At 43.6% G+C, this 136,745-nt stretch overlaps 5 protein-coding genes across 21 annotated transcripts in view; 3 read left to right on the top strand and 2 right to left on the bottom strand.

The window, feature by feature from the left end:
• The first annotated feature begins 1,347 nt into the window (after positions 1-1,347).
• Positions 1,348-25,797, top strand: LOC139536897 (mitogen-activated protein kinase kinase kinase kinase 2-like). 2 transcript variants are annotated; one of them, XM_071337600.1, is made up of 32 exons: positions 1,348-1,897; positions 8,956-9,013; positions 9,114-9,204; positions 9,287-9,351; positions 9,508-9,563; positions 9,733-9,780; positions 9,999-10,041; positions 10,756-10,828; positions 10,918-11,049; positions 11,228-11,290; positions 12,012-12,093; positions 13,784-13,894; positions 14,024-14,102; positions 15,982-16,040; positions 16,147-16,193; positions 16,289-16,333; positions 16,546-16,579; positions 16,680-16,899; positions 17,028-17,155; positions 17,253-17,294; positions 17,379-17,463; positions 17,557-17,636; positions 17,731-17,791; positions 17,891-18,014; positions 18,169-18,227; positions 18,323-18,426; positions 18,532-18,706; positions 23,528-23,596; positions 23,742-23,828; positions 23,910-23,980; positions 24,088-24,143; positions 24,252-25,797. In XM_071337600.1, the coding sequence occupies exons 1-32, from the start codon at positions 1,805-1,807 to the stop codon at positions 24,337-24,339; spliced, it is 2,628 nt and encodes an 875-aa protein (XP_071193701.1). In that variant the 5' UTR covers positions 1,348-1,804; the 3' UTR covers positions 24,340-25,797. The 2 variants fall into 2 exon arrangements, with proteins under 2 accessions (XP_071193701.1, XP_071193702.1); XM_071337601.1 differs by having other exon boundaries at positions 16,295-16,333.
• An 11,979-nt stretch (positions 25,798-37,776) lies between these two features.
• LOC139536899 (serine/threonine-protein kinase 26-like) lies at positions 37,777-61,879 on the top strand. 2 transcript variants are annotated; one of them, XM_071337606.1, is made up of 11 exons: positions 37,777-38,268; positions 49,162-49,392; positions 58,325-58,381; positions 58,475-58,583; positions 58,728-58,885; positions 59,038-59,223; positions 59,352-59,500; positions 59,616-59,712; positions 59,849-59,911; positions 60,010-60,137; positions 60,315-61,879. In XM_071337606.1, exons 1-11 carry the CDS (start codon positions 38,218-38,220, stop codon positions 60,328-60,330), a joined length of 1,245 nt encoding a protein of 414 aa, XP_071193707.1. In that variant the 5' UTR covers positions 37,777-38,217; the 3' UTR covers positions 60,331-61,879. The 2 variants fall into 2 exon arrangements, with proteins under 2 accessions (XP_071193707.1, XP_071193708.1); XM_071337607.1 differs by lacking the exon at positions 60,315-61,879 and having other exon boundaries at positions 37,815-38,268; positions 60,010-60,141.
• Positions 61,866-73,175, bottom strand: frmd7 (FERM domain containing 7). 4 transcript variants are annotated; one of them, XM_071337605.1, is made up of 14 exons: positions 72,607-72,740; positions 72,210-72,336; positions 71,989-72,080; positions 71,795-71,899; positions 70,641-70,683; positions 68,801-68,879; positions 68,558-68,655; positions 68,307-68,421; positions 67,938-68,085; positions 67,591-67,686; positions 67,245-67,408; positions 67,079-67,147; positions 66,821-66,896; positions 61,866-63,645 (listed from the first exon to the last, which is right to left on the bottom strand). In XM_071337605.1, exons 5-14 carry the CDS (start codon positions 70,681-70,683, stop codon positions 62,557-62,559), a joined length of 1,977 nt encoding a protein of 658 aa, XP_071193706.1. In that variant the 5' UTR covers positions 71,795-71,899; positions 71,989-72,080; positions 72,210-72,336; positions 72,607-72,740; the 3' UTR covers positions 61,866-62,556. The 4 variants fall into 4 exon arrangements, with proteins under 4 accessions (XP_071193706.1, XP_071193703.1, XP_071193705.1 ...); XM_071337602.1 differs by lacking the exons at positions 71,989-72,080; positions 72,210-72,336 and adding an exon at positions 72,967-73,175 and having other exon boundaries at positions 72,607-72,776; XM_071337604.1 differs by lacking the exon at positions 72,210-72,336 and having other exon boundaries at positions 72,607-72,743.
• A 1,722-nt stretch (positions 73,176-74,897) lies between these two features.
• chm (CHM Rab escort protein) lies at positions 74,898-117,947 on the bottom strand. 2 transcript variants are annotated; one of them, XM_071337611.1, is made up of 15 exons: positions 117,841-117,947; positions 110,469-110,535; positions 110,139-110,211; positions 109,724-109,848; positions 109,122-109,470; positions 108,822-108,938; positions 108,295-108,415; positions 103,443-103,665; positions 99,132-99,209; positions 90,898-91,002; positions 90,205-90,268; positions 88,860-88,956; positions 86,771-86,884; positions 76,318-76,475; positions 74,898-76,081 (listed from the first exon to the last, which is right to left on the bottom strand). In XM_071337611.1, exons 1-15 carry the CDS (start codon positions 117,890-117,892, stop codon positions 75,815-75,817), a joined length of 2,010 nt encoding a protein of 669 aa, XP_071193712.1. In that variant the 5' UTR covers positions 117,893-117,947; the 3' UTR covers positions 74,898-75,814. The 2 variants fall into 2 exon arrangements, with proteins under 2 accessions (XP_071193712.1, XP_071193711.1); XM_071337610.1 differs by having other exon boundaries at positions 109,724-109,851.
• An 8,407-nt stretch (positions 117,948-126,354) lies between these two features.
• The window catches only part of dacha (dachshund a), a 127,264-nt gene continuing 116,873 nt past the window's right edge, over positions 126,355-136,745 (top strand). For 5 of the 11 annotated variants that reach the window (XM_071339971.1, XM_071339982.1, XM_071339976.1 and 2 more), the window contains exon 1: positions 126,355-127,011. In XM_071339971.1, the coding sequence (XP_071196072.1) occupies positions 126,530-127,011 (482 nt within the window). In that variant the 5' untranslated portion in view covers positions 126,355-126,529. The remainder of the gene's footprint in view (positions 127,012-136,745) is intronic. The other 6 variants (XM_071339973.1, XM_071339972.1, XM_071339981.1 and 3 more) reach the window with 2 other exon arrangements.

The following is a 136,745-nucleotide window of genomic DNA, read 5'->3' on the forward strand; positions in this document are numbered from 1 at the left end:
ACCCCTGCTTTTCTACCTGTCCCAGCTAAAAGTGGAGTGGGAAATACTCAGTAGTGTCTTTACTAACCAAAAATGGTTAGTTTTGGAGGAGGACTATGTTGCACGTCCGCATGCTGGATTTTCACTCAGCCTCCCCTATACCCCAATGCAATGCACTGTAATAGACTGTACATGGATACATATTGGCTTGTAAAGAGAGAACTTTTCTACCTGTCTCAGCTAAAGGGGAATGGGAATTACTCAGTCGTACATATCCGGCAGCACTTCATTATCCACCCCCTCCATAGCTCCCAATGCAATACACTGTAATAGACTGTACATGGATACATATTGACAAAAAAAGTTGCAGTGTATTATTGTATTGGGGGCTATGGAGTGTTGCAGGATATGCATGACATAGTCCCCCTCCAAAACGACACATATTTCCCACCCCAGTTTATATGAGACAGGTATTAGTGTTTTTTTTCTCTACAACCCAATAAGTATACCATATACAGTGTATTGCATTGCAGTGCATGAGTGGGTTGATTAAGGTGTCACCAGCACTCTGTATTAAACCCGTTGCCCATCACAAGGGACCATTTTAAATTTTGCAGATTGAGTAAACCAATAACATATAGTTGTATTTTTATTAAAAGTGTATTTCTTTAAATATAGCCTACACCATGACTTTCAACGTATGAGCATTTATGTAAACTTTCAAAAGAAATGCTGGTATAAATAATACAATATTACAAATAAATACATACAATTATCAAAGGTGGTTGCAATGCTGTGAAAAACAGTTGTATTGCCCTAGAGTGCATTTTCCCCCCGATATTCCCAGTTGAGCATTTCTTTGCAAACCGACTCTGATTTTGCAAAATAAAATCCCAAGATCTGCTGCCATAATATCCTGCTGCTAGGAGAACGATGATGTATTTCAGAGCACAACGAGGGGCGTATCTTCATCACGGCTATAAAGCTGACGTCTCTCAATTTACATTTTAGTCATTAAGCGGACTCTCTTATCCAGAGCAATAAAGGTTATGGCACATCGACCGATTTTTTCACCATGTCGGCTCAGGGATTTGAACCAGCAACCGTTCAGTTACTGGCCCAACGGTTTAACCGCCAGGCTGCCTGCCAGCCATAAGGTCATAGTTTCCAAATTAAGCCATTATCGTTTCCTTACGAATAAAAACTATACACAGTGGATTGTCTTTTATAAATCATAATATATATTTTCCATGGAAGTAGTTTTGCTACCTATTTAATAACCTTAATAATCACCCAGTCAATCAACAAATCAATCAATTAACGTATCAATCACCACAATAACCTCAAGGGTTCTCCCAAGTGTAAGCTCTCCCCAGGGTTTACTACCCCGTTGGGCATGTGCGTGCGAGCGTTTACTACCCCGTTGGGCATGTGCTTGCGAGGGTTTACTACCCCGTTGGGCATGTGCGTGCAAGCGAGATGTTTTTATGAAATTGAAAGAAAAAAAACTTTAAACAAAACAATAACCAAACTGCTGTACAATTACTCTTTTTTGACAGGGCTTCGTTTCAATGAAAAAACTCAAACGCGGATTATTTTCTTCATTCAGGAGCAACAACAATACCTTATTATTTACATAAATGCCATGGCACTGGTAGGCTGCTGTTCACTGAGCATAACAAGGCTGTCGACTATAGCTGCCATTTTTTTATTTAAAAAAAAAAGTGTTTTGCCTCTGATGGTTTGTTGCTGAGGAAGTGCAGACATTTGGACAGGAATCAACATTAGTCGCAAGACAGCGCGAGTCGAGGCAGACATTGCTGCGATGGAGGCAATTGGTGTCTCCTACTCGAACCCGTTGGAGGACTACGAGTTGATTCACCGAATCGGGAGTGGTACATACGGAGATGTATTTAAGGTATTTTAAATTCGCAATGCTCTATTATTTTGTACTTTAGTGAAACTTAGGTCTCCTTCGTAGGCTACTGGATATGGATCAATCCCCCGAATTGTGATTGTTTTGCATATGACTGTATTACCTGAGCAGACACATACCTGTTTGAATAGATGGTAATTTATAGCATTATTCGTATGTTGCGTCACCGTTAAAAACAGAATGTGATGGTTTTCTTAATAAAAAAATGCTAGAAATTGTTTTGTGATTAAAACACCTATTTTTTCCTGATATAATGTTGCCTTCCTTAGTATCATCAATGTGTGCATTTCCCCACTGTATTTTGCCTAGGGTCGGGTTTACGAGACTAACAAGACTCAGGGAAATGCTGATTAAGCTTTTACTCTAAGTATACAGTGTGTTCGGGAAAGTATTCATTCAGACCCCTTGACGTTTTCCACATTTTGTTACGTTACAACCTTATTCTAATATGTATGTATTTAAAAAAAATCCTCAATCCCATAATGACAAAGCAAAATAGTCTTTTAGAAATTTGATCAAATACCTTTACATAAGTATTCAAACCCTTTGCTATGAGACTCGAAATTGATCTCAGGTGCTGTTTCCATTGATAATCCTTGACATGTTTCTACAACTTGATTGGAGTCCACTTGTGGTAAATGCAATTGATTGGACATGATTTGGAAAGGCACACACATGTCTATATAAGGTCCCACAGTTGACAGAGCATGTCAGAGCAAAAACCAAGCCATGATGTCGAAGGAATTGTCAGTAGAGCACCGAGACAGGATTGTGTCGAGGCACAGATCTGGGGAAGGGTACAAAAATGTCTGTATAGTTGAAAGTCCCCAAGAACACAGTGGCCTCCATTCTTAAATGGAAGAAGTTTGGAATCACCAAGACTCTTTCTAGAGCTGGCAAACTGAGCAATCAGTGGGGAGAAGGGCCTTGGTCAGGGAGGTGACCAAGAACCTGATGGTCACTCTGACAGAGCTCCAGAGTTCCTCTGGCGATGGGAGAACCTTCCAGAAAGACAACCATCTCTGCAGCACTCCACCAATCAAGCCTTTATGGTAGTGTGGCCAGACAGAAGCCACTCCTCAGTAAAAGGCACATGATAGCCCACTTGGAGTTTGCCAAATGGCACCGAAAGGACTCTGACCATGAGAAACAAGATTCTCTGGTCTGATGAAACCAAGATTGAACTCCTTCCCAACGGTGAAGCGTGGTGGTGGCAGCATCATAATGTGGGGATGTTTTTCAGCAGCAGGGACTGGGATCGAGGGAAAGATGAACGGAGCAAAGTATAGAGAGATCCTTGATGAAAACCTGCTCCAGTGTGCTCAGGACATCAGACTGGGGCGAAGGTTCACCTTTTCAACAGGACAACGACCCTAAGCACACAGCCAAGACAACACAGGAGTGACTTCGGGACAAGTCTCTGAATTTCCTTGAGGGTTCCAGCCAGCGCCCGGACTTGAACCTGATCTAACATCTCTGGAGAGACCTGAAAATAGCTGTGCAGGGGCGCTCCCCGTCCAACCTGACAGAGGCTGAGAGGATCCGCAGAGAAGAATGGGATAAACTTCCCAAATACAGGTGTGCCAAGCTTGTAGCGTCATACCAAAGAAGATTTGAGGCTGTAATCGCTGCCAAAGGTGCTTCAACAAAGTACTGAGTAAAGGGTCTGCATCCTTATGTAATGTGATATTTCATATACAGTTGAAGTCGGAAGTTTACATACACCGTAGCCAAATACATTTAAACTGTCACAATTCCTGACATTTAATCCTAAAATGTAAAATGTCCTTGTCTTAGGTGAGTTAGGATCACCACTTTATTTTAAGAATGTGAAATGTGAGAATAATAGTAGAGAATTACTTATTTCAACTTTTATTTCTTTCATCACATTCCCAGTGGGTCAGAAGTTTACATACACAAAGTTGACTGTGCCTTTAAACAGCTTGGGAAATTCCAGAAAATGATGTCATGGCTTTAGAAGCTTCTGATAGGCTAATTGACACAATTTGAGTCAATTGGAGGTGTATCTGTGGATGTATTTCAAGGCCTACCTTCAAACTCAGTGCCCGTTTGCTTGACATCATGGGAAAATCAAAAGAAATCAGCCAAGACCTCAGAAGAAAAAAATAATAATCTGGTTCATCCTTTGGAGCAATTTCCAAACGCCTGAAGGTACCACGTTCATCTGTACAAACAATAGTACGCAAGTATAAACACCATGGGACCACGCAGCCGTCATACCGCTCAGGAAGGAGACGCGTTCTGTCTCCTAGAGATGAACGTACTTTGGTGCGAAAGGTGCAGATCAATCCCAGAACAACATCAAAGGATCCTGTGAAGATGCTGGAGGAAACAGGTACAAAAGTATTTAAATCCACAGTAAGATGAGTCCTAAATCGACATAACCTGAAAGGCCGCTCGGCAAGGAAGAAGCCACTGCTCCAAAACTGCCATAAAAAAGCCAGACTATGGTTTGCAACTGCACATGGGGACAAAGATCGTACTTTTTGGAGAAGTCCTCTGGTCTGAAAAATAGAACTGTTTGGCCAAAATGACCATCGTTATGTTTGGAGGAAAAAAGGGGGAGGCTTGCAAGCCAAAGTACACCATCCCAACCGTGAAGCACGGGGGTGGCAGCCTCATGTTGTGGGGTTGCTTTGCTGCAGGAGGGACTGGTGCACTTCACAAAATATATGCCATCATGATGCAGGAAAATTATGTGGATATTATGAAGCAACATCTCAAGACATCAGTCAGGAAGTTAAAGCTTGGTTGCAAATGGGTCTTCCAAATGGACAATGACCCCAAGCATACTTCCAAAGTTGTGGCAAAAGGGCTTAAGGACAACAAAGTCAAGGTATTGGAGTGGCCATCACAAAGCCCTGACCTCAATCCTATAGAAAATGTGTGGGCAGAACTGAAAAAGCATGTGCGAGCAAGGAGGCCTACAAATCTGACTCAGTTACACCAGTTCTGTCAGGCGGAATGGGCCAAAATTCACCCAACTTATTGTGGGAAGCTTGTGGAAGGCTCCCCAAAACGTTTGACCCAAGTTAAACAATTTAAAGGCAATGCTACCAAATACTAATTGAGTGTATGTAAACTTCGGACCCACTGGAAGAAAAGGGTGCCACTGAAAGGAGTGATTACTGGGGTAGCCATAAATGTAAAAGTTAACCAACTGAAGGGGAAGATTCCCAGTGTTTGATGCTTTTTGTTTGGTGCGACGCAGACAGGGTGGGTTGAGTGGTGAAACAGAAGTTGTCTGTGAGTTTTGGTGTTGAGTCTTTGCCCGACAAAGTGAGGTTATATATAAGTTATCTTGTATGAGCTTTTGTGCCGAATACATATTATGTTACAGGTGTCAAGCTTAAGGGGCATGTGGCAGCAGTGTGTAGGAGGGAGGTAGAGGAAGATGGGTCAATGGGGAGGGATCCAAAGAGGAGTGGTGTGAGTAGTAGATCTGTACCAGTACAGAGGGATAAATCAACAAGTGATATAAGTTTCAGTAAGATTGGATTTTTAACATTTATAGTAATGGTTATCAACTGTACTGCAGGGATGGAACATAAGACACAGACAATTGAGGTTGTGGTGGCAGCTGCAGAGAGGTATTTGGGTGTGCGAGACTTGACATCAGAAGAGTTACATGGTGTGTTAAATGGTGGTGTCCCATCTTTTTAGGATGTTGGCCTGAGGTAGGACTAAATAGATATAAATAGTAGAGTAGAGTGGTGTTATGTTTTTGGCTAAGTTGTATGTAAACTTCCGACTTCAAGTATGTGTGTATGTATGTGTCATGCACAAAGTAGATGTTCTAACTGACTTGCCAAAACTATAGTTTGTTAACAAGAAATTTGTGGAGTGGTTGAAAAACAAGTTTTAATGACTCCAACCTAAGTGTATGCAAACTTCTGACTTCAACTGTATACAGTACCAGTCAAAAGTATGGACACACCTACTCCTTCAAGGGTTTTTCATAGTTTTTACTGTTTTCTACATTGTAGAATAATAGTGAAGACATCAGAACTATGAAATAACACATACTGAAACATGTAGTAACCAAAAACTGTTAAACTAATCAAGCAATTATTCAAAGTAGCCACCCTTTGCCTGACAGCTTTGCACACTCTTGGCATTCTCTCAACCGGCTTCACCAGGAATGCGTTTCCAACAGTCTTAAAGGAGTTCCCACATATGCTGAGCACTTGTTGGCTGCTTTCCTTCACTCTGCGGTCCAATTAATCCCAAACCATCTCAATTGGGTTGAGGTTGGATGATTGTGGAGGCCAGGTCATCTGATGCAGCACTCATCATTCTCCTTGGTCAAATAGCCCTTACGCAGCCTGGAGGTGTGTTTTGTCCTGTTGAAAAACAAATGGATAGTCCCATTAAGTGCAAACCAGATGGGATAGCGTATCGCTGCAGAATGCTGTGGTAGCCATGCTGGTTAAGTGTGCCTTGAATTCTAAATAATTCACCAACAGTATCACCAGCAAAGCACCCCCACACTATAACACCTTCTCCTCCATGCTTCACGGTGGGAACCACACATGCGGAGATCATCCATTCAACTACTCTGCGTCTCATAAAGACACGGCGGTTGGAACCAAAAATCTCAAATTTGGACTCATCAGACCAAAGGACAGATTTCCACTCGTCTAATGTCCATTGCTCGTGTTGCTTGGCCCAAGCAAGTCTCTTCTTATTATTGGTGTCCTTTTAGTAGTGGTTTCTTTGCAGCAATTCGACCATGAAGGTCTGATTCACGCAGTCACCTCTGAACATTTGATGTGTCTGTTACTTGAACTCTGAAGCATTTATTTGGGCTGCAATCTGAGGTGCAGTTAACTCGAATAAACTTATCCTCTGCAGCAGAGATAATTCTGGTTCTTCCTTTCCTGTGGTGGTCCTCATGACTGCTAACATGACTCATGTTAGCACAGTTGAAAACAGTTGTCCTGATTTAAAGAAGCAATAAAACTGGCCTTCTTTAGACTAGTTGAGTATCTGGAGCATCAGCATTTGTGGGTTTGATTTACAGGCTCAAAACGGCCAGAAACAAAGAACTTTCTTCTGAAACTCGTCAGTCTATTCTTGTTCTGAGAAATGAAGGCTATTCCATGCAAGAAACTGAAGCTCTCGTTCAACGCTGTGTACTACTCCCTTCACAGAACGGCGCAAACTGGCTCTAACCAGAATAGAAAGAGGAGTGGGAGGCCCCGGTGCACAAATGAGCAAGAGGACAAGTACATTAGTGTCTAGTTTGAGAAACAGACGCCTCACTTGTCCTCAACTGGCAGCTTCATTAAATAGTACCTGCAAAAACGCCAGTCTCAACGTCAACAGTGAAAAGGTGACTCCAGAATGCTGGCCTTCTAGGCAGAGTTCCTCTCTCCAGTGTCTGTTATTTTGCCCATCTTAATCTTTTAAATCGCCTCTTCACTGTTGACAATGAGACTGGTGTATGGCGGGCCAATTTGAGCCTGTAATCAAACCCACAAATGCTGATTCTCCAGATACTCTAAAGAGGGACAGTTTTATTGCTTCTTTAATCAGGACAACAGTTTTCAGCTGTGCTAACATAATTGCAAAAGGGTTTTCTAATGATCAAATAGCCTTTTAAAATGATCAACTTGGATTAGCTAACACAACGTGCAATTGGAACACAGGATTGATGGTTGCTAATAATGGGCCTCTGTACACCTATATAGATATTCCATTATCTGCCATTTCCAGCTACAATAGTCATTTACAACATTAGCAATGTCAACATCAAATTGATCATAAATACAGTGTAATTTTAATGGACAAAAAAATTGCTTTTCTTTCAAAAACAAGGACATTTCTAAGTGACCCCAAACTTTTGAACAGTAGTGTATATATATTCCATAAATCAGTTTATTTTATTATGGGGTATTGTGTGTAAGGGGGGGTCTGAAAAAGTCAAGGGGTCTGAATATTTTCCAAATGCACTGTATATGGTCATGTTTAAAAAAAAAAAAAAGATCCAGCACACCAAATAAAGTTAATGGAGTATAGAACAGAAACAAATCATTGAGTTTGTGGTTATGTGAGATGATGCCTTGGTTGTAGCAGTTGGTAACAGGAAACCAAAAATTTGTTGAGAAAGGAAGTTGTCAAAACCGTGAGAAACTCACTGTATACACCCAGGCCAGAACCCTGACCTAAATTCTGATATTTGCCATGGCCAGCAAATATAGTCATCATTTTCAATGTAGCATACCCAAGAAACCCTTGTAAAGTATGGGAAAGATTTCTGTAAAAAAAATATAGAAATCATCATAAAATAATCGATGGATTAGTTGCCTAAGCCATGTCTTGAGAGTGATCTTGAGCTGAGATTAGCAATAATAGTCTCATTTAGTCGAGGATGTAAAAGGTCTGCTGCATAATACACATTACTTTTACGTGACTTTCATCACAGGAAGTCTTTTTTACTACAGAAACAAAACAGGAAGTGAGTACCGCTCCGTATCAGATGTCTTTTTTTTCAAGGGTAGCTGACAAGGGCCTCATAGTTCCCCAACATGTCCTTTCACTGCTTTGCTTGGTAACATAATCATCGTGTCTGTATGATCTGTAGACATACAGTAAGGGTGTACTTCCCCTTATCACCCATTTTTTTTTATCAGTGGAAAACAAAGTGTGAGCACAAGGCCCTCAAATAGGATACTTAATCGGCTGAGGTGTAATCATTATCCCAAACAGTTGCGTTATGCAACGAAAACGAGAGTTTCTATCTGACAAATTCAGCTAGTTCCCTCGTAGTTTTGTTCAGTTTGCTTCCGTTTGGTTCCTAGTGAATACATCCCTGGTTTACATCTAATATACCTAGAACTACTTTCAACTTGATGTGTGGTCGGCTATTATTCGTTTCCCATTGTATAACTGAGTCTGTGGCACTCATGACTTGAACGGTCATGCCAGTACCCATAACATTCACAGCAAAAAAATGAAATCACAATGTCAAATGATCAGGAAAACATCAAACATTTTTTTTGAACTCTTCTCTATAGGCCCGAGACATCAAGACGTCTGTGGTATCTGCAATCAAAGTTGTAAAACTAGATCCCGGTAGGCTATTTATCCCAAAGTACGGTTGTGTTTTTATCTCCATCACATTGTGTCGCAGTGTTCCTGGAATATAAATCAGTGCTCGTCTCTCTTTTTTCAGGTGACGACATCTCATCTATCCAGCAGGAGATCACCATGATTAAAGAATGCAACCACAAGAACATTGTGGCCTATTTTGGCAGCTACCTCAGGTCTGGTCTGCAGGCGAACGTTAAAAGTTGATGTGAAACTCGGAGCGATTCCTTTTTAACGGTGCGCCTCTTCCTTTGGTAGAAATAGCAAGCTGTGGATCTGCATGGAGTACTGCGGAGGAGGTTCCCTGCAGGATATTTATCATGGTACAGTTGGAGAACGTCATCCCCCCCCTAACACCCACCCCGATAGATCATGTATATGCATGGCATCGTCCAGTGTTAACAGTAAAGATTCAACTAGTTACTGTGTCCCTCGTGTTCTCTTTTTGACTGACACACGTAATTGTTACGTTTCCATAGCTACTGGCCCCCTGAATGAGAGGCAGATTGCATATGTGTGCAGGGAAACACTCCAGGTAAGAATGAAATGATATGCAGCGTTATTCATTGGATAAAGCGTTTAACAATTTTCTATTGTGAAACTTTCCATTTGGATGTAACATTTATTTACATTGTAAATTCATAAACGTCATGCTTGACAGTGGCATCTCAGGGCAACGGTCATTGGATTTTCTGTGTTTGCAGGGACTGCATCACTTACATGAGACTGGGAAAATGCACAGAGACATAAAAGTAATGTATAGAATCCTGTTGGATATGAAACATGTAAACAATTCGCGCTACCACTCATCTGAATTGAATCATCTGGTCTGGCGCTTTGGAACTACTTACAGAAATGTAGTTTTGCAAGTGTAAATGTATGTCTCTCTCTGTGTAATTGGAGCTTGGGACTGTCTTCATGGGAGAGTGTGAGACGGTGCACTCATTGTGTCAATGTGGGTTCTTCACAGGGAGCCAACGTTCTTCTAACATCGCGAGGAGATGTCAAACTGGGTCAGTGACTGTCCTCCACCCTCACACTGTCACTCACTTTCACATATCCTCTTTACCTCTCCCGTGGGCAGTTGTGGAATAAGTACCCAAGTGTCATACTTGAGTAAAAGTAAAGATACCTTTTTAATAGGAAATGACTCAAGTACAAATTATCCAGAAAAATACTACTTGAGTAAAAGTATTTTGTTTTAAATATACTTAAGTATTAAAAGTAAATGTAATTGCAAAAACTCCTAATATTAAGCAAACAAGGCGGCACCATTTTCTGTTTTTTTAAATGTATTTACGGATAGCCAGGAGCAGGCACACTCTTACACTCAGACATCATTTACAAATGAAGCATTTGTGTTAAGTGAGTCTGTCAGATCAGAGGCAATAGAGATGCCAGGGATGTTCTCTTGATGAGTGTTTGAATTGGACCATTTTCCTGTCCTGCTAAGCATTCAAAATGCAACTAGTACTTTTGGGTGTCAGGGAAAATGTATGGAGTAAAAAGTACATTATTTTCTTTAGGAATGTAGTAAAGTAAAAGTTGTCAAAAATAGAAATCGTAAAGTACAGATACCCCAAAAAACTACTTATCTAGTACTTTTAAGTATTTTTACTTAAATACTTTACACCACTGCCCTTGGACACACCCAGTCCCTGATTTATATATTTTTTTGATTTACTCAAATATTTGTCTCCACCTCTCACGCCATCGTTTCCCTCCAGCGGATTTTGGCGTTGCAGCTGAGATCAATGCTTCTGTTGCCAAGAGGAAGTCCTTCATAGGCACGCCTTACTGGTGAGTGATCTAAGTCCATCCATGGCACCAAAACAAAGCCCACTATCATGGTGTACCACAGTTATCCACGGGCAGCGTTGCTCTTCTAGGATGGCACCCGAGGTGGCAGCAGTGGAGAAGAAAGGCGGGTACAACCAGCTATGTGACATCTGGGCAGTGGGCATCACCGCTATCGAGCTGGCAGAGCTTCAGCCTCCAATGTTTGACCTGCACCCAATGAGGTGAGGGCACAGTTGCTGGGATGTCACCTCTCATTATTATAATTATACAGATTCTGTAATAACAATGTTGTAAGTTGTATCCAGTCATATTAACAAATCAGATTTGGATAATGATCACTGCATCATGTTGCACAACAAATTATTGTTCTGAGATTTAGATTATTATTTTTTCCCCCAGGGCCTTGATGGTGATGTCAAAGAGCAGCTTCCAGCCTCCCAAACTGAAGGACAAGTCCAAATGGTAGAAGTTAGTTTACAATTTAAAAAGTAATATGAGTTACATAACTAATAATGTATGTATGTAATGAATACGAGTAAGAGAGGCTAAAATGATAACACATTAAAGCATTAAACCTCTTTCTGCAAAAGTTAAACCCAAACTGCTGCTCCAGTAGATTAGCTGGCTCATCCTTTGTTCAAAAAATGCCTTTTTTCCTTTAACCAGATTACAAGCTCTCTTTGTCAGTTAATTGAAAATGAAAAAGTACTTCAAAGTATCGCCTTTTTTTTTTCTAACAAGCCGTACAAAGCTGGTTCCAATTTTAAATATCATCCTCCTGAAAGCCAGAACAAATATTACAACAAATATTATAGTTAAACTCAAATATACTGATTGATACATTTAAAAAAAAAAAAAAAAAAGAATAGCTGAGGGGTGCGATTTTAAAAGCTCAAGATCTGTAATAGTTAGGACCGAAAACACCATATGTATACTGGATATGTCTGAGTACCATTTAATGTGTATATCAAAATGTATTGCTGACATGTAATACTGTGTATAAGGGTACCATGTATTTCAAATGTAGGAATAATGTATATGTAACAAAATACTAAAACAAAGCACATGTTGTCCTCCGAAGGGCTAATAAAATGATAATAAATCAAAAAGAATACTATAAATGTCACTGTGTCTAGGAGCCCATTAGCCCCTGTGGTAATAACCAGTGGTCTCTCCTGTTTAGGTCCGTTGACTTTCACAGCTTTGTGAAAGTATCCCTCACCAAGAACCCTCGCAAAAGGCCCACTGCAGAGAAGTCGCTACAGGTACTACCTCAGAGTTCCATCCTTTTGAGGAGAACAAGAAGATTGCATCAAAGTTAATGAAAACCTGTTGAATTTACAGTGCCTTTGGAAAGTATTCAGACTCCTTGACTTTTTCCACATTTTTGTTAGGTTACGGTCTTATTCTAAAATTGATTAAATTTTGTTTTTTTTCCCCTCATCAATCTACACAAAATACCCCATAATGACAGAGCAAAAACAGATTTTTGCTAATTTATAAAAAACGGAAATATCACATTTACGTAAGTATTCAGACCTTTTAGTCAGTACTTTGTTGAAGCACCTTTGGCAGCGATTACAGCCTCGAGTCTTTTTGGGTATGACGCTACAAGCTTGGCACACCTGTATTTGGGGAGTTTCTTACATTCTTCTCTGCAGATCCTCTCAATCTCTGTCAGGTTGGATGGGGAGCGTCGCTGCACAGCTATTTTCACCGTTTCTCCAGAGATGTTAGATCGTGTTCAAGTCCGGCTCTGGCTGGGCCACTCAAGGACATTCAGAGACTTGTCCTGAAGCCACTTCTGCGTTGTCTTGGCTGTGTGCTTAGGGTCGTTGTCCTGTTCGAAGGTGAACCTTCGCACCAGTCTGAGGTCCTGAGTGCTCTGGAGCAGGTTTTCATCAAGGATCTCTCTGTGCTTTGCTCCGTTCATCTTTGCCTTGATCCTGACTAGTCTCCCAGTCCCTGCCACTGAAAAATACCCTCTCATCATGATGCTGCCACCACCATCCTTGGCATTCAGGCCAAAGAGTTCAATCTTGGTTTCATCAGACCAGAGAATATTGTTTCGCATGGTCTGAGTCTTTAGGTGCCTTTTGGCAAACTCCAAGTGGGCTGTCATGTGCCATTTACTGAGGAGTGGCTTCCGTCTGGCCACTCTACCAGAAAGGCCTGATTGGTGGAGTGCTGCAGAGATGATTGTCCTTATGGAAGGTTATTCCATCTCCACAGAGGAGTTCTGTCAGAGTGACCATTGGGTTCTTGGTCACCTCCCTGACCAAAGCCCTTCTCCCCCGATTGCTCTTTTTGGCCGGGCAGCCAGCTCTAGGAAGAGTCTAGGTGGTTCCAAACTTCTTCCATTTAAGAATGATGGAGGCCACTGTGTTCTTGGGGACCATCAATGCTACAGAATTATTTTGGTACCCTTCCCGAGATCTGTGCCTCTACACAATCCTTTCTCGGAGCTCTACGGACAAGTCCTTCAACCTCATGGCTTGGTTTTTGCTCTGACATGCACTGTCAACTGTGGGACATTTATATAGACAGTTGTGTGCCTTTCCAAATCACGTCCATTCAATTGAATTTACGACAGGTGGACTCCCAAGTTGTAGAAACAACTCAAGGCTGATCAATGGAAACAGGATGCATCTGAGCTCAATTTAAAGTCTCATAGCAAAGGGTCTGAATACTTATGTGAATACGGTATTTCTGTTTTTGCATTTTTAGTACATTTGCAAAACATTTTGCTCTGTCATTATGGGGTATTGTGTGTAGATAGCTGAATATTTTTTTTAATACATTTTACAATAAGGCTGTAACAAAATGTGGAAAAAGTAACGGTGTCTGAATACTTTCCTAAGGCACTGTATGTCCCTAGTGCAGAAACTATACGTAGGTTCTAAACATAGTCCTTTAGGTGACCGACACTCCCCACATGACTCGTTTTCTTCTCAGCACCCCTTTGTGAGTCAGCGGCTGACCAGGACCCTGGCCATTGAACTGCTGGACATGGCCAGCAACCCCGTTCTGCAAACCTCACACACTATGGATGAGAGTGATCTTGAGGTGAGCTCTCCTCTCCTGTCCTAAAATGTATGCTTGGGCACGACACTGTACTATGTGGATTACTACTACTAAGTTAAACATGTCACTAATGACCTGTATACTACTGTGTGTATGGGGGGGGGTTTGCAGACATGCAGTGCATTCCCTGATAAGATCCAGTCCTTAGGGAAACCCCTGTCGGTCCAGAGGACTCAGTCTGAGGAGCAGTGTGAGTAACTCTCAGATCCTAGCATCCACAGCTTCTCAAGGACACTGGAATTACTGATGAGCCATTGTTATGGCCGACATAGCATTACCGCATGCAGGGGCAAGCAGCCAGGGTCAGGAGGACACAAGGGGATAGTCACTGGCACCAAGACTGAGCATCCACTCAAATAAAATGAGAGTAGTGTGAGAACAAGTGTGTTTTTGGTTTACTGGTATCATATCATTTTCATAACAAAAAATGATGATGATGATATTGAGGAGGATTTTCTAGTACAGTATTCAATATTTTAAAGGTGTTATTCTGTATCATATGTACAGTACCTGTAAAAAGTTTGGACACCTACTCATTCAAGGGTTTTTATTTATTTTTACTATTTTCAACATTTTAGAAAAATAGTTAAGATTTCAACACTATGAAATAACACCACATGGAATCATGTAGTAACCCAAAAAGTTTTAAACAAATCAAAATATATTTTAGATTATTCAAAGTAGCCACCATTTGCCTTGATGACAGCTTTGCACACTCTTGGTATTCTCTCAACCAACTTCACTTGGAATGCTTTTCCAACAGTCTTGAAGGAGTTCCCACATATGCTGAGCACTTCACTCTGCAGTCCGACTCATCCCAAACCATCTCAATTGGGTTGAGGTTGAGTGATTGTGGAGGCCAGGTCATCTGATGCAGCACTCCATTACTCTCCTCCTTGGTCAAATAGCCCTTACACAGCCTGGAGGTGTGTTTTGGGTCATTGTCCTGTTGAAAAACAAATGATAGTCCAACTAAGCGCAAACCAGATGTGATGACATATCGCTGTGGTTGCCATGCTGATTGTGTGTGTGCCTTGAATTCTAAATAAGTACCATCGCACCTCCTTCTCCATGCTTCACGGTGGGAACCACACATGCAGAGAAAATCCATTCACCTACTCTGCGTCTCACAAAGACACTGGTTGGAACCAAAAATCTCAATTTTGGACTCCTCAGACCAAAGGACATATTTCCACCGGCCTAATGTCCATTGCTCGTGTTTCTTGGCCCAAGCTAGTCTCTTATTGGTGTCCTTTAGTAGTGGTTTCTTTGTAGCAGTTTCACCATGAAGGCCTGCTTTCATGCAGTCTCCTCTGAACAGTTGATGTTGAGATGTGTCTGTTACTTGACCTCTGAAGTATTTATTTGGGCTGCAATCTGAGGCTGGTAACTGAAGTGAACTTATCCTCTGCAGCAGAGGTAACTCTAGGTCTTCCTTTCCTGTGGCGGTCCTCATGAGAGCCAGTTTCATCATAGCGCTTGATGGTTTTTGCAGCTGCACTTGAAGAAACTTTCAAAGTTCTTGAAATGTTCCACATTGACTAACCTTCATGTCTTCAAGTAATGATGGACTGTCATTTCTCATTGCTTATTTGAGCTGTTCTTGCCATAATGTGGACTTGGTTTTTACCAAATAGGTATATCTTCTGTATACCACCCCTACCTTGACACAACACAACTGATTGGCTAAACGCCTTAAGAAGGAAAGAAATTCTGCAAATTAACTTGTAACAAGGCACATCTGTTAATTGAAATACATTCCAGGTGACTACCTCATGAAGCTGGTTAAGAGAATTCCAAGAACGTGCAAAGCGGTCATCAAGGCAAAAGGTGGCTACTTTGAAGAATCTCAAACTATAAAATATATTTTGATTTGTTTTAACACTTTTTTTGGTTACTACATGATTCCATATTTGTTATTTCATAGTGTTCATGTCTTCACTATTATTCTACAATGTAGAAAATAGTAAAAAAATAGAGAAACCCTTGAATGAGTAGGTGTGTCCAAACTTTTGACTGGTACTGTATAGTGGGGATTGACTTTTTTTTTCTTTTTTTCTCTCTCCCAGTTGATCTGCTAAAATTTGGCCCTCCCATGAGGAAGGAGACTGACCCCTCTCCTGACCTGGTGAGTAGCCTATCATCTGTGTCTAACCTCTGTTATATGAACGTCATGTTCAACATAGAAAACAATATGTCGAATTGTCAGTACATCAATATATTTTCCCCAACAGGGATCATATGACGAATGGAGCATTACAGATGATGAAAAGAACTCCTCGTAAGCTATCGTTTATTTTACTTCCTATGACAAATCTGCCGTAATAATAAATTACAAATGAAGGCAGTAATAACTTAATCTACTCTACATTTGAGGTGCAGGAGTCTACTGGAGTGTGTTGAGGAAGCATTGCTTGAAAGGTGAGGCTATAAAACCATCTATATACATCTCTTTATAGCACTTATCTACATTACCAATAACACACCAAAGCCAAAGGGAACAAAATATAATTCCCATTACAAACAAAAATACCAAGTAAGCTGAATGCAAAGGAATTTTAAACAATTCTGCACATCCAAATCACTACACATGTTTAATTCCCATAACGTGGTCTGTTTGATATCCATTGCAGGAGGTTAACCGTCAAGAGAGCGCCCTCTGCTGAGGTGAGAGGGAACTACACACTGTATTATCTTATCCTCTCAGGCACTCCACACTGTTTCTTTTGGAACTGCACCAGCGTGCGTCTGTGTTCATCTGTTGCAGCACTCTAATGAAGAAGATGATGATGATGGTGATATGGATAAATGTGGCACAGTGAAGAGGAGTCCTGCCCCAAGGCATACCATCCCCCAGTCCACTGACACTACTAGCGCCATAGAATGCACTGGCAATTGTGACTCCACCCCTCCCACTGTCACTCCTCCATTCACAGACCCCACCCTGTCTGACCCCTCTCTCTTCAACTGCTCCTCTCCCTCTGAAGGTGCAGCATCCACTCACACGCAACACATCCTGTACACACAGGAACACTCACTAAAACAATCTATGAAGTCATTGTGTAAAGGTAATGACATCAACTACTAATTATGTCAATCTGCACGACCAATTTAGAAAAGGCTCAAATCCATCATCCTGAGACACTATACTGCACTGAAGGGTCGGGACAGACTGCCGCCAAGGCCCAGCAGCCCCCACTGTCTCCAGAATGGAGCACACTCAGGAGGAAAACTGAGGACTCGGTGAGTCACCATCAGACAAGTTACTGACACACCTCTTAAATGCATCTCTTGTGCAAAAATGATGACTGATAATTCTGTGGAATTTGTTTTTCTTCAGAGAGGTGATTGCCATGGACTTCCACCCACACCCAAAGTCCATGTAAGTCAAGATGTCTGGATATATAGCTACCAATAAGAAAATACCGCTTTGAAATGATTCATTGAACCACCCAGTCTTTTCTAGATGGGGGCCTGTTTTTCCAAGGTGTTTAATGGCTGTCCATTAAATATCCACTGTGCTGTCACATGGGTTCTGCCAAAGACTAAAGGTAAGCACAGGCTATAAAGGATAGCAGTCAGTCAATAGAGCTTCTGTCAAACCAGTCATAGCTTGGGAAGAATATCTGACTATCCTCCCTCAGATCAACACCTCATCCTGGGGACAGAGGAGGGCATCTACACCCTGAACCTCAATGAGCTCCATGAGGACACAATGGAGAAGGTACCATCATGTTAACACCAATTGTACAAAAATGTTTAAAAAAAATAGTTTTTCTTACCAGTCCGTTTTTAAAAAGCTTTTCTGTGTTTTTCAGTTATTACCCCAGAGGTGCAGCTGGCTGTATGTCATGAACAATGTGCTAATGTCTATCTCAGGTAGGGCCCTCAGTGTCCCTCACACCAGCAACAATGACAACACACCCTAATACAGTGTGTTCTATCTAGACGTGTGTTTACTGTCTTCGTGCGCCACAGGGAAATCATCGCAGCTGTGCTCCCAGAGGCTGACCACCCTGTTTGATCAGCGCAGACACCTGCCGAAGAGGCAGGGCCACCTGTCCATCAACACCCACCGCCTCACAGAGAGGATCAACTCAAGGTAAGGAGACCCCACCCCTGGGCAGCGAGAGGCCGTAGTGAAAATACCCAAGCAATGTTGCTTTTCGCTGATATTGGCATGAGAGGAAGGGAAATCATCCTGGAAATTGTACATAAAAAAAAAAATGGGTCATGTTTATGTGTTCTCTTTGTAGAAAGTTTTCTGTGTCTGGAAAAATACCAGACACCAAAGGCTGTCGACGCTGCAGCGTTGGTAAGGAACATGTTATTTTAGTCAAAAATGGAGATGTACTGTGCCGTCTTTATGACTAAGATGACATCTCTCTCTTCTGCCTTATCTATTCTCAGTGCGTAACCCGTACACTGACAGCACATTTTTGTGTGCTGTTGTACCAACTGGCCTTGTCCTACTGCTGTGGTACGAGCCCCTGCAGAAGTTCATGCAACTCAAGGTGTGTATTCCCAATGCATCTCTATACAACGTTAGCATTGTGTTCTTTAAATAGAAAAGCATCACAAAGCATTCTTCCGTTCCCACTTTCTCCTCTCTCTCTCAGCATATCGCTGTGAGTCTCCCAGAAACCCTCCCCATCTTTGAACTGCTTGTCCTGGAGAAAGAGGAGTTGCCACAGGTGTGTGTGGGTGTGAGCAGGTTACAGGCCCCTGTCAAGACCTGTGAGCAGGTCCACTTTGACATCATCCACTTGAATGACACACCCAGAGCCCAGACAGGTACCTCCATCAATATTTTGATATTTTATCTAGTTTAATCTAGACTAGTGGTCACCAACCTTTTCCGAGTCAAGATCACTTTCACAGTCAAAAAGCAAGCCGGGATTTACCGCTCAGAATTTGTTTTAAACATGACTTAAATGTTTTTCAGGTTAATGATGAGGGGGAATGATAATTTTAATGAACATGGCTCTATTTCTATTACAGCATATTGGATGACTGTCATTCATATTCCATTCACCCAGCTCAATGTAACATCGATAGGTTTAGGCTACTACGTGATAGTCTAATTTTCCCTGTACCCATCATGCTACAACCTAGCCTATGAACGAAAGTTTACAACGTAGAGAATTTTGAGGAATCAAGGTGACAGACAGTGACACATTCAATAGCGCCTTGCACACTCTTGCCTGCATGTAGCTGATCTAGGAGGTAATCATTAGTGCAACACTTGCAAATGTGAATTTCTATTGGACAAATTCAGGTATTTTTATCACCGTTCCGTTTGCTTCCATTTTTAAGAAACGCTCTTTCAATAGAATCGGCGGAATGAATAGTATTGGTATTTTATTAGGATCCCTATAAGCTGTTGTGAAATCAAATCACATTTTATTGGTCACATGTTTAGCAGACGTTATTGCGGGTGTACCAAAATGCTTGTGCTTCTAGCTCCATCAGTGTAGTAATATATCTAACTAGGCAAGTCAGTTAACCTGTCTAGGACTAGGGAACCCCTCGCCAACAGCCAATGAAATTGCAGGGCGCCAAATACAAATCAACAGAAATCTCATAAATCTAATTCCTCAAACATACAAGTATTAGGCACCATTTTAAAGATAAAATTCTCGTGAATTCAGCCACAGTGTCTGATTTCAAAAATGCTTTACGGCGAAAGCTCCACAAACTATTATGTTAGGTCACCACCAAGTCACAGGAAAAACTCAGCCATTTTTCCCACCAAAGAGAGGAGTCACATAAAGCACAAATAGAGATAAAATGAATCACTAACCTTTGATGATCTTCATCAGATGACACTCATAGGACTTCATGTTACACAATACATATATGTTTTGTTCGATAAAGTGCATATCTATATCCAAAAATCTCATTTTACATTGGTGTGTTATGTTCAGTAGTTCAAAAACATGCTATGATTTTGCAGAGCCACGTGAATTCACAGAAATACTCATTAAAAATGTTGATAAATTCAAGTGTTATGCATGGAACTTTAGATACACTTCTCCTTAATGCAACCGCTGTGTCAGATTTCAAAAATACTTTACGGAAAAAGCATAATCTGAGAACGGCGCTCAGCCCAAACCAGCCAGAGAAATATCCGCCATGTTGGGAAGTCAACATTATTCATAAATAGCATTAGAAATATTAACTTACCTTTGATGATCTTCATCAGAATGCACTCCCAGGAATCGCAGTTCCACAATAAATGCTTGTTTTGTTCGATAAGGTCCATAATTTATGTCCAATAGCTTCTTTTGTTAGGGCGTTTGGTTAACAAATCCAAAAGCGCGATCTGGTCCAGTCGGACGAAATGTTCAAAAGGTTATATTACAGGTCGAAGAAACTTGTCAAACTAAGTACAGAATCAATCTTTAGGATGTTTTTATCATAAATGTTCTATAATGTTCCAACCGGAGAATTCCATTGTCTGTAGAAAAGCAATGGAACGAGAGCTACCTCTCATGTGAACGCGCCTGACCGAGAACGAGGCTGCTGGCAGACCTCTTTGTCAAACAGCTCCCATCCGGCCCCCCTTCACACGAGAACAAGCCTGACACAACGTGCTAAAGCCGGATGACATCTAGTGGAAGCCTTAGGAAGTGCAAAATAGCCCATATCCCACTGTGTATTCGATAGGGGTGAGTTCAAAAACTACAAACCTCAGATTTCCCACTTCCTGTTTGGATTTTTTCTCAGGTTTTTGCCTGCCATATGAGTTCTGTTATACTCACAGACATCATTCTAACAGTTTTAGAAACTTCAGAGTGTTTTCCATCCAATACTAATAATAATATGCATATATTAGCATCTGGGACTGAGTAAGAGGCAGTTCACTCTGGGCATGCTATTCATCCAAAAGTGAAAATGCTGCCCTCTATCCCAAACAAGTTAAGAACAAATTCTTATTTTCGATGACAGCCTAGGAACAGTGGGTTAACTGCCTTGTTCAGGGGCAGGACGACAGATTTTTACCTTGTCAGTTCGGGGATTCGATCTTGCAACCTTTCGGTTACTAGTCCAACACTCTAACCACTAGGCTACCTGTCGCCCCCACTAGGCTACCTACCTGCCGCAGCAATGTGGGAGTGGCATAGACCAAAATACAGTAGAATAGAATACAGTGAGTAAAAACTATGTAAACATCATTAAAGTGACCTAGTGTTCCATTAATAAAGTGGCCAGTGATTTCAAGTCTATGTATATAGGGCAGAAGCATCTAAGGTGCAGGGTTATGTAACCGGGTGGAAGCCGCCTTGTGATGGCTATTTAACAGTCTGATGGCCTTGAGATAGAAGCTGTGTTTCAGTCTCGGTCCCATCTTTGCTGCACTTGTACTGACCTCACCTTCTGGATGATAACAGGGTGAGCAGGCAGTGGCTCTGGTGGTTGTTGTCCTTGATGATCTTTTTGGCCTTCCTGTGACATCTGGTGCTGTAGGTGTCCTGGGGGCAGGTAGTTTGCCACCGGTGATGCATTGGGCAGACCGCACCACCCTCTGGAGAGCCCTGCGGTGCAGTTGCCGTAGTCAATAGTCAATGAACAGCTCTCTTACATAGGTATTCCTCTTGTCCAGATGGGATAGGGCAGTGCGATGGCATCATCTGTGGATCTATTGGAGCGGTAAGCAAATTGAAGTTGGTCTAAGGTGTCGGGTAAGTTGGAGGTGATATGATCCTTAACTAGCCTGTCAAAGCACTTCATGATAACAGAAGTGAGTGCTACCGGGCGCTAGTCATTTAGTTCAGTTACCTTTGTTCCTGTACCCAAGAAAGCAATCTTGAAGCAAGTGGGCACAGCAGACTGGGTTAGGGAGAGATTGAATATGTCCGTAAACACACCAGCCAGCTGGTCTGAGGACGCGGCTGGGGATGCCGTCTGTGTGGTTTGCCATTTGTAGTCCGTGATTGTCTGTAGACCCTGCCACATACATACGTGCGACTCCACTTTATCTCTATACTGACGTTTTGCCGGTTTGATTGCCTTAGAGGGAAAACTACACTGTTTTATATTAGGCAATATTCCCAGTCACCTTGCCATAGGTTTTAATAGTCACAGTGGGTACAACATCTCCTATACACTTCGTGATAAACCACCGTATTCGGCAATGTTATTCTGAGGCTACACGGAACATATCCTAGTCCACGTGACCAAAACAATCTTGAAGCAGCAGCTACTCTTCCTGGGGTCCACACAACATGAAACATTACATAATGTAGAATATTAATAGACAAGAACAGCTCAAGGACAGAATACACTCCTGATCACACGCAAACACAGTTCACTTTCATAGCAGCCACATGAAAACAGCGTGATCCCTTTGCTCGTTGTATATGTAATTCCTTCTCGCTACTATCTATGCCTTCTCCTCCTCTTACCTTTTTCCTTTGCTTGTGGACTTCTAGCTAACATGGCATCCCTGTCTTTGAGTAGGCAAAACTAGTTAGCTGTATTCTCTTGCAAAGTGAAAGTTTTTTTTAAATACAACCGACTATAGCTTGCTCTCTCGCGTCGCCTTAATTTTGGAAGAAATTACTTTTTTCAAAACTGTTCAACTATTGTTTTTCTCTCTGAGTCAACTACTCACCACATTGTATGCACTGCACTGCAGTGCTAGCTAGCTGTAGCTTCTGCTTTCAGTACTAGATTAAATATCTAATATTTTGATTAGGTGGACAACATGTCAGTTCATGCTGCAAGAGCTCTGATGGGTTGGGGGACGTCCTCTGGAAGTTGTCATAATTACTGTGTAAGTCTATAGAAGGGGGTGAGAACCATGAACCTCCTAGGTTTTGTATTGATGTCAATGTACCCAGAGGAGGACAGAAGCTAGCAGTCCTCCGGCTACACCATGGTGCTACCCTACAGACTTCTGCTACTGTAGACCTTCATTAGAAAACAGTGTTTTAATCAATTATTTGGTGACGTGAATATAATTAGTATAGATTTATCTAAAAAGGATAACTCCACTGGTAGGAATGAGGTTTGTGTAGTAGGCCTAATACATTATCACAGCATATTGGCTATATACCTGGCCTGCCAATATTCTTCTCAGACCATATTATATTATTAAAACTTGAGCTTTGATAACAAAATAGATCAGTTGGTGTAGCACTTGCGAGGAGGCACAGCTGAACATAAATTGAAATAATTTGCAAATTAACTTTTTTATTAAACTGGACTGATGGTACCTGCATCTCATGGTCATGGTGCTTTCAAGACATTTGGGAACTCTGGATGGGGGAAAAAAGGGGTCAAATCGTGACGTCAGTGATCTTCAGTTCAGAATTGGAATTCTGAGTTGGATGACTGTTTAAAAAAAATGTCCCAGTCGGATCCCGGTTGTCATGAACGCTCGGATGTTGTAGATGGCTCAAAATGGGAACACTTTGCTTACCCGGTGCACAGAGCTTCTGAACCAAGTGCACCCAACAACAACAACAACGAAAGCCTTTATCGTTGGCTTTTGCACAAAAATGTTTGGTGATCGACTAGGAATCGCGATCGACAGGTTGATGGCCACTGATCTAGACAGACGAGCAGTGTGCAAGCTGTGATGTTATTGTTTATGTAACGTTTTCACAGGTAGTCAATCTCTGAAGGTGATGCAGGTAACTCAGCTGGACAGAGACACGGTACTGATCACTCTGGAGAGTGAGTTCCTTTCTTTCAATACTCTGCTTTCAGTATAATTTGATCAGGAACATTGGATGTGCTAGTGTTCTAGTTGGAATGGTAAGAACCCTTGAATGAAGAAGAAAAAAAGCAAGATTGAATTGTGACCATTTGACCTTTGCAGACACTGTGAAAATTGTGAATCTGAATGGAAATCCATGCGAAGGGAGGACCTCAAAGTTGACCTTTGACTTTTCCATTGAGACTCTTGGTAAGGGAATGGATGAGTGCTGCATTCTAATCATTTAGCTTTGTGTCTTTGGATTGGAGGCGACTAAATTGTTCTTTGCAGTATGTTTGCAGGATAGTGTTCTGGCCTTCTGGAAGCATGGGCTTAAAGGTAGAAGCTTGAATAGTGATGAGGTAATGCAGAACAAAACACCAGTCCAGCATTTCTATATTGTCAGACTGTATTGTCAACTCACCTATTGACAATAAAATAACATTGTGACGTTTTACATTTTTCATAGGTTACACAAGAGATCACGGATGAAAGTCGAATATTCAGAGTCTTGGGAACCACAAGGCATGTCTCTTAACTAATGGAGTTTGATAGCAATTCGATAGCAAAACATTTGTCAAATTACTGAAGCAAAATAAATAATTTACATTAACATGTGCTTTTATTCTTCAGGGACATTATCTTGCAGAGTACTCTCACGGACAATCCATCGGCCTTAAGCAACTTGTACATCCTGACGGGGCATGAGAGTAGCTACTGAGGAAATCCGAGAATGGAGGACATTCTGTCTCGAGGAAGTACACAGCAGTCTCCTACTACTCCTAAAAGGACAAGCACAAAGTCAATAAGGATGGAGCAAGGATGCCTACAATGGCGAGTGGTTGGCCGAAAAGACATAGCTGGGACTGTCTGAGCTTTGATTGGAGTGGGCTTTCCTCACGGCTTCTTTTCATCCAACTGCCAAATGGACCTGTGAATATCAGTGGTTCAAAACAGTACCAGTGGCCTAGGCTACATAAAAATCTTGGCATTGCAGTCGCAGATTTAAAACCACACTTGTCATAACTCTCCTGTGACGATCTGAAGGATCAGGTTACAGTGGGTCTGCGCTACAGCGTGCCCCCTCTCGTAGAGCGGGAAGTCGGCTGTTTTTTTATGGCGTTTATAAAATACCCTGCCTCTTTTTTGAGAATGTGGTCTGTGGACACTTAAGGGACATTCGTGAAGAGTGTGTTTCATTTGGTGATCTCATGAAGGACAGGAAACCCTCTACTGTGTCTTTGGTTGTGTACACTTAATTATGGAGTTTACATCTAAATATTGTGAAATGTTTGTGATTAAACATGAAACTATTTGTGAAAAGATGTAATGTGATGTTAACCTTCTAAATGAGAAAATATGGGTTTTCATATAAAGTTAACCAAATCAGTGGCCACGCCCACATGAGCGTAGACATTACGTCGGCGTCATGGACCGCCCTTTTCTCAGACGTGTATAAAATCTACTCCTGACTAAATTTACATTAGACTAGAAAACATGGAGCTGATGCTACATGTTGAAATGGTTAAGAACTACAACTCTATAGGCCCAGGAGACCAGACAGCGTGGAGTGTTGGCTACACGGGTGAAAATGGTTCAACTCTGAGACTATCGATCACTACAGAATAAGAGCAAATCCTAGACGTAGAATTACTAGTCTCCAGCTGGAAATTACGTAAATCTAGTACGAGAATAACGACAACCGCGGAAGCATCTATTCTATGCAACGGCCATCTGTACGCCTGACGTATCCATTACAACAGACACTATCCAGAGCCGCTGAGAAAGCTACAACCGCGAAAGACATTGTGACTTCTGTGGACGTTAACCAGAGACTCTGATGAACTGACTCTCCAGCAGACGGACCTGGTCGATTCCAACAGAGAAGACCACAACGACATACGGGCGTAAATGTATACATTGCAATTATTTTCCAATGAGCGGCCGTTCATGTGCAAAGGATTAGCATTTCAATTAATATAATTATCAACTGGGTAGTGAATCCATTATGTCTTTCCCGCTCTTTCTGTTCCCACCCCTTTCCATTGTCTACCAAGCCTCACAGAATGGTTTAGCCCACTAGGGATTTTTCAATGTGTTGTGTTAGTAACCAATAACTATATTGTTTGTTTATGTATTTCTGTGATTTGTTTAGTTAGTAAATAAATAATTAAGCCAATTTGTATATCGCTGATTCATTATGGAGGCTAGGGTTCATGCAGATATCCAAGGGTTTGCCATGTTCAGTAATGAGAACTGATGAGGTAATAAAATACATGAATACAAGACTGTACTCGATAAGTTATATATGGGAATTAAAACTCTATAAACAACATATTCCCGTGGTGCCCTGACTTCCTAGGTAATTGAAGTTACATGATTAGTTTAATCGTGTAATTAAATTACACACAGAATTGATTTGCTAAGATAAGTCTTCACATTTAATGATAGTCCAGACACAACACTTGTGTGAATTCTTCAGACTGGTTGTGACTGGGTAAAAACTTTGAACTGTAGCCCAAGACTGTCTAAGTCTGCAGTAACCCAGTACCAGCCTGAACAATACTTTCCCATAGGGCTGCTTTGTCAGTACTGAAGTAAAGTACAGGACCCAGTTTCCATGGATTGAGGTGGAAAACGATGGCATCATGCAGCTCTGTGTGTAGGCTAACTGACAATAAGTTCTATGTGGTGAAAAACACTTATTTACAAGCAGAAAAAAATGTGTCCGCCTGTTCACCATGGGTTGATATGTTATAACAGAAACTATTGTTTTTTCTGTGGTTTTTTTTCTTCAACAAAGCCGATGAGAGATATTTAGTACCGTGTCAGGCTCTGAATCACAAATTGTTAACCATTCATAAACATACGGGTTTGTTTTTGTCAGTTTTGTCTATATAGCTACAGTATGTCTATATACTGTATACACTCAACGATATGTTGCACAGTCACTTTTACCAAGGATTGTCTATTATATTGACAAAATATTCAAGTGACTGCTCTAACAATGGAAATACATGTCCTCAAAGATGGAAGACAGGCGGGAGGAAGCGAGTTCAGGTGGGACCATTCTGGCCAATGAGAGGGCAGATGATGTGCGTGTGAACAAAAGGCCATAGAGATGGAGGACTCTGTATCAGTGCCATTATATTGTCTAAGCCTCAAATGGCGCTGCCTATGCTGTCAATCTCCATTTTAAAATAGTACATTTTCTTCTTCATTGGCTGATTGCTACCAACTCATAGGTTGTGACTAGAGGGAGTACAACTATGACCATAAGTGACTTCGTAGCAGGTTAGAAGAGCATTTTAGCTAACCCAAACCTTTTGCTAACCTTAACCTAGGTCTCCTAACATACCACGTTAATTATCCTATCCTGCTGCGAAAAAGTAACTTCCAGTCGTAGCTGTACTTCCTCTAGTCAGAATCCAACTCATAAGGAATCCCCACCCAGTAGACTGTGTTAAAATGGTGGAAGCCCACAATGGTAATATCCATGCTAAAATTAGTTATATCCATGATGAGTCCTCTATCTTAAATGACTACAGGCACATCTCTGATATAAAGTTGTTTTCTTTACAAAGTTGCCAACCTGCCACAGAGTGTCTACTTATATCAGTGCATTCATAACAACCTAACCATTAAGAAACGTATATTCGATCAAATAAGCCTCACGTAGCAATTTAGGAATTAAATGTTTTGTTGATGAAATTCGACACTCATACAAAAATTCCTTATTTCCGTGGATGGATTTTGGGGCGAAGTAAAACCTCTTGCTTTGCCTCTTCCTCTGCTTTTACACAACATTGTCTAGAACATGCCAAGGAGATAATGGTGTAATTGCAGACTGCAATTCGGGGCATTTCTGATATCAGTGTTTCTTGATGTCAAGTTACGCATATTGATGCTCGCCATTGATCAGTGGCTGTTTCTTTTAAGTGCATGTATTTTTAACAACTTAGAAATCTGTAGTCAGAATTAAGAATAGATTTCGACACTGTCGGTAATTCCACATAAGCAATATATAACTTTTCAACATGTTCAATAAGACACTTTACCTACCCAATTCTTTATTTGAAGTTGAAATAATCCAACCTGGTCTCAGAGCATTTCGTATTATTCTCTACATAAATCTGCAGAACTCCTTCTGGTATATGTTACGTTTTGTATGGTATGTATTAATCTGTCCATCACCCATTTTGTAAGATATGTTACGAATTACAATTCAGATGTGTTATGAATTTGCAAAATGCATAATATGTTACGAATTTGAAAAAAAACTGATATGTTACGAATTTTAGCTAGCTGGCTAATGTTAGCTAGGCTAGGAGTTAGGGTTAAGTTAGGTTACAGGGTTAGGTTACAGGGTTAAGATTAGGGGAAGTGTTGGCTAACATGCTAAGGCGCTAAAAAGTAGTAAGTAGTTGAAAAGTTGCTCAAATGCTAATGTTATCCGTGATGAGTTTTGAACTCACAACCTTTTGGGTTGCTAGACATTTGTGTTAAAAGCACACCCATCCACCCTGACCAACCACCCTACTTAAATTGTTGTCTTAAAGGAGAATTTCACTATTTAACACCCCAATCTTTAGGGTCCTAAATAGTCTCATTCTAGAGATCCAGGGTGTCCAAAAACATGAACAAAGGATAAAAAAAAAAAGAATTTTAAGAAAACGGCAACGCTCTCAGTATCATGATGCAGGTCTTTAGATGTTGTACAGTCGTGGCCAAAAGTTTTGAGAATGACACAAATATTAATTTTCACAAAGTCTGCTGCCTCAGTGTCTTTAGATATTTTTGTCAGATGTTACTATGGAATACTGAAGTATAATTACAAGCATTTCATAGGTGTCAAAGGCTTTTATTGACAATTACATGAAGTTGATGCAAAGAGTCAATATTTGCAGTATTGACCCTTTTTTTCAAGACCTCTGCAATCTGCCCTGGCATGCTGTCAATTAACTTATGGGCCACATCCTGACTGATGGCAGCCCATTCCTGCATAATCAATGCTTGGAGTTAGTCAGAATTTGTGGGGTTTTGTTTGTCCACCCGCTTCTTGAGGATTGACCACAAGTTCTCAATGGGATTAAGGTCTGGGGAGTATCCTGGCCATGGACCCAAAATATCGATGTTTTGTTCCCCGAGCCACTTAGTTTTCACTTTTGCCTTATGGCAAAGTGCTCCATCATGCTGGAAAAGGCATTGTTCGTCACCAAACTGTTCCTGGATGGGTGGGAGAAGTTGCTCTCTGAGGATGTGTTGGTACCATTCTTTATTCATGGCTGTGTTCTTAGGCAAAATTGTGAGTGAGCCCACTCCCTTGGCTGAGAAGCAAGCCCACACATGAATGGTCTCAGGATGCTTTACTGTTGGCATGACACAGGACTGATGGTAGCACTCACCATTTCTTCTCCGGACAAGCTTTTTTCCGGATGCCCCAAACAATCAGAAAGGGGATTCATCAGAGAAAATGACTTTATCCCAGTCCTCAGCAGTCCAATCCCTATACCTTTTGCAGAATATCAGTCTGTCCCTGATGTTTTTCCTGGAGAGAGGTGGCTTCTTTGCTGCCCTTCTTGACACCAGGCCATCCTCCAAAAGTCTTCGCCTCACTGTGCGTGCAGATGCACTCACACCTGCCTGCTGCCATTCCTGAGCAAGCTCTGTACTGGTGATGCCCTGATCCCACAGCTGAATCAACTTTAGGACACGGTCCTGGCACTTGCTGGACTTTCTTGGGCGCCCTGAAGCCTTCTTCACAAGAATTTAATCCCTCTCCTTGAAGTTCTTGATGATCCGATAAATGGTTGATTTAGGTGCAATCTTACTGGCAGCAATATCCTTGCCTGTGAAGCCCTTTTTGTGCAAAGCAATGATGACGGCACGTGTTTCCTTGCAGGTAACCATGGATGACAGAGGAAGAACAATGATTCCAAGCACCACCCTCCTTTTGAAGCTTCCAGTCTATTATTCGAACTCGATCAGCATGACAGAGTGATCTCCAGCCTTGTCCTCGTCAACACTCACACCTGTGTTAACGAGAGAATCACTGACATGATGTCAGCTGGTCCTTTTGTGGCAGGGCTGAAATGCAGTGGAAATGTTTTTTGGGGATTCAGTTCATTTGCATGGCAAAGAGGGACTTTGCAATTTATTGCAATTCATCTAATTGCTTTTCATAACATTCTGGAGTATATGCAAATTGCCATCATACAAACTGAGGCAGCAGACTTTGTGAAAATGTATATTTGTGTCATTCTCAAAAATTTTGGCAACGACTGTACACATGAAGTTGTGTACAACATGTTGTACACATGAAGTTTTTTTGCCAGAGATAGCACTTGTATAGCCTAAGAAAGTAGCAAAAATGTGCAGAAAGTAATTCTGAATGCATTTTATTGAAGGGAAACAATAAGTCTTGAACATTTTTTGGCAACATAGTGATAAATTCTTATACTGTACAATGAGGAATTCAACTACAAAATACTGGTCTTCTCCCATTTTTTAACCATTGACCCCACTCACAAGGTGTATAAAAAAAATAAAAAAAATAAGAATAAAATAAGATAACTCTAATTAGCACATGTAGGACAGTATGCAAGTGTGTGTGCATGGACTTTGCAGATGTATTTCTCACATGAGCAGCACATGGTATTTGTTTTACAGCCCTTTGGGGGGCAGAATTGGCATCTCCTCCTCTTGCCTGCACCAGCTGCAGCCTCCGGTGGATCAGGACAAGATTTAGCCCCCTGAACAGCTTTCACAAGCGCTGCAGAGCGGTGCTGCTGTGCGGGGGAGGCGCTCCCTTCTTTGAATGTGTGGGGTTACAAGTGCCTTTCCCAGCTGCTCCAGGAATACCCTTCTCTTGTTCCTCTTATCAGGCATCCAGGTAGGGTTGATCTTGTTCCATATCACGAAGGCATTGTATGAGGACACATCAATGATGTTATGGAAGATGACCAAGGGTCAGCTGGTAGTCATCCTCCTGCAACTGTAAGTTCCAATCACGTTGTCCAGGTTGTCCACGCCTCCTTTGTTGTGGTTATAGTCCAGGATGATGGCTGGCTTTCTGTCCTCACGATCACTGATCTCAGCTGTTTTGTGCAGTGTGCTCAGGAGGACCACATTCTTGTTCCTCTTTGGGAGGTAAGAAACTAGAGTGGTGGTGGGCGTGAAGGCAAACTTTGATGAGAAAGCCTCTCTCCCCCTTGTTGCGAGGAGTGCAGGGGGGAGCTCAGGCTTTTTCTTTCTAACTGTGCCAACCATGGTGATCTTCTTCAGGAGCTGCTGGCCTAGTTCATAAGAGATTAAGAAATTCTCACACGTGACATTGTGCCATCTCAGTCAATCTGTCACATCAAGCACAACCCGCATCCGCTGGTTCTTCCCCGGGCCTCCACTGGTCGGCTTCCCTGTGTAGACTTGCATCTTCCAAGCGTAGCTGGATTCTTGATGCCATACTTTGCTGGCTTGCTTCGTATATACTGCCGGAAAGGACAGCAACCTGTTGACAAAAAAAGATGACTATCAGTGTCACAGAAAACAATCACATAAATCAATGATATTACAGCAATACATAAAATGAACAGTGAAAATAATTTACAGTACAGATATGAAAATAAAAATGTACCTCTGAATGGAACCAGTTGCTCATCCACTGTTACTTCAGGCCCAGGGTTGTAGAGGTATGGCAAACACTCCACCCACTTCTCCCAGACCTCTCTTATGGCCACCAGTTTGTCTCTCACACGTCTTGCAGGGCTTGACTCCCGGTTATCAAATCGTAGCATTATTGAGAAAGTGTGAAGACTTTCAGTGGCATGGAAAATCGCCCTTCCACTCTCTGCATCCCAGAGACTACATGTAGCCTCGCCTCAGGACTTATACACACCCGCTAAGATTAGCATCCATATGTAGGCACGCAGGTCAATCTCATCCATCCAAATGTGTCATCTCCAGGATGGTTTTGTTCGATGGCTGGTGTGATGAACATGTAGAATGTTGAGGCGATGTCCTGGGAATTGTCAACTGCATGTCTTGTGGGCCCTGGGGTCATCCTTATGACATTTTGTGCTGCCATCCTGCCCTGGTTGTCATTTGGTGACAAGGACCATGTTATTTTGCTGTTCTTTGACAAAAAATGTCTCTCTTTCAGTTTGGGGGATTTCTTCATCTGAAGATGATGCATCGTGCTCTGGGTTCTTCCCCATCTTCTTCTTCAGATACCTCTTCCTTTTCTAAATCATTGTTCTCTTGTTCCTCCTGGACATCTGAAAAAAGAATCAGATCTCCGACCTGTTGGGCACTGAAACGAGTACTCATGGCTTCAGCAGAGAGAGAACTGGGGGGACTGTCATCTGCAACACCTTTATAGCCTCTGACTGCATTCCCCATTAGTAAACAATGCTTTCAAGAAATGTTTATTTATTTATTCTTTTACATTTTGTCTGAACTTGAGTCATGTGTGGGGTTGTGGAGGGCAGATGCTGCACATGTACAAGAAAGTTTGAGTTTTGTCTGAGTTCAATCAGAAGCACACATTTTCTGTGTGTGTGTGTCTTTGTAGTGTGTAAATTATTTTATAACTGCCGGGTCAAAAATGACCCTAAGACAATCTTTGTACCCTGGTGGTGTACAGCCTTCATGGGAATATGAACAAAGGCGATGTTTCACTTTTTCTAATGTTGGGGTCTGTCGTGTCTGGACTATCCTTACATGTGAAGACTTATTTATATCAAATCGGTTCTCTGGGTTTAATAATTACGTGATTAAACTAATGTCGCCTATGGGCACAAACCCACCGTCGCTGGACCAGATTCACGTTTATCGTTGAAGGAATGAGCGTTATACTGAGGCCTGTACTTTGGAGCGGGATCGATTTGGAGTTGGAGGGTCCGTCATGGTCTGGGGCGGTGAGGCTCATCCTGACATGACCCTCCAGCATGACAATGCCACCAGCCATACTGCTCGTTCTGTGCGTGATTTCCTGCAAGACAGGAATGTCAGTGTTCTGCCATGGGCAGCGAAGAGCCCGGATCTCAATCCCATTGAGCATGTCTGGGACCTGTTGGATCGGAGGGTGAGGGCTAGGGCCATTCTCCCCCAGAAATGTCTCGGATCTTGCAGTTGCCTTGGTGGAAGAGTGGGGTAACATCTCACAGCAAGAACTGGCAAATCTGGTTCAGTCCACAAGGAGGAGATGCACTGCAGTACTTAATGCAGCTGGTGGCCACACCAGATACTGACTTTTACTTTTGATTTTGACCCCCCATTGTTCAGGGACACATTACTCAATTTCTGTTAGTCACATGTCTGTAGAACTTGTTCAGTTTATGTCTCAGTTGTTGAATCTTGTTATATTCATACAAATATTTGCACATGTTAAGTTTGCTGTAAATAAATGCAGTTGACCGTGAAGGGACGTTTCTTTTTTTGCTGAGTTTAGTATCTGTTTGCGTGTCAGATATCACCTATTCTAACTGCCATTTATAATAGAACAGTGACTGTGTTCATAAATACCTGTATGGCGCCAACACTCGGCAGACTTGTGTGATGGAGTCCAGAATGACAGACAGGCTTGATGCTGATGTCTCTGAATGGAGAGAGACCTTGCACTCAGCAATAAAATGATACAAGACACATCTAGTACTTTTTGTCTATTGTATTATAGAATCAAATGGTACTATCAATGGGGGCAACGATATGGGACACCATAAAGGGGTATGACAACTGACATGTTTGGCCTCAGCACCACCAGACAATGTTGATAGGTACAGTGTCTGTATCGGCTGTGAAGGACAATAAAAGATGAAAGATAAGTGTAATATTTGCACATTGTTATATTAGCAGAAACCTGCTTCAACGATATGATGTAAAGGATGGTTTATTCTACATGGAACTGTTGCACTTGAAAGTTATCAAAACCCTTTGTTTAGAATATCTACATACACTGCATTCGGAAAGTATTCAGACCCTTGAACTTTTTCCACTTTTTCCACATTTTGTTACGTTACAGTCTTATTCTAAAATGGATTAAATTGTTTTTATCCCCTCATTAATCTACACACAATACCCCATAATGACAAAGCAAAAACAGTTTTTTAGAAATGTGTGCAAATTTATAAAAAATGTAAATCTTTAATATCACATTTACGTAGGTATTCAGACCCTTTACTCAGTACTCTGTTGAAGCACCTTTGGCAGCAATTACAGCCTCGAGTATTCTTGGGTATGACACTACAAGCTTGGCACACCTGTATTTGGGGAGTTTCTCCTGTTCTTCTCTGCAGATCCTCTCAAGCTCTGTCTGATTGAATGGGGAGCGTCGGTGCACAGCTTTTTTCAGGTCTCTCCAGAGATGTTCGATCAGGTTCAAGTCTGGGATCTTGCTGGGCCATTCAAGGACATTCAGAGACTTTTCCCGAAGCCACTCCTGCGTTGTCATGGCTGTGTGCTTAGGGTCGTTGTCATGTTGTAAGATGAACCTTCGCCCCAGTCTGAGATCCTGAGTACTCTGGAGCAGGTTTTCATCAAGGATCCGTCTGTTCTTTGCTCCATTCATCTTTCCCTCGATCCTGACTAGTCTCACAGTCCCTGCCGCTGAAAAACATCCCCACAGCATGATCCTGCCACCACCAAGCTTCACCTTAGGGATGGTATTGGCCAGGTTATGAGCTGTGCCTGGTTTCCTCCAGACGTGACACTTGGCATTCAGGCCAAAACGTTCAATCTTGGTTTCATCAGACCAGAGAATCTTGTTTCTCATGGTCTGAGAGTCCACAGAGGAACTCTGGAGCTCTGTCAGTGACCATCGGGTTCTTGGTCACCTGCCTGACCAAAGCCCTTCTCCGATTGCTTAGTTTGGCCTGGCGGCCAGCTCTAGGAAGAGTCTTGGGTGTTCCAAACTTCTTCCATTTAAGAATGATGGAGGCTAGAGGCCTCCCGAGTTGCGCAGCGATCTAAGGCACTGCATCACAGTGCTAGAGGCCTCACTACAGACCCGGGTTCGATCCCAGGCTGTGTCGCAGCCGGCCGTGACCAGGAGACCCATGAGGCGGCACACAATTGGTCGAGAGTCGTTCAGGTTAGGGGAGGGTTTGGCCGGCCTGGATGTCCTTGTCCCATCTCGCTCTTGCGACTCCTGTGCCAGGCCAGGCACATTCACGCTGACTTCGGTCGCCAGCTGTACAGTGTTTCCTTCGAAACATTGATGCGGTTTGCTTCCAGGTTAAGCGAGCAGTGTGTCAATAAGTAGTGTGGCTTGGCGAGGTCGCGTTTCGGAGGACGCATGACTCTCAACCTTCGCCTGTCCCGAGTCCATACGGGAGTTGCAGCGATGGGACAAGACTGTAACTACCAACTGGATATCACGAAATTAGGGAGAGAAATCTAACAAATCTAATTAAAAAAAGAATGATGAAGGCCACTGTGTTCTTGGGGACCTTCAATGCTGTAGAAATGTTTTGGTACCCTTCGCCAGATCTGTGCCTCGACACAATCCTGTCTCGGAGCTCTACGGACAACTCCTTCTACCTCATGGCTTGGTTTTTCCCTTTCCAAATCATGTCCAATTAATTACATTTACCCAAAGTGGACTCCAATCAAGTTGTAGAAACATCTCAAGGATGATCAATGGAAACAGGATGCACCTGAGTTCAATTTCGAGTCTCATAACGAAGGGTCTGAATACTTATGTAAATAAGGTATTTCAATTTTTTTATTTGCAAAAACGAATTATTGAATCAATTTTAGAATAATGCTGCAACCAGTGGAGTTTGCTGATGGGAGAACGGCTCATAATAATTCCTGGAACGGGGCAAATGGAATGACTTCAAACACATGGACACTATTTGTTTGATGTATTTGATGCCATTCCACAATTTCCAGTTCAACTATATTACACTCATACAGTGCTTTCTGAAAGTATCAATAACCCTCATCCACAGACATTCATGCAAAGTATGATATCTAAAGCATTCCTTTAAAACGAGTGCTTTTTAAACATCGTAAATCGAGAAGTCTCCTCGACATCAACTGCATGGGACTGTGCAGGAACTGACCTTTAATGATAGGTCCTTCGTGAACGAGTCAGCTCTAAGTGCCGGTCTTGTAGGTGAACGTTGGGAGCCGGCTCGCATAACAGAAGAGCTGAAACTATTTATACAAATATTTTTAAAATAAGATATGAATAATCAAAATATTTAAATGAATAGAATTAACTAATTCAAAGAACGAAAAAAATAAATAATATAGACCTAAATGCTCAAGCGCACACATTCGTTCTGACTGTCTGCTCAGACTAACAGCCTTACCTGTTGTTCCTGTCAATCAGACACGCAGTGTCAACCAATGAACCAAAGATGCGTCAGGGAGGGCCGAACCAACTCACTCACAGTCACATAGTCTGGTGATGGGCATTCCGGCTCTTTTTAGTGAGCCGGCTCGTTCGGCACAGCTCACCAAAAAGAGCCGGCACTTTTGGCTCCCAAACGGCTCCTTAAAAAAAATACGTTTTGTATTTTTTCAAGTCAAACAGTTTGCGATAGTTTGACTATGTATGACGGGTGTTAATTAAAACAATTATAATTAAATGATTAAATGAAATCATACTATACCTTAACCACAATGTATTTAAAAATGCATTGGTTTGTTATGAAAACATTTGCATTTAAAGTATAACTTTTTAATATATATAAACAAAGTGCAAAAACAAATACAATCTGAACAACATAATAATAGAATATTCCACCATATCAAAGAAAAATAAATAATAATGTGCAAAACTGCAGCATCCCACTTAAAACATTAAACTGGTCCCTCTTTTCTCTCTCCTTTATTGTCATGTTATAACCAGCAGCACACAGCAATGCTGACCATATTTTGCTTTTATGAGAGATTTGCATTCAGAAATGCAAGCTGCCTCACTTTTCGAGGGGCTGATGCGGTCTCTTCTCTCAGTAATTATTTGTCCCGTTTTCGAGAAGACCCTCTCAGAGGGAACGGATGTGGTAACTATGCAGAGTCTCCCTGTCATGACTTTAGTAAGCCGTGGGTAGACAGAGGCCTTGTTCTTCCACCAGCTCAGAGGATCTGCTGATCTTTCAGAACGAATGTGTGCGCTTGAGCATTTAGGTCTATATTATTTTATTTATTTTTTCGTTCTTTGAAGTAGTTAATTCTATTCATTTAAATCTTTTGATTATTCATATCTTATTTTATAAAAAAATGTAATAAATAGATTACGCTCTTCTGATATGCAAGCCGGCTCCCAACGTTCACTTACAAGAGCCGGCTCTTAGAGCCGAATCAGTTATGCACATTGTTATTTATTTTTCTTTGATATGGTGCAATATTCTATTATTATGTTGTTCAGATTGTATTCGTTTTGAATGGTTAGATTTATATGCACTTTGTTTTTATATATTAAAAAGTTATACTTTAAATGCAAATGTTTACTAGCATTCTTTTTCATAACAAACCAATGCATTTTTAAATACATTGTGGTTAAGGTAGGGTATGATTTTATTTAATAATTTAATTAGAATTGTTTTAACACCAATCATAGTTTGACTGTCGCAAACTGTTTGACTTGAAAAAATACAAAACATTTTTTTTTTTTTAAAGAGCCGTTTGGGAGCTAAACGTGCTGGCTCTTTTTGGTGAACTGAGCCGAACGAGCCGGCTCACTGAAAAGAGACGGAATGCCCATCACTACTGACCAATGGCAGGCACCGACCAATGGCAGGCACCAGTGGGCGTTTCCTGGTGAAAGCCCACATCAAGAAACGCCTGGAATTGAAGTTACGCGATTTTGCAGCAAGTTGGCAAAAGCAGAAGGGTGCAATTGCGGCCAGCAATTTGGGGCGTTCCTGCATCTACAGGAGCCCTTCTTTACCGTATACAAATTTTAAGCTAGGACTCCGGTACACAGCAGACGTAGGAATGCCCACACGCAGGAACGCCCCAAAATGAGTGCCGCAATCACACAATTGGAGAGAAAGCAGTGACGCAAATGTCTCTGTACAGTTTTCCGCTCCACCCAACTGCTGAGCGCTAATAACGTTTGCTGCGTTCAACTACTAGTCGGATCTAGGAAACTCAAATGTACGACTTGCTGACTGATTGAACGCAGCACGTGTATAACGATAACCAGTTATCAAGTTGGAAATTTCCGAGTTCCCACTAATATATGAACGCGGCATAAAGCCAGCCAGCCACATCAACGTAGTTCTGACAACAAGTCGTCGACTGCTTGCACTTTTGGATTGTATTTTTTACTAGCTAAATACACAGATGAATAGCCTGTCGTAACATCAAAGACATTGTTTTACAACTATAAATTAATGTTAAAACATCAATATCGATGTCATGGAATAGTCAGTCGCCTGTTGTTTTGAAGTAGCTAGCCTAGCGTTAAGGCTGGGTGTGTAATGTCAGCTAGCTACGACGACTTTAGCAGTTAGCTACGTTTTTCAAAGGAAAATAGGTTGCTACCGTTAACTAGCGAATAATAAACCACAAACTGGGTTGCCTGACGTTAGTTCGCTAGGTTAGTTATCTAAAACGTTAATCGGTTGGTTTTCTGTTATTCATTTGGATGCGGAAGATGGCCCAGTCACCGGTTGCGGTGCAAGTGCCTGGGATGCAGGTAAGTGGAGGCCTCCCAACTTTTTCAATAATAACCATTTCACGTTAAATAGCTTTCTTGCATTTAGTTGAGTAACGTCAGTTAGCAAGATTGCAGGACGTTGTTAGTGTGTAACTTCATAACTAGCTAGTTAACTAATAGCTAAGTAACTTAACTACAGCCGCTAACTTAGCTAGTTTTGTATCCAGTTGGTGTATTGTTGCTAGACCGTTTTGAGGGCATGACACAAATCAGTTAGCTAACCAGCTTTATGAGCACTCAGGTATATATCGACAGTTCACAGGAAGGAATGACACGTCTGTCAACGTACGTTTAGCTACATGTACACTCATAATTTGATATTAAACTGATTATGGCAGTACTAGGCCGAGTAACGTATGGCAATAGTCATGTACACACTTTACTCTGCTTATCGTAATCGGCGTAATGTCAAAATCAAAGTAAGCATACGCCGATTAAAACACCTGGTTTTCTGCGCAATCTTTAGAATTATTAGGACATGTAACTAAACTCAACAGTTTAATCAGCGTTCCAGCGGTGTATTTGATCTGCGCATGTGCCAGCACCGGTAGCGCAAGACTTCGTGATCTATGCGTCCCAGTCGAAACAGTTCGCGCATATATTATGACGACTTTTTGTGACGTTTGTGTTCGTTTTGATGTACGGCAGGGTTCAAGCACTTTTTTTTCTTGAGGCTTGTCGAAGTTTGGTAGCCGAAGTCAATTCCCCTTCGTCGGTGATTGGTTGACAGTAGGGATTCTTCAATGAAGTGTTTGTAGTTCAATGACAGATGACTCTTCGTTCACATTTGATCACGTGAGAAGTGCTTAACCAAACATCATAGTTAGACGTAAAATTGAACATGCGAAAATAAACTGATGACACTGACATGCCACTGCCAATGGCAGGTCTGGGTTAATTGTGTGAATTATTAATTCATTTCTCTGCCTGATTTTTAATGTTTACAATGCATCAGTGTAGCAAGATATCAATTTAGCCAATGTGATCATATCACACGTTCTAGACTGTGTCACTCTCGCCATTCAAACTTCCCCTCCAGTTCATTGCCAATTTATAGTACACCCCCATTGCTTCACTAAAATTGATCAATGGCTGATCATTAGGCTATGGACAGGCTGATCATTAGGCTATGGACAGGCTGATCATTAGGCTATGGACAGGCTGTGTGTATGTTTCTATTTTCTAATAGTTGTCTATATTCTCGTCAGTGGTGTAAAGTCGTTTTTTGGGGTATCTGTACTTTACTTTACTATTTATATTTTGCCAACTTTTAGTTCACTGCATTCCTAAAGAAAATAATGTACTTTTTACTCCCTGCATTCTCCTTGACACCCAAAAGTACTCGTTACATTTTGAATGCTTAGCAGGACAGGAAAATGGTTGAATTCACGCACTTATCAAGAGAATACGTGGTCATCCCTACTGCCCCTGATATGGTGGACTCACTAAACACAAATGCATCATTTGTAAATTGTCTGTGTGTGCCTGTGGCTAGCCATCGGCTAGCCGTCTGCTTTTTAAATTTCTTATTTAAAATAAGAAAATGGTGACGTCTGCTTTGCTTAATATAATGAATTTTAAATGATTTTTACTTTTAATACTTAAGTATATTTAGAACCAAATACTTTTACTTGAGTAACTTTCTATTAAGGTATCTACAGTGTGTTCGGAAAGTATTCAGACCCCATGACTTTTTCCACATTTTGTTATGTTACAGCCTTATTAAAAAATGGATGACTTTATTAAAAAAAAAAATGCTTTATCAATCTACACAATAACCCATAATGACAAAGCGAAAACAGGCTTTTAGAAGTGTGTGTGTGTAGATAGATACATATATATACATCTGAAACCTTATTTACATAAGTATTCAGACCCTTTGCTATGAGACTTGAAATTGAGCTCAGGTGCATCCTGTTTCCATTGATCATCCTTGAGATGTTTATATAAATTGGAGTCCACCTGTGGTAAATTCAATTGATGGGACATTATTTAGAAAGGCACACACCTGTTTATACAAGGTCCCACAGTTGACAGTGCATGTCAGAGCAAAAACCAAGCCATGAGGTCGAAGGACTTGTCCGTAGAGCTCCGAGACAGGATTGTGTCGATGCACAGATTTAGGAAGGGTACCAAAACATTTCTGCAGCATTGAAGGTCCCCAACAACCCAGTGGCCTCCATCATTCTTAAATGGGAGAAGTTTGGAACCAAGACTCTTCCTAGAGCTGGCTACCCAGCCAAACTGAGCAATCGGGGGAGAAGGGCCTTGGTCAGGGAGGTGACCAATAATCTGATGGTCACTCTGACAGAGCTCCAGAGTTCCTCTGTGGAGATGGGAGAACCTTCCAGAAGGACCACCATCTCTGCAGCCCTCCACCAATCAGGCATTTATGGTAGAGTGGCCAGACAGAAGCTACTCCTCAGTAAAAGGCACATGACAGCCCGCTTGGAGTTAGCCAAAAGGCACCTAAAGGACTCTCAGACAATGAGAAACAAGATTCTCTGTTCTGATGAGACCAAGATTGAACTCTTTGGCCTGAATGCCAAGTGTCACTTCTGGAGGAAACCTGGCACCATCCCTACATTGAAGCATGGTGATGGCAGCATCATGCTGTCTGGATTTTCAGAGGCAGGGACTAGGAGATTAGTTAGGCTCGAGGGAAAGATGAACGGAGTAAAGTACAGAGAGCTCCGTGATGTAAAACTGCTCCAGAGCACTCAGGACCTCAGACTTGGGCGAAGGTTCCCCTTCCAACAGCACAATGACCCTTATCACACAGCCAAGACAACACAGGAGTGACTTCGGGACAAGTCTCTGAATGTCCTTGAGTGGCCCAGCCAGAGCTTGGACTTGAACCCGATCGACCATCTGGAGAGAACTGAAAATAGCTGTGCAGCGATGCTCCCCATCCAGCCTGACAGAGCTTGAGAGGATCTGCAGAGAATAATGGGATAAACTCCCCAAATACAGGTGTGCCAAGCTTGTAGCGTCATACCCAAGAAGACTCGAGGCTGTAATTAGAGGTCGACCGATTATGATTTTTCAACGCCGATACCGATTTATTGGAGGACCAAAAAAAGCTGATACCAATTAATCAGCCTATTTTATTTATTTATTTTTGTAATTTATTTGTAATAATGACAATTACAACAATACTGAATGAACACTTTTATTTTAACTTAATATAATACATCAATAAAATCAATGTAGCCTCAAATAAATAATGAAACATGTTCAATTTGGTTTACATAATGCAAAAACAATGTTTTGGGGAAGAAAGTAAAAGTGCAATATGTGCCATGTAAGAAAGCTAACGTTTAAGTTCCTTGCTCAGAACATGAGAACATATGAAAGCTGGTGGTTCCTTTTAACATGAGTCTTCAATATTCCCAGGTAAGACGTTTTAGGTTGTAGGAATTATAGGACTATTTCTCTCTACGATTTGTATTTCATATACCTTTGACTATTGGATGTTCTTATAGGCACTTTAGTATTGCCAGTGTAACAGTATAGCTTCCATCCCTCTCCTCGCCGCTACCTGGGCTCGAACCAGGAACACATCGACAACAGCCACCCTCGAAGCAGTGTTACCCATGCAGAGCAAGGGGAACAACTACTCCAAGTCTCAGAGCGAGTGATGTTTGAAACGCTATTAGCGCGCACCCCGCTAACTAGCTAGCCATTTCACATCGGTTACACCAACCTAATCTCGGGAGTTGATAGGCTTGAAGTCATAAACAGCGCAATGCTTGAAGCATTGCGTAGAGCTGCTGCCAAAACGCACGAAAGTGTTGTTTGAATGAATGCTTACGAGCCTGCTGGTGCCTACCATCGCTCAGTCAGACTGCTCTATCAAATCATAGACTTAATTATAACATAATAACACACAAATACGAGCCTTAGTTTCCAGATTCGACCATATTAATGACCTATCATCTCGAAAACAAAACGTTAATTTTTTCTGTGAAATACGGAACCGTTCCTTATTTTATCTAACGGGTGGCATCCATAAGTCTAAATATTCCTGTTACATTGCACAACCTTCAATGTTATGTCATAATTACGTAAAATTCTGGCAAATTAGTTTGCAATGAGCCAGGCGGCCCAAACTGTTGCATTTACCCTGACTCTGCGTGCAATGAACGCAAGAGAAGTGACACAATTTCACCTGGTTAATATTGCCTGCTAACCTGGATGTCTTTTAGCTAAATATGCAGGTTTAAAAATATATACTTCTGTGTATTGATTTTAAGAAAGGCATTGATGTTTATGGTTAGGTACACGTTGGAGCAACGACAGTCCTTTTTCGCGAATGCGCACCGCATCGATTATATGCAACGCAGGACACGCTAGATAAACTAGTAATATCATCAACCATGTGTAGTTAACTAGTGATTATGATTGATTTTTTTTATAAGATAAGTTTAATGCTAGCTAGCAACTTACCTTGGCTTCTTACTGCATTCGCATAACAGGCGGGCTCTTCGTGAGGCAGGTGGTTAGAATGTTGGACTAGTTAACTGTAAGGTTGCAAGATTGAATCCCAGAGCTGACAAGGTAAAAATCTGTCGTTCTGACCCTGAACAAGGCAGTTAACCCTCTGTTCTTAGGCCGTCATTGAAAATAAGAATGTGTTCTTAACTCACTTGCCTAGTTAAATAAAGGTGTAAAAAAAATCGGAGTCCAAAAATACAGATTTCCGATTGTTATGAACACTTGAAATCGGCCCTAATTAATCGGCCATTCCGATTTAATCGGTCGACCTCTAGCTGTAATGGCTGCCAAAGGTGCTTCAACAAAGTACTGAGTAACAGGTCTGAAAACTTATATTAATGTGATATTTCATTATTGTTATTTTTTTTTTTTTTATTCATGCAAATGTATTACAATCATTATGGGGTGGTGTGTGTGTAGATTGAGGGAAAACACGATTGAATCAATTTTAGAGTAAGGCTGCAAAGTAACAAAATGTGGAAAAAGTCAAGGGGTCTAAATACTTTCCGAATGTACTGTATACTTTTACTGAAGTATGACAATTGGGTACTTTTCCACCACTGATCCTCAATGGGCTACATTGATTTAGCATTCATTTTGATATTCTACAGAAAGGATTTGAAGGCAAGGTTTTTAATATGTTTTTGGGAAAGGAGAAATGTGATTTGCTTATGTCTGAGTTAGATGCGCTGCAGGCAGCTTGATTGATGGGTCCTTTTAGGTGGGTGGTGTGCATGTATGAGTTCACTTTTTCCTTATGTCCATTTCCTAAAATAGGACTAGCCTGTCTGGACTTCATCTCTTTAATCAGATCGAAAACAACAACCTGTGTCTTGTTGCAGGGTCAGCATATGTGCAGGGAATGACAACCGGTGACAATTTTTCGTTTCTTCTCTTATTAAATGTGGTGCAACTGAATGAAACGTTGCCAAGCTCTCTTCCTGATTCATCCTACAGGATGCATAGCCTATATCATAATATTTTCAGCAGTGTATAATTTTTCCAGTAATATATAATTTTTCTCTCATTCCTGTGTCCTCTAGACACTTTGAACAACATATTTCCATAGAGAATGACCACAGTAGCGTCGGTGGCGTTATGCGAATCGATCGGGGAAAGTGGAGGGGAAAAACGCATCGGACTTGGTGCGTCAATTGGAATCTGCATTTTTCCAGAATTCCTCTACAATCTGACACTTCTTAATTTGTATACTAGACTAATATTTAGAGGTAATAACTTGAATACTAATAATGAAATACTACTGATAATAACAGTGTAATAGTAATAGCGAAGTTGCAGAGAAGCCTCTCCATGGCTTTGCCCACAGGATGATAAAGCCCCCATCCACAGGGCATGAGTGGTCACTGAATGGTTTGTTGAGCATGAAAATGATGTAAACCATATGCCATGGCCATCTCAGTCACCAGATCTTAACCTAATTGAACAAGTATGGAAGATTTTGGAGCGGTGCCTGAGACGGCGTTTTCCACCACCATCAACAAAACACCAAATGATGGAATTTCTTGTGGGAGAATGGTGTCGCATCCCAGCAATAGTTTCAGACACTTGTAGAATCTATGCCAAAGTGGATTGAAGCTGTTCTGGCTCATCCTGTTAAAGAGATTCACAAAGCCCTGTTAAAGAGAATCTGTACTTTTTGTATACTTTTTAGCCAAAGGTTCTGAAAGTAGCGCTCATGAGCCAAAAGTGGTCCCCAAAGGTTACGTACTACGTCACATATGTGCAGATATGTGCACCATGTCATTGCTTTTGCTCTGCTGTGTGTATCTTGCTAGCTGTCACTCAAATGGTGAGGGCCGGAAGTTCATTGGCTAGTACTTGAATTGCAAGGGGGCTGGCCCACGTGTTGGAAATGGCACATCTTTCAAACAAGGTATTTCTGTTTTTATTTTTAATACATTTCCCAAAATGTCTAAACCTGTTTTTGCTTTGTCATTATGGGGTATTGTGTGTAGATTGATGAGCGGGGGGAAATTATTTAATTAATTTTGGAAAAAAGCTGTAACTTAATAAAATGTGGAAAGAAAAAGGGTTCTGAATACTTTCCGAATGCACTGTGTGTGTGTGTGTACATACATACATACATACATACATACATACATACATACATACATACATACATACATACATACATACATACATACATACATACAGTTGAAGTCCGAAGTTTACATACACCTTAGCCAAATACATTTAAACTCAGTTTTTCACAATTCCTGACATTTAATCCTAGTAAAAATCTCCTGTCTTAGGTCAGTTAGGATCACCACTTTATTTAAGAATGTGAAATGTCAGAATAATAGCAGAGAGAATTATTTATTTCAGCTTTTATTTATTTCATCACATTCCCAGTGGGTCAGAGGTTTACATACACTCAATTAGTATTTGGTAGCATTGCCTTTAAATAGTTTAACTTGGGTCAAATGTTTCCGGTAGCCTTCCACAAGCTTCCCACAATAAGTTGGGTGAATTTTGGCCCATTCCTCCTGACAGAGCTGGTGTAACTGAGTCAGGTTTGTAGGCCTCCTTGCTCGCACAGGCTTTTTCAGTTCTGCCCACACATTTTCTATAGGATTGAGGTCAGGGCTTTGTGATGGCCACTCCAATACCTTGACTTTGTTGTCCGTAAGCCATTTTGCCACAACTTTGGAAGTATGCTTGGGGTCATTGTCCATTTGGAAGACTAATTTGCGACCAACTTTGAACTTCCTGACTGATGTCTTGATGTTGCTTCAATATATCCACATCATTTTCTATCCTCATTATGCCATCTATTTTGTGAAGTGCACCAGTCTCTCCTGCAGCAAAGCACCCCCACAACATGATGGTGCTTCACGATTGGGATGGTGTTCTTCAGCTTGCAAGTGTCCCCCTTTTTCCTCCAAATATATCGATGGTCATTATGGCCAAACAGTTCTATTTTTGTTTCATCAGACCAGAGGACATTTCTCCAAAAAGTAAGATCGTTGTCCCCATGTGCAGTTGCAAACCGTAGTCTGGCTTTTTTTATGGAGGTTTTGGAGCAGTGGCTTCTTCCTTGCTGAGCGGCCTTTCAGGTTATGTCGATATAGGACTCGTTTTACTGTGGATATAGATACTTTTGTTCCTGTTTCCTCCAGCATCTTCACAAGGTCCTTTGCTGTTGTGGGATTGATATGCACTTTTCGCACTAAAGTATGTTCATCTCTAGGAGACAGAATGCGTCTCCTTCCTGAGGGGTATGACGGCTGCGTGGTCCCATGGTGTTTATACTTGCGTACTATTGTTTGTACAGATAAACGTGGTACCTTCAGGCATTTGGAAATTGCTCCCAAGGATGGTCCATGGAGGTCCAAATTGATTTCTTTAGATTTTCCCATGATGTCAAGCAAACGGGCACTGAGTTTGAAGGTAGGCCTTGAAATACATCCACAGGTACACCTCCAATTGACTCAAATGATGTCAATTAGCCTATCAGAAGCTTCTAAAGCCATGACATCATTTTCTGGAATTTCCCAAGCTGTTTAAAGGCACAGTCAACTTAGTGTATGTAAACGTCTGACCCACTAGAATTGTGATATAGTGAATTCTAAGTGAAATAATCTATGTAAACAATTGTTTGAGAAATTACTTGTGTCTTGCATGAAGTAGATGTCCTAACCGACTTGCCAAAACTATAGTTTGTTAACTAGACATTTGTGGAGTGGTTGATACACTTAGGTTGGAGTCATTAAAACAAGTTTATGTAAACGTCCGACTTCAACTGTATATAGAAAGGCACAGGTGTTTGCCTCTGGTCTACTGAAAGCATCTTTTGTGTATCCTTTGCCTTGGCAAATTATACATTGTTTGGGCTGCCATATGGTCACCGTTCACTAGATTTGGGACTTGAAATAGGCCTAAGCCACTAGCTACAACTGCTGTTCTGCATTTACAGCCTGTAATCTGATATGGATGAGAACATTTCAGTGCAATAACGTTACATCGTTAGGTCTCATTTCTGTCGTTGATGTTTTGAACATTTAAAGGGAAGATTGCTCCATGAGAACCCTTGTGGGTGGAACTATGACATTTCTTTACCAAAGTGAGATTCCATGCTTTTTCAGTTATATTTTGGATACCAATTTATTAAATTGGGGATTAGGCTTTGGGTGTTTTCTATTTCAGTTTAGCCACACTTATCTAACACGTCTGAAATGTAACATATTATAAGGCAAGGAAAGTCAATTGTGACATATGAACATTCTCTCATTGTCTTATCTGCAGATTATTCTCTCCCTGCTAAGTTCTAGTATGGTCATTGCAAAACATAGGCATTAAGGCTACTTTGCAGAACTCCAGTACTCAAGCTGCCTTGTGCAACAGCAGGAAGGCTGCATTGATAAGAGGTGGTTGATATTAGTAATTTCCCTGGGGCTTTAGTAATGACGTTTGTTCACCATGCTTCATTGCTCTGGCAAATGGATTCCTAACTGCAGGATATCCACCTGTCTCTCTCTCCAGGGAGATCAGCAACTCCCTTGTGATTTCCTCTTGTTTTCTCGTATAGGCATTAGGCCTACCTCTGCAGTCCAAAGTCTGACACTAAATCAGGCGGCAAGCCTTACTGTTTTGTGAGACTGGTGTGATATTGCCAACAATGACCCGTAGCATTGGCCACATTGATGTGTTCTGTCAACTTGAAGAGGGTGTGGCCTGAGAGGAAGTATTCCTTACTCTTGTTTGCTGTGGGTAACACCTGAGTCGGTTAGTTGTCAACAGTGCATTGGAACCGGGGCCCATGCACACGACGTGTGTGTGTTAAATGTTGAGCATGCTGCCTGCATGTTCTTTCCACAATATGCACAGGGGCCTCTTCTCTTCAGCTTTTACTTTTGAATCAGAATAGGCCTGTTGAATTTAGACAGCTAGCTTCCTCCCAAGAAATTCTGTCGACTGAAGTTATTTCCAGCCCAACATGTTCTGCCATGTGGTGGTAACAAACTGATTAAGGTCCTGGCCTGGGCAGTCTCCAGATTAGCCTAGTGCTCACAGCTTTATCTGAGGCAGGACGGTCTAGATGCGTGAGACTCGGGCAGGATGCAGCCTCCTATAGCTGCTCTGGCCCTCTGTGACGCCATGAGCCAGGCTCTGCCCAGACACTGGCGCTGCTGCCATTCTAGGCAGTCCTGTCACACTGAAGCCCCGTACACCCAAAGGTGACCAAAGACAGTCATCTATTCCTGCCTCTGTGCCAGCCTGCCAGACAGGGCTCTTAATAGTCAGGGCAGGGAGAGATCAAGGCTGGTGCCACTGACTTCCACCAAGGCTGGTGCCACTGACTTCCACCACTCTCTGTACAGATTAATACATTGGTGTTTCCCCTAGTATTTTTTTCGGCAGCGGTGGCTACCAGTTTGCTGTTTTTAAAGCAAATTTCTTGAAATTCTACAAATTTTTCCATGGGGCTGAGAAAAATAGCGGTTTTAAAGCAAATTTCCTGTAATTCTACAAATTTATCCATAATATATGCTGTGTTCTTATGCCATCTGAGTGACTCCAACATTATAACCATGTCAATGGGGGCCCCATGCCATGCCATTTTCTGAATTTTAGATTCTCCCTGACTGTCTAGTTTTTATTTAGGTGGTTGTTAGTTCTGGAAGTTGATCTTATTTAAAAAAAAAATATATATATATATATATAACGCCATTATCTTTTCTACGTACGTTGTATTTTTGGAGTGGAGGACATGATTTGGCAGCGGCGGCCCACCGCTGCTAAATTAAAATATCGGAAACACTGAGAAATGCACTAGGGCATAAATCTGTCTGTGAAAACCCATTTTCAGGTCATAACGCGTCTTCTTCCAAGTAATCTCAATGCCACACCCTTTCACCGTTGCTGTATTTGAAATGTCCCACATTTTAGAACAAGGTTTGGCGATAATAAGCTTAACAGAAGACAGTTTCTCATTTATTTGGATCCAACAGGCTCTCTTTGCAAATATGCTTGTGGTCATCTAGGGAGAGGTTACAGTGCAGATTAGGCTATATGGATATTTCAAATTGGGTAGGCTATTCTTTTATAAAACAGTTGGATCATCAGTTTTATATAGCCGGCCTATCAATAAACTATGAAGCCACACCGTTCAACGTTAATTAAAGAAATGGCAACTTCCTGTTTTTGACTCATTCAGCAGTATAAACTAGCCACATAAAGCTCTGATGAAGGAGATTACGCTGAAACGTAAGTCCCGTGAATAAATGATCAGGTCTATGTTGAAACAGTTCTCTTTTTCTTTTTTCACCTGTTGAGGTGTCCTGGGGTAAGGAATGTTTCATTTTTTAAATTTTTTGCCACATAACTGTTATGTCTCTGTCTCTGAACCTTCAGAACAGCCGGACGGACCCCGAGGAGCTGTTCACCAAGCTGGAGCGTATTGGAAAGGGCTCCTTCGGCGAGGTGTTCAAGGGCATCGACAACCGCACCCAGAATGTGGTGGCCATCAAGACCATTGACCTGGAGGAGGCTGAGGATGAGATCGAGGACATCCAGCAGGAGATCACCGTGCTCAGCCAGTGTGACAGCCCCTACGTCACCAAGTACTACGGCTCCTACCTCAAGGTAACGCACACGCACACTGCAGTCGTTCCACCTCAAAAAGCACCAGAAAGAGGATTTGACACCCACCATCTCGGATTGTTCTGAAATCGTTAGTTAGAAACATCAAATTAATATTCCTGAAAGGTTTGGTTGAAATATAATTTGATCTGAGAAATGAAGGTAATTGATTGCACCCAAATTGGCATTTTTATTTATTGGTTTCATATAATCGTCAACAAATATATAGTACCTAACATCCGATTTGGATCATAATTTTTCCTACCAATGAGTAAGACAGGAGGAATCCAATAAAATGATCAAAAGCCCTCCATGGACCCCCCTCCCACCCCAACAACCAGTATACAGTATCAGTTCTCTGTCTGATAAGTAGTATGGAGCTGTGGCTTGGAATATAGCTTTTTTATCCGATGTTGTTTTCTGTAAGTATATGGAGTATCCAGCCAAATAGAAAATGTAGCCAGCCAGGGAGTTCCGGTCTGGGGGCTCCATGCCCGTGTAAAAAATTAAATAATAATAATTGAATAAAAATAATACATAAAAAAGGCTGATTGAGCTCTATTTTGGTGGCCTCTGGTAAATTCTAATGCCTTGATTCCGTCCGAAATACACAGCTAAATTATTGAATACTTTAACGACTTTATGTCCTAGATTGGTAAAATGAGTTGTGGTATTGAGTAGAAAACATGACTTTACAATTAAAATGACTGAAAATGTATGAATTCAGTGTGTTAGTTGTTTTGGATATCGGCCTATATGATCAGGACTATTTTCTCAGGTAAAATAACCTTTTTAACATTAAACCTGTCATCTCTTGAGATTAGTCATATTTACAGTTTTACCTTAAGATATGAATGAATTGCCACAATGATGATTGTTCTTCAAGTTATGTGTTTTATTTGCTCTGCTGCTGTGGACAGTTAGGGTAAGGAAACAAATGTAATTTTGTAATTTGGGTGAACTATCCCTTTAACAGTTCGGCCTATCAATCACTGTGGGTGGGATTGTCAGTGGAGGGGGCAGGATGTTTGTGTCACAGTTGGTAGGGTTTTAGACCTGTCAATCAATCACTGTGGGTGGGACTTTGAGGTAAGGCAGTAGATTAGTAATCTACTCAGAAAAAAGGAGTCTACTCTTTCAATTTAATATGTGGCAAAAACCTAAGAAAGGTTGTGTTCTGTCAAGTAAACATGGATTCCCTGTTGAGAATCAATATAGAATGGCATATTGTAGCACACAATTTCAGGGGGAGGGAGTAGGGCTGTGGTCGTGATTGTCAAGCAAATAACTGTCTGTCTCACGGTAATTGACCGTTAATTAACATAAACACATTTAGCATCTCCTGGCCTCCACGCATATCCTACAAGCCGCTGATGCAGACCTTTTGGAACATCTACATTTAAATCCATGTAATGTAGCCTACACCATCACAATACATCCATTATTTTAGACAGGGCTTAAGAAACATGATATGAAGAAAATGTAGTCTATTTCAGAAGAACAGAATAGTATACTCTGAGTTGTTCTTATGTTAGGCCCTGATCTGGCTATGGCTACAATGGATCATTTAGCAGTTAAGATTTGCTTAGAATTCCGAGGCATTTTTTTTATAGTATGAAGAATACAATTGAACATTGCTGAATAAAATATATAAATTATATTTTCTCCAAGCGATTTGAGGGAATGCGCACATGCAGCTATTCTGTGTTGAGCGGTTAACAAAGAAACAAGTACTCCTATATGCTTAATTTTAGAGTTATTAACGTTATGTTACAGCGGCCAGTGGCTGTTGTGCACATGGGCTGAATACAATAATTCATTATAATTCCCTTCTCCTGGCTGCGTGCTCCAAAGCACCTCTCTCACATGGCTCTGTCACGTGATCGGGTCTTTCTCACAGGCTACAAGTGAAGACCGAGACATCGCCACCAATTCCGTGGCGCATATTTAAGATATGGAAAGAACTGTCTACATTTACTTTTCGTCAGCCAACAAGATGAGTAGGCCTAATAAACAGCAAGCATCTACTTTCCCCAATAGTACAAAGTTGACCTATTCTGTGCAAGAAATACATATTCCAAACAGTCTGGGACAGTTGTGGGATGCGATGCACTAGCATCAAAAATACTTTTTTAAGCAATGAGGCTGACACAACAGATCAGAACGTTTAGCTTAAAATGTAGGTAAACTATTATGGTATTTCTTCACATTATAAGCGCAGCAATACACACACGGCAGTAGGCTATAAGCGGGAATATTCCATTAGTGGGAAAACCGCATTCTCAAAGTGACCGCAAATGCGATTTATGCATGTCATGCGGTTATTATCAAGGTGCAATTTTCTGGTGAAAATGATCTTCTCCCAACTTGAAACTCGCGCTGTTTGCCAGTTAGGCTCTACACCCATTGTAAAGCGGATTAGTGTGCTTCATTTTAAGAAGTTATTTGGCCTCTTCAATTGTGATACAAACCTCATCAAAACATATAGGACTATGGGCTAGGCTACATGAGGTGTGGGACTCTGATTTGAAAAAGTCGCAAAAAAAGGCATGGACTGTTAATTGCCTTAATGCACACAAGCTGGGCATCATTCACAAGTGGTAATATATGGTGCATTCAGAAAGTATTCAGACCCCTTGGCTTTTTCCACAATTTGTTACGTTAGAGCCTTATTCTTAATTTTTTACATCCTCAATCTACACACAATATCACATAATGACAAAGCAAAAACAGTTTTTTTGACACTTTTGCAAATGTATAATATTTTTATATTTTTTATTAAGTTACTTTATGTAAATAGCAGTCAAAAGTTTGGACACCTACTCATTCCAGGGTTTTCCTTTATTTTGACTATTTTCTACATAGTAGAATAATAGTGAAGACATCAAAAGTATGAAATGACACATTTTATATTTGAGATTTTTCAAAGTAGTTCCCCTTTGCCTTGATGACAACTTTGCACACTCTTGGCATTCTCTCAACCAGCTTCTTGAGGTAGTCACCTGGAATGCATTTCAATTAAGTCTATTACTTTAAGAAGTCCAGTCACTTTGAAAGTTTCTTCAAGTGCAGTCACAAAAACCATCAAGCGCTATGAGGAAACTGGCTTTCATGAGGACCCCCACAAAAAAGGAAGACCCAGAGTTACCTCTGCTGCCAGTGACGGACTGGGAATGAAAAATGGCCCCGGACCTTTTGATTCAGACCGGCCCACCAAAACCCCCCCCCCCCAGCGATACCCCACCATCCACACAACCCACTCCACACTTTATGTAAACAAGATTACTGACCAATATTTATAACAACTTCAGTAAAATAGAACAAGGGGAACGTGTTGCTCTTAGGAGGAGGCTGGCTAGAAGGAGCACTTATTGGCACTGGCAGCAAGGTGGCAAGAATCTCTGGAACCATCTGGCCAGTAAAATAAATACAGGAAGAAATGTGTTGGTGGAAAGACTGGTGAGTAGGCAAGTCGGAATAAAATTAAAATAAACATATTTCCTTAAATCCTCCTTCCTTAAATTAGACATTTTTGCAGCTCACTTCTCTCAGCAATGCTATCTATAACCAAGTAACTGTCCAGGGCCATTAAAACATCTCGCTCGGTAACCATGAGCATAAAAGCCTCCAGGTGCTCCTGAGCCTACTCTTGATGAATTTCAGAGTAGAGAAGCTCCGCTTGCAAGCTACCTGGCTTATTGACCGGTAAGTAGGAACTTGTAAGCAAGGCCCAGGATGTGGTACGCGTCGGTCAATAGGTTGTACTGACTAAAAATACGGTAGCAACACACTGGACAGTCCTTGCAAGATGTACAGCTCTTGTTCACCATCTCCACCTCGTCTTAATTTCCTTCAGGTCCATGATCCTCCATAGTCGTGGTTGTGTATTCTTCAAATCCCTATTGTTTAAACATAGACTCATGAGCCCACTCTATAAATTGGCCACCGTCGCTCTGCTGTCAAATTTGATCAAACATTTGCTTAGTTCTTGAAGGTGCTGACTGTGGAAAGCCACTTGCACTGGATGTTAGCTGACTAAAGTTTTTAGGGTCCAGAAGAGCCATGTAGGCATACAAAGTGCCATTACTCAGAAATCGCAGATGGATGCTATTAATAACTATATATCCAGCATTTGAGTATGGACACCAATCCTGTATGCGCACTCTGCCCCAGTAAAAGTCTCATCTTGTGCCATCTCTCCAGGCATGGTTTTCTTCTTTCAAGCCCTTTTTGTTGGCAGATTGGTCTTTAACTCCAGCTCTGTTTCCTCATCCCGATTCCTGCAACTTCCTGTTGGCCCACGGAACAAATGTGTCTGCAGCTGGCTTGACTTTTTCAAAATCTCTTGCCGTTCCTTTCAGCTGCTCCTCTGTAGACACAACCATACGATGCGCAGACAGAATATCCATTCCACTTGTTTGAAGGTATTTTGGGACTTGGTGAGGTGACCTGAAATATTCTGAGGAATATCTGAGCTGTAAGTATTGTTTCACACTTCAGCAGCCCCTCAATGTATCCGTGTGCCTTGACCCGTGCAGTAGTGTTGTTTTTCTGATCTTGTATGGTTGAAAGTGTGAGAAGGACATCAACCTTCTTTAAGGCATTGTCTTTAGCCCACCAGCGTGTCTCTCCAATTGGAACAAGACGTCTGTGTCTTGGGTCCTTGCTCTCCTTCTCCCCAATGTTCATCCTCTGGTAGGATTCACGGAAGAACACAGCTATGTTGTTAATGAGAGAAAAAAAAGTGACCCACTCACTTGTGTCTGCCAAAACAAGGTTAAAAAATGTGTGCATAGCACCACACATGCACTTGATTGGTGGACTTTGCAGAGAGCAGGGCAGAGAAGCCTTTATACTGGCCTTGCATACTAGTGGCTCCATCAGTGGAATTGCCAATGCACTTGCTGATGTCAAGCTTCATGTTTTCCGGCACTTCACTCAGTACCTGGACAAAGTATTGTCCAGTGGATGCCTCGCATTTCACCACAGCCACAAGCCTCTCATGGATGACGTTGGTCACACATCTGACTATGACAGAACATTGATCTTGTGTCGTAATGTTCTGCGTAGTGTCGATCTGGACTGAAGACATACCAGCATCCTGGGTTTCACTTGCTATGGTGGCCTGCATTGTGTGTTGGATGGTGGTAATGACGTTAACGATGGTAGTCTTTGATAATAGAGTGATTACAGAGCCTCTGCCCCCTCTTGACCCAGACTAATGCAGTTTTTTGCTTTTTTTCTATGCAGGCAGTGAGATGCTCTTTCATACACATACACTTTCCCAGCAGAATGATCATCTCTAAAAAGTTGCCATGGTCAATGCTGCTGTCATCTAACGTATAAGCTGCTTCAGACTGCAGGCCTCTGTAGCTCAGACCCCTCTCGCCTACGACTTTAACAACGTCTATAATGCTCTCTAGCACTTGCCTTGTTCTGCACGCTTGCTCTCTATGAGCAGACATCTGACTGCCGATGAGCAGGCTCTCAATGTTACCTTTGGAGGACCTTAGAAAGTAGGCCTCAGCATAACCTCTATGCATAACGCTCTTCTCATGCTCCCACTCTCTGATGGATATGCTTCCAGTCTGTCATTCCGTTCATGAAAGGGCTGCTCTCTGTGGGCTTTGCAAATGCCATACAAAGGAAGCAGAATAAAGCATGGTTCTCTTTGCTGTATGACAGCCACTTCCTGTTGGTCCCATTTTTACAAAAGATAACCTTCTGCACCACAGACTTTTCACACTTTTGTTGGGGGTGGAAACTAAAAAACATCTAGGTCCCCTGACTTCAGCCTTCTAAAATAATCAAAAATTGGAGTGGCAGTGGCATCCTGGCTCTGGCTCAATGCACATCTGTCCACTGCAGATGCACTATCCTCAACCTGGATTAGTATAAATTAGTATAATATTATAACATTAAATGAAAAGTATAATGTTAATATAATAGTATAATGTTAGTATATTCATAGTTTCATATAGTATACTATATACCACTAGTATAATATTCATTCCAGTTGGACAATACAGCAGTTTAAGAAATACACAACCAACATTTTGTAGGTTTTGTTCCGTCATTAAATCCTTGTGCAAGAGAAATGGTCTACGTTGGTGGTTAGTGTCTAATTTGTTAATGCTAAGTAGTAACAATGAGTTCAATTTTTCGAAAGTTTGCTGTAGCACGTCAACCTTTGTATTGTCCCGCCCCATCCAGGCTGTGATTGGTTGGTTCACGAAAAGTGACATTGACGAGAGCTTGTTTCAACAAAAGGCACCCGATATAGCTGAATAGCCAGCTTGCCAAACCCAAACATTGCTTATTTTATCCCTATTGTCTTCTGTCTTACCGCTTCAGCTGCAAAACCTTGACTAACAGTTGAACTGGTATCGCTGGGCTCAATGGGCTGCTCTCTCTCCTCTCTGCTGCCAGTGCCTTCGGGCTCATTAGGCTGAGATTGACTGGTAACGGCGCCAAATTAATAATTTATTTTAAAACATTTGGCTGCATCAGCCTCATGGGACTTCAACCTCTTCTCTCTCCGCTTTTCAGCACCACCTTTACGTTATTTCTCTTTGTTTGTCCATCTTGCTCCACTCCACTATTTATCCAAATGTCACCATTTAACAGAGATGTGAAAGGGGTGGGGCCCAGGTAAAGTTAGAATGGACTGGACCAAAAGTAATTGGCTGGGGGAGAGAGGCTGACAGATGTAATACCCAATCACAGTGGCAGAGTTCCGGCAGCACACTCGCCTGGGCCAGTCAGACATACAGAACTTGGTTATTTTTATTTAAGCGGGGGCTGGGGTTATTTATATTTTGCTTTGCTCAAGCCACAATTGTCAAGCGGCCCACCGGGAAAACTCCCGGTGCGCCAGATGGCCAGTCCGTTATTCTCTGCTGCAGAGGATAAGTTCATTAGAGTAAATAAGAATTTGTTCTTAACTGACTTTCCTAGTTAAAATTTTTAAAAGTAACACACGTCAGCATCAACTGTTCAGAGGAGACTGCGTGAATCAGGCCTTCATGGACAAATTCCTCTAAAGAAACCACTACTGATTGACACCAATAAGAAGAGACTTGCTTGGGCCAAGAAACACGAGAAGCATGGAGGGGGTGCTTTGCTGGTGACACTCTGTGATTATATTTAGAATTTAAGGCACCCTTAACGAGCATGGCTACCACAGCATTCTGCAGTGATACGCCATCCCATCTGGTTTGCGCTTAGTGGGACTATCATTTGTTTTTCAACAGGACAATGACCCAACACAGCTCCAGGCTGTGTAAGGGCTATTTGACCAAGGAGAGCCGCATCACCTACCTGAACCAAATTGAGATGGTTTGGGATGAGTTGGACCCACAGTACAGGAAAAGCTGCGAACAAATGCTCAGCATATGTGGGAACTCCTTCAAGACTGTTGTAAAAGTATTCCAGGTGAAGCTGATTAAGAGAATGCCAAGAGTGTGCAAAGGGTGGCTAGTTTGAAGAACCTAAAATACATTTTGATTTAACACTTTTTTTGGTTACTACATGATTCCATGTGTTATTTCATAGTTTTGATGTCTTCATTATCAATTATTATTCTACAATGTAGAAAACAGTAAAAAAAAAAAAAAAACCTTGGATGAGTAGGTGTCCAAACTTTTGACTGATACTGTATTTATTGAATATTATGTGAACCCCAAAAATTCAAATGGCCAATTTGAGTGCAATCAATTAACTTCTCAGCGTTCAAATGACGTTATGTAAAGCTTTGTTTCACAGTTGCGAGTGTAATCGGCTACAATTCAAAAGGTGTTGATTGTCTGTTCCTTAAACGGCAACGACTCGATCCGTACCATTAGAAATACAGTGCCGCTTAACAGAAGAACCCTCTTCTGCTATGTTACAATACCTGTATTTCTAGAAGAGAGGGTGACGTGACCCACCCCTGATTTTGCCAGGGCCTTGAAATGTTTGCTGAGAGCAGTGTGGCGTGTTGAATGCCAGCTTTTCCACCTTTCACTCCGAGTATGCTCTTGTTCTGCAGCCCACCTTCTCCCTCGTGCCTCAATCTGGAGCATCGTGTGATTTTTATATGCGTCAGTTAGGGAGTCTTATTGGATGATCTCCCAATATGTTTGTGAAGTGGACAAATCCCAAGACTCGCACATGTCGGCACTTGGCAGGGACTTTGTATCTGGGCTTGGGTTGAGGGCATTGGTGAGGTTGCCACAGACACAAGGTTATTTCTATTTGCACATAAAAGATATTCTGCATGGAAAACGTGTTCACGGCCATGTGTAGCTCCTGCATGAGGTTGAAATGAAAATCATCGGCGTGGCTGGGGATCTGACTTTTCTGGACCCCTCTTCCCGGAAGCGAAAGGTCCAGAAGCTTCTGCGAGTGTGCTGTATTCTACTTGTATACACAGTCTCTGCTTTACTCGTAGAGAACAGGCTACTCTGGTGAATGGCGCTCGTTTTAATAAAGTTAAATATGTCTGCAAGATCATATATTGATAGTATTGTTCATGAGAAGCGACTATAATAGTATAACGTTACTGTAAGACAAAACACCACCTCGTGTATTATGAGATTTTAGGATGATTGTGCGAATGGTGACATTTTTCTGAACAGCGCGCACCATTAGGAAAAATATGGGCATAACCTAAAGATTTAAATGCATATTCCCATGAAACCGATTTGAGATCAGATGGTGGACGTTTTCACCGGTAAAACAGTGAGAAATGTGAAGGGAGGGTGACAACAGTAGCCTGGAGGTAAAGTAGGCTCGAGGTAAAGAAACAGGTGCAGAACATGATACAAATCTTTCCCGGGGGGGTGGGACAAGGGCGGAACTTGGGGGGGGGGGGTTACCTACGGCGCCTCGGCCTAAAATCATGTCTAATGGTTCCCTCTTTTCTACCTCTCTCTCTCTCTCTCTCTCTGTACAGGGCAGTAAACTATGGATCATTATGGAGTACCTTGGTGGTGGCTCAGCTCTGGACCTGGTAAGAGTTACAATATGTCTGTGTCCCCCCCCCCCCCCCCAATGTCTGTTGGTAGGTTTGCGTATGTGTGCTCACTGTATGTCTTGTGTCTAGCTGCGAGCAGGGGCATTTGACGAGTTTCAGATTGCGACCATGCTGAAGGAGATCTTGAAGGGCCTGGACTACCTCCACTCCGAGAGGAAGATTCACAGGGACATCAAAGGTGTGTGTGGAATATCTTCCGTAGAGACGAGCTGCGGTATTAGGGTTAATATATCCGGTAGTCTAGCTCTTGTGCCAGTAGTGTGTCATGTATTGATTTCACTCATTGCTGTTGACATTATCACGGTTGTGTGTGGTTTGGCAGCGGCCAACGTGCTCCTGTCCGAGTGTGGCGAAGTGAAGCTGGCAGACTTTGGCGTGGCGGGCCAGCTGACAGACACCCAGATCAAACGGGAGACGTTCGTGGGCACGCCCTTCTGGATGGCCCCTGAGGTCATCCAACAGTCTGCCTACGACTCCAAGGTTACCAGCTTTCTGTTCTCTTCTGTGTTTAGTGGAGGGCACTTGGAATTGAAGGCGTGTCCTCTTTTCATGACATAAACATGCTGTCAAATCCCGCAAACTTACTTTCACTGAATTACTGGCCCCTCTCTAACACACTTGCCCTCCTCCAGGCTGATATTTGGTCTCTGGGCATCACTGCCATCGAGCTGGCCAAGGGTGAGCCTCCCAACTCAGACATGCACCCCATGCGGGTCCTCTTCCTCATACCAAAGAACACCCCACCCACCCTCAGTGGAGACTTCTCCAAGACCTTCAAAGAGTTTATAGACTCCTGCCTCAACAAAGACCCTTCATTTGTAAGTACAATGCCTGAGCACTTTGTCTTTTATTTCTCATGGTTCCATGACTTGACTATCTTGCATTATTTAGGGGTTGTCCATGGTTAGCCTGCCTTTTAATTGTGGGCCAATATTCCCCTTTATAGAGGCCAACAGCTAAGGAGCTTCTGAAGCACAAGTTCATAGTGAAGAATGCCAAGAAGACGTCCTACCTCACTGAGCTGATAGACCGGTTGAAACGCTGGAAGGCCGAGGGACACAGTGACGGAGACTCCAGCTCTGAAGACTCTGACTCGTGAGTAGTGAAGGCTCTTAACATTGTACCCTTGACTAAGAGTTGATCTGAGACCCTGTCTGAACTACAATAACATTAAACTTGTGGATAATCCTATCTGTTGTGTGTCTCCCAGGGAGTCCAGCAACAAGGAGAATGACTCCTCCCAGCCAGGCTGGTCCTTTACTACTGTTCGCAAGAAGAAAGACCCGAATAATGTGTCCAATGGAATGGTGAGTTGGCCTGAGTCGAGGACAAGGAAGTGAATGTAATTACAATGTTAGTTGTGTGATTAGTGGGCTAATGCAAACAATTCGGGAGAGTATCATGGGTCTATAATGTTCTCCTCTGCTTTCCATTTGATGACAGGACCAAGACCTCCTGAAGAAGTCTGCCAGCTTGACCACACTGATCGCCCCGGTATTCACCGAGGTAGACTCTACTACATCGGCGCTCTTTTATAACAGTTGTAAAGATGAGTTGAGTAATCTATATTGTTTTGCCTTTGTCTCCATTTCCACCGCTCCTAGCTGCAGCGCAGGGATGGACAGACGAAGGGAGGGATAGAGGAGCTGGAGAAAAACCTCCACATGGCTGAGGACATCTGCCCTGGAGTCACAGACAAGATGGTCAACCGGATCATCGACAAGTTCCAGAGGTGAGTTAGGGGACAGCAGGGGAGGGGGGGGGGGGGGACTATAGTTAGTGACGTAGACTAGACTATTGGCTGGATGGTTCTTCTGGAGATTACATGTTACAATTTGGAGATTACATGTTACAATTTGGAGCAGGTGGCCTTCAACTGTGTTTTTCTTTCTGTGGACTTTTCCATCAGATTTTCTGTGAGTTAGTGGCATGTGGAGGGCAGGTTTAGACGCTTGATGAGGACCACGCCTCCAGAGTGCATCATCAGCCTCTATGCCTTTTCCCCCATCATCCCCCCCATTCCTTTTCCCACCATCCTCCATGCCTCTCCTCTGATCAGCCCCCCCAGGACCATTGGATGCAGGGAAAGAGGGAGGACTCCTGCTGTGCACACTCACTGATCTTATAACCAAAAATGTTTTTTTTTCATGTATATTTGTTGAAATATGTTTCTGCTATTTTATTTAACCCCTTTTTAAAAGTAGGCTCAAGCTGGTGCCCAAAGCAGAGCGTGTTAATGTTATATTAGTCAATAGTATTTTAGTTTTGTAATATTTTAAGTCTTAAAAAAAAAAAAAAAAAAAGATTATAAGGACGTAACATCAATCTTCTGCTGAGCATAAGACGTCTACTTAAGTCAGTTTAGTTTTCAATTTTGAGTTCATTTTTTTACTGCTACTAAAAATGTTTAAGTAGTTATATTGTAGATGTTCAGTGTACTGCACTTGTTTCCGATGTCTAGCTTACCATCTTCATGTCACTTGTAGCATTTAGAAACCTGCTGTTTGGAGAACTGCATATCTTGTCAAACCACAGGAGTTCAATACCTCTGCTGAGAGCAGTCCGTGGGTGGGGGAAAGGCTCAGACCAGTGGATGTCCATAAATGGAAACTTCTGTTCGGTGACAATTGGAAAAGGGGGTCACTTGTTTGGGCATTAGGAAAGACTGTATAGGAAATGGGAAGACTTTGCTGCGCAAAAGCTGTATCACGCTCTCTCATTCCAAAAGATACAAATCATATCTATCTGATGGGATCTTAGCTCTATAAGGGCAATCCTATTGGAGGTCTACTTCTGAAGGAAATATGCACTGCACACACTTTGATGGGGGTGCAGCTTTTTCTAAATATGCTTGCTAGTTATTTCCCTACTTCGACTAGATCTCAAGGGAGACGGGGTACTTTTCTGTCTTCAAGACACTATGCTCTCCCTCGACCAAAAATACGTGACACGTGCTCAAGTGAAATGGCAATGTCGGTATAATGTTTGAAACATTGGTCTGAGTCCTTGAGGACTCTACGGGGAGTCGCGTCCTTTTGAACAAATCCCAAATAAAGATTTTATCAGCCAAGCTCAGACACATACAAAAGGGTGCCATCTTTGGTGGTGACAGAGCCCGTTTTGGAAGGGAGGGAAGTATGCCAACTTAACATCCAATGGTGCCTAAAACTTAATTGTAGTGATATTCTCTATTTAATTGTGGTCATGTATCATCGAATGCATTAAATAGTAATAATACGTTTGTGAAGGCAATAATGCATTTGATCATTGCATATTTTTGTATTTTCCTCATCAATTACATGCAGATGGAAAACAAGATTTTTTTTTTTATATTTCTGTATCTGAACTTTATAAAAGAAACTGTTGACTTAGCTTTACAGGAAGCTGTCAAATGTATATATTGGATAGTCTTTGCTTCAATCGTTGCAAAATTCATTTTGGTTTGGTCTTGAAAATAAATATTTAAATTATGAATTCCTGTGTTTTTTTTTATTGAATGTGTTAGTATTCCATGAAAATACATTTAATTGCATCAGTATCGTGGACAAGTCTACAGTATCCCCATTTTGTTTCTGTAGACGGTCCACTTTTCCTGTTATGTGCAGCTATGTAGTTCATAAAGTCCTTATTCTTTCCACAATCCTTGCAGTCTTTGGAACCAATGTCTATGTGCAGAAACCACATTTTCAAAAGACTTGTTTCAATAACAGTTGGAGTTCCTTAGACTGACAGTGAGGTGAGACCAGTACAGTAGCCTATAGGGTCCATCAAAATCCAGCTCAAATATTAAATATTAATATTATCTGAGTACTCATCTCATACAAGTAATTACATTTGTTAATGTAAAGTCTATTCCCAAAATTGTTTTAATTGTCTGACGGTTTCTTCAAGGCATACTTATGAAGTCGGGTCCATCAGTTTAGTGTGTCTCTCATGCCTTCATCTTCAAATATGACCAGTGACCGGAACCATCAGGGCCTGTGGGAATGACTCTGAAGACTGGGGGTGTGGTCACAAAAACCCTTTTTAGACATTTATTGGGTCAGGAGGACTTCCCATTGTGACCACAGGCCCACCAAAGAGAATATGCTGTGATAGGCTAGGGAGAGCAAGGGGGTTGTCCCAGTACGAATACTAACGCTCTGATTGGCTCATGACCGCTTTGTTGCTGCACTGCCTTCAGGGTCACTTAAGTTAAAGGAGTCTTCCTCCCCCTCGTCCAGCTGCAGACTACCAGATGAAATGCGCATCCGAGCCAGGGGGCCAGAGCGCACCAGTTTCCCTAGACCTGGGCAGTAGTATGGGAACATGACGTCTGAGTCACTGAGGCTGATCTCTCCACTCCCTGTCCTGCTCCCGGCCCCTAGCACGCACACAGAGGCGGGCCGTTCAGGCATGGGGGACAGGTTAAGAGGGAGGTGTGTTGGGCGTGCAGGCGAGTGTCGGCGTGATAGGTGAGGGTAGTGACCTAGAGGGCGGAACTCTGCTGCTGGGGCAGAGGGCCGGAGGACCTTCATATCAGACTGGCTCCAGGAGCGCTTGGGCAGGCCTGCCTGGTAGCTGGAGTCATCACTGAAGTGGCCTGCCGTCTCCTCTCTGCCAAATTCCCTCCGACCAGCCCCACAACCAGCCAGAGTGGCTGCATACAGCCCCGGAGCGATGGCCAAGCCTGGAGGCACGTTGTAGCGATGACGCCGCAGACAGGGAGACAATGAGGAGGGGTTGGAGAAACTGGAGGAGCGGATGAAGTCGTCCAGGAGGGTGGCCTGGGGAGCGGGCCTGGGGCCGTAGTGGGACCGAGGCAGTGGGGCTGGAGCGTGGTCCAATGAGAAAGAGGAGCAGCCAGACATGTAGGCCTGAGCAGAGAGGGGCAGGATGGGGTGCAGCTCCAGGCAGGGGTAGGGGTAAAGGTGGGAGTGAGGGCTGGGGTAGAGCAGGACCAGCTGCTGTGTATTGGCCAGCAGTCGGCCCCTCTGAGGCCCCTCAGCCACACTGCTGCTGCGGTTGAAGCTCTGGTTGGCCCTCTCACTGTGGCACCGCAGCCCCTGTAGAGCTGTGGGCCCTGGCTCAGCCCCAGAGAAGGAAGAGGAGCGGGACTGGCCGAAGGCAGAAGTGTGTGCAGAGTGGGACGGGGGGCCCTCCAGATCCATAGTGGTGAACAGCACCTCCACAGCAGACTGACTGCGCTTCCCACCCGGGGCACAGTCGGCACGGGGGAACCCACAGGTCTGCTCATACACCTGGAACACACACACCCTGATATCACTGACAGCAGGTGTGTAACTTTCACCATTGTACATGACCCCCCCCCCCCCCCCACACATTGTATTTATCACAGTGTGATACAAAACGCGGCACCGGTGTGCTTTAGGACCATGCAGACGCCTTAGAGCGCAGGGTAGGCTGTTTTCCGGCACGGAGAGATGAACAGAGTCAGCTGCTTTCTGTTGCGCTTTTTGTTGAGTTTTATAAGCAAGCAGAGCAGAAACTGTCTACTCCTTAGTTGATTGATCTAGCTGGCAAGGTAACCGCTGTTTGAAAACAATTATTTACTCCCAGTGCTGAGCTAGTAGTGTAACTGACATGTTATGTTAGCTAATGTAATACCCTCTCGACTGAAGTGAATGAACTACTAGCAGCTAGTTAGCTTTCTAGTAGCTAGTGCTACCACAGCCAGTTCAGCTTTAGCTAGCCTCTAGCGATCTGTCAGGTAGCAGTATTTAACAGCGGTTGTGTGTATGGAAATGTTTTGTAGCCTTTGTTTTGTCCCACTTCAACAGAAGTCTGTTTGATGTTGTACCATTAGCTAGAGCTATCCAAAAGTTGGCTAACTTTAGCTAGCTTGGTAGCTCACTAACTTCAGCTATTATTTTTGCCTCAATCACACTACACCTGAATCAAACAATGAAACCAGCAGCCAACCGATTGAAGACTATTCTGATGTTTTTTCAGAGCAATGTGAGTTTTTATTAGTCACTATAGCAATGTAACATTATTGATCTGTCAGTGGTCCTCGCTAATTCCTTACTTTTTACACTGACACGGTATAAACAGCTCTACAGGCATCATTGTCATAGTGCACAACACTATGCTCATCATGTCTTAGCAGAATCAGATGGTGACAGGTTTACGTGAATTTTGAGGTATAGTGAATGGATACAAAGTTGCATCTTGGGTAGGTCACAGTCTGGGATCTGTGAATAATGGTCATTTCAATTATTGAACCGTTAATTCTATTCTTGGATAATATAATGTATAAATGTACACCAAGGTAATTCTTTGTCATGCCTCATCTGAGCAGGATCAGATGGTGACAGGGGTCTCATCAGGGTCAGGCAGCCAGGGAAGACCAGTCTGTGACAGTGCAGAGGTGAACTTTGCAGATACAACACTTTATTCTCTCAGTGCAGCAAACACTGGACAAGCCAGAAGCTTCAAAGATTGAAACTATTTTAAGGCAGTCTGACAAACCTTTAAAGTTGATATCCAAACTGTATCAGGGGTTGATAGAGGCTTTTCCCGATGACACAAAACATGTCAAACAAAAAATGTGAGGAAGACCTGGGAGACGCTATTGATGAACGGATACAGATGTTAGAATACCCAATCATGTATAATCTCAGACATAAATTACTGCAGTTTTTTGACCATCCAGTGAATCTGAATATCATGCACTCAGAAACGTAATTATTCTGCTGGAGGTCTAAAACACAAAAGGGGACATATTTAAGGTCTTGTGAAGGCAGACTAAAGAATGTACTCTTTGCCAGAATTCAATCTCAGCATGTCTACAGATTCTCACTGTTTTGGTTTCCTTATAAATGTTGATACTGGGGGCTGTTATCAGAAGAAACTGTGTAATCTAGCATTTATAGTGGCTAAGAAATGTATTGTCATTAATTGGAAGGTTGGTTATCCTCCCACAATGGATGGAAGAAATGCCAAGTTATGTATCACTAGATTTGACTTATTACAAGATTAAGGGTATACTGTGCAACTTTCATAAGGTCTGGATGCCTTATACGGAATACTGTACAACAAAAGGAGTCACGTCAGGGGAGATGGCAATCCCAAGGTGCTGGGCTGCTCAGTCCTGGCCCTGGGGGTCTGCCGTACTGTTGGTTGCCACTCTGGCCTTGGCCTAAAACACCTAAAACCAGCATTGGGCTTGAGACCACCTAAAGCGAGACCGATTCAAGACCAAGACCAGAGCAAATCGAGTAGAAGTCAAGACCAAGACCGGAGAGGGAGTGAGACCGAGTCAAGACAGACCGGGAGGGGGACAAGGGTTCCGAGACCAGAAAAATGCGAGTCCAATTCAAGACCATAATTGTAGTGAAGAGGCGACTCTGGGATGCTGGCCTTCTATGCAGAGTTCCTCTGTGCAGTGTCTGTGTTCTTTTGTACATCTTAATCTTTTCTTTTTATTGGCCAGTCTGAGATATGGCTTTTTCTTTGCAACTCTGCCTAGAAGGCCAGCATCCTGGAGTCACCTCTTCACTGTTGACGTTGAGACTGGTGTTTTGCGGGTACTATTTAATGAAGCTGCCAGTTGAGGACTTGTGAAGCATCTTTCTCAAACTAGACACTAATGTACTTGTCCTCTTGCTCAGTTGTGGACCGGGGCCTCCCACTCCTCTTTCTATTCCGGTTAGAGCCAGTTTGCGCTGTTCTGTTAAGGAAGTAGTGCACAGCGTTGTACCAGATCTTCAGTTTCTTGGCAATTTCTCACATGGAATAGCCTTCATTTCTCAGAACAAGAATAGACTGACGAGTTTCAGAAGAAAGTTATTCGTTTCTGACCATTTTGAGCCTGTAATCGAATCGACAAATGCTGATGCTCCAGATACTCAACTAGTCTAAAGAAGGCCAGTTTTATTGCTTCTTTAAATCAGAACAACAGTTGTCAGCTGTGCTAACATATAATTGCAAAAGGTTTTCTAATGATCAATCAGCAAGAACCGGAGTCCATTTGCACCTTGAGACACAGGAATGCATTTAGAACACAGACTGGCACCGAGCCGGAGGTTTGAAACGCATACAGGAGGAACTGAACTGTGTGACACCGGTTTATGTCATCTCAAAAGAGCATGCCTAAGGATATGTGGTCATACTACAACCTTACCTCACATTACAAACTTCCGTTGTCAAAACAAACTGACCAAAAATAAATGCAGAAGTGAGCCGTTGGAATTGACTCACCGGAAACCTCCTATTGCACTTGTGCATCGACAAGTTTGGTTTAGAGCACATGCAATTATGCTAATTGTTTATCAATCAAATCACAATTTATTTCAAGTGTATTTCACCTGGTCTCAACACCCTTTAAATTCTGTTTATAATAATAATAAATTAAACAACAAACAAAGAAATCAACATGCAACAAAGAAATCCATATAACAGAAGGCACTGTACCTGTTTAGAGACATCAGTGAGGAGGTCAGGAGAGGACCTGCACTGCCTGTTGTCATAGTGGGCCTTATAGAACTTCCTGGAACGTAGAGGTTTAGAAAGACAAGGGTTTATTGCTTTGCTTAACCATACACAAGCAATGCTAACCTTTCTTTCTGTACTTAAAAACATCTTTAATGAAGATTCTCCATTAAGATTGCTTTTCAGTCCGGAACTAGGCTTAATCTGTGTTCGGGAAACCTCCCCAATAAGTTTTGTAACCTTTCAAAAGGCAGGTTCTTCCTCCCCCCTCTCCTGACACAGTCCAACAGTTGTTTATGGGTCCTACCACTAGAGAGAGGGGTAGCACAGTGTTATCAAACTGAGTAAACGGTAAAGGCTTTTGACAAATGATTAAATTCCCCCTTTACGTATCTAGTGGTCTGACCTGTATCTGAAGCAGGAGCCTTTACTGTAGAGGAAGGACTTGTGTCGGGACTTGGGCTCCTCAGAGAGACGGAAGAAGGCATGGTACTCTACACACGTCTTCCAGAAGGCCTTACAAACATCTCGGCTGGCCATGGCTAGCTCTACCGTGTCCTTACGAGAGGGCTGACCAAACACACAATAAACACACACACACACACAGATGTAATAGAGGTAATTTCTATGGAAATAAAGCAGCATGTTGTTTGAATAAAACCACATGCAACCAACAAACAAACACCTGGTAACTAATGAAATCCTATTTGACCACTCAGTCACACTTAACGTCTCAAACTAAAAAAACTCACCACAATCTTAGCATGGAGTTTAATCAAAAAATGCTTTCTTTTAAAACTCAGTTTGCGGATTGAGGCCCAGCTGAAAGTGTTTATCTTGGTGTTGCCCTGGGAGACGAGAGAAACATCGTTCAAGAGTACAAACAGTCCAAATGTAAACCTCTGTAATAAATACTTCTCTCTTGGTTCTGTTTACTTCTTGGCATATCTGTTTCCAGCATCTGTCTCTCTAAAAGAGACATAGTCCACACTGTACAATCCACTGTAATAGCATGCAATAACATAGTATATTATACATGCCCTATGTACAACTCCTGTACATCTCATTAAGAGGTCTTTGTGACGAGCACAGCCATTACCTGGAAGACCAACACTCCAGAGTGTGTGATGGCCAGGTTGATCTTGGTGCCCTCTCCATCACTGGCAGCCTGTGGGCGGATCCCGTACATGTCCAGCTTCCGAGCCACCTCTAGCAGCTGGCTGTCTGCCTCACCTGGTGTCTGGCCCCTGGAACACACGCAGCACCAGCAACAGCCTACATTCACCTAACCACCAAACCTTCTGTCACCTCAACACGATGCGACAGTCACCACCAGAAGGCCAGAACCATCACACCTGGTATGCCTGAGTCACTAACTACTTCAGTGAGCAGTATAGGCCCTATTCTGCCCCCTCCCAGCTACCAGAGAGCCTCTAGCCTCTGACCCTTGAGCCCGGGAGGTATCTACCTGTGCCTCTTGTGGAAGCGCAGGATCTTCTTGTGGAGGCACTCCTGGTTGGGTACGTACTTCTTGCTCTCTAGATGTTGCAAGTCAAGTTCCTCCTCGTAGTCACCTAGCTCTGCTACAAGTGTAAGGAAACAGTGGAGACATCACCACAAACACAAGCCAGCATTATGATAAAACTGTACTTCAATTGTAATCATGATCATATTATGTGGCTTCACTCTTCAACGACAAACCCCAGGGGTTCTACTTACACTGCAGTAAATGTGAGACGAGGAGAGCAGCGCTGTTATCATTGCACGTAAGACTCCCATTGGACAAATCCTGTTTAATCTGCAATGCAAACAGGTACCTGCAAGAGGGAACTTGAATAAGCATCATGTCTCTCTGTACCAAATAAGTTCCCTTAGTCAAGAGGTCCAAACCATTTGTATAGCTGGGGCAAATGTCAATTGGCACAACCTTTTTCAACAGAAGAACAAGAGAGAGTGACCTACCTGGTCAGTTCTTTCTGCAGCTGCCCGGGGTCTGGGGGGAAGAACTTCACTATGAAGCGGAACGTTGGATCACTGGTGTCTGTAGGAGAGAGGAACAATATCCTTGATGCTCATTCCCCATTGTCTTAGTACGACAGATAGCATGATTCAGTCCACATAGCAGAATTCACAAGCCTTTGCATGAACTACAGTTGAAGTCGGAAGTTTACATACACTTAGGTTGGAGTCATTAAAACTCATTTTTCAACCACTCCACAAATTTCTTGTTAACAAACTATAGTTTTGGCAAGTCGGTTAGGACATCTACTTTGTGCATGACACAAGTCATTTTTCCAACAATTGTTTACAGACAGATTATTTCACTTATAACTCACTGTATCACAATTCCAGTGGGTCAGAAGTTTACATACACTAAGTTGACTGTGCCTTTAAACAGCTTGGAAAATTCCAGAAATTGATGTCATGGCTTTAGAAGCTTCTGATAGGCTAATTGACATCATTTGAGTCAATTCGAGGTGTAACTGTGGATGTATTTCAAGACCTACCTTCAAACTCAGTGCCTCTTTGCTTGACATCATGGGAAAATCAAAAGAAATCAGCCAAGACCTCAGAAAATAAATTGTAGACCTCCACAAGTCTGGATCATCATTGGGAGCAATTTCCAAACACCTGAAGGTACCACGTTCATTTTTACAAACAATAGTACGCAAGTATAAACACCATGGGACCACGCAGCCGTCATACCACTCAGGAAAGAAACGCATTCTATCTTCTAGAGATGAACGAACTTTGGTGCGAAAAGTGCAAATCAATCCCAGATCAACAGTAAAGGACCTTGTGAAGATGCTGGAGGAAACAGGTACAAAAGTATCTATATCCACAGTAAAACGAGTCCTATATCGACATAACCTGAAAGGTCGCTCAGCAAGAAAGAAGCCACTGCTCCAAAACCGCCATAAAAAAGCCAGACTACGGTTTGCAACTGCACATAGGGACAAAGAGTGTACTTTTTGGAGAAATGTCCTCTGGTCTGATGAAACAAAAATAGAACTGTTTGGCCACGATGACCAGACCATCGTTATGTTTGGAGGAAAAAGGGAGAGGATTGCAAGTCGAAGAACACCATCACAACCGTGAAGCACGGGGGTGGCAGCATCATGTTGTGGGGGTGCTTTGCTGCACGAGGGACTGGTGCACTTCACAAAATAGATGGCATCATGAGGTAGGAAAATGATGTGGATATATTGAAGCAACATCTCAAGACATCAGTCAGGAAGTTAAAGCTTGGTTGTAAATGGGTCTTCCAAATGGAAATTGACCCCAAGCATACTTCCAAAGTTGTGGCAAAAGGGCTTAAGGACAACAAAGTCAAGGTATTGGAGTGGCCATCACAAAGCCCTGACCTCAATCATATAAAACTTGTGGGCAGAACTGAAAAAGCGTGTGCGAGCAAGGAGGCCTACAAACCTGACTCAGTTACACCAGCTCTGTCAGGAGGAATGGGCCAAAATTCACCCAAATTATTGTGGGAAACTTGTGGAAGGCTACCCGAAACGTTTGACCCAAGTTAAACAATTTAAAGCTAATGCTACCAAATACTAATTGAGTGTATGTAAACTTCTGACCCACTGGGAATGTGATGAAAGAAATAAAAGCTGAAATAAATCATTCTCCCAACTATTATTCTGACATTTCACATTCTTAAAAAAAAGTGGTGATCCTAACCATCCTAAAAAAGGGAATTTTTACTTAGATTAAACGTCAGTAATTGTGACAAAATGAGTTTAAATGTATTTGGATATGGTGTAAACTTCCAACTTCAACTGTACCTGCAACTTACTTTTTACTTGCTTGGCCAGGGGCTTTAGCAGTTCCAACCACATCTGGGATTAGAAATACAGATCAGATTAGCATCCAAAGCTTGGTGTGACATCATTTAGTGTACCTTCTTTGTTCACACTTTATTTGTATATTCCATCTGTAGATGCTTGACAGATGGTCATAATATCAACAAACTATCTGTTGATAAGCAACTGCTTGCTAGCGTTAGCGCAGTGACTGAAAGTCTATGGATATCTGCTAGCATGTTAGTTAGCTAGTTAGCATTGGCTTGCAAAACGACCTAGAACTTCCTTCATACTGGACAGAGAGACATAAGAATGTTATCCACAAGTTCATCTGACTCTGGGGAAGTACATCAAGGGCCTCATTGCCAAAATCCTGAAGTATCCCTTTAAGTTTAGGGTTAGGATAAGGTTTAAGGTTGGGGCCAGTGGTGGAAAAAGTACTCAATTGTCATACTTGAGTAAAAGTTAAGATAAGTTCATAGAAAATGACTCAAGTAAAAGTGAAAGTCACCCAGTAAAATACTACTTGAGTAAGTCTAAAAGTATTTGGTTTTAAATATACTTAAGTATCAAAAGTAAATGGAATTGCTAAAATGTACTTAAGTATCAAAAAGTAAAAGTATAAACCATTTCAAATTCCTTATATTAAGCAAGCCATTTAAAAAATAAAAAAAAAGATGGACAGCCAGGGGCACACTCCAACACTCAGACATATTTACAAACGAAGCATTTGTGTTTGATTCTGTCAGATCAGTGGCAGTAGGGATGACCAGGGATGTTGTCTTGATAAGTGTGTGAATTTGACAATTTTCCTGTCAAAATGTAATGAGTACTTTTGGGTGTCAGGGAAAATGTATGGAGTAAAAAGGACATAATTTTCTTTAGGAATGTAGTGAAGTAAAAGTTGGCAAAAATATAAATAGTAAAGTACAGATACCTCAAAAAACAAGTTAATAAGTAGTACTTAAGTATTTTTACACCACTGGTTAGGGCTAGGGTTAGTATAGTTAGTTGAAATGTTAGTGATAGTCTGTAGAGAATCTACAGATGGAGTATCCAAATAATGTGTTACTCACTCTTCTTTTCATCCCTTAGTCAAAGCTACATTTGAGTTACAGTAGAGTATGTGCTCTACTGAATGACTTACATAACTGCCACACTGGTGACGGAATTCAAGGCCAAAATACTCTTTTTCCAACAGCTTCAGGTGCCCACATACTTTGTTGTAGAAATCATTTCCAAGGATCCTTTGCTGTAAACAGTAAATATTAAAGTTATACTTTGAAGTGTTTATTTGGCATTTCCTTTACAAAAATAACAACGTAGAGTAATTCAGCTTACACGGATCACAACCAGATCTTAATCATGATGTATTTCCCCAACTAAGCTGTGTGAAGATGAGGAGTTTCGACATGACCTGACCATGCATTTCACTGCAGAATAAAGAAAGAGTCAAATGATGAGAGGTAGGGCTGGAACAAATGAAGGCGCTTTATGTTCAATATCCAAAGGGGATGAAGAAATCGGGCCACCTTAGACACTTTAAAACCCTGCTAACTCACAGCTGCCCTGCAGTCATTCGCATCCGTCTGTACTGAGCCACTCAGCAACCTCTTCTTTTATTCACTTATTGTCCCTTCACTCATGACATAGATGCACAAAATGCCCCATGGCTTGGATGGATAAATACTGCATGCGGTCAACAGGGATAATGGGGTTTTAAAAGGAAGTGAAATGCATTGCCAACAGAGTACAATTGGAAGAAGAATCAATTTATTTAACTGTAATAATAAAAATGATAACATCGGAATATACTTCTGTTTACACTAAGCAGAGGTATTTGCGTTTACAAACACATAAGGCAGTGACTGTCTTTTGGCCTGTGTGTAAATTGATGAATACTTGTAACTTCTGGTCACAAGTTGACTGGAATATAGTTACGAAAAATACACTTCTCACCTCAACCTCAAATATGCTCTCACTGTCATCCAAGAAGATGACCCGCAGTTTGAATGTGCCCTCTCTTTGTTTCTTGCGAACAACGACAGCTCTCAACTCTCGAGTTCGGTTCGGCTCGTGTCCACCTTGGCTCTCGGTCATCCTCACCCACTCGTCACGAGCAAAACACACTGACACAAAACAGCAGAACTGATGAAATTTTGTCAGGCCCGTCTTACAAACACTTTCTCAAGGAGTAGAGATGCTCGTTTTTTTGTGTTCTGTCAAAATATGACGGAATAACCGAAATGTAAGTTTGATGGAATCATGGAAACTATTTGGACTCCACTAAAAGGTATTTCAACAAAATGTTTTACATACCCTTTTCTCTTCTGTGGGTTTCATCATCCCCTCAATGATCCATCCTCACCAAATTCCAAGCAACATCGCTCAAAACCCACCATGAAGAGGGGAACCATCCTCTCTATCCTCTCCTCACTAACATCTCCAGGCACAGCTCCAAATAGATGGCTGCACTTTGGAAAAGGTCGCGCACGCATTAAATGTGTGTGTGTGTGTGTGTGTGTGAGAGAGAGATTACTGCAGCGATGCAAGGTCAGGTGGTCACTGGTAGCATCATCAGGATCTCTCTGGAAAAAGATACAGTACCGTAGAACGCCACTAGATGTCAGTGAGTGCATGCAACATGACCGCCATATTCACTCAGGACAGTGAACTAGCTGGACAGGTCTTTACAAAAAAAATACATCTGACTGAAGGTCTATCATCTAGTCTACATAATATTTTACTGGAGAGTAACAATCTAAAGAACCGGTTGTGTTTTCCATAGGCAGAATGGCTAATGATTGTTTAATAGTACTAATGAGATCATTCACTCGATCGGACCATGTAGGTAGGGACAATGCAAATAAACAAGTTAAGAATATGAAAAATGCGCTCTTGCAAGCCATTGAGGCATAACTAATTACTGTACAGGGTTTGTATAGTAATTTCACTGATTTGCGTGTTTACCAATGATCATGTTTGAAACAAGTTCAGAATGTTTGAATTCCTAAGGAACTCTTCTGCAGCATTCCACAGAAAAGGACGCCTGATGTAAATTATCTTTGAAGAAATCTACAGAAAGCATTTCCTGTAACAAAAAATCTACTGTGCATAAGAGCACATTCTCTGCCGTCTCTATGAGTCTGCCCCCCACAGAGTGAGTGAAATCTGCCCCGCTAGGTGTCTAGCCTGTGGCTCTCTTTACCCTTTTGCATTTTAATGTCACGACTCTCCATGCAGAAAATTGATTCCCAATGATACCATTGAGAGGCTGGGTCACTAAGTGGAGAAAAACAAGAACAATGAGTCTACAAACACTAAATGGTGACACTAAATTAGGAAAATATCCTGGAAATACAAGCCATATTAAATGGGAAGTATGTTTGAATGAGGACATGTCAGTTTGATTTGATGTCCTGCTCTAAAAAGGTCTTTGACTGCCATAACAGATGAGGGTGACATTGCAGTGTTTGTTGATGTTACTGAGGAGACGGTGAGCCCTCCTCCTCTCTATAGCCTTCAGGCTCAGATATCCAACACAAACGCCATACATCGTCTCCAGGAATAGTCAGATATGTGACACTAAACTAAGCAAACAACAGAACATACACCGTAAGAAAAATACTACTACTATATTCCTACTCTACATGTAGCTTGGTAATCCTCCCCTCAATGAGGTTGTTTTTTAGTTTCATCCTCTCCTCCAATAAGAGCATATTTGCCAGCTCTTAATGACCCAGCCATGTGTTTTACAGTAATTCATCTCCCTTGAATCTGTAAATACTCTCAACAGAGCGGAGATCAAATTACGGCAAAACAAAGCCCCGTGAGCAGAGAGACTGTGCATTCACAGGCGTAATGAGCCATCTGTTCTGTCACGCCACCGCAAAACAAATGTCATCAAACCCTTCGCTCTCTACCTCCCCGTTTCGCTCCTCTCTCACCTCCCTTTCTTTCCAGGTAAACTGTGGAGCTTTGTTTGTTCTGGAAGCAGGAACACCTTGCTAATGTGAGAGTGTGTCGTGCGCCGTCGACAGCTGCAGCCACATCACACATTGTTACAGTTGTATCAGATTTTCCCGAACGGAAATTGGCTCACACCTGTCAAAGCCACAGAGCCGGGGCGTGTCATTGGAGCGCGCCTTCTGCCGTTGTTGCCTCTGTTCTGTTACCTCTCCTCTTCCAATTCAGTTGGAAACGGATCTCCAACTTCACTGTAAATGACATTGTAAAACGAGATACAGGAGCAGTTTTTCAGTAGCACTTTAATGTCGTCAACCTTTTAAAAATGATAGTGACCATACATATGAGAGAACAGAGTTTAAATACTTAAGCACATTAAAAAGAGACATGGGGTTCGAGTACAATTGGATGGCACAGCAGAGTGTGTGAAAACATGCAAGTTCAGTTGAGAGGCTGTCCCTTGCCCAGTGTTTTGGGAGGGGTTCTTGTCGAGGATGAGGTGTCTCATATTTCCCGTAAGCAAGTACTGTAGTCCTTAAAACACCCAGAAACCCATTCCAGACATATACAAGAGGCGGGAAACAAAACTGCATCAGGCCCTGTGGCTGAGCAAAACTCTTAACATGAGTACAAAAAGGAAAAAAGGCAACCATTTCTTTGGGCTCGACACCGGAGACCCTGATAAAGAACACGCATCACAATGGAACGGCTTTTAAAAAGAACAAGCCGCTGCAAATTATTTCAGTAGCAGCAGACGGGGGAAAAAAATGGGACAAATATAAATAATGAAGAAAATGGGGGTAACCCATTAAAACCAATCACATCCCCAAAGCAGACCTGAAACAGCATCCCCCCCACTCAGAAGAACCTTTACATCAACCTCAGGTGAGAGGTCAAATACAGTGAGTAGAGTGTTATATAGTGCCCAGTAAAGAAATGACTCCATGAATATACTGTGCATATCAATGTAAATACTGTATATATATATATATATATGTATATAATGTCTCTGCAGGTGACCACATCAAAGATGGTGAAGATGATCCCTCTAAGGCTTTCTGGGGATGAGAACGCTTTCTGGTTACCAAGACCACAGAGTCCAGCCATGAGGCCTTCAGAGGAGTGCTGACTGACTGCTGTACATGCCAGGACTCTGAGGCAGAAGGCAGCAGTCTGTTTGTACACGGACGGGTGCGTGGGGTTATTCCTCACTGGTGAGGCTCGGCTCATCCCCAGTTTCCTGTGTTACTGCGTCTCCCGCCCCCTCCGTTTCTTCCACTGCTTCCTTTCCCTCCTGTCTCTCAGCACTCTCTCCTCCTTGGGCACCAGCACCCTCTGCTGGTGCAGCCTCCTCAAAGCCCGGACCCTCCCCCTGGGGCCCGTCCCCATCGTAGATGATGTCCTCGGGGTTGGGGGCCGGGGGGCAGAACTCCTCGTCAGGGAGAAGCTGGCGGAACACTGCCTCGGCCTGGAGAGAGAGATGACAACACACACACACACACACACACACAAAGACGGGTGAGGACAACTCAATTTACACCATCAGCCCCATTGGACAGTACACTTCCAGGCTAGTGACGCAAGTCATCGTTAGCCAATTATTTGCTCGATTTTTAACAATGACATAAACGTTAAAGAACGCAATTCTTACAAGTTTAGCGTGACAGTAAAAAAAAAAAATATCTCCGGGACATTGTCACTTACCAGTTTGATGGAGTGGTCACTGCCCAGGGCGGTATCAGGGCTGGCACACACATGTACGTTACTGGGCAGGTCATAGCTGCTCCTGTCCACAGCAGAGGTGTCCCTCATGTTGAAGTACAGGGCCCACAGCACCGTCGGTCCCCTGCTCTCCTCCTCTCCTGGATGGGGAAGGACCGGGGTCATGAATGTAATGTAGTGTTCTGATTTCTATGGAGAGCCGTGCACGGACAGAAGTCGCACTGAAGATCAATGGAGGAATCATTTGATATAGTTGAAATGTTTTCGGGAACATATGATATATGTTACTGCTATACGGATGCAGCTCATGTCTGCCGTTGAGACAAACTCCCGGAGTACTAGATAACAGGGTAATAGTAACAGTAAGCTACCAAACTATTTAATCATTAATGCAATTCATATTTTCGGGTAGAAATGCCCAGCCATAAATGGTGCCAATTTAGTCTTGTAGGAATATTTCCTTCAGTGTTTGAGAAGAGACAGGAACTTAACAGGCTCCTTTCAACACAGCTTATCTGTGGGGAAGCATGATTTCTGTTAATGGGGTGACATTTGGTTTGCCGACAAGGCACACGGGAAAGTGTTTCTTGACACTCTTTGATCGGTCCGTGAGTGAGACTTGAAGCGGTCAAACAAAAACGAGAGAGGATGATTTGGAGCTGCGAGAAGGCTCCTGGTTTTCAAAGCGTAAAACCGTCATTCTGTATCATTACCCTTTAAAATGTAAGGGACCAAAAAAAAAAGGTACCCAAAGAAAGAGAGAGAAAAAGGTGTCAGTCTGAAATGTCAGTGTGGTCATTACCAAAATGTCACACAATTATAATATGTGTTACTTTTCCTGCCTTGGGTAGCAGAGTGATTTAGTTAATTTGGAGAGCAGCAGAGGTGTGGCACCATCAACGTGACGACACTTCAAAAGGCCACCCAACCTCAAAATACACCCCTGTCCATCCACACATCTTCTCCATACACCTACACACACACACACCCAACCTCAAAATACACCCCTGTCCATCCACACATCTTCTCCATACACCTACACACACACACACCCAACCTCAAAATACACCCCTGTCCATCCACACATCTTCTCCATACACCTACACACACACACACCCAACCTCAAAATACACCCCTGTCCATCCACACATCTTCTCCATACACCTACACACACACACCTGACCAAATACACCCCTGTCCATCCACACATCTTCTCCATACACCTACACACACACACACACACACCTGACCAAATACACCCCTGTCCATCCACACATCTTCTCCATACACCTACACACACCTGACCACATACACACCAACACAAACAACGACGACGCCGACACACACCTGAGCAAATACACACCAACAACGACACCTACAAACCTGACCAAATACACACCAACAACGACACCTACAAACCTGACCAAATACACACCAACAACGACACCTACAAACCTGACCAAATACACACCAACAACGACACCTACACACACACCAACAACACCTACACACACACGAACAACGACGCCTACACACACCTGAACAAATACACACCAACACACACCTGACCAAATACACACCAACAACGACACCTACACACACACCAACAACACCTACACACACACCAACAACGACGCCTACACACACCTGACCAAATACACACCAACAACGACACCTACTCACACACACACCTGACCAAATACACAAACACACCTGACCAAATACACAGCAACACAACAACACCTACACAACTGACCAAATACACACCAACAACGGCACCTACACAACTGACCAAATACACACCAACAACACCTACACACACACCTGACCAAATACACACCAACAACGGCACCTACACAACCCTGACCAAATACACACCAACAACGGCACCTACACAACCCTGACCAAATACACACCAACAACACCTACAAACACACCTGACCAAATACACAGCAACACAACAACACCTACACAACTGACCAAATACACACCAACAACGGCACCTACACAACTGACCAAATACACACCAACAACGGCACCTACACAACTGACCAAATACACACCAACAACGGCACCTACACAACCCTGACCAAATACACACCAACAACGGCACCTACACAACTGACCAAATACACACCAACAACGGCACCTACACAACTGACCAAATACACTCCAACAACGGCACCTACACAACTGACCAAATACACACCAACAACGGCACCTACACAACTGACCAAATACACACCAACAACGGCACCTACACAACTGACCAAATACACACCAACAACGGCACCTACACAACTGACCAAATACACACCAACAACGGCACCTACACAACTGACCAAATACACACCAACAACGGCACCTACACAACCCTGACCAAATACACACCAACAACACCTACACACACACCTGACCAAATACACACCAACAACACCTACACACAAACAAACAACAACACCTACACACACCTGACCAAATACACACCAACGACACCTACACACCTGACCAAATACACAAACACACCTGACCAAATACACACCAACAACGACACCTACACACACAGACACCTGACCAAATACACACTAACACAACAACGACACCTACACAACCCTGACCAAATACACAAACAACGACACCTACACACACCTGACCAAATACACACCAACAACGCCTTATTAGACATAATTGTTTCGTTTTTCCACACAGCCCCGTCACAGATGTGAGAAATGTCAGATTAGCATAGAGCTGTGCTCCTGACGGGGCCCTCTACACGCCTGGAGCTTAACACCCCCAAATATCAGCCACCTCTAACACCCACTGGCTCTCTGCCTGGGCGGCCTGCCACCACACGTCAACACACAGTCTCTTCTGGAATGCAATCGTTCTGAAAAACTCCGGATTTCACAACGCTGCATTGCTGAAAACTGTCATTTTCCAATGAAGTGGCTAGAGCAGGATCATCTAGAGTAGGAGCCAGTAGGATCATCTAGAGTAGGAGCCAGTAGAATCATCTAGGGTAGAGGTCAGTCGGATCATCTAGAGTAGGAGCCAGTGGGATCATCTAGAGTAGGAGCCAGTGGGATCATCTAGAGTAGGAGCCAGTGGGATCATCTAGAGTAGGAGCCAGTGGGATCATCTAGAGTAGGAGCCAGTGGGATCATCTAGAGTAGGAGCCAGTGGGATCATCTAGAGTAGGAGCCAGTGGGATCATCTAGAGTAGGAGCCAGTGGGATCATCTAGAGTAGGAGCCAGTGGGATCATCTAGAGTAGGAGCCAGTGGGATCATCTAGAGTAGGAGCCAGTGGGATCATCTAGAGTAGGAGCCAGTGGGATCATCTAGAGTAGAGGCCAGTGGGATCATCTAGAGTAGAGTCCAGTGGGATCATCTAGAGTAGAGGCCAGTGGGATCATCTAGAGTAGAGGCCAGTGGGATCATCTAGAGTAGGAGCCAGTGGGATCATCTAGAGTAGGAGCCAGTGGGATCATCTAGAGTAGGAGCCAGTCGGATCATCTAGAGTAGGAGCCAGTGGGATCATCTAGAGTAGGAGCCAGTGGGATCAACTAGGGTAGGAGCCAGTGGGATCATCTAGGGTAGGAGCCAGTGGGATCATCTAGAGTAGGAGCCAGTGGGATCATCTAGAGTAGGAGCCAGTCGGATCAACTAGGGTAGGAGCCAGTGGGATCATCTAGGGTAGGAGCCAGTGGGATCATCTAGAGTAGGAGCCAGTGGGATCATCTAGGGTAGGAGCCAGTGGGATCATCTAGGGTAGGAGCCAGTGGGATCATCTAGGGTAGGAGCCAGTGGGATCATCTAGGGTAGGAGCCAGTGGGATCATCTAGGGTAGGAGCCAGTGGGATCATCTAGAGTAGGAGCCAGTGGGATCATCTAGAGTAGGAACCAGTGGGATCATCTAGAGTAGGAACCAGTGGGATCATCTAGAGTAGGAGCCAGTGGGATCATCTAGAGTAGGAGCCAGTGGGATCATCTAGAGTAGGAGCCAGTGGGATCATCTAGAGTAGGAGCCAGTGGGATCATCTAGAGTAGGAGCCAGTGGGATCATCTAGAGTAGGAGCCAGTGGGATCATCTAGAGTAGGAGCCAGTGGGATCCTCTAGAGTAGGAGCCAGTGGGATCCTCTAGAGTAGGAGCCAGTGGGATCCTCTAGAGTAGGAGCCAGTGGGATCCTCTAGAGTAGGAGCCAGTGGGATCCTCTAGAGTAGGAGCCAGTGGGATCATCTAGAGTAGGAGCCAGTGGGATCATCTAGAGTAGGAGCCAGTGGGATCATCTAGAGTAGGAGCCAGTGGGATCATCTAGAGTAGGAGCCAGTGGGATCATCTAGAGTAGGAGCCAGTGGGATCATCTAGAGTAGAAGCCAGTGGGATCATCTAGAGTAGGAGCCAGTGGGATCATCTAGAGTAGGAGCCAGTGGGATCATCTAGAGTAGGAGCCAGTGGGATCATCTAGAGTAGGAGCCAGTGGGATCATCTAGAGTAGGAGCCAGTGGGATCATCTAGAGTAGGAGCCAGTAGGATCATCTAGAGTAGGAGCCAGTAGGATCATCTAGAGTAGGAGCCAGTAGGATCATCTAGAGTAGGAGCCAGTAGGATCATCTAGAGTAGGAGCCAGTAGGATCATCTAGAGTAGGAGCCAGTAGGATCATCTAGAGTAGGAGCCAGTAGGATCATCTAGAGTAGGAGCCAGTAGGATCATCTAGAGTAGGAGCCAGTAGGATCATCTAGAGTAGGAGCCAGTAGGATCATCTAGAGTTGGAGCCAGTAGGATCATCTAGAGTTGGAGCCAGTAGGATCATCTAGAGTAGGAGCCAGTGGGATCATCTAGGATAGGAGCCAGTAGGACCATCTAGAGTAGGAGCCAGTAGGATCATCTAGAGTAGGAGCCAGTGGGATCATCTAGAGTAGGAGCCAGTGGGATCATCTAGATTAGGAGCCAGTGGGATCATCTAGAGTAGGAGCCAGTGGGATCATCTAGAGTAGGAGCCAGTGGGATCATCTAGAGTAGGAGCCAGCGGGGATCATCTAGAGTAGGAGCCAGCGGGGATCATCGAGAGTAGGAGCCAGCGGGGATCATCGAGAGTAGGAGCCAGTGGGATCATCTAGAGTAGGAGCCAGTGGGATCATCTAGAGTAGGAGCCAGTGGGATCATCTAGAGTAGGAGCCAGTGGGATCATCTAGAGTAGGAGCCAGTGGGATCATCTAGAGTAGGAGCCAGTGGGATCATCTAGAGTAGAGGCCAGTGGGATCATCTAGAGTAGAGGCCAGTGGGATCATCTAGAGTAGAGGCCAGTGGGATCATCTAGAGTAGAGGCCAGTGGGATCATCTAGAGTAGGAGCCAGTGGGATCATCTAGAGTAGGAGCCAGTGGGATCATCTAGAGTAGGAGCCAGTGGGATCATCTAGAGTAGGAGCCAGTGGGATCATCTAGAGTAGGAGCCAGTGGGATCATCTAGAGTAGGAGCCAGTGGGATCATCTAGAGTAGGAGCCAGTGGGATCATCTAGAGTAGGAGCCAGTGGGATCATCTAGAGTAGGAGCCAGTGGGATCATCTAGAGTAGGAGCCAGTGGGATCATCTAGAGTAGGAGCCAGTGGGATCATCTAGAGTAGGAGCCAGTGGGATCATCTAGAGTAGGAGCCAGTGGGATCATCTAGAGTAGGAGCCAGTGGGATCATCTAGAGTAGGAGCCAGTGGGATCATCTAGAGTAGGAGCCAGTGGGATCATCTAGAGTAGGAGCCAGTGGGATCATCTAGAGTAGGAGCCAGTGGGATCATCTAGAGTAGGAGCCAGTGGGATTATCTAGAGTAGGAGCCAGTGGGATCATCTAGAGTAGGAGCCAGTGGGATCATCTAGAGTAGGAGCCAGTGGGATCATCTAGAGTAGGAGCCAGTGGGATCATCTAGAGTAGGAGCCAGTAGGATCATCTAGAGTAGGAGCCAGTGGGATCATCTAGAGTAGGAGCCAGTGGGATCATCTAGAGTAGGAGCCAGTAGGATCATCTAGACTAGGAGCCAGTAGGATCATCTAGAGTAGGAGCCAGTAGGATCATCTAGAGTAGGAGCCAGTAGGATCATCTAGAGTAGGAGCCAGTAGGATCATCTAGAGTAGGAGCCAGTAGGATCATCTAGAGTTGGAGCCAGTAGGATCATCTAGAGTAGGAGCCAGTGGGATCATCTAGGATAGGAGCCAGTAGGACCATCTAGAGTAGGAGCCAGTAGGATCATCTAGAGTAGAAGCCAGTGGGATCATCTAGAGTAGGAGCCAGTAGGATCATCTAGATTAGGAGCCAGTGGGATCATCTAGAGTAGGAGCCAGTGGGATCATCTAGAGTAGGAGCCAGTGGGATCATCTAGAGTAGGAGCCAGTGGGATCATCTAGAGTAGGAGCCAGTGGGGATCATCTAGAGTAGGAGCCAGTGGGGATCATCGAGAGTAGGAGCCAGTGGGATCATCGAGAGTAGGAGCCAGTGGGATCATCGAGAGTAGGAGCCAGTGGGATCATCTAGAGTAGGAGCCAGTGGGATCATCTAGAGTAGGAGCCAGTGGGATCATCTAGAGTAGGAGCCAGTGGGATCATCTAGAGTAGGAGCCAGTGGGATCATCTAGAGTAGAGGCCAGTGGGATCATCTAGAGTAGAGGCCAGTGGGATCATCTAGAGTAGGAGCCAGTGGGATCATCTAGAGTAGGAGCCAGTGGGATCATCTAGAGTAGGAGCCAGTGGGATCATCTAGAGTAGGAGCCAGTGGGATCATCTAGAGTAGGAGCCAGTGGGATCATCTAGAGTAGGAGCCAGTGGGATCATCTAGAGTAGGAGCCAGTGGGATCATCTAGAGTAGGAGCCAGTGGGATCATCTAGAGTAGGAGCCAGTGGGATCATCTAGAGTAGGAGCCAGTGGGATCATCTAGAGTAGGAGCCAGTGGGATCATCTAGAGTAGGAGCCAGTGGGATCATCTAGAGTAGGAGCCAGTGGGATCATCTAGAGTAGGAGCCAGTGGGATCATCTAGAGTAGGAGCCAGTGGGATCATCTAGAGTAGGAGCCAGTGGGTTCATCTAGAGTAGGAGCCAGTGGGTTCATCTAGAGTAGGAGCCAGTAGGATCATCTAGAGTAGGAGCCAGTGGGATCATCTAGAGTAGGAGCCAGTGGGATCATCTAGAGTAGGAGCCAGTAGGATCATCTAGAGTAGGAGCCAGTAGGATCATCTAGAGTAGGAGCCAGTGGGGATCATCTAGAGTAGGAGCCAGTGGGGATCATCTAGAGTAGGAGCCAGTGGGATCCTCTAGAGTAGGAGCCAGTGGGATCCTCTAGAGTAGGAGCCAGTGGGATCATCGAGAGTAGGAGCCAGTGGGATCATCGAGAGTAGGAGCCAGTGGGATCATCTAGAGTAGGAGCCAGTGGGATCATCTAGAGTAGGAGCCAGTGGGATCATCGAGAGTAGGAGCCAGTGGGATCATCGAGAGTAGGAGCCAGTGGGATCATCTAGAGTAGGAGCCAGTGGGATCATCTAGAGTAGGAGCCAGTGGGATCATCTAGAGTAGGAGCCAGTGGGATCATCTAGAGTAGAGGCCAGTGGGATCATCTAGAGTAGAGGCCAGTGGGATCATCTAGAGTAGGAGCCAGTGGGATCATCTAGAGTAGGAGCCAGTGGGATCATCTAGAGTAGGAGCCAGTGGGATCATCTAGGGTAGGAGCCAGTGGGATCATCTAGAGTAGGAGCCAGTGGGATCATCTAGAGTAGGAGCCAGTGGGATCATCTAGAGTAGGAGCCAGTGGGATCATCTAGAGTAGGAGCCAGTGGGATCATCTAGAGTAGGAGCCAGTGGGATCATCTAGAGTAGGAGCCAGTGGGATCATCTAGAGTAGGAGCCAGTGGGATCATCTAGAGTAGGAGCCAGTGGGATCATCTAGAGTAGGAGCCAGTGGGATCATCTAGAGTAGGAGCCAGTGGGATCATCTAGAGTAGGAGCCAGTGGGTTCATCTAGAGTAGGAGCCAGTGGGTTCATCTAGAGTAGGAGCCAGTAGGATCATCTAGAGTAGGAGCCAGTAGGATCATCTAGAGTAGGAGTCAGTGGGATCATCTAGAGTAGGAGCCAGTGGGATCATCTAGAGTAGGAGCCAGTGGGATCATCTAGAGTAGGAGCCAGTAGGATCATCTAGAGTAGGAGCCAGTAGGATCATCTAGAGTAGGAGCCAGTAGGATCATCTAGAGTAGGAGCCAGTGGGGATCATCTAGAGTAGGAGCCAGTGGGATCATCTAGAGTAGGAGCCAGTGGGATCATCTAGAGTAGGAGCCAGTAGGATCATCTAGAGTAGGAGCCAGTGGGATCATCTAGAGTAGGAGCCAGTGGGATCATCTAGAGTAGGAGCCAGTGGGATCATCTAGAGTAGGAGCCAGTGGGATCATCTAGAGTAGAAGCCAGTGGGATCATCTAGAGTAGGAGCCAGTGGGATCATCTAGAGTAGGAGCCAGTAGGATAATCTAGAGTAGGAGCCAGTGGGATCATCTAGAGTAGGAGCCAGTAGGATCATCTAGAGTAGGAGCCAGTGGGATCATCTAGAGTAGGAGCCAGTGGGATCATCTAGAGTAGGAGCCAGTAGGATCATCTAGAGTAGGAGCCAGTGGGATCATCTAGAGTAGGAGCCAGTGGGATCATCTAGAGTAGGAGCCAGCCCAATCCAACCTGTCCTCATCCTGCTCATAGATGTGCACCTGACCACGACTGCTCCAGCCCTACCCCTAACCTTCTGCAACCTCCACCCCCCCAAAGCCTCTGCTGTGCACCCCTCCGCTCCATGTCCCTCTCCAAACCCCACCTGCACCACCACACCTACTACCCAGTGGATGAATGAGGAGCCGCCAGCCAGCCAGGTGACTTTGTCTCTTTGACCTGTTCTGGCCCACTGCTCCCCTTATCTAGTGATTCATCCTCAATAACTCTCACAGTATTTGTTCTGACATTTTAATTAAAATACTACTACCTCATTCCTGTGATAAAAAGGGTGGCGTCACAGAGCACAGCCCCACACTGCACTGCACGGCGCTGGCCTACCACCTGAGAGACTCGTGTACACACACAGGCAGGGAGAAAGCAAAATGAAGGAACAGAGACCGAGATGGGGTGAAAGGGAGAGAGATTTTTGGGGAAAAGGGGGAGCAGAAAAAGAGAGAGATGATGAGTCAGAAAAGAGATGTGGTGGGGAAAAGGGAATGAGGATGTCAGAGAAAGAGAGGAGAAAAGGAGAGGGATCTCAATCACGCCTGTCACTTTCATGATGACCTTGTCTCACAGCCGTAGAGAAACAGCAATAAAACAACAAATGGCTTCAAGAGGCGATTGTGGATCTCTGTGTTGGTTTCGGTCAGAATGGAGCTGCTATTTTAACTGACCTCAACGAGGTTTGAGAAAAGCCATAACCCACCACGGACAAAGCAGATCCCTGCCTCAGTAAAAACACAACTGACTACTCCAATATATTAGATTGATCTGCATTAAGTAGCAATAAAGGGTTTCAAATCCAAAATGGCAAAAGTTATTGGTTCTAGAGGCAAATTTGTTCCCCATGAGGAGACAGACTCATAAATTATGAGTCCAGGCCAAATGGGATGCTGGAGCTAATTAAACATTACATTTCCACTCCATGCTAAGTAAATACTGTGCCCAATTCTGTTCTGTAGGTAGAAAGCCAGCATGAGGGTTTGTGCTCAGGCTAGAATGAATGGTGGCCGGTGTGTGTGAGAGAAAAAAATGGATCTGTCGAGTTCCAAAAGGTAGGCTACTCACCATCAAACCATACAAAAAGGAAGCACCCAAGGAGGCCAAGATGATCAACTGATACACTTCATTTAATCCAAGCTCAAAAAGATCCATACTCATGTTCTGTGTGTTAAATGAAAAGAAATGTTGACAAAAACAACACAGCTTCATGACAAGTGAGAACCCTAAGGATATAAACTAGGTCTCGGGAAACATCTCCAGAGAAACATGTTGAAACAGTACATCTATAATTCGGCGTAATAAAGGAGGTTCCGTCCGAGGTCATGTGCTAATTCGCCATCAAGGAACCGAGCCGAGCCTGACAGAAGGTAATGGGAATCAATGGGACAACGGCCTAACGCCAGTTTGGCACGCAGCCATCAATATCAATCATCTGTATTACTGATAACGTCTCCGAGCAAAAGCCCGACAAATGTCAGCGCATTCTCACCCAACTACAAACCAGCCTGATCTTTCTTCTTTAGGAATGGATATCACGAGGTACTTAGAACATCGGAGCACATTATTTTGAATCAAGGAGTGACAGTGATGTGTGAAGGTGATGGTATGTAAATCAAGCCAGGAGAGAGGTTAGATGGTTATTTGACGGTGTAAAAAAAAAAGGGGGGGGGGGGGGTCAGGTGAGCACTTTCCTACTGTACCTTCTGTGGGTTCCTCTCCAGGACTAGCTGGTGTGTAGAAGAGCCTGGACACCACAGGAGCCAGGTCTTCTTGGGCAGAGCCAGAGGCAGAGGAACATGTCAGGTGCACCAGATCTGTGTTGGGAAGGTAGAAGAAGAACACACATGTTATTAGCCAAGCGGAATATCATTGTTGCTTCATTAGCTGATGTTGTCCTCCATGTCCACATCAGCCCGTCTACCCTGTAGCATGTGAGAGGGACCTTCCCTAAAGAGATGGAACATTGTCTAATTACTCTCCACAGTCAGTTCCCTAACAACCTGTTCCTTTACACACTGCACAGCTAGGCCATATCAGTATCTCCAGCATGGCTGGGACTGTTCCGTGAAAAGTGCCCAGAGAGGATGGGGTTGGAGGGAGCTGGGCTTTGGATGCATGGTGTTGGACCTCAGAGGGGGAAGAGGTGGTTTCATCTTCAAAGCGTTCAGCCCCGCTCCTGCAGGGCGGTATTGTGAACACCATGTTAACGGTGGCAGCGCTGGGATCCAGAGAGTAGAATCCTGGGCAATCCCAAGAGCTCAAGACAACTGTAGGGCTCCTTCTCCTCTCCTTTTTGTTCTTTCTCGCAGGTTGACAGGTTTTTTTTTGGGGGGGGGGGGGTTCAAAAGGAGCAACTACAGCAATGGGAACCAGATAGCTCCTGACTGTGCCGTGCTGGCTGGGGGGGGGGGGGGGGGGGTGTAAAGGGTGGATGGAGGATACAGGCCTCCCCAGTGGGATGAGAGGTGCGTCATTGGCCAGAGGGTCCATGGAGATGCCGCTCAGAGGACGTATGTGACACTCTACTCACACTGGGACTCTGGAGGCCCTCCACTCTGTCAGCTCAGGAGCTCAGGGCCCAAACAAAAAAGACCAGGAGAGTTGGGAGGATAGACGTTACTCTGTTGTACAGCAGGGCTGTCCGCTGAGACACTTGATGCTCATTCTGTGGGAAACTAAGCTAGCAGATGGAGAATCGGGTGCATATCTGCTGTCTTCAGGCCTTTAAGTTTTAAAGTAGCCAGGGAGAGAAGACTTTACTGTTAAGACAGCTCATTTCATGGCCAAATTTCAATTTGAAAATGGCAAAACAGCATTGTTCCAATTAGGTTGCTAGTTCAAATCCCAGGAAGCCATGTTGCCCTTGAGGAAGACACTCGGATCAGATTGGCCTGGTATATATTCATCAGTATAAATAGATATTCTGTAGACTGTAAACTCTGCAAGTATCATTCAATGTAGATGAATGGTTCACCTTTTGTGTGAGTGTGTGTGTGTGTGTATCGCAGGCCTGTCAAGCTCATCATCATCTTATGATTGCAACTGATCCACTCAGGTAGAACTACATTACTTAAGGGATGCTACAGCTATCCATCTCCATCCTCTCACACACACACACACACACAGTAGGAGCAATGGCTCCACTTCACAATTCCATCATTCCAGACTCTATTCCTAGAGTGAGGGAGTGGACTTCCGCTGATTACTCCTCTCTCGCCCACCCCAGCTCCCCTATGGAGATGGAGATGGTCACTGGGCAGCTGTCACCATTGCTCATCTATCTAAGTGTGATGACTGACTGGGAAATAATACCAGGATTGCTAAAAACAATAACACTCATAAATAACACTACGGTTAACGACGGAAATCCTCATCATCGTCGTCGTTGCTACTGGAGCCACAATTCAAAGGGAAAACCGGGTCATATTTCCAGCTGTCTGAGCGACTGATTCAGTGACCCGGTAAAGCAGCAGCAGTTTGACCCAAAGCTCTATACACACACAGGAGATGGAATGTTCAGAGACACTATCATTCACTCAGTCTCGGTTTTCAGTCTCATTTCCTCCATTAATTCTAGCCTGCCTTACAACCCTGATGTCAGCTAGTCCGCCAGAACAACTGCCTCCTCTAAGCACCGTGGAATTACCTTTCTAAAACAACGGTCCTCTATGTAGATGTCGCTGCCTAATTATGACCCCCCCCCCCCCCCCCTCCCCCTCCCCCCTTACCCCCTGTCCTGGGCAGTGGGTGGGTGAGAGGGGTGAGTGGCCGGGGTGCAGCTGGACTCACAGGTGTCTAGCATGCAGGTCATGGTGGAAGAGCAGAGCTCTATGATACGGACCAGGGGACCACCAGGCTCCACGGGAGGCACAGTGACCAGGGAGATCTACAGTGCATATAGAGACAAGACAGGTACGTTAGACAGACAGGTACGTTAGACAGACCGACAGAGAGTTGAACCACACAAAGTGCAGTGCTTCCGTAAGGCACTCTCACACACACACAGCCCTAATGAAGTGTGCAAGACAATCCTAAAGCCTATTACCAAACTGCAGTTCTAAGTAATGGGATCCCTGTAATCCTTTTATATGAATCCCCTGGATGTTATTATAATGTCCTTTCTGGCTGGAGCAGAAGTGAAATCACTCCTTTTTAATCAAGTGGACAAATTTAAGGAAGGAAAGTCAGTTTCTCCCATGAGGGGGAAAGCAGGGGACAGAGACAGCCGGGGCCAATCTCCCCCTTGTATCTGCCTCGGTCCACACTGTCATTCCACAGGACCATCCAACAGCTAATTACAAAAGAGACCATATTTAATTACGTTTTGTCACACAGTCATGTAATATTCCATTTCCACACTGTGTCAAGACACAGAAATTAATTTCATATTCTCCCTCCTACCTAATGAGCAGAAATTACACACGGTTTCCCCTCTGTCCTTTGTGAGTGATATTCAAAGCCGGATTTCAGCCGGGGAGAAGAGAAAAAAAAAAAGAAAACTTGTGCCATGAAAGAAGGGATGAAAATTCAATGGATATATTCTCTTTATGCAGACACATTAGGGAATTGAGTTGATCAGATTTCATTCAACGTGTTCTATGCCATTATTCCATGTTTTTCATATCCATATCGAAGACTGGCACTCAAATTAGCGTACCTAATGCTAGCATGTCAATTCCCATTCTACAGCCGGTAGGATTATTTGATCAAATTCCAAACCAGTCACAACAAACAGCATTAGGGGGCTTTCATTGAACTGGTTACTTTTTCCGCAATTTATTTGGAGATCTTAAAACGGTACAGCCGCACGTCAGAACTATTGTAATGATCTCCCAAATTAGCCTGGATGTTTTGCTGTTTCTTCGCTGAGAACTTGGACGCGGACCAAGAATCTATACAAATGTGATAGAGCATAAAATATAATGTAATGCAACACAACACGAGTAGCAAAAGTGCAGGCTCGGCAGGAATACCGCTAAGCCACACTGGATATCTGAATAGCATTTAAATGTATTTTGTGCTTGTAAAGGGGGGGGGGGGGGGGGGGGCGTGTTCCCTTTGAATATGTCAAAGCATCTCTTTGTGTGGGACACAGGATAGGGGATGAGCCATATGGAGAACAACAGTATAGTACCTGCTGTTCAGAATCGGATGGCAGAATTGACCGGTCTGTGATGAGAACCGCTCTGGATATCTGCCTGTGAAAAGAGAGAGGATGGATGAAAGAGAGGAAGGGGGGGGGGGGGGGGGGACAACAGTAGAAAGAGAAAAAAACAGCAGCACCAATATTATTAGATTATTACAGCACTGTTTTCCTTTCTTGTTTTTTTTGGTTTGTTGTTGCGGTAGATTTTTGCTGTGAGACAGTCCAGTCTGGGCCATGCTACAACAGAACAGTGGCTGGGTTGGTTCTGGCCGGGCCGGCCCAGTCATTCTGCGCTGCCGTCTTTAAGAGCATTAGTCATGCTCTAATTGGGGTCAGTGGTGTAAATGTCAAGGTCTCCATTGACGGAGGCAGGCAGCGGTGTGGCGAGCAGAGCAGAGCCCAGTCACCTGCAGCCAGGTCTGTGGAGTGTGTCTGGGATAATCAGCCATTTCACCATGACACCACTGAAACTGTCCTACCGCACAAAGACCTGAGGAAAGATCCCCCTTTATCGGCACAGAGACCCCTCCTCCCAAGTTGACTTCACAAGAAATGTCACCTCTATGTAGGCTATTGCACTGTTCTCACTAAATGAATGTGCTGCCTGAAACTGTAGGTGAGACCAGTATCATTGGCTAGGTAGAGAAGGTACTGAGGAGGAGTATTGGGAGCCACTCTCACCTGGAATCCGTGTTCTTCCTCTGCTCTGCCCCGATGTAGCCATCCTCCACCACAAAGTGACTACAGCTGATTCTCTGACCATGAGTGTCAATCACAGCTTTGCACCTTGAACAAGAAAAAAGAAGATTAAAGTAACTGTCCAGTGTTTCCAGATTTTTATGAAATATGACCGAAAATTAATTACAATATGAGTGAAATAGTTTTACTTATAATTTCTTTAAATTAATAACTTTTATGGTATATTAAGTATGTCACCCGCACCTGCTAATAACCCATCTGCAACTGCCCACCTATAAACTCTTTCCATGACATAGACTGACAAGGTGAATATAGTTGAAAGCTGTGATCCCTTATTGATGTCACATGTTAAATCCACTTCAAATCAGTGTAGATGAAGGGGAGGAGACAAGTTAAAGAAGGATTTTTAAGCCTTGAGACAATTGCGACATGGATTGTATATGTGTGCCATTCAGAGGGTGAATGGGCAAGACAAAAGATTGAAGTGCCTTTGAACGGGGTATGGTAACAAGTGCCAGGCACACCGGTTTGAATGTGTCAAGAACTGCAACGCTGATGGGTTTTTCATGCTCAACAGTTTCCCGTGTGTATCAAGACTGGTCCACCACCCAAAGGACATCCAGCCATCTAGACACATCTGCGGGAAGCATTGGAGTCAACATGGGCCAGCATCCCTGCGGAACGCTTTCGACACCTTGTAGAGTCCATGCCCCGACAAATTGAGGCTGTTCTGAGGGCGCAACTCAATATTAGGAAGGTGTTCCTAATGTTTTGTACACTCAGTTGTATGCGAGTGAAAATCGGAGGCCTGCACCCGATTCTAACCCGCAAATAACCTGCTACTCCTACTGCTCTCTCCTCGTCTGCCCACGTGTTCTCGCACACCCCGAGAGCTTCTGGTCAGCGGGGTGGTGGCACTGGGATCCTCATCTCTCCCAAGTGGACATTCTCTCTTTCTCCCCTGACCCATCTGTCTATCGCCTCCTTTGAATTCCATGCTGTCACAGTTACCAGCCCTTTCAAGCTTAACATCCTTATCATTTATCGCCCTCCAGGTTCCCTTGGAGAGTTCATCAATGAGCTTGACGCCCTGATAAGTTCCTTTCCTGAGGATGGCTCACCTCTCACAGTTCTGGGTGACTTTAACCTCCCCACGTCTACCTTTGACTCATTCCTCTCTGCCTCTTTCTTTCCACTCCTCTCCTCTTTTGACCTCACCCTCTCACCTTCCCCCCCTACTCACAAGGCAGGCAATACGCTTGACCTCATCTTTACTAGATGCTGTTCTTCCACTAATCTCATTGCAACTCCCCTCCAAGTCTCCGACCACTACCTTGTATCCTTTTCCCTCTCGCTCTCATCCAACACTTCCCACACTGCCCCTACTCGGATGGTATCGCGCCGTCCCAACCTTCGCTCTCTCTCCCCCGCTACTCTCTCCTCTTCCATCCTATCATCTCTTCCCTCTGCTCAAACCTTCTCCAACCTATCTCCTGATTCTGCCTCCTCAACCCTCCTCTCCTCCCTTTCTGCATCCTTTGACTCTCTATGTCCCCTATCCTCCAGGCCGGCTCGGTCCTCCCCTCCTGCTCCGTGGCTCGACGACTCATTGCGAGCTCACAGAACAGGGCTCCGGGCAGCCGAGCGGAAATGGAGGAAAACTCGCCTCCCTGCGGACCTGGCATCCTTTCACTCCCTCCTCTCTACATTCTCCTCTTCTGTCTCTGCTGCTAAAGCCAATTTCTACCACTCTAAATTCCAAGCATCTGCCTCTAACCCTAGGAAGCTCTTTGCCACCTTCTCCTCCCTCCTGAATCCTCCTCCCCCTCCTCCCCCCTCCTCCCTCTCTGCTGATGACTTTGTCAACCATTTTGAAAAGAAGGTCGACGACATCCGATCCTCGTTTGCTAAGTCAAACGACACCGCTGGTTCTGCTCACACTGCCCTACCCTGTGCTTTGACCTCTTTCTCCCCTCTCTCTCCAGATGAAATCTCGCGTCTTGTGACGGCCGGCCGCCCAACAACCTGCCCGCTTGACCCTATCCCCTCCTCTCTTCTCCAGACCATTTCCGGAGACCTTCTCCCTTACCTCACCTCGCTCATCAACTCATCCTTGACCGCTGGCTACGTCCCTTCCGTCTTCAAGAGAGCGAGAGTTGCACCCCTTCTGAAAAAACCTACACTCGATCCCTCCGATGTCAACAACTACAGACCAGTATCCCTTCTTTCTTTTCTCTCCAAAACTCTTGAACGTGCCGTCCTTGGCCAGCTCTCCTGCTATCTCTCTCAGAATGACCTTCTTGATCCAAATCAGTCAGGTTTCAAGACTAGTCATTCAACTGAGACTGCTCTTCTCTGTGTCACGGAGGCGCTCCGCACTGCTAAAGCTAACTCTCTCTCCTCTGCTCTCATCCTTCTAGACCTATCGGCTGCCTTTGATACTGTGAACCATCAGATCCTCCTCTCCACCCTCTCCGAGCTGGGCATCTCCGGCGCGGCCCACGCTTGGATTGCGTCCTACCTGACAGGTCGCTCCTACCAGGTGGCGTGGCGAGAATCTGTCTCCGCACCACGTGCTCTCACCACTGGTGTCCCCCAGGGCTCTGTTCTAGGCCCTCTCCTATTCTCGCTATACACCAAGTCACTTGGCTCTGTCATATCCTCACATGGTCTCTCCTATCATTGCTATGCAGACGACACACAATTAATCTTCTCCTTTCCCCCCTCTGATAACCAGGTGGTGAATCGCATCTCTGCATGTCTGGCAGACATATCAGTGTGGATGACGGATCACCACCTCAAGCTGAACCTCGGCAAGACGGAGCTGCTCTTCCTCCCGGGGAAGGACTGCCCGTTCCATGATCTCGCCATCACGGTTGACAACTCCATTGTGTCCTCCTCCCAGAGTGCTAAGAACCTTGGCGTGATCCTGGACAACACCCTGTCGTTCTCAACTAACATCAAGGCGGTGACCCGTTCCTGTAGGTTCATGCTCTACAACATTCGCAGAGTACGACCCTGCCTCACGCAGGAAGCGGCGCAGGTCCTAATCCAGGCACTTGTCATCTCCCGTCTGGATTACTGCAACTCGCTGTTGGCTGGGCTCCCTGCCTGTGCCATTAAACCCCTACAACTCATCCAGAACGCCGCAGCCCGTCTGGTGTTCAACTTTCCCAAGTTCTCTCACGTCACCCCGCTCCTCCGCTCTCTCCACTGGCTTCCAGTTGAAGCTCGCATCCGCTACAAGACCATGGTGCTTGCCTACGGAGCTGTGAGGGGAACGGCACCCCCGTACCTTCAGGCTCTGATCAGGCCCTACACCCAAACAAGGGCACTGCGTTCATCCACCTCTGGCCTGCTCGCCTCCCTACCTCTGAGGAAGTACAGTTCCCGCTCAGCCCAGTCAAAACTGTTCGCTGCTCTGGCACCCCAATGGTGGAACAAACTCCCTCACGACGCCAGGTCAGCGGAGTCAATCACCACCTTCCGGAGACACCTGAAACCCCACCTCTTTAAGGAATACCTAGGATAGGATAAAGTAATCCTTCTAACCCCCCCCCCCCCTTAAAAGAGTTAGATGCACTATTGTAAAGTGGTTGTTCCACTGGATATCATAAGGTGAATGCACCAATTTGTAAGTCGCTCTGGATAAGAGCGTCTGCTAAATGACTTAAATGTAAATTAAATGTAAATAGAGAAAATGTACAGTTCCCAATTTGTCCTATTTGCCTTAGTGGGACGACGTGAACTTTTTCTGCCTAAGTCCCAAAAGCATTTGGTGATTGGCGTGTATTTGGCACTCATACAGTTAGGCCCTAAAGGTTAGGCTTACACACGAATGCCAGATAAAAATAATGAAAGAAAAACCTCAATGTAGCCTATAGATATGAATTGCACTAACACTATACATTTCTGGATTTTTTTTTATGCATCGTTTTCTCTTTATTCAACCCGCCCACCACCTACCAGCCGCCCTTCATCCACACAATATTTCATGACCCTAAACCCGCCCCACGGATTTAACAGCGGGGCCTGTGGCTTATGAGTCAACCCGTGAACAGAATGGTGTGGGCGTATACTGGTCCTCAGGAGTATGCCATAAATGTGTTGCTTAAGTCTGCAGATGCGGTTTTGATTTGCAACCGTTGAGTGGCTACGGATACGACTTGTCCCTGACCCTTTTTCCCCCTGGATTAAAAAGGTCCCAAAGCTTCTGCGCATGTTCGGGATCAAGTTCTGTGCATGTGCTTCTTTACCTATACATTACGGACACATTTCTTTGGTCTCCTTCCCTTCACATTTCTCACAGTCAATCATGAATGATAATTCTTCCAGGTTTTACCAGTGAAACGTCCATGCAGCATCTACATACCATCCATTTGATCTCAATCTTTTTCATGGGGATATGCATTTAGATCTGGAGTTATACAGTGTTGTTCCGAAGTAGCGTATAGTGTTGTTTTGAATGATGTACAGGGAGCACACGTTTTAGCATATTGTGTTAAAGGGACATTTCTCTACATTTCTACTTCATATTCATCACCTCCAGCATCAACATATGTGAAAATGACACGTTTCTATGTTTTGTGGGGAAAAAAGATAGAAACACTAATGCTTCATGATTTGAACTAATTACGAGTAGGCATTGCCTGCTAATTGGTAGTTGATGTCATTGGAAACACCTGTTTTCCTCTATATATTTTTTTACTACAAACCATAGAAAAGCCATTTTCACATTTTGAAAAATTGTGAAATTTCCCTTGAACAAACTGTGTATTTTGCCTAGTGGTGCGCGCTGTTGAGTTTTGGCCATATGAAAGAAAAATTTATATTCTGTCATTGTGTGATCTTGCAGACATTGATTCAGCTTTGATCTAACTTCATTATTTATTATTATTTGAGAACCATTCCCCAGAGTAGCCTGTTCTCTACGAGTATTTTTTTAAATTTAAATTGTACCTTTATTTAACTACGTAAGTCAGTTAAGAACAGATTCTTATTTACAGGGTACAGTGGGTAACTGCCTTGTTCAGGGGCAGAATGACAGATTTTTACCTTGTCAGCTTGGGGATTTGATCCAGCAACCTTTCGTTTACTGGCCCAACGCTTTAACCACTAGGCTACCTGCCGCCCCAGTAGAGCAGAGACTGTGCGTAAAGTAGAGAATAAACAAATAAACACATGCGCAGAACATGATCCGAAGCGTCGGGACGTTCAGTCCGGGAAAAAAATTGCCAACACAAAAATAAACACTCCATTGTTATACCAAACACCTTTACCGACATGAGCTGTACGCTTCATGAGATGGTATTAATTAATGACCTTTGTCAAGAAAGGGAAAACAGTTGGCATCTGTGCCTCAGAACATTACAGCCTATAGTCCAGCACAAAAGAGAAGGATTGTTTTGGCAGCTTCTCAATGCACCACCGTCGAAACAAATACAAATGGCCTGGGCTGATTCATTAATCTTTGTAAGAAAAGCCAGAGTTGAATACGTTCTCTTTTTTTTGTACAAACAATGCAAGCCCAAAACAGAACCCAAACCATTGGCCAGATTGGTGCAATCTGTGAGTTAGCCAGTGTGAGCGAGGTGAGGCTAGGAGAGGCAGGATGAGGGGAGGCGAGGCTCTCTGAGCCCCCAGTCCTGGGCAGCAGCAGTGTGACCTTCCTGCGTTGCTCCTCTCCGACAGAGGGGGCACGGTGGGGAATCTGTCTGCTTGTTATGTCAAGAGTTATAAATGTGCTTTATAGGGCTCATTATCCAAACTAATGGGCTTGGGGTGACATCCTTGAAATGGACTTTCACAACACAATAAAGGAGAAGGCAAGCGGCACTCCAAAACGCTCGCTCCCACCCCCCTCCAAACCGCACCCCTCCGAATAATCCTCACCTAGGAGAGATTGACTGCAGGATGGACTGTTTATGTAAATGAAGATTTATTTACTAGGAGGAGGCCTGGCAGTGGGAGCTGGCAGTTCAAATCAATCCCAAACCAATGGAGTGGGATATGGGATATAGGAGACGGGATACAGGCCACAACCTTCACATCCCTGAGAGAACACACAGTTTTTTGAAGCAGAAAAAAATGGCACATCCTGGAAAGTACCTTCACGAGTGCAATATATCTAAATAAACAGAACTAATATTTTCATCTTAAACAGGAGGATAAAGTAAATGTGTTTCAACACTAAATGTATATCCCCTGTCATCCGCACACCTGCAGGCATAACCTGAGCCGAGACATAAAAAAGGTAAGGTCCAGCTTGGAACTGATGATTACCGCCCCCCTACCCACAAGGCCACGGCAGGCTTTATTGATCAGAACTGTAGTTCATAAACAGTATTCATAAAGCACGCAGGTCATACACATAGCAATCATGGTCACAGCCTTATACACAGCCATGCACAGTTATGCGTTGATAAACATCTCAACTGGAAGGAACTCTTTACTTCGGCCAAGTGAAACAAACTAACCCCCCCCCCCCTCCCACACATGACTTACTGTCGCAGGCAAGTTCTCCTCTGTTGGAAGTGACTAGGATCAAAGCGCATTAAGACTAAGGGATGGATAGTGACAGGAGTGAAGCGGCTGGTCAGTGGAGTCAGGAGAGACAGACAGACAGGCGGACAGACAGGCGGTGCAGGTGTCTGCTGTAGTAGTGTGGAGGAGCAGGTCCAGGACAGGACAGACGAGTGGCAGCTGGGATGTTAGGTCACATCATCCACTGCTGATGCTGCATTATTAATCTCCCTCTACCCTTTTCAGCTTTATGTATGTAATAAGAGGAGACATAAGGAGGTAATTTATGACGCCGGGGAAATTAAAATCATTGTTCAGCCTGGCAGACACCTTGCCAGTTTATCCCCCCACCCCCACCTTCACAAAACTTTTTTCCCCACTGATGATGTATTAGGCTTGCCTTGGAACAAGGAGCAGAGTGGACACCTATGCGGCGCACGTGGAGAACGGCGCGGCCCTCTCGGCCACGCCTCACCGCTCCTTTATGGACTTCTCTCGAGCGCTGACTGACATGGCATTGGATCAGCTCCAACCTGAAACGCCGTTCACACAGAAAACTAGGAGAGACCGCGGCTGGTTCTGACTCGGGTCTGTGCTTTTAGCGCTTGCCATTGACTTTGCACGTGTCAATGTGTTAAAAATGGCGCTTCTGACTAGAGGGGACCAGTCAGTGTGTGGCGCGCATTAGGCTTCGCAGAGCCCTGGGTAGTAAGTAGATAAAAACCATGAACCACGAGCACTCTAGGAAATCCCAACCGGCTGCACGTGGATACGTCAAATGAAAAAAGAGAGCCGTAACCAAAGACTTGAGTACCATTAGCATTTTGCACAAAGAGGGACACATTATCAAAGGAACTGCACTTTCCAGTCTGAGGTCCCAGAAGGCAGTATTTCCCCAATGGCCAACATCAGAGACCGGCTGTAGAGACAGGGGCTGGGAGTTTCAGTCTTTGGGCCGAGTATTAGAGAGAGAGCACATACAGTATTACTCCTCACGACGCTGCTCCACCACAAGATTCCTGGCCCCCAGGGTCACCCACCACCAAGATGAAAGAATCTCAATATCGAGCCTTCCAAAAAAAAAAGAAAAAAACCTAATCTAACCTAGTTTATGACAACAATCTACCTTTGAAACTCATTAAAAGGGCTTTCTAGTAGGGCCTGACGCACATTATCAGCGCAGATTAATCAAGGGAGACTGGAGATGAACTCTCATTTTTTAAGAGGCAGTAACAGAGGGCTTTTTTGTCTTCAGATGAAAATCAATTAGTGGAGGTAAGGCCACGAGGAAAAACCAGCATCACTCATCGCCAGCCCAAGTGGCAGGGCCTGTGATTTGTCTTCCGAGCTTGGCTGCTTCAGGTGGGGGGGGGGGGGGGGGGGGTTTGGTTCTCCCGTCTCCCAGAGAATTAATTTCGTATCTATATTCCGGACCCCCTCTTCTTTCCTTGTTTTGGAGGACCACATACACAAATTACTTCTAATCGAGGTTGCTCCCTGATTGGAGGGCTGGAACAAAGGGGCTTGACGAGAACAGGGCAGCTTTTTTGTTATCTCAGCCCTGAACACAAATCCATCTCTCTTTTACTGCTTTGTTCTCACTTTTTTTGTTCTCACACTTCTTTATTGTGGAGGGGGGAGGGGAGAGGACTGGTGTGTGTGTGTTGTGGTGAATTGGGCGATGGAATACTCACTTGCCGGACTCCTTGTCCAGAACCAGACACTGAACTGAGTGGCGAAGACAATAGATCCCTCCAAAGACAGCACACATCCTGAGAAAAATACACAAGAGAGACAAGTCTTTAAGACAGTGGCCAGTCAGTGAATAAACATATAGGATATTCACTGCAATGCATTATAAAATACTCCAAAATGTGTATTTGACAAATAAATGTAACTTTTTTCAAATCACCTCAAACGACTTAATGTGGTGACAATTACATATAAAAACTGTGGATGATCCTTGCTTTGGCAAAACTTTGCAAAAATCAAGTATACTTGGGTTGAATTACTTTTAAGTAAAACAGTGGCGAACACAGTGCAGACCGTGTGCTTTGGCCAGGTTAATGTGTGCTCCACCCACAGAGACGCAGCTGCATACAGACAGCACAGGTCTATGAGCCTGGCACTGGCTCTTTCAACACAGTGGGAATAACGGAGAGAGATGGCTGGGGTTTAAGGGAGCTCTGCCAGCTGTGACGGACTGGGGAGAGCAGGTCGAGAGAAAACAGAGGGAGGAATGGAGAGGAGGGACCAAGACACGCCTACCTCACAGACAACCACCACCGTTGCTCCTAAAAAGGTTTGTACCTGCCCCATAGATGAATTACCAGACATGGCATCTTAATAAAACATCAAGAGAATAAAACTCACAGGCAATCATCCAGGCCCATCGCATGGCCTCTACAGAACCCCATTCAGACGCCAGGGAACCCCTTTTGATGTCATTAACCCTAACTGACAGACGTTTAAGCTGATATTACTCTAATTAACTGGCCGCTGTCTGTCCCAATGATGCCATCCCCCGGCTGAAAAGGCGCCGCTGAAGCACGGCCGGCCCTGACTCGCCCCCCGCCCCCCCCTTTGGCATCTGCGACATCACTCTGCATCGCTGCTAAATTAACAGTTGTGAAAATCTGGGACCCCTCTGAGCCCCCGGTCTTTATAGCCTCTAAATGGCATTTCAGTTCCTATCAAGGCGGGAATCAGGGGACGTGATTTTTTAATACGGTGGCAAAACAATAGGGGCCATTAATAGCCGAACTCCGTGACAGTGCGCTCGGCGATGATTTATGAGTTTGTGTATAATTTGATTACGCTATTAATTCCACTGATTACAGCTGTAGCTAGTGTGGAGAAGGTCACATCCAAAATAAATCTTCGACAACCCTCCTCTCCCCTCTCATACAAAACAACTGCCTCCAACTAGTTATTTCTGTAATTAAAAGGTAATGTAACAAGAGCAGAAATAAGCTCGAGGCTCTAGCGGCAGTATCTCAAGCAAGGCAGAAATAAATAGAACAGCCTTAAAAAGGCTGGCAGTCCTCATTTTCTTGACAACTCAATCCCATACCTTAGATGATGGCAGAGAATGCATTTACAAGTTTACACTGGACGTGTCCACCTCTAGGTCTTGAATCGCTGCAGTGTTCGCTAGACTTCTCATCTCATCTCTCAGTCATGACATTGACGTCCGGGGGTGTTTCTCTCAACCTTCGACAAACCTGTAGGGCCAGCAAGTGCTGTGCAAACCTCCTCCTCAGATGGAGAAATGCTCGAAAAATGATCCATTCGCTTCCTTTACAGTTCAGAGATAAATCTAAAAGTGTACGAGAGCGTGGGTGTATTGAGGAGCACTGCTTAGCAATACCGTGTGCTTCAAGCTCACTTTGGGTCTCCTGAAACTCACGTTGGGTCTCCTGTAGATGTTCCAGGGCTGAACTAAGCCCCGACTCAACCCTTAGAAGACCCGGTGGAAGAGAAGCTGCAGGTTCTGTAGATGCATGCATCCTTCCACCACGGCCAAGCAGGAGGAAAGGGTGGGAGGTTTTAAAAAGGGTCCTGGGGAGGATTTCAGATGGTTTTCAGAGGGTTTTACCGGCAGTCACGGACGTGGACAATAAATCCTCACCATGTCCAGGACACGCTAAACAAACAAAATTACAGTGCGTACACAGAGCACTTACCTGTCAAAATCATTGCTGGAAGACTCTGCTGTAATCTGGGGAGCTGGGAGGCAGAGTGGGGGGCTAATGGTTGGCCAATAATTAAAAGAAAACAAAGCACCATGCCGCCTGGCGAGGCCTTCAGCACAAAATTAAATCCTGTTGGATCCGAATAAATTAGATGTTTATTGCTCCGTGAGTGGAAAAAAAAGATGAGGAAATATGATCTGTGACTGAATGCTCAACAGACAATCATCTGCACTAATTAATGCATTTCCCCATCCTCTCAATCTGTTTCATTCCGACTGCTGTCTGATTGGAGCGTGGCAACACGGCATGCAAATCAAAGCGTGTCACGGCCAAATTCTTTTTCAGGGTAAATGAATGGAGGTCTTACACACCCCCCCCCCCCACCACCACCGCGGTCACACGCCATAGAACGGTGCGAGGGACAGAGGCAGAAGACGGACTACTGCAGTCAAAGCGCCAAAGGTTATTTAGAAATTAAAAAGAGTCTTCCCTGTCAAAACTTGAGGAATAATCCAGGCAAGGACACAAAAGCATTTCATCACTTTATTAGCAGTGCTGCTCGCTGATCTGTGAATAACCTGAGAGAGTGAGCATTATTGAGTTTGCACGGCCATCTATCCATCCATCACCTGCAAGGCAGGTATCACATTGATGGATGATCCCGCCTCCCTACCACCCCTCACACCGCTCTCAAATACTTTTTCTCCCTCTACCTCGGACTCCCTACCCCGCTTCTTTTGTTCATCACTTTCAGACTCCACCTTACCCAGCAGACATTTTCTACTGCTTCTCCTTGTTCTCTCCATCCACTTCTTCACCGTTCTAACGTTCCAAAAAACACACACGTTGGAACCTTAGCTACCTACACTGTCTGGGAGGAGACACTGAGAACAAAATGACCTCGACTACAGACCAACAGAGTCAGGGTTTGAACTCAAGGTGAGGCGTTACGTTTTTATTCCAAAAATATAAAACTAGGGAGGTTAAAGTAACGGCTCAATTCCAACTGTTATCACCTGTAGAACAAAAATAAAGACATGGCAATCCAGTACGCATGAACAACAGATATTCACTGCCACTAAGAGGGAGCGAAGAGCGAGAGTTGTGCGGCGACAGACAGGTGTGATCATGTGTCGGCTCTTTACCTTGCTTATCTGAACGTCGGAGGAGTAGATTAGGGGGAAGGAGTGGGAATCAAATATGCAAATGACTGAGCCTCGAGCAGAGGACCTTTATTAAAATTCTAAAAAGTCAGCTAGAAGATGAATCCAACCTCCATCTCCTACATGTTGGAGTTGTCTCTACATGTACTCTGACAGGTAAAAGCAGACGAGCAAGACATGGCTCCATTCTGTTGCTCTAACTATGTATTCATAATTGTCTATGAATTGCTAGAACAATATAGGAAGAAGAAAGAAAAAACGTTGATTATAATAAAGCAACAATTCTGCAATAATTGCTTCAACCAAATCCAGTTTCTCAGGGAATAAATGCATTACACAGCTCAAGCACATATTGCCCTCAATTCCAACATGATTCATTTAAGGTTCGAACCTGGTCTGTGTTATTACGCCTCTGTACCGTGAGGTGTGCAGCCATTCTCCATGATGGATTATAGTTCGATGCAAATTGATTGCGTCGCAGATAGATCGGCGACATGGCACTGACTTTGACAGCACTGCAGCTGCAAAAGAACATCACCTTCCATCTCCAGGGTCAAGGCTGCTCTGTCGTATGCGCAGCGCCGCTCGGGATGTTGGCACCCATGCATTCAGCTCAACACACCGCCATGGTGTGGATATCTCCCATTCAGAGGATGGAAACGCATGCAGGCAGGCAGGCAGAGTCATATGCATGACCCCGAGACAAGTGTTCAAGGCTAAGCTATATCCAGCTGCATCCACGTCCTTTGGGGAGCTGTTCTCCCATTGCCTGGCTGTGAGCCGCCATGGCCCCTGCAGCAGTATGAGCAGCAGCCGTGGGGGACACTTCCTGAAGCTCACTCGGCTCTAAGTGCTACAGTTTCACAGGAGAGCTCCCTGAAGACCTGCAGTGCTAAAAGCTGCCATCACAGAGCCCGGCGGAGCAGAGAGCCTCGGAGTCAGAGCACAAACCCAGGTCTCATCCCCATTCCCCTAATCACCTCCCATCTCTAGTATCCTGTCAATACAGGTCTGGCCCCCAATCCAAACACATAGTTGGAATTCAGTGACTTTATAGTCGTGTGTAAATGTTGTTATGTACAGTAGGATAGACTCAACATCATGTACCAGTGGTGCGAGGTACACCCAGACATGAGGAACAACTGACCTGCAGAAGCACTGAGGGATCTCCCCCAGGCCGTAGAGGGGGAACAGGAAGGGCGTGTTGCCGTAGCGCCCCAGACAACGCAGGAAGTGCTGCGTGGCTCTCAGGCCTTCCACCGTGCACACCTCCGGGATCACCATGGCAATGGAGTGAAGGATGAAATGCTGCAGGTTCTCCGTCAGCTTCTTGGTCTGCAGGAAGTCCCAGAAGGAATGCTCCGAGAAGTCTGGAGAGGAGAGAAGGTAGGAGTGAGGGAGAGGCCTAAGATGGAGAGAGATCAAATCATCAAACCAAATGTTATTTGTCACATGCTTCATAAACAACAGGTTTAGAGTTAAGTGAAATGCTTACTTACAGGCCCTTCTCAACAATGCAGAGAGAAAGAAAATATTTTAAAAATCCACACTGAACAAAAATATAAACGCAACATGTAAAGTCTTAGTCCCATGTTTCATGAGCTGAAATAAAAGATCCCAGAGGTTGTCCATACACAAAAAAAAGCTTATTTCTCTCAAATGTTGGGCAAAAATGTGTTTACGACGCTGTTCGTGAGCACTTCTCCTTTGCCAAGATAATACATCCACCTGACAAGTGTGGCATATCAAGAAGCTGATTAAACGACATGATCATTACATAGGTGCGCCTTGTGCCGCGGACAATAAAAGGCTATTCTAAAATGTGCCGTTTTGTTACACAACACAATGCCACAGATGTCTCAAGTTGAGGGAGCATGCAATTGGCATACTGACTGCAGGAATGTCCACCAGAGCTGTTGCCAGATGATTTAATGTTCATTTCTCTAGCACAAGCCACCTCCAATGTCATTTTAAAGAATTTGGCAGTACGTCCAACCGACCATGGAGCATGCGGCAGCGCAGGACCTCCACATCTGGCTTCTTCACCTGCGGGATCGTCTGAGACCAGCCACCCGGACAGCTGATGGGTTTGCACAACCAAAGAATTTCTGCACAAACTGTCAGAAACTGTTCCAGGTATGCTCATTGTCCTCACCAGGGTCATGACATGACTGCAGTTCAGAGACGTAACCGACTTCAGCGGGGAAATGTTCACTTCCGTTGGCCACTGGCACCATGGAGAAGTGTGCTCTTCACAGATTAATCCAGGTTTCAACTGTACCGGGCAGATGGCAGACAGCAGTATGGCGTTGTGTGGACGAGTGGTTTGCTGATGTCAACGTTTTGAACAGAGTGCCCCATGGTGGCGGTGGGGTTATGGTATGGGCAGGCATAAGCTACGGGAAACGAACACAATTGCATTTTACCGATGGCAATTTGAACGCACAGAGATACCAAGATCCTGAAGCTCATTGTTGTGCCATTCATCCGCCGCCATCACCTCATGTTTCAGCATAATAATGCACAGCCCCACGTCGCAAGGATATCTACACAATTCTTGGTATCACCAGACATGTCACTCATTGAGCATGTTTGGGATTCTCTGGATTGGATCGACATGTACGACAGCGTGTTCCCACCAATATCCAGCAACTTCGCACAGCCATTGAAGGAGTGGGACAGCATTCCACAATCAACAGCCTGATCAACTCTATGAGAAGATGTGTCGCGCTGCATGAGGCAAATGGTGGTCACACCTGCTACTGACTGGCTTTCTGATTAATGCCCCCTACCTATTTTTTTTATTGAAGGTATCTGTGACCAACATCTCCATATTTGTATTCCCAGTCATGTGGAATCCATAGATTAGGGCCTAATGAATTTATTTAAATTGACTGATTTCCTCATTTGAACTGTAACTCTGTAAAATCGTTGAAATTGTTGCGTTGATATTTTTGTTCAGTATAGAAAATTAAAACACGTAATAAAAGTCATAATAAACACACAATGAGTAATGATAACTTGACTATATACACGGGGTACCAGTACAGAGTTGATTTGCAGGGGATACGAGGTAATTGAGGTAGATACAGTATGTACACATAACTAAGAGTAAAGTGGCAGATAAACAGTAGCAGCAGAGTATGTGATGAGTAAAAAAAGTTTGTGCAAAAAGGGTGAATGCAGATAGTTAAATAGCTAACCAAATAGCTACATGGACTAACTATTTAGCAGTCATATGGCTTGGGGATAGAAGCTGATCAGGGTCCTGTTGGTTCCAGACTTGGTGCATCGGCACGGCTTGCTGTGCTGTTGCAGAGAGAACAGTCTATGAATTGGGTGGCTGGAGTCTGACAATTTCTAAGGCCTTCCTCTGACACCGCCTGGTATAGAGGTCCTGAATTGCAGGGAGCTTGGCCTCAGTGATGTACTGGGCCATACGCACTACCCGATTGTTTTTGCAATCGGATGACAAGCAGTTGCCATACCAAGCAGTGATGCAGCCTGTCAAGATGCTCTCAATGGTGCAGCTGTAAAACATTGAGGATCTGAAGACCCATGCCAAATCTTTTCAGACTCCTGGAGAAGAGGCGTTGTTGTGCCCTCTTAACGACTTTGTTGGTGTGTGGACCATGATAGATCCTTATTGATGTGGACACCGAGGAACTTGAAGCTCTCGACCCGCTCCACTACAGCCCCGAGGTGAATGGGGCGTGCTCAGCCCTCCGTTTCCTGTAGTCCACGATCAGCTCCTTTGTCTTGCTGATGTTGAGGGAGAGGTTGTTGTCCTGGCCTCACACTGCCAGGTCTCATCATCATCGGTGGTCAGGCCTTCCACCATTGTGTCCTCGGTAAACTTAATGATGTTGTTGGAGTCGTGCGCAGCCTCTCAGTCATGGGTAAACAGGGATTACAGGAGGTGACTAAGCACGCACCCCTGAGGAGCCCCCGTGTTGAGGGTCAGCGTGGCGGATGTGTTTGTCTACCCTCACGATCTGGGGGAGCCCGTCAGGAAGTCCAGGATCCAGTTGCAGAGGGAGGTGTTCAGTCCCAGGGAACTTACCTTAGCTTTAGTCAGTGAACAGCATTCTCACATAGGTGTTCCTCTTGTCCAGGTGGAAAAGGGCAGTTTGGAGTGAAATAGAGATTGCGTCATCTGTTGGGGTAGTATGCAAATTGGAGTGGGTTCTTGGTGTCTGGGATGATGGTGTTGAGACCAGTCTTTCAAAGCATTTCATGGCCACAGATGTGAGTGCCAAGGTGGCGATAGTCATTTAGACAGGTTACCTTGGCGTTCTTGGGCACAGGGACTACTGTAGTCTACTTGAAACATGTTGGTATTACTGACTGGGTCAGGGAGAGGTTGAAAACGTCAGTGAAGACACTTGCCAGCTGGTCAGCTCATGCTCAGAGTACGCATCCTGGTAATCCGTCTGGCCCTGTGGCCTTGTGAATGTTAATCTGTTTAAAGATCTTACTCACATCGGCTACGGAGAGCGTGATCACACAGTTGTCCGGAACAGCTGGTACTCTCATGCATGGTTCATTGTTTCTTGCCTAGAAGTGAGAAGGCATTTAGCTCCTCTGGTAGACTTGCGTCTCTGGGCAGCTTGCGGCTGGATTTCCCTTTGTAATCCGTGATAGTTTGCAATCCCTGCCACATCCAACGAGCGTCAGAGCAAGTGTAGTAGGATTCGATCCTAGTTCTGTATTGATGCTTTGCCTGTTTGATGGTTCATTGGAGGACGTAACAGGATATCTTATAAGCGTCCGGATTAGTGTCCCGCTCCTTGAAAGCGGCAGCTCTACCCTTTAGCTCAGTTCGGATGTCGCCTGTAATCCATGGCTTCTGGTTGGGATATGTACATACGGTCACCGTGGGGATGACACCGTCGATGCACTTATTCATGAAGTCGCCGACTGATGTGGTAAACCTCTCAATGCCATCGGATGAATCCTGGAACATGTTCCAGTCTGTGCTAGTGAAACAGTCCTGTAGCTGAGCATCAGATTCATCGAACCACTTCCGTATTGAGCGCGTCACTGGTACTTCCTGTTTGAAATTTTGCTTGTAAGCAGGAATCAGGAGGATAGCATTATGGTCAGATTTGTCAAATGGAGGGCGAGAGAGAGCTTTATATGCGTTTCTATGCGTGGAGTAAAGGCAATCTAGAGGGGTTTTTTCGCCTCAGGTGACATGTTGGTAGAAATTAGGTATGATGGATTTAAAACTTTTTTGGTAAATAATATCGTCTACAGCTTATCATGAGATATTCAGAACCTTAAAACGTCCTCCAAAGAGAGACACACCTTTCCCCTTGAGCTTACCCGACGATGCCATTCTGTCCTGCAGATGAAAAGAAATATCTGCTAGATGCATATTATCCATGTCCTTGTTCAGTCACCACTCCGAGAAACATAGGATATTAAGGTTCTTCAGGTCACGTTGATGTGATAATCTCGAACGGCGCACGTCCAGTTTATTCTCCAGCGATTGTACGTTCACCAATAGAACGGAGGGTAGAGGCGGTGTATGTACTCGCCGACTTAGTTTTGTCAGGATGCCCGCACGTCAGCCTCTCTTACGCCCACCTTTTTAGAGTCTCGATGATTGTGGCCTGGTCCGGGGTGAGCAGTAAGTCCTGCGCCTCCGACTCTTTGAAGTAGAAATCTTCATCCAAATCGAGGTTAGTGACTGGTGTTCTGATGTCCAGAAGCTATTTCCGGTCATAGGAAACAATGGCGGAAACATTATGTACAAAAAAAACTGTTCAGATCAATGCAAAAGTAGATTTGGACCGGAGCCTGTAAAACGGCTGCTATCCATTGTAGCGCCACTGAGAAAGTAGAGGACTGAGGGATAGAGGACTGAGATAGGGAGAGAGAACACTGAAAAGAGAGTACCAGGGGTAAAGGACTGGGATAGGGAGAGAACATTGGGGGTAGAGGACTGGAGTATCACCAGGGGTAGAGGACTGGGAGGGGGGGGGGGGTCCTACCCTGGTATTCCTCTGGGTGCTGTTCAAAGTCCAGGCAAAAGGTGAGGAACTTCATCAGCATCCTTTTCTCCACCACTGTCAGCTGCTTGCTGCCAAAAACATCAGCCCTGGAGCAGGGCACCTGCGGACAGCCAGGGGGGGAGGGGGAGAGAAGGAGAGGGAGAGAGAAAGTAATTGTGAGGTTGTGTGAGGGAGGTGTAAAAATAAAAAGGCAGGGGGGTGGGAGAAGTGAGAGTGTGTGGGGTCAAACATGGGACAGCTATCTTGGGCAGAGTGATTGAAGTACTCAAATTAAAAACCGATGGTCATAACCAGCACTCAGTAAATCAAACGTAAACACATTGAAGATAATATTAAAATGTTGTTCAGCAGAGATTAAAAAGCTGTTTGTGCCACAGCATTAATCTGACATTAATCGGAAAGTCACTTAAATCTGACAGATCTTACATCACAGTTCTGCATCTGTGTCTGTGTGTGTGTGTGTGTGTGTGTGTGTGTGTGTGTGTGTGTGTGTGTGTGTTCTCTACCTGTTCCACCTTCCCGTTACGGTAGGTGAGGATGCGGGTGACGTTTTTAAACTCTGCGTATCGGCTGACGTTGGACTTGATGAGGAGGTCCACCAGTGAGCCACGAGAGAACATAAGCTGGGGACGGTCACAATTTAACGAATAAGCAACAGAATGCATTTAGCTGCATCATTTAAAATGGTCTAGCCTTAAAGTCAATGAAACATTAGGTTACAGGGAAAAGTACACTTACACAGAACTATGTGTTCATTTTGGAGCATTGCCCCTCAATGTTTTAACACCTCAATATACTGTACCAACCTTAGACACAAGGTCAATGTTGAACCTCCGTCCCTCCTTAACAATCTTGGTATAGGTGATCTTTTTCTTGGGCTCTGGTTGGCTCTCAGCTGGAGAGGGGCTGGCCTGCTGCTCCTTCCCCTGGGTCTCCTCTGCCTGGCTGGGCACCTCTCCCTCCTGCCGGGTCTGCTCTGCCCCAGCATCAGGTCCAGAGGCTGGAGACGCCTCGTCACTGGCCACCCCTGGCTCTTCCTCCTCCACAGAACTGCTCTCGAGCAGACACCTCTCTACCTCCCCCTCTGAGTCCGGTGTTTGAGGGACGGACCAGGCCGCAGCCGCAGTCTCATTCACCTCCTCCTCAGGCTCCTCACTGCCAACACAAAGCAGGTTAGGAGGACATTAAAAACAGGTTTGTAGGTGTCGAAACAAAACTAGAAATGGCCATTGGCAGTGACGTGTAAGCTAATTCCTGTAGGAAGAGTTTTCTGTCGTCCTTTATTCTAAATGAAGCCCTCATCAAGGAGACTGATTGAAAATGAGAATAATGGAGAGGTGGGGCAGAGGTTTGTCCCCTGTGTGTGTGTGTGTGTGTGTGTGTGGGGACCGGTTGTCTTCAGTGGTACCTGGCGTAGCAGAACACTTCCAGGTTGGAGATGGACGTGTCCATCGAGCTGAGCGCCAGGGCCTCCTCTCCCTCCTCCAGCTTCTCCTTCCAGTCCTCCTGTACAGCCTCCTCACTCTGGCCAGCCTGCTGACACAGGAGACAGGCTGCAGCTACAGAAAACGTGTGACATCCAAAATGGGCACACAATATATTGCGCACGGCCTGTAGGACAACGTGAAGCCATTACCCAGGCCTCTCACGAAGAACCCTCAGGACGACCACAGTTAACACATTCCTTTCTCAAAAAGGTCAAAGCAGGCGCACCATTTTATATTCACACCTCCAGTTAGTCACATTGGTTGAATCAGTCAATGTCGTGCTTTGTGATGATGTGCTACATTTATAAAGATAATAGCAAACACAGCTACACTCACTTTGTACTCCTCAATCCAGGACAGCAGTCCATTGAATGTGAAACTGGCCCAGTTTCCAGCATAGTAGTTTCTCCTGTAGGATTGAGCATACATTGCAAGTAAGAATTGGAGTCATGTCTTGGTTCATGCCTCATACACAATCATGCACCAGTAACTTTAAAATGAATCAAATTTGACAAAATATTCACTCCAGAATGTACTTTTAAAATAGGCTATTTGGAAGTTGTATCTAAAATAATCACACAGAATGAACGCCTAACCAGAGCACCATCTCACCCCAGTGCAATCCAACATATCATTACCCACCCACCTCACCGCCCTCAGACTCACCTGTCAACATGCAAGACCCTCTGTCCAACACGGGAGCATGCCGCTGCAATAACAGACTCAGACAGGCCTGAAAAAGGAACAGAGACAGGGGACACATTGTCAAGCCCAAGACGAAGCCATTCAACCCATTATTTCCACGTGGCTTTTGTCTGAATGGAATCGTTTCAATTTCATTTAAGATTTTCTTTTTCCCCAACCTGAACCTACTGGCAAGCAATTCACTGCATTGGCGGTGCCTGCTGAATCGGGAAGTGATGAGTATTTCTTTTAGTGTATTGCTTATTCTATTGTCAAATGGGAACGAAATGTCTAGAATGAGACTCTTAGGGCATTTGGAGTCCTAGTGGAGTTGGCAGTTGAACAAGGTTCATGGACAATAGGCATCAAATAAAATAAAGAGTTCCATTTGAATAGCACTACGTTTTCCCACGGCACAAATGGCTCCTGCCCCGAGGGGAAGAAAGCGTTATCCTCTGACGTGAAGAGCACATCAAGGAAAAATCCACCTGGTATTCATTTAGCCAAGAGAAAGATCCTAATTCATTCCGGAGGTTTCCGTTTCCTGGAGAAGACAAAAGGTAAAATGGCCAGGCAGAGGAGTCACACCACAGAGATAGGGGTTAAGGGTAAGCGAGATTGAGAGGCAGTGCCACAGATAGAGCCCAGAAAACAACTCCATTAAGCCACCAAGGCATCCTGGTCTCTCCATCGCTCTTCTTTCTCATCTGGCCTTGCACTGTCCCATCTCGCACACACAATGGGAAAGTGATTTATTCTCATGTACATGCCGCCACTTCCAAACCTCTGCCTGTGTCATTTAACAGAGAGCATCTCTCAGTCACAACGGAAAGCCAGAGGCTTACACTGTTTCACCTTGGCACTGTACGCTCTCATTCCACATATGCTACTCTGTCCATTTGTGTCCTCACCATTTCAACATTAGGCATATAGGCTACCAAAGATTTACACAGCTGTAAGCATCACCAAGGATTATGCAAGAACATGAAGTATAGGTAGCCAGTGTCCGCTCGTATCAATGTTGGGACAGCACAAAGAAAGATTTAAGTGGACACTTAAGTATAAAATACACTCTCTCAATGAACTACACCGCGGTAAAAAAACGACATCGTTGTATCTCTAACCACCAGGCCATTCTTGAGATGTTTTTAAAAACTGTAAATAACCTCCGATGCCATCTTTTAATGCCATTTATCGGGTCCGGTATTGATTTTTCCACATCATGTTTGCTAAAGACAAACATTACCTGCCATAAAGCACTGATGCCACACAGACAGGCCTCACGATAAATAATAGATCGGGGCCGGCAGGACTTTGATGACCGAGCAAAGCCAAAATGCTTTCAGCAGGAATTGTATGAAATCATAAATCACTCTTCATTTCAGAGAACATTCCAAAATGGATTCTCTCTCCACCTTGAAAGTCATTTGACGTGTTATTTATAGTCTGGCTGAGAGCGCTTGGGAAGGCAAAAGAAACTAGCAAGCCTTCAGCGGACAGAGCAGGATGGGAAGGCACTTCAGTCAACACTACCCCGTCACATCCTCTTCTCTTGTCACTCGTATACGCACACACATGCACGCACGCACACTGTTAAAATGGGATTCAAATGAAATCCAGCCATTCTATTCAGTCTAACTGTGAAGTCTTCATAGTTGATAGACTTGCTTACCCTGTGCGGTAGGCCCATCTTGTTTTAACATCCAGCTTACAACACAAGAAGATGATGACCCAGTGACTTGAATCGCCATTGTGTTTTGTGTTTGGGACGTTCCGTGTAATTTCTGCCAACCATGACACTCACCATCTCAGATTGCTCTGAAAATAAGATAAGCATTCCGGGAAACATTATTTTACTGAAAAATCATTTGATCTCTGACAAATGAAGCTAATTGATTGCATCCCAAATTGGCCATTTTAAATGTATAGGATTCATATAATATTAAATAATTATAGTACCTAAGATCTGATTTGGACCAAACTTTTTTTCAAACAATGAGTAAGACATGAGGAATCCAAAGAAGTGGTCAGAAGCTACCCACGAATCCCCCACACACCACGCCAATCCCACCCCCGACCAGTACACAGTTTTAGTTTTCCATGTCTGACAAGTAGTATGGCGCTGCGGCTCGGGAGTATTGTTTCTTCATCCTGTGCTATATATTCTCAGTGAATAGTTTTTTTCCCCCCGTTCAGATAAATGAGTCATAGAAGATGTTGTGTTTATGTCCCATCCTATCATCCTGATATAACCAGGTTCTGACCACAAGATGGTGCAGTTCCTGCTATTAGGTGAATATTTTTTTAAGAACCCCCCCCCCCCCCGTTTGCTAGGTGGAACTGAGCTACAGTGGCAGTACAGGTGCAATGCTGAAAGGGAGGCACCGTGAGACCCAACACGTTGCTGGCAGCAGTGCAATAAGGGACAGAGGGAGAAAAATCACAGCACTGATTACAGAAATGATTGCAGTTGATATGCAGCCATTGTCAATTGTAGAGGATGCCGGCTTCAATACCCTAATGGCATATCTGGAACCAGAAGATGCCATGTGGAAAAACCGTGATAGCCCTGATGGAGAAATTGTACAATGATTGCTCTGCAAGTACAAAGCACGAGCGCTCAAACACCATATGTGACGTTAACAACAGATTGTAGACATCTATGAACACACTGTGGTACATCACTGCAACGAGCCATCACATTGATGAGAAGTGGGACACGAAGTCCCACGTACTGACAACTGAAAACATCAAGGAGAGGAACACAACAGAGAACCTAAAACTGCATTAATACCATCGTTGTTGAGTGGGTGGGGAAACAGCAATAAAGTGAGCGCTGTCTGGTAAGTAGCCAGGACTGCTGTAGATTGAACTACACTGACCCCTAGCGGCTGTACGCAGCACCATATCTGAATTGTGAATTCGCTGCATTTTTTGGGGGCCACACCCCTAGTTTAAAATGCTAACTTTTTAGCATTTGTGGCACAAATCCAATGCAATCCAATGCTGGATGCTCTGGTGAAGGCATAACTGCCGAAACACATTAGCCTGCCAGGCCAAAAATAAAAAGGTGAAATGAGGTGACGTCTTTTTGTAATTTTATTTCCATTTTGTGACACAAATGCTAAAAAGTTAGCATTTGAAACAGTGCCCGACAAAACCAAAGCATGCATTGCTGTCATAACTCAAACTGGAAACCAATATGTTATTTTGTATTTTGGGTGAACTATCCCTTTAACATCGAGAATTCTTCAAACTCTTACCATCTAGTGGTCAGAACCTGGCACTATCAGGATGTAATGTCTATGAACAGGGGAAAAAACGTCACAAAATTCACGGAGAATACATTAGATAGGATAAACAATACTTTGAGCCGCAGCTCCATACTACTTGTCAGACATAGAGAACTGATACTGTATACTGGTTGTTGGGGTGGGATTGTGGTAGGGGGTCCATGGTCAAAAGACAACCCTTTCTTTGGATTCCGCATGTCATACTCATTGTTAGAAAAAAAGTTAGGTACAAATCAGATGTTAGGTACTATAATTATTTAATATTTTATGAATCCTATTAATTTTAGTTTTTTTAAGCCAATTTGGGTGCATTCAATTAGTTTAATTTCTCAGAGATCAAATTATATTTAAACAAAATAATGCTGCGGGAATGCTAATCTTATCTGCTTCTAACAACAAACGATTTCAGAACAATCTGAGACTGTGGGTGTCAAAATCGACTCGTTTGTTATTTTACCAGACAATTTGCTGTTGTTTTAAACCTGACGGCAAAGCAAGAAGTCTAAGCGCAAGTCAGAGATGTGTCAACTAGTAAAGCTGGTGATTGTTGGCTCTGTTCCATAATCACATGTCCTGCTAATGGAGGCCCTTCATGGCAGTGACTGGAGGTCCTACCAAGATGGATAGTTACATTAACACAACAGCAGGGAACGGCTCAGCAAGATGCCGCCTCCGTTTGCTTTATTGCCTCTCTATTAAGACTCTGCACAAGACCAGTTCCACTATGAGAACGGGAATAATTGTGAATCTCTGTCACGGCTGTCCCGGGAACACAATCGATTTGCCATGATACCATTCCACTTAGGCTAGCTAGTAGAACGTCCTTGTAGGTTTTACCTGTGCTGACTTGCTACCTCCCATCCAGCTGACTTGGCTGTAGTCGAACGTTTCAAAAAATAAAGGTCCCGTGTGGCTCAGTTGGTAGAGAATGGCGCTTGCAACGCCAGGCTTGTGGGTTCGATTCCCACGGAGGACCAGCGCAAAAACAAAAAGTCTGAAAACGTATGCACTCACTACTGTGGATACACTCACCAGTCTGGATAAGAGCGTATGTTAAGCAAATAAAATGTAAAACATAGGCTATTTAAGGGATATTAATCTAACGACTGGACAAAAGATCTGCAATGGCCCAGGGGTGCTATGCTGATGAAAATGATTTCAAGGTCAAATTATTTCAATTACAAAAACAAATGGACAAAATATTTGTAAAGCAGAGAATTGGGCCTACAATTGGCTAGACCCCCTTTAAGAGACTTTCACACATCAAACTCGCAGATGTCCAAAAGAGAAGTCTCCACGTAGACCAGAGGTCCCCTGTGCCACCCCCTGGTGAGCGTCAGATGTGTGTGAACAGGGGACTGACGGGGTGCAACCAACAGGAACACCCTGCCTCACACAGGTGAAGGGCCAGCAGATGGAAAACAGGTGTCATTAGGGGGCCACTATATTCATAAACAACTGTTCCTTGTCCACGGCCACCTATTGCACACAGACCCAACACAAAGACAGAGGCTGGGGAACCTGGGAAAAAAATGCTTGTCTGACCAACCTTGACACAGAACACTGCCTGCACAGAAATAGACTGGGTCATCAGTGCAGTGTTGTCACCCACAGTATGGGGACCAGCTGGCTTCAAGTTTTGCACCAGCAAAACCAGAAGTGGGCCAGAGATATTCAATTTGCACACCATCAATCATAGTGCTGAATTATAGCAATAGGCATCTGAGCTGTCATTTTTAATATTTATTTTCCTCCTCCATTAAATAGTGAATCCCAGCACTGGTGAGCTCCTACAGTGGATCCCCTGCTGGCATCAGTTCTGTGCGTTGTACCAGGTCTGTGCATGGACTGATTTCTGAACATAATGAATCAGAACACCTGTATCCTTTCCTGTGCTATTACTGGGGCTAGATTCTTATTGGTAAGCCCAGGTCATCATTCTGAATGAAGACAAACCATTGCATTGTCTTGCCAGAACATTGAATGAAACCAGTGCTGGGGATTCATCAAAGAGTAGGCCAACTAGCCTATAGTGAATTACAGTGGAGGCTGCTGAGGGGAGGACGACTCATAATAATGGATGGAATGGAGTGGTATCAAGTCAACCACATGGTCAACCACAAGTCAACCACATGTATTTGATGTGTTTGACTCCATTCCAGCCACTATTATGAGCCGTCCTCCCCTCAGCAGCCTCCACTGGTGAGTTAAAATGTAGCCTAAGATCAACCCAGTGATGTGAACAGAGTTATCATTACATATCATTACTAACACCGTTTGGGAGTAATTGATTACATGTAATCAGTGACATGTAATCTGATTACAATAAAACTGTAACTAATCAGTTACGTAACCAGCAAAAATATTGTAATCGGATTACAGATACTTTTGAAAAACTAGTTGATTACTTTTCGGATTACTTTTAATTTTTGAATGGATGTTTTAGAAAAATACACTATGACACCTTTGTGTTTACTCAATGACATTCAATTCAGCATTAAAAAAAGCTGCAAGTTTGTTCCACCTGAGTGAGTCTGTCCACAAGTCAGAAACCATGATGACACAACAAATTTGTTTGATAATTTTTGTCTTCTTTTAATGTCCTTAAAAGGCATCTGCATACCAAGTTATGTTTGCTCCTAACAGAACTCCTCTAGGTGAAGTGAACGTCTGTGCCTTGCATACTCCCTTAAACGACCTGCGCTTGAAAAACAAGAAAAAAAGCGGCAATAATCTCCCTCTTGAGATGCCGTAGCCAGTATACATTTCCTCAAAATAGTACAAATTAATCTAAGCTAACTATGACGTTTGGGGTAGTATTTCTCAAGTGAAAAAAAATTGCATGAAAATGAGTTCTCTCACTGAATGACAACAAACACTTAATTGAAGAATCCATACTGTTGACCAAGGGGTATAGACTTCAGCTACCGAACTTTGGCTTGCCTCAAGACATGTTTTGTGTGTGCATTAACAGACGAAAAAAGATAATATGATGGGAAGCATGCAGAGACGTCTTAAAGGGAAAATAATCAAAAAGTAACAAAGTAATCAGATTATGTTACTGAGTTTGGTTAATCAAAAAGTTACATTACTGATTACAATTTTGGACAAGTCATGAGTGTGTCATGGATTTGAGAAATAAGCAATTAGAAGTTTTAATTACAAAATAATTACGTAGAATTACAATTAGCTAGGTGCAGGATGTGTAAGATGGCATCACATTAGACTCATCTGTAACTGAACATTTGTTCAAGCAATTTCTATTCTGAAGAACCTGATAATGACATCTTACATTTCTTACCCCGTATTGTCTAGCTAGCATTTATAAACAGGTAGATAGGAAAACATACTGTATGTGGGGGTTGGACACAGACAGTTCTATATTTCACTGGCTAAATATAGGTTTAGCGTTCGCTACCCAACAGTAGCCCAGGCTAGTCACAATGACAGTGCATGCTTCTCTCAACTGAGAGCAGTCAGTTAAGTTAGAGAGATGCCTTTACTAATGCTAGCTAGCTAGCTAGCTGTATTTACCTTGTGTACCATGTGCAAACGTTGGTTATTTGGGTTAAAGTTAGTTAGCTAGCTCTTCATATCAAACAGGGACACGATAGCAAGAATTCAGATAGCTGATAGCTAACATTCACACAGATGTTGCCATCAAGGAAGCTGATGACGTTGTCAAAGTTAGCTAACCTTAGCTACTATAGCCATCGATGTTGAAAAGCTTAACACACACAAATAAATACATATTTTTTACGCGTTCAGAAAATGACACGAATTGCTAAGTCATTGGCTATAGATAGCTAGCTGTTTTATATTCAAATGGTACAGGTATACATGTTAGATATTCCGTGCTCCTAATTAGCAAGATAACTCGTTAGCTAGCTGCTAACGTCAACAACAAGCTGCTAGCGTTAGCAACCAATGCTATCAGCCATTTCACAGTTTTGGATGAAACCTTTAGACAATATTCTTGCACCCTCCCCAATTTCAGAGGCACAGTTATCAAGAAACAGGTTGAAAGTACACACACTGGCAAACCAACAATAGTTTATTACCTGTCCCGAGTATGATAACATCAAATTCGGATGGTAGGTTGTCTGCAGCCATGGTGAGCACTGTATCATGTGACAGATTAGCTGTGACGTCACATGTACGTACGTGTGTGTACACACACACAATGATTAAATAAAAAAAGTATCCCATGTGTTTTCTCTTAAATAATAAACATGAGTAATATCATATTAGTAATTTTAAGTAAACTAAAATAGAAACACCATACCGTCAACATCCAATATTCCATAATATAGTAGGCAATGGGAGATTAAGGTGATAACATAAATAACAACAAGATACACTGCATCAGCACTGATGAACACCTCCAGTGGTCCTAACAACTTTCCATCAATCCCTAATATCTCAGGCATTCATATAGTGTAAGAGGTATCTTAGTTTTGGTCCATGTTTCCCAGGGGACCCTAATTGGTGGGGAACATGTACAACATATAAAAGCATCCCAGACCCACCTGCCCAGATTAGAGCTTGAGGGAGTTCGATTAAACTGAGCTGCGGTGCAGCGGTCTATAGACCAGCCCGTGACATGAACGGGCAAAAGCGGTAAGGGAGGAGCGCCCTTCTCAAATCGAACAGTAATCTATACCGCACGGTCATGTTGTCAACAATCATTCAGAAACATACAACATATTTTTTCCATAAAATATGCAGTATGTTGAAATTCTCTAACTAGTTTTCATTGGGAAGGCAGATTGAATTTTTTTTATCAAAAGCAATACATTTTGCATGTGAAAACACAGAATCCTATTAATTACTCCACATACTTAATCTATGTCACTTTTGTTTTGAGCCGACTTCGCCGTCGGCCACGAACGTGGCACCTGGTTCACGCCCGGGAGGCCGCCTGGTTCCAAAGCGAATGCAATCACTTTTCACCCGGTGCAAACTCCTCCCACTGGGGCAACCTGGGCCAGATAATCGCATCTCCTCCTATTGTCCCTGAAGGTGGTCTGTGTGTTTTGTGCTGTGTTGTTACTGTGCAAGTCTACTTCTGAGCCAGGGTAACCATTTTGTGACTATGCTGTTTTGAAGAAATGTTTTTGGTGTGGTTGGATTTTTCTGATAAGGTAGGCTATTTGTATCAGTGCTGATCGACACAATCGACACTGGTCGACACAATCCAAATGTTTATTGCTTTGTAAGTTAGGGCTATGACACTGCAATAAGGTCATTTTGTTTTTCAGTTGGTTTCATGTGTTTGGAGACACCTTTGTGGTCTAAGCAGTCTTAAGGTGATTGTCTTTTGAATGAAGTTGTATTTCTATTCACTGTTTCTTTTTAAAGGCAGTGGGTAACTGTTTTCTCTTTTTTCTTTCATCCTGAAATGATTTGTCACTGCTTTTGATCAGTTGTAAATCAACCAGGAAAGTCTGTGAAAGCATGGTCACACTTTAGTCGCAAGTCAGTTTTTGTAAGCTATAAGAACCCCTTTGTGTTTCTTCTTTACTGCTATCCTGTTTTTTAACAAGCAAACCTGAACTCTACTTGTTTTTCATATATATATATATATATATACATATATCATAAGGTGAATGCACCAATTTGTAAGTCGCTCTGGATAAGAGCGTCTGCTAAATGACTTAAATGTAAATGTAAATGTATATATATATATATATATATATATATATATATATATATATCAATTACGATTTGCCCAACTAGAGGTATTCCTAAACAAAATGATCAAACTGAGACAGGCTTCTGAGGGATTTGCAATAGTGATGAGAATAAAAAGGCAACATTCTAAAATGGTCAGAATATGATGATGCATATGATCATCTTTGTGCACTGGTAGTTGCTGCATGACCTTCTTCTTCTCCTTCTCCTTCTCCTCCTTCTTCTCCTTCTTCTCCTTCTCATTCTTCTCCTTCTCCTTCTTCTCCTTCTTCTCCTTCTCCTTCTTCTCCTTCTCATTCTTCTCCTTCTCCTCCTTCTCCTTCTCCTTCTTCTCCTTCTCATTCTTCTCCTTCTCCTTCTTCTCCTTCTTCTCCTTCTTCTCCTTCTCCTTCTTCTCCTTCTCATTCTTCTCCTCCTTCTCCTTCTCCTTCTCCTTCTCCTTCTCCTTCTTCTCCTTCTCCTTTTTCTTCTTCTTCTTTACGCAAAGAAATGTTAAAGGTGCATGCCGCCACCTACTGTGCTGGAGTATGTGGTCAATCACAGTTCACATTACATTAGGATAAAAAGAAAACTAACACAAACATCTAAATCCATCTGCCTAATTATTTACTACTAAGAAAATTAAAAAGAGCCGTACTAACTTCCATCAAACACTCCCCCATTCCAAAAATCCCCTTCAGACCTCCCCAACCCCGTCCAACCTCCATTAACCCATACACATCAATCTTTCCCTCTCTTCACATACTTACAACAATACAACAACACATGCTCCACCGTTTCATCAGGCATACACTCGTCATACACAAGCCATTCACAGGACGGCAAACCAAATATAATGACGAATTCAGTAAAGAGTAACCTAGGCTCAACCGGGCATACTTCTCCTGGTTGACTACTGTAGATGGTATATCCCACTAGCCACGTTTGCCAAGAGCTGGCATCACTACTGTCAACGGCAGAACATGGCTATGACCCGATTCTGCATATAAGAACTGTTTCAGCCAACGGACAAAACTGGACTGGATATATTTGTAAAGATTTTCATCATTATCTTTCTTTCCTTTCTCCATCTCAGCCAGAATGAGGTAAGCTTCACAAACGTCCGGTGCTTGACTGCTGCTTAGCCTGCAATCCTGTTAATGTATGCTGTAAAACTTCAGTGGGTTGGGCTGATTGCTTGTTGAGTGATGTGCTGGTTGTAAAGGTAATGATGGATTGAGTGTTGTTTCGAAAACGAACATGCATTTAAAAGAGTTATTATGAGGGTTGTAATTTCCCTTTAAATGCAGTTTAAATGAATGCACACCGTGTCTATTTCCTGGTTCAATACATTGAAAGGACAAGAGGTCAAACTAACCTGATGATATAAGCTGCATTTGGCATACAGTTAGCTAGGAGCAGTAGTACACAGTAGTACACATTACCCACGGCATAGGCGTCAATTCAAGGGCTATTCCACGTTAATTCAATGTAATTTAATTGAAATTACATGGAACAAACATTGATTCAACCAGTGCGCGCCCAGTGGGTAGTTTGACCATTTGGATTCATTATCATCGGTTGCCTTTTGTGGTTTTAAGTGGTTTCTAAAAGCCCTGCAGTTAACAAATAACCAGACTTGAGGTTACTTCTCAAAACATTGTTTATTACACGAGTAGAGGTCATCTCCATGTTCATTATTTCATTCAAGTGAGTCATGGGTTTTAAATGATTGACATTTTTAATTACACTGATAGGACACTTGTTATGTCACAAAAGCATGAGATGCATCATGCGTTCCAGACCCAGACAATATACTTGTCTCAAGTGCTGTTCAACATTTTGGGCAGCAGCTATTTGTTTGTGCTAACCAGGCATGGTGCTGTAGAAACTTCACTAACTTTTGTTCCCATCCCATATAAGGTTTTGGGCAGTAACCTACTATGTCACCAAGCAGAGAGGGGTCCTCGAGAATATTGAGACTTGCTCATTAGGTAGTGTTTGCAGCTACCCCTGTTGTTTGCTGGGCCAAGCTATGCAGACAGGTGTTTATTGGTTTAGAGGAATCATCAATTGATCATCACCGGTCTCCTTTTCAAAAATCTCATATAACTTAAAACAGCCCTGACAGATGGCTGAAAACAAGCAGTTTTTTCCCCCTCTTTTCCCTATTAAATTTGAACCGCAGTGTTGAAGCTTTTAACAGGAGTGTTTGTCTCAAGTTTTGTGATGCAGGGGTGTCTTGGTGTCACTTGCTTACTCTCACGGGATATGCTTCTTTTTTAATCCAAGTAAAATTAAAAGAAAAAACCTGTGTGGTTTGAAATGGTTGGAACAGTTTCATCCTGTGCCATTTAGGGGTATGTTCATAGGCGGTTTTCCTGGCTGTCTTACAAACGATCATCAATGCAGCAAGCACTGCCTTGCTTTCTGAGAAAATCAAGAACTCTTTATCTTCCAAGTACCCACACCTTTCCCTGTTCACTTCTATGTGTTCCGCTTCCTTTGATTGTTGCTTCAGAGAACCGTTAGAGATGTAGCTAACTCTTTATCGTGGCTCATGCATTTTAAAGAGTCCCTGATTGGCTCTGTTTCATTCTAGCAGTGGATTATTTGGAAGGGGGGGGGAGTATAAAGGTTTCTTAGGCCATTCGTCCTCCTGTTCCTTCTACTTGAAGGGATATGATATGGAGAACCATGAAGTTAACCAGAGCAGTGCAACTTGACAGGTGTTGAGGGTGCTGTGAATAGTGGTATAGTCAATGAAAGAGAATTGGATTTCAGGTTCTCTCAGAACTGGACTGACAACCAAGTGGAATCATATGATTAAGGGCTGTGGTTATATGTAAATACTGAAAATGCAACCAGTATTCCAAGGGCTTATTCAAAGATTTGGCTTGAATTCTATCAGCTCTGATAAAGCTGCACTTTTTGTTCTTCTTCCTTTTCAACTTGGGGAAAATAAAATATGGGGGAACAACTTACAATTAATACATCAAATGAACACACAGAAAAATAGAAATAAATGTAATTACAATGTGATTACGAATATAGCAAGATGACTTTCAAGATGTCAAAATGGTTGTGACAAGTATTCAGGCGCAATGATTCAGCTTTATAGACCAAACCACATCCCAAGGCAGAGAATAGATTGGCGGTCTTACTTCAGGGATCAGTCACCCTTCATTTGGCAGCAAGCATAGCGGAAGTGTCATTATATCATCAATGTGGGCCTTCTTGAAAAAATGAAGCATGGCACCCACACTCAAGTAACAAGCTTGTCCTTTTAAGTAGAATTAAGGAGCGATATTTTATTTAAATTAAGAGTCCATCAGCTTTTTGGCACATGTCACAGCCCAAATGGATTACTTGACTCCTGTAACATTCAATCCAGCAAGAGACAAGAAAGTGTAATGAATTTAAAACGCTGTAATGGGCATGAATATCTATCACAAGTGACAGTAAAATTAGGAAAACATTCAATTACAATCACCAGTAATATATTGTTGTTATTGATTTGTGTGATGCTTGCATTACGAAAAACATTTCATTATTCTGAAGGGAGACGGTGTTCTGTATCTGGCCTCACTGCAATATTTCACATTACAATAACTCTAAGGAAGGACGTAAAATTGAGATGAGGCAGTCATTCTCTCTCTCTCTCTCTCTCTCTCTCTCTCTCTCTCTCTCTCTCTCTCTCTCCCTCCTTTTCTCCGTCGCCTGTCTTTCACACAACCGCTTTGTCTACAGTCTGCATGGTGCATAGACTATAATGTCAAGCATACAGGAGTGGATGTACAGTATTCTTCCCACAGCAACCAAGTACAATTGTCATCCACTGAAGGAACTTTATAGGGATTTATGATTTGTCCACATTCATTCCAGTGTATTCTACGTGTAGTCACAGTACATTTAGCAGTATTAATTCTTGCCGTTTTTGTCATGTCAAAGAATGCGTAACAAAATATGTCTGAATGCAAAATGATTCTGAGAAAGAATGTCAGTGACAAATTATTTGGATCAATCATTGACGAGCAACATGAAGGTTGTGGGATTTTAAGATGGTAACCACTTTTTAAGCACAACATATTCAAACAAATTGTTATTGATATCCTAATGTCAACCCTCTTTTTTGTCATTGTCACAAGAATGCTAAACTGTATATTTTTTGTATGATACAAATTCCAAAAATGGTCAAATGTTTAGGATTAAACGTGTTGGCAGAACGACAGTTGATATGAGAATAGATTTTCTCACAGTTGATATCACCAGGCTGTTCAGTGTCAGAACAACTCAAAATCTGAAAAACTGGGAAATAAGTGCTCTTTAACCAGTTTGAGAGCCTGCCCTTAAAAGAGGAGATTACTCTGTACAATATTCCAATGCAGCAGTCCATCACTGTGTGCTGAGAGGGTGGGAGGGCATCATTATATACATTTACTCTATGAGGAATGAGTTGTCACTTTGCATAGAGGGGGAGACATTAAGCCGCTGCTCAGGGAGTGGTTTGAGGCTGGAGCTGGTAGCTTTGCTAGCTGGCTGGCTATGCTAATCAGGCAATCATTAAGATTAAATAGAAGATGAAGGAGCAAGGTGCAATTGAAACCCAGGTAAAATATGTTTCTAATTTCCAAATTGCTACCTAGCTTTTTAATTTAACCAGGTACTTGCAAAAAAAATTGCATGGCATTTAAGCACTCATTACAATATTAATCTTCCCTACTAGAACAGAAGAGCCCAAAGGTTAAGTATTATTCCTGTATTAATTTCTCAGACTTTTTTTTTAACCAACATGAAGATTTTCATTTGAAATACTGCCATCTGCCTGAGAATAGGTCCAGGTGTGCAAGTGCCTTAGTTATTTGTAACATGTTCCGCATTAGTGAGGTCAAACTAAAAAAAATGTATTCAGTAGCCTAACATGAAACCAACAAGTCTGTATGGTCCCTGGTTATGATTATTGAGGTGAGGTGTAGCCTAAGTGAAATGCAATGTGTGGCATAAGACAACTGCTCTTAGAGTCAGACACCTAATAGGTAGCCAAATGTTGGCCCTGACTGTCCGCAAAACTATCAAGTTAACTTTGACTCTTTTGGCTTTTGTGGAAGAGATTTAAACGACCCCTTTTCATTTATCAAGGAAATATTTTTCCTACCACATGGAGCCTGTTTTGGGTTTAAAAAACAAAACAAATGTAATGTAATGGTCAATCTGAACAATAGTTTTGACCAGGGCCATACCACTCACTATAAACGAATATATGTTTTTACCTAATACAATGTAACCCCGTGGTTACATTGTGGCAGTTGTGTGGATAATCTGTGTCGTTAATTTGGCCCTGGCAGGACTGCAGTGAGGGCATCTGGCCTCTGGAGAGGCGCCTGTGTTACTGTATCAGAATGTATCCACCGAAACCACACTGTGGCTCAATTGGCAAAGGCACACGCATGGTTTAAAGTGACAGTATATTTTGGTATTTTTAGTATTTAGTATTGAGGTATTTTTATTAGGATCCCCATTAGCTGTTGCAAAAGCAGCAGCTACTCTTCCTGGGGTCCACACAAAACATGAACCATAATACAGAATGACATAATACAGAACATCAATAGACAAGAACAGCTCAAGGACAGAACTACATGCATTTAAAAAAAAGGCACGCTTAGCCGACATTTCAATGCACACACACAAACTATCTAGGTCAAATAGGGGAGAGGTATTGTGCCGCGAGGTGTTGCTTTATCTGTTTTTTTAAACCAGGTTTGCTGTTTATTTGAGCCATATGAGATGGAAGGAAGTTCCATGCAATAACGGCTCGATATAATACTGTACGCTTTCTTGAATTTGTTCTGGATTTGGAGACTGTGATAATACACTACTGGTGATCAAGTTAAGGTGAAAGGACTGTCAGAAAGCTAGTAAATAATAGGTTATTGATATGTGGGCAAGTTGTTTGAAAGCAAAATAAATGACCAAAGATGTCATAGATTGTATCAAATTGATTCAAAAAACAAACATAAACATGTAAATGTATCAACTTGTTCATTTCTCTGCATGGGAGTTTATGTATTCTGAGTTTTGTACCACAGCTTTGTTACCTTTCAACTTTTTTTGCAATCAAGTATTATCCACACATTGTTTTTTTTTTCTGTTGCTTTTTGTTGAACAGATAAGCAGGCGCACATACACACGTATGTCCTCCTATCCTTGATTGAGGAAGCAAGCATCCATGGGAATTGTGTGCCCATAAATGTCAATGATAATAACAACAATGGAACTATTAACTAACTCTGCAGTAACTAGGAGTAACCAGAATAGGTCTTCAACCAGAGCCACATGTAAATATATGTCTCTGTGTTCAACCAGTAGGCCATCCCAAACATTCTACTTCCTATATTCCATTAAGGTTCAGACCTCGTGGTGTTGGCCTTGGTGTGGATATTACTGTAGAAGGGCTAGCCTGCAATAACAATAGCATTTACTTGTATTACAATAATCGTAATCACGATGACTCTAAAATTAATCCTAATATTAATCCTAATAATCATATTGTATTGTTTACAATAGATCTACATGTAGGACATTATTATAGTACAATAACAATGTAATTCGTGACAATAACGTTTGCCTATCAAACTTAACATGTTTTATGATGTGTACCAATAAGAGTAAAACACTTGAATTCAGGTCTTAATTGTATAGAATGACCCCCAAAAGTCAGAACGAAGTTATTCTCGAGTAACGGGGTGGCTGTCAACAGAAACCAGACCCTCCAACTAGGAGACCTGCCAATCATGCTCAAAGGACCAATAGGATGCTCGCGCGTAAGCTGGTGTGCTCCTCGTTGGTGGTTGGAGCTGCCACTCGAGTTCTCAGTGGGCTGGCTAATTGAAACAGTGAATCAGATGGTTCTCATTCTAGCCACCGCACTTGTGAGATAGGTAGTTAGTTGCCCATTGCCGACTATCCGACGGGAGCGAGAGTGCATGTGAAACAGCGAGAGAAAAGAGTGAGCGAGAAGTAGAAACAAAACGTAAAGGGTGAGACAGAGAGTGAGGAAAATAAGAAACTTAAGAAACTATGGCCGTGTCAGCAACTCCGCCGGTGCTTTCCCCAACATCTAATCCGGGGGCTGGCAGTTTATTCCGCTCCGATCCGCTGTATACAAGCCCGGCCGAGTCCCCGAGATTGACAAGCAGCTTGATCAACTCTTTCATCAGCAGCGGAGGAGGCGGTGGAGGAGGAAATGGAAACGGCACAAGCGGCAATAACGAGTGCAAAATGGTTGAGGTGCACGGGGTCAAGGTAGCCTCGTTCAACGTGGACGGTCAAGAACTCATCTGCCTGCCGCAGGTCTTCGACCTCTTCCTGAAACATCTGGTCGGGGGTCTGCACACCGTCTACACCAAGCTGAAGCGGCTGGATATATGCCCCGTCGTGTGCACGGTTGAGCAGGTCCGGATTCTGCGGGGGCTTGGGGCTATTCAGCCTGGGGTGAATCGCTGCAAACTCATCACCCGCAAGGACTTCGAAGCGCTCTACAACGACTGCACCAATGCCAGGTTAGTTGCATGTGTTTCGGTCACTTCATTTCTCAATTATCCGTTTCACTCCAATACCCCGAAAGCAGAGCATACACATTTGAATGTTACCTGCGCTGAAATAAATAAATAATACATTCATGAGAAAAATGATAGTTAGGATGCTATATTATTACTAAACATCAAAGTATTGTGCAAAGTTAGTTCAGTGACAACTTCTGTACCACTTCACTCTCTCTCTCTCTCTCAAAGACACACACACACACACACACACACACACACACACACACACACACACACACTCACTGAACTATCTATCTATATAAGTATAGGCTACAATTGTTCCTTATCCATTTTATAGACAGAAAAGTATGAGCAAAGTAGTTTAGCTGTTCATAACTTCGACCTTCCCCCACACACACCTATCAGCCATCCACCTAAAAGCAAACACGTTTAACCCCCCCCCCCCCCCCCCCAAGCAGCAGCTCATTGATGAATAATTTATGCCAAGCACTAGATCATGTATTTTCCACATTATTTTGAAAAGAGGAAAATAACTTTGAATTCCATAGCACCTCTTCTAATTCTGTAGAACTCAACATGATTTTTCAGAATAAGAATACTTGGTAAAGTGTTTAGCCTACATTCGGGAATATGTTCCTTTCACTGTCCCATAAAGAATATTATGTCGTCACACTGGTGTAGCCTACTTTTGTCACCTTCAGTGTGCTGTGACATACTTTTCTGATAAAGCTTCATTTGTACACAAACATGGCAACGTTAAGCCTACTGCATGACTGTCCATTTAGAATATTTATTGGGACTTTCAGCGAGAAGAATTGTACTCTTATAGTTTGTTAAAGAAAGTCTCACTATTCTTGATAACCGCAATTCCAGCGTCTTTCAAGAGCAGTAGATGAAAGGTTGTCGTATCTAAAAATCCAGCTCCTTCAGTTCAAATCCTCAAATCTAACTGACTGTGAAGTTTATATGAATACTTTACATATCATTGCCATGAGCAGCCACACATTTGTGTCCGCTTCTCCGTTGCTAAATGACTATAAATTAAACGGACATTTGTGTCTCTCCATTAGGCCCACTACCAGTGAGAAAATAGAAACACAAGTAAGGACGATGAGAGAAGTTTAATATGTGGATTTCACCTAATGAGACTGGCTACACTTGTCATTTGGTCGCTTTATAATCATTCATGCATGAATATTGACTTACAGCATGGTGACGCACGGATGTGTCTTTTATTTCTGTCACTGAATAATAAATACATATTTCTGTGTCAGTTAAAGCAGGACAAACCACGCAACAAAAAAAAGATGTGGTTTTTTTTAGGCATCTCTCCTCTCCCTTTCCCCTCCAATTGATCTTCAACCCGCGCACCCGTGCTGGCTGCGGCTGCAGATGTTGCTTGTGTGTTTAATAAATCAATGGGACAGATCTGAATGAATCACCTCGGATAGATTCTCTGCTTGGTTTGATGTCTAGATGTTATTCTTAGCTTGTTATCATGACAGATGCATTAGTGTTCGCATACAATGTCAGTGGAGGAAAATAACAAAAAGGGACCAGTGCCCTCTTTCCCGAACCTCAGGTTTTTTTTGTTGCTTCATTGTCTAGTTGAACATAATTGCAACTTTTTTTCTCTCCAGCGCAGCTCCCCCGGCTACAGCGACAATAGGGCATGTTGATTATGCACGACGTAAAAGAGGAGGCTGACAATTCAATACAAAGACAGGATTTTCACATGTGAAAATAAACATGACAAAAAGTTATCTTGATAAGAAGCTGGACCCTCCTATGCGCGTCAGGGTTGCTTGTTAAGACAAGGCACAACTGATGATTGGAATTTAATAACGATAGAAGAAGAAGAATATAGGCTATTAATAATAAATCAAATGACTAATACATTTGTAGAAAAGTGTTCATATTGTGTGTCCCGCTGTCACAACACACACGGAAGTTATTCACTTGAAAAATCTCAGCAACAATACCTTATAACAAGTATTATTTTCCAACCATATGATTGAATTTTCTCTTAATTAATTATTTGTCCAAATGTACTTTTTGGCTTGTTTTCTATTTCGCAATTTGTCAACAAATCGTTATATGGCATCTTGACCATGACAGTGAAATCAAATATGCTTCCATTTCTGACGCATTTTCGCGTCATGTGTCAATCGGGTGAGACTTGTCAGTTAAGCCAAGGCTGACATATTTTGATGGGAGCGGTATTGATTACAGATAAAGTCGACAATTGTCCAGTAGGAGGAAGCCTATAGGGCAGGCTATTGACTTCTATTTTTTTGCAGAGAATTATAAGACATTTCAAGGTTTTCAGAGGCTGTCTCTCACTTTGACTGCATCCAAGTTAACTAAAATCAGTATTTGCAAGAGGCTATTTGTCTACTTTATTTGACATACTTTAAAAAGTGAAATGTATGATTTTAAAACGTCGGTCTTACCCATACCTGATATAGGCCTACTTTTCAATGAAACATCCAGTTGTCAGGAAAGGAGTTTAAGATTATTGTATGAAGCGCATAGAGAGGATAAAACAATGTGTAAAATATGTCCTCAACAAGAGCTAGGCTACACACACACACACACACACACACACACACACACACACACACACACACACACACACACACACACACACTCACTCACTCACTCACTTTCAATTGGAGATCTTCTCTGTCGGGGTTATGTTTGGTGAGGAATATTGATGATATTTTGCAGAGCGATCACTGAGAGATGGGGAGAGGCAGAGGGATGGTGGGAGAGGGGGAGGCGGGAAGATGTTAGTATTTCCAGATGGTCAGTTTGGGCAAGATTCGGTAATTAACCTTTTAGCACCCCCCTCCCCATACAATTCTCTGGATCTATTATTAGGTTCGACTTTGAGCTAAATCAATCTGTCGCACTCTCATCTACCCACGACAGAGAGATAGTGGAAGACAGAGAGATATATTTAAATATTAGCCTATTCAATTGCATTATTTTTTTATTTTTTTGTGATGACACGTTAACTGGTTTAATAATACACTGCAGTGTGGAAGTTTATAGTGTTGGATATGTAGCCCTACCGCTCACTTCACAAAGATTGCAGCCACTGACTGGTAATGAAATTGCCTCAGCAATAGGCTGCAAGAGAATTGAATTTGCACCCCGGCCTTGGTGCTTTACAGCTAACCTGCCTGCGCGCGCTCATCGGAACGCTGTTTTTATAGTCAGATTTAAACATCATCCACCGTCCCACCACCAGATGGTTGTAACTAATGTGTGCAAACAGGCCTAGCCCGCCTCCTTTTATTTGTGGAAGTGAGGGGAAAGGGAGGGAAAGAAAACGTGTGCATATCCTTGTATTACCCGGCCCGTGGACGCAGGAAGCCTGTGAACGGGAATAGGGGACAGAGTCATCGGGAGATATCAGGATAGTCATCTAAACTTCTCGACAGAACCTTTAGCACTGACACGGGCAATTTGAAAACGGGAAAAAAATGTTCCCAATCAGCAAAGGCAGCACTTAGAGGGCTCCTTTTATGATATCTCAGCTGCAATTGATCTCCGCGTTTTCATTGCGTTCATTATTTATTAAATATAATTTGCAAGCTAAACATAACGCTAAACTAGTTTGCACTTGGGGAATGCACTTAGGAAATTGAATGGAAATTACATTAGAGATGAACATCTGCGCTGTTTTTCCACTCTCTGTTTACGGGCGAGTGTTTCTTCTCTCTCTTAAGGTGTATTGGATTAGCCATTTACTATTTTTTGAACCGAATGCAGATGACTGTGAGGGACAGGAGATCGCTGCTGAGGAGAGAGCAGAGGTCTTTTAAACATTACTCTTCTAAACGAGATGAAATAGGCTCCTCGATGCTCAGTGAGGCATCAACCCATCATCCCTAATCGTACATTTTGGTTAGAAATCAATGAAAAGTTAACTTGAATCATAATTAATGATAAGCTTATCAGTTTTTAGAATGCCGAACGGAATGAGCTTCTTCTTTCCTTATTTTAAGTCATTAATCTAGAAAGTATTGCTTTAATTCCCCGGGATGCCCGGAGGTCAGATCTTACATCGCATAACAAGACAAACGAATGCAATTTAAACATCACACGTCCCAGCTGCACATTCTAACACCACTTCAGGTTTCCTAATAATTTTTTACAGATCTGATTTTCTGCATGATGGTAATCTGTGTGGTTAAATGTGATGGTTTGAATTTCTTGGTCAGCTCTATTCTTAATTGAAATAATAGTGGATAAGTAGGTATACGTTGGCCAAACCACTGTCTTTTCCTTTGCTGGTGTCTGTGTTATGAATCAATACATTATTATTTTTTTGGTTCTGTAGCCTGGGCCCCACAGTGTCCTAAACTGCATGTTGAAGGACAATAACTTGTGTGTACTCCAGGTTCATTTTCGCCATCTGCCTAAGTTTGTGTGTGTATGTGTGTGTGCGTGTGTGTGTGCGTGTGTGTGTGTGTGTGTGTGTGTGTGTGTGTGTGTGTGTGTGTGTGTGTGTGTGTGTGTGTGTGTGTGTGTGTGTGTGTGTGTGTGTGTGTGTGTGTGGAGGTGCGGTTGTCAGTGTGTGTTGGCCAGTCTCACTGGTCCATATGGACAGCTCCTTGCCTGTAGCCTAGCCTTGGGCAGCGGTACCCCGGTCGAGCGCGCCACCCAAGACACCCCCGTCTCCTCTAATCTCCTCAATCAGCAGTAAGATTGTCACTCTAGCACCACCGCCGCTCCTTAATGTCAGCCATAAATTATACACAGGCTTCTTTTTTAGCTTGATTTTATTACATATCTGCTCCCACTGGCCTTTCTACTTTAAATAATAAATTAACCCCGCTTGATGTGAAGAGTGGCCGCCAAGCGCTGTCAAAGCTCTGCGCTCTGGAGAGACCAGCCTCATGAAATAGTGAATGAGTGCTTTTTGTTTTTCTGTTTAGATGGCATTTAAGCATGGCCCCCCTGTTCATGTCTCTCTTCTGATCATGTATGCATGTGCCTTTGTGTGGTCATGTTGTTGGTTTCTGTGTGTATTTGTGTGTGTGTTGTGTGTGTGTGTGTGTGTGTGTGTGTGTGTGTGTGTGTGTGTGTGTGTGTGTGTGTGTGTGTGTGTGTGTGTGTGTGTGTGTGTGTGTGTGTGTGTGTGTGTGTGTGTGTGTGTGTGTGTGTGTGTGTGTGTGTGCTGGTGTTTTGATGCCTGACTGCGGGCTCTGAGTGTGTGAGTGTTTTATTTCCGACTGACCGACAGACAGACAGCTGCCCGGTGCAGGCTGCGGTGGCTCCACTTTCACACACAGGAGACGTGGGCTGTAGCTGTACTGGGCCTACTGAGCCCACTGTTGCTGCAGAGTTACGCAGGACACTCACATTAGTCTAGATAATAGGAAAAAAGTATTCACTGTGTAATGGTTTGGCTGCAGGGCTTCCTGGTAGACCCCTACTTGACTAATGTAGCTACAGTAATAGTTCAATTATTCCGTTTAAGATATTAGTTGTGTCTGTGAAGACATGCTTAAACTCTCTGGCACCCATTTGAATGGGTATTCTTTTTTCTTCTTCAGGTAATTAAAAGAATTAACGAAATATGATCATTATTATTGGGTTAATTGAGAAAATCATTTAGTCAGACTTCCCCCCCCCTATGTCCTTTCAAAAAAAACTTTCTGTGAACATTACAACATCCCGACCTTTCCCCATGTGAGATTTATGGCACTCCATTGTAAAAGCAATGGTTGAAATACTTAGATCGTTTTATGACTGGGGTTAGCTTGAGAGAGAAAGAGAGAGAGAGCGTGCGTGTCTGAGTGTGTGCGTGGTGTGTCTGAGAGAACACTTCCCGAGGTCTTTTTAAACAACCTGTGGCCATGCGATATCTCATGAATGTTGGCGCGCCCCTGTTCCAAGCCACAGCCCTTTAATAACTAGTCCTATGCGTAACCAATGAATTAGAGGCAAAGCAAAGACACATGAGGTCAATTAGGATGGAAAAGTGTTACTACGGTCTACACACATGGACCTCGTGCACTTTTATTGGAGCGTGCTTCAGAAGTAGTAAAGTGTCATAATCATGAGCTGTCACTCATAATATTTTTTTCTGCTACTACGTATATAGTACATGAGTTTCATAATAATATATCTTTTTTAAATTGTAAAATGTTCTTTGTAGTTTTTCCACACAATAAATAGAAGGTGAATGTGCAGTTGAATTGGCCTGGGCCTGAGCCTGCTGACAGTGGAGAGGTGGAGAGCTGAGAGCGGCAGCATTTTGTGAGGACTTGATTTGAGATGCATGTGAGAGATATGTCTGTGCCTGTCTGTTTATATGTGCATGTGTTTGTATGTCGATGTGTTTTCATGTGCGTGTGGTGTATGTTGTGTGTGGTGTGTGTTGGAGGGGTGGGGCGGGGGGTAAATGTGACAGATGGAGGAGGCCTGTCAAGTCTCTGGCTGGGGGAGAAATGACATCCACCTTCTCTACCTAATGTAGGAGACCAGAAAAAAACCTGAGCCCACTGGTGTCATTTTGACTTTGGGCAGATCTCCTTCCTGGGCTTAATGACACATCTGCAGCCGGGCTATATTTATTACAGTCATGTAGAATAAAATTGATTGTCTCCTAAAATTAATTTTGGGTTTGCCTCTAGCAGTGCTTTAATGGAGGACACTAGGCTCCGTGCAGGAGTATTGTTTAATCACTTTAATATCACAGCCCCAGGACAGCCGAGATAATTGTACAAACGAACATAGAAATATGTATCTCTAACTTTTATGATTGAATTATGCAAATGACTCATCTCCTGCCCTTCCAAGCACTAATCATCTAATTAGGAGTGATGTTTTAAATGGTTGTTTTTGGATGGGGATATGGGAGAAGCAGGGAGCAGAAAATTGAATGTGACGTTAAAACCGGCACAGTAGTTTGTACCGGGAAAAGCTGGTGTTTTCCTATCCCCCTCTCTCTCTATTGTGTGCTTGGAGTCATGGGCTCATTAGTGGAGTTTTGTAAGACATTTTACGAGCTTGATACTTAAGACCCTTAATCTTTAATCTTTTTTTTTTTTTTTTTGCAGTTTTGATTAATTGCGTTCCTGCTCAGATTATTTCCTTTGACACAGAGCTGTTGGACGTGCTGGTGTGGGCGCAGACAGACAGAGGCGTGAGGTGCAGTGCTCTGCTGCTGCAACTCAATGCAGTTGAAGAAATGCGAACTAGCGTCCCAATTACACAGATGAATATTTGATGATGTGTTTAGCGGCGTGTGCTCTTTTTCCCCTCCGTGCTTAGCAGCTGGTGGCCCCTAAGCAGCTGACTCTGGGTGTGAGGAAGCTATAATAATAATGGTAGCCACGCAGACTCAGGACAGCAACAGAGCCCCAAAGCTCCGGCTCTGAGTTCTATATATATATATATAAAAACAGATAATCTGAACAAAACGCAAAAGCCCTGTGCCTCCCTCCCTCTGTGGATCTGTGTTTACATTTGTCTCATGAACCTCTGACATCTGGAGGCAATAACCCAGGGTCCTACCTCCTGTACTGCAGGGCTCCACGTCTCTATTGACGGGGTCACCTGAAGAGCAGCAGCCCCCACGCCCCCTCCCACAGAAACACTGTCAGTCTGGCCATGGGAACCCATGGAGAGGACCACGATATGTTTTCAATCAGCGGCAGAATTGAGATCCGATGACTGAATTGTGGATCGTAAATGCCACGATGACCGCGTCCCTTTTTCATCTTGATTATTGCTAGGTGTTTCGTCCTCTTCGCCGTCTTGCGCCGTAAGAGCACGTGTGATGTGTTATGTTTGATGTTGACCTGTGACCTTCAGAGAGGAAGTAAGTCATCTCACGTGTGTGTGTGTGTGTGCGTAGCACTGTATGCGTCTACTAAACATACCAATATGGAATAGAAAGGCCGATTTGTTGCTCTGATTGACAGTGGACAAAAGTGGTCCGGGAAAACCTGAATCGTGAACATTTCCTGATCCTGCTGATCACCCAAATCACACAGGTGGGGAGAAAGTAGTGTCAGGGGCTAGAATATCGAAAGGACAGAAGGTAAGAATGAAAGAGGGAGGTAGAGAGGGATGGAGGCAGGGAGGAGGAGTGAAAGACGTGCTCGGTGTGCCTCTTTTGGTTCGGGTTAGATCAAGAGTAGCTCTGGGTATGTGATGACATCATTGCCAGTTTTCATGTTCTTGCGGGATCCTTGAGGGATTTATCCTCCCATCTACCCAGAGAAGCCTGGGTCCAATTACTCACTGAGAGTGCCCTGCCTGGGCCGGCTCGGCTGGCCCGGTGAAGACACATGGCTTGATCCATCCGGAAGCCTGTTTCAAAGCACTTCAACCACAACACCAACCACATCTTGAAATTGAACTTATGAGGCGGATACCCTTCTCCTAAACACACATCTTTAAACATCCTGAAATGTAACCAAAACTTTCCTCAGTGTTTTCCGCTAATGACAGCATTAGTGCCTTGAAGGGAGGAATACGTCAGTTTGTTATGTGGCGTAGTCTTTGTGGTCAGTGTCCGCTATTGTCTGTGTGGTGACTGAAATGTGACTAAGGCCTTTCAGCTACTGGAGTGATTGCAGCGAGAGATCTTATCTTTTCTCTGTAAGGTGAACCTACTGCACTACTGAACTCCCTGACGCTCCCCACCTCCCACCCAAACAAGAGACTCTTCTATTAAACACCCGACTCCTCTATAACTCCTGCAAAAGGCAACACTGGGCCTAGTCCAATTTGTTTTTTTATCCATCCCTATTTTATTTAAAAGAGTGTTTAGGGGTCTATATGGGCGGCTTAAAGGAAGGCTGTTACGCCGCCTTTTTACTGAGACCCATCCGTCTTCCCCAGAACCACCTCACAACACGCTCTTTTTCTCCCTCCTCTTTTGTGGGGGCCATTACAAGGTAGTGTGCGAGTTTCCATTTGCCTACAGTAAATAGACTGTCGGGTGTCTGTGGGAAATAAATATATCGGGCGGTACTCTTTTAAAAGGCAATGGGGCCGGCGAGGAGAAGCCTTTAAAGCAGAAGGCTGGAGGATTGATTTATCTCCTGCGCTGTAATGACTGCAGATGTGGATCTGTTATTCTAGATGAGCAGTGAACTTGATGAGTTGATAACGTGGGCCGGAGCCCAGCCTGCTTTTAATTACCGACCAGGAATGTATTGGTGCAGGCTGTTGATTTAGAGGTGAGGGTGGCGGGTTCACAGATACACCCCCCCCCCCCTTCCCCCCCACTCTCCCTTTCTATTGCGCTGGGTAGGTGACCTTGCCTCTCTCTCTCTTTTGTCTCTTCTTGACAGAGGCAGTTTTTAAATGGCTTCAGTCAGATCAGAGTGGAGCTGAGAGGAAGCGTGTGTCTTTCTGGTTTAGTCAGGAGTAATCTGTCTCTGCTGCATGTCTCCATGCTGCTTCTGTACTGTACCCTTCACGATCTGGTTAAGGTCTCTGTATCAAATCCTTCCAGCGCTCATCTTTTCCGTGTACAGTATAATGACTGGAAGCCCCCCACCTCCCCGCTGCTACCCGACCACCTCACAAGGGCAGGGAATGAGAACGCTTGATGGAAGTTCATCCGGACTCCTTATGTTCTCCATGTTTGTTCCCGTGCCGCTGTACGACTCCCTGCAGAAGGAAGGAAGGTCTTTTTAATGAGAGGAGAAACAGGGGCCTCTGCGTGATTGAAACCATGCAGGAGAAATGTTAGT

Source organism: Salvelinus alpinus, chromosome 13, assembly GCF_045679555.1.
Source record: "Salvelinus alpinus chromosome 13, SLU_Salpinus.1, whole genome shotgun sequence".
NCBI lineage: Eukaryota > Metazoa > Chordata > Actinopteri > Salmoniformes > Salmonidae > Salvelinus > Salvelinus alpinus.

Coding starts and splice junctions, on each gene's coding strand:
- LOC139536897 (XM_071337600.1), top strand. CDS start 1,805: ATGGAGGCAATTGGTGTCTCCTACTCGAACCCGTTGGAGGACTACGAG. Junction 9,564..9,732: donor TGTGCAGGGAAACACTCCAG/GTAAGAATGAAA, acceptor CTGTGTTTGCAG/GGACTGCATCACTTACATGA. Junction 23,981..24,087: donor GAAGCTTGAATAGTGATGAG/GTAATGCAGAAC, acceptor CATTTTTCATAG/GTTACACAAGAGATCACGGA.
- chm (XM_071337610.1), bottom strand. CDS start 117,892: ATGGCTGCAGACAACCTACCATCCGAATTTGATGTTATCATACTCGGG. Junction 108,939..109,121: donor ACATTGACCTTGTGTCTAAG/GTTGGTACAGTA, acceptor GACCGTCCCCAG/CTTATGTTCTCTCGTGGCTC. Junction 76,082..76,317: donor GTGACCACTCCATCAAACTG/GTAAGTGACAAT, acceptor CTCTCTCTCCAG/GCCGAGGCAGTGTTCCGCCA.
- frmd7 (XM_071337602.1), bottom strand. CDS start 72,747: ATGACCGAGAGCCAAGGTGGACACGAGCCGAACCGAACTCGAGAGTTG. Junction 67,687..67,937: donor CTGGAGTGTTGGTCTTCCAG/GTAATGGCTGTG, acceptor CTCGTCTCCCAG/GGCAACACCAAGATAAACAC. Junction 66,897..67,078: donor AAGAACCTGCCTTTTGAAAG/GTTACAAAACTT, acceptor TCTACGTTCCAG/GAAGTTCTATAAGGCCCACT.
- LOC139536899 (XM_071337606.1), top strand. CDS start 38,218: ATGCGGAAGATGGCCCAGTCACCGGTTGCGGTGCAAGTGCCTGGGATG. Junction 58,584..58,727: donor GATTCACAGGGACATCAAAG/GTGTGTGTGGAA, acceptor GTGGTTTGGCAG/CGGCCAACGTGCTCCTGTCC. Junction 59,713..59,848: donor ATAATGTGTCCAATGGAATG/GTGAGTTGGCCT, acceptor ATTTGATGACAG/GACCAAGACCTCCTGAAGAA.